General features: G+C 42.2%; 5 protein-coding genes and 2 long non-coding RNA genes across 10 annotated transcripts; 6 read left to right on the top strand and 1 right to left on the bottom strand.

Annotated features, from left to right (window-relative positions):
• The first annotated feature begins 37350 nt into the window (after positions 1 to 37350).
• LOC141571618 (uncharacterized) lies at positions 37351 to 39240 on the top strand. 2 transcript variants are annotated; one of them, XR_012496525.1, is made up of 2 exons: positions 37351 to 37367; positions 37627 to 39240. It is a non-coding gene; the product is annotated as an uncharacterized LOC141571618 (long non-coding RNA). The 2 variants fall into 2 exon arrangements; XR_012496524.1 differs by having other exon boundaries at positions 37507 to 39240.
• A 5493-nt stretch (positions 39241 to 44733) lies between these two features.
• On the top strand, positions 44734 to 61497 carry LOC141571617 (uncharacterized). The gene is made up of 3 exons (XR_012496523.1): positions 44734 to 47836; positions 56207 to 56364; positions 60160 to 61497. It is a non-coding gene; the product is annotated as an uncharacterized LOC141571617 (long non-coding RNA).
• Positions 61498 to 66052: 4555 nt separating this feature from the next.
• PSMB9 (proteasome 20S subunit beta 9) lies at positions 66053 to 70846 on the bottom strand. The gene is made up of 6 exons (XM_019738817.2): positions 70648 to 70846; positions 68743 to 68810; positions 67907 to 68038; positions 67153 to 67282; positions 66768 to 66909; positions 66053 to 66228 (listed from the first exon to the last, which is right to left on the bottom strand). Exons 1-6 carry the CDS (start codon positions 70705 to 70707, stop codon positions 66101 to 66103), a joined length of 660 nt encoding a protein of 219 aa, XP_019594376.2. The 5' UTR covers positions 70708 to 70846; the 3' UTR covers positions 66053 to 66100.
• A 37-nt stretch (positions 70847 to 70883) lies between these two features.
• TAP1 (transporter 1, ATP binding cassette subfamily B member) lies at positions 70884 to 78623 on the top strand. Its single transcript, XM_019738666.2, has 11 exons — positions 70884 to 71921; positions 72404 to 72518; positions 72675 to 72805; positions 73571 to 73776; positions 74203 to 74400; positions 75238 to 75366; positions 75512 to 75700; positions 76274 to 76447; positions 76680 to 76842; positions 77103 to 77239; positions 77988 to 78623. Exons 1-11 carry the CDS (start codon positions 71324 to 71326, stop codon positions 78198 to 78200), a joined length of 2253 nt encoding a protein of 750 aa, XP_019594225.2. The 5' UTR covers positions 70884 to 71323; the 3' UTR covers positions 78201 to 78623.
• A 941-nt stretch (positions 78624 to 79564) lies between these two features.
• On the top strand, positions 79565 to 82808 carry PSMB8 (proteasome 20S subunit beta 8). Its single transcript, XM_019738645.2, has 6 exons — positions 79565 to 79985; positions 80721 to 80868; positions 81026 to 81137; positions 81542 to 81671; positions 82035 to 82239; positions 82475 to 82808. Exons 1-6 carry the CDS (start codon positions 79839 to 79841, stop codon positions 82561 to 82563), a joined length of 831 nt encoding a protein of 276 aa, XP_019594204.2. The 5' UTR covers positions 79565 to 79838; the 3' UTR covers positions 82564 to 82808.
• Positions 82809 to 84417: 1609 nt separating this feature from the next.
• TAP2 (transporter 2, ATP binding cassette subfamily B member) lies at positions 84418 to 94876 on the top strand. The gene is made up of 12 exons (XM_074332748.1): positions 84418 to 84568; positions 84985 to 85485; positions 85573 to 85687; positions 88182 to 88312; positions 88586 to 88791; positions 90935 to 91132; positions 91305 to 91433; positions 92554 to 92742; positions 92927 to 93100; positions 93265 to 93424; positions 93715 to 93851; positions 94222 to 94876. The coding sequence occupies exons 2-12, from the start codon at positions 84993 to 84995 to the stop codon at positions 94399 to 94401; spliced, it is 2112 nt and encodes a 703-aa protein (XP_074188849.1). The 5' UTR covers positions 84418 to 84568; positions 84985 to 84992; the 3' UTR covers positions 94402 to 94876.
• Positions 94877 to 106036: 11160 nt separating this feature from the next.
• Positions 106037 to 116092, top strand: LOC109439958 (HLA class II histocompatibility antigen, DO beta chain). 3 transcript variants are annotated; one of them, XM_074332746.1, is made up of 7 exons: positions 106038 to 106218; positions 109259 to 109528; positions 109964 to 110245; positions 110713 to 110823; positions 111077 to 111108; positions 111270 to 111345; positions 114944 to 116092. In XM_074332746.1, the coding sequence occupies exons 1-6, from the start codon at positions 106041 to 106043 to the stop codon at positions 111303 to 111305; spliced, it is 909 nt and encodes a 302-aa protein (XP_074188847.1). In that variant the 5' UTR covers positions 106038 to 106040; the 3' UTR covers positions 111306 to 111345; positions 114944 to 116092. The 3 variants fall into 3 exon arrangements, with proteins under 3 accessions (XP_074188848.1, XP_074188846.1, XP_074188847.1); XM_074332747.1 differs by having other exon boundaries at positions 106037 to 106218; positions 109262 to 109528; positions 111270 to 116092; XM_074332745.1 differs by lacking the exons at positions 111270 to 111345; positions 114944 to 116092 and having other exon boundaries at positions 106037 to 106218; positions 111077 to 111263.
• The last annotated feature ends 7286 nt before the right edge of the window (positions 116093 to 123378 follow it).

Below are 123378 nucleotides of genomic sequence, written 5' to 3'. Positions count from 1 at the left end.
CCATACCCGAGTGGGGAAGGGAACCTAGTTTGAGTGCATGTCATGACCTGGGCACTGGGCTAAGAGCTTTATGTTTGTATCTCATAGTAACACCATATGAAACAGATTGTCTCCCTCCATGTCACAGATGAAGAAAGTGAGTTTCAGAGAGGTTAAATCACTTGTCTAAGGTCAAAGGACTAATTCTTTGTAGGGTGTTTGTCTACCTGAGCTGGAAGCGACTGGACTGTTTTTTTCTGAGGACCCTCGTGCTGGTGAGCACACCACTGGTTAGAGCCACCCTTTCAGTCCCTTCTACCCAAAGCGCAAGGGGCATCCACTGTTGGAGTCTAGATTTCAAACTAAAAGCGAGGCGCTGTTTGTTTCCAGTGAAAGGCGACACCTGCTGGACACAGAAAGCTGGGCGGCGGAACTGTTTTTGGAATTAGGGTGGGATACTGGACTTGAGGCAAGAAAAGAAACCAGAAATGTAGACAAGTACTGCGGGAGCTTAGCTTAACAAGGATTGCGGAGGGAAGACAGGGGGTTAGGAGGCACGTTTGCGTGGGGGTATCTATGCAGGAACAGATACCATCGGAATGTGATGAGCTGGGGGAGGGGGCAGAAGACTGGAATCTTCCTGTGAGCGGCTGTCCTTGGCTGTGGGTGGGTGGGTGGGAGGTGTGGTCATGGGGGCTAGAACCCTTCATCCTTGGACCGTTTCTATGCTCATGGGGGCCTGGATAAGAGTGGGGGTAGCACTGTTCATACAGACTTGATGTCCAAAGTAGGTGCTCAGTGTTTGTCCAATAAATGAACTGCTCTCCACATCCATGGTTTCCCCAGAAGGATTCTTGTGGTCAGGACATCTCTTCTGGAAGGAGTTTACTGAAGAAATCAATGGGAGGGGAACGTGCTCATGAATTCAAAATGGTTATTCTCTGAACAAGGGCCAAATAAGGGAGGAGGAGAAAGAGTGCTGTGTGTTGTGCTGGTCGGTAAATGTAGGCTGATAAATTACTCTCTATACATTTTATCAGTTTTATTATGTTTCATTTTTTAAGTTTTTATGTATCATTTAATTAGCTTGTGTATCGTAAATAATCTTCCATCTCTGCTTGACTGTGTGTTTTCTTTCATAACTTCCTGTTTGAAGTCTTGTCATGTTTCATTTTCCTTTTTCCATTCACTGTTCTTGTTTGTTTGTTTGTTTGTTTGAGAAAGCAAATTCCATTTGAAATTCTAGTCTAGTCAGGGGGTGGGGCTTTGGGTCTGGTCTGACTGGCCAGTTGTGAAGAAGAAGCTGCACATCCAAAGGTCTGGGTCTGGTCACACCAATGGGAATCAGAGTGACCGGACCCCCAGAGGAAGGAAGGAGAGAGACAGCTCATTGGACAGTTTGCAGTTTCCCTCCAGAGATTCCCATGCAGGCTTTTCTCTGCCCTCACCTTGTAGGCTTTTGATTTATAGGGAAGGTTGTTCCCATCCAGTTAGGGAGCAGGAAAAAGTGCCATGTAGGTCTCCTGGGATCCAGGGAGCCAGCTTACGATGGGGAGAAAAGGGAGGATACACACGGGAGTGAATGGTGCCCGGAAGGAACGAGAGGGGTCATGGTGGGCCAGCTCCAGGACCCTGCGAGGAGAGGGGAATGGTAAACAATGAAATGCCAAAAAGGGGAGAGAGAGGGAGAGAGAGAGAGAGAGAGAGAGAGGGAGAGAGAAACAACTAGAGAGAGAGAGAGTTGGGCTTTGGGTTATGGGTTATATCTAACCCAACTGGCACAACGAATGGTTCTCTCCCTTCAATGTCTTGTTTGTTTTAAAAGCTGAGCTTGGAACTGGAATTGACTCTGAAGTCCATCTAGTCCAATTCTCCACCCACAAGGAACTGGCTCTGTGTCCACGAGGGCACACACAATGCAGGGAATCCCTTCAGTCCTTGGTGCAGATACCAGCACTTTAGAGGAATGTGTTGACGTCAGATTTGAGGCGCTTCTTTTGACCGCTGAAGACAGTAGGAACAAAGCCCAAACATGCAACGGGCGTGCATGTGCTCAGTGTTGTTTCCTGAGGGGAGCGCGCCTGTCTTCAGTACTCATGCACAGTCATGTGAAAGGAACAGACAAGGATTGGTATTTAACATCAATATCTATTGAGGAAAATTATATTTAGCCCATCTTCTCAAGTAATTGTTTCCAAAGTAAAATTGGGGAAATCAGATGATAAATGGGGGTTCGGGGTGTAACATCACCCTCACTTTGGTTTTGGATGGAATGCCTGTCATTCCCAAGAGCCCTCAAACTGCCATGAACCAGGGTATGGGGGACTCTTCCTTGGTGCTTCCTGCCACGCCTTGGACGAACCAGTCCCCGGGGGGCTGCAGGGAGTGGAGAGGCCCCAAACCCACAGAGTCTGCTCCCAGACGGGAGCTAACTGGCTTTCCTGACCCTTCCTCTCCCACCCTTCCATTGCATACGAGGTTTCCAAGAGCCCTTGGCCAGACTGGTCTGGGGCAGGGAATGAAGAAATAAATGGCTTTCATTGCATCAGGGCTGCAGCAGAAAACAGATGGCACACTCAGAATAGGATAGTTCAAGGGGAGTCTATATACAAGGAAGTATTTACAGAGAAGTGGGTGAAGGATAGTACAGTGACCTGGAGCTAGCAGCAGCTGAGCTGTCACTACCCCAAGGCCTGAAGAGGCAAGGGACTGGAGCTGTTATCAGACGCAGGAGGAGGGCAAGTCCTACAGAGTCGCCACCTTGCCAGCACAGTGCCCTTCAGTCAAGGGACACAGCCAGCCCGAGGTGGCCTCACAGGGAGGGAGCCAAGGGAACAAAAACCCTGACCTCACTCTGTCCTCCCTCTGCTCTTGGGGCAGGGCGGAAAGCAGGAGGAAGCAGAGAGCTCGGAAGCCTGTGATGTCATAGGGTCAGCACCTGGGGCAGTCACCAGGGTGAAGTGTGGCTCCGGAAGGACAGATGGAGGACAGTTGTCACATTCACAATATGAAGGAAAGAAGCCAAGGTGGAGGGAAGAAGATACGAAACATGGGCTTCCGTTGGCCTTGGACAGGGACAAGCCCTCAGTAGCAAGAGAAGAGTAAGTTTGTAGTTTCCTTCTGAGGGACCTGGGAGAATATGCATTTCTAATTCTCACCTCCACTTCGAAGGTTTGTGTAACTCTGTGGATCTTTAGTTTTTAACACATATTTTACAGTAAATTTATTGAGTTCCTCAAAATTAAACTTGAATTTTGATTGAGGTTATATTGAATTTATAGAGCAATTTGGGGATAATTGATTTCTTTTTCCTATTAAGTCATCCCATGCCAAAGCAGAGGGTATTTCCCCGTTTAGTGAAATCTTCCTGTTTGTTCTTTATTATGTTTTTTAAAATTCACTTTTTCATAGTGGTCCTCTGTATGCACAGTTAATTTTTTTATTATTATTATTTAAGTATAGTTGATATCCAATATTATGAGTATATTGGTTAAATTAGTTTCAGGTGTGTAATATAGTGATTTGACATTTTTATAACAGTTGACAATGTTAACACTCCACTAATTTTAGTAATCATCTGTCACTGTGCAAACTTATCACGATATTATTGACTATATTCCCCTTTCCCTTTTCCCCCATCCCCCTACCCTCTCCCTGGTGGTAACCATCCCTTTGGTCTCTGTTTCTATGAGTCTGTTTGTTTTTGCTTTTTTTTAGATTCCACATATAAGTGAAACCATACAGTATTTGTCTTTCTCTGTCTGACTTATTTCACTTAGAATAATACCCTCTAGGTCCATCCATGTTACAAATGACAAGATTTCATTACTTTTTATCGCTGCACAATATTCCATTGTATATGTGTACCACATCTTTTTTATCCACTTGTCTTCGATGGAAACCTAGGTTGTTTCCATATCTTGGCTATTGTAAATGATGCTGCAATAAACATAGGGGTGAAACCATAAAACTCCAAGAAGACAATAGGAAATAAACTATTTGACATTAGTCTTAGTAATATCTTTTTGGATATGTCCCCTCGAGCAAGGGAAACAAAAACAAAAATAAATAAATGGGACTTCATCAAATTAAAAAGCTTCTGCTCAGTGAAGGAAACTTTCAATGAAACAAAAAGACAACGTACTGAATGGGAGAAGGTATTCACAAATGATGTATCCAATAAGGAAATGATATCCAAAATTTATAAGAAACTCATATGACGCGCTAACACAAAAAACAAACAATCCAATCAAAAAATGAGCACAGAACATGAAAGATTTCTCCAAAGAGGACATACAGAAGGCCAACAGACATATGAAAAGATGCTCAACATCACTAATCATCAGGGAAATGCAAATATAAACTGCAATGAGATACCACCTCACACTTCAGAATGGTTATTATAAAAAAGTCAACAAATCACATGTGTTGGGGAGGATGTGGAGAAAGAAGAACCCTAGGGCACTGTGGGTGGGACTGCAAACTGGTGTAGACCCTGCAGAAAACAGTATGGAGGTTCTTCAAAGAACTGAAAATAAAGGGATCAGATGACCCAGCAATTCCACTTCTGGATATTTATCCAAAGAAAACAGGCACATTAATTCAAAAAGATACGTGCACCACCATGTTCAGCTAATTCTTAGACATTTTACAGATTTTGCTGTGATTGTGATTGGTATCTTACTGTATTTTTATTTTCAAATCAGTTATTTCTGGTGTAGAGAAATGTTACCAATTTCTTAAAAATTTTGGTAACAAACACATAACATAAATTTACCATCTTAACCATTTTTGAGGGTACACTTCAGTAGTGGTAAGTATATTCATTCACATTGTTGTGCAACAAATCTCCAAAACTTTTTCATCTTGCAAAACCTCTGTACCCATTAAACAACAACTCCCCATTTCTCTAGAATGGTGGTAAACACCATTCTGCTTTCTGTTTCTGTGAATTTGACTACTTTATTTACTTCATATATTAATAAGTATAATCATACAGTATTTGTCTTTTTGTGCTGGTTTATTTCATTTAGCATAATGTCCTTAAAGTTCATCCATATGGTAGCATGTTACAGAATGTCTTTCCTTTCTTAAGGCTGAATAATATTCCATGTGTGTATATACACATTCTGTTTATCTATTCATCAATCGAAGGACACTTGTGTTGCTTCCTCATCTTGGCTATTGTGAAGTGCTGCTATAAATATGGGTGTGCAAATATCTCTTCAAGTCCCTGCTTTTTTTTTTTTTATAGTAGCCATCCTAATGGGTGTGGTGAGACTTGTGGTTTTGGTTTGCATTTCTCTAATGATTAGTGATGTTGAACATCTTTTTATATACTTCTTGGCCATTTGTGTATCATCTTTAGAGAAATGCCTATTTTAGTCCTTTGCCCATTTTATAATTGTTTTTTTGTGTTATTTTATTTGTTGTTGTTGAGTTGTAGGAGTTCTTTATATGTGCTGGATATTAACCCTGTATTAGATATATGATTTGCAAATATTAGAAATTAGCCAATTTTTGTAGGTTGATCACATATGAGGCAACCTTGCTGGGTTCTCTTACTGATTTCAGTTGTTTATTTGTTATTGACATTCTCTCTCTCTCTCTCTCTCTCTCTCTCTCTCTCTCTCTCTCTCTCTCTCTCCTTTCTAGGTAGGTGATAATATCAGCAAACACTGAAAGTATTGCCTTCTAATCCTTAAGACTCTTAGTTTCCTTTTCTGACCAGGACCTCGAGAGCTATGTTAAACAGTGCAGTGACAATGAGCATTGTTAAAGGAAATAAAACTAAATGTTCTTCATTAACTACAATGTTTGCTGTGGGTTTTCTTTTAAATAAACTTTTAATTTGAGATAATTGTAGATTCACATGCAGTTGCAGAAATAGTACAAACAGATGCCATACACCTTTTACCCAGTTTCCTCTGAGGGTGATGTCTTGCAAGATTATGTACTATATCACAACCAGGATACATTAATACAGTGAAAACACAGAACATTCCAGAGAGATCCAAGATGGTGGAGTAGATAAATACTGTGCCTGCTTCCTTTTGTGAGCACATTAAAATTACAACAAAATTACAGTACAATCAACCCGGAGAACCATCTGAAGTTTACCTGAACAGAAGTTCTATAACTAAGCTATGAAGAAGAAGCCACGTTGAGACTGGTAGGAGGGGCAGAGATGCAAAACTAGCTGGCCCCAAAGCTCTGTGTGGTGGTGAGAATCAGGAGGGATATCTCTGCCATGGAATTTCCCCATGGAGGAGCAAAGGACCCCAGCCCCACACCAGGCCCCCCAGCCCAAAGTACTGGTGCCAGGAACAGAAGTCCCCACAACATCTAGCTGTGAAAAACAGTGGAGAGTCTGACCATCTGGGTAGGATGGAAGGCTGTGGGAAATGCAGATGTCCTCTTAAAGGGCCAACACACAGACTAACCCACTCACAGGCACTCACCCTGGGCTCTGGTGGAAGAATGGTGACTCAGGGGGCATCAGAGGCACATGGGGGTTGGGGGGACAGACTGAGGGCTGGAGGACAGTTACCATTTTCCCTGTGTGGGGTCCTTCTCCCATGAAGCTGGCAGGAAGGTGTCATCTTTCCTGTGTTGAGCCCTCCCCCCATGTCCATAGCCAAATCTGAATCTGAATTGGTCTGGTGAGCTCTGCTGGGACCCCGTCCCACCAAACTCCCCCAAGGCACTTTCTTGGTGAGCAGCCAGCCCTGTCCGATTACATTATTTCTTGGAAAACTATCAGAATCTGCATGCCCCAGGTGGGTGGCAACTATCCTCGGTGTGCTCTGAGACTCTTGCTGAATAACTCCAGCTCACCACTGGCACCAAACCAGAATCTACATTAACCGGGTGATCAGAACTCTTCCCATTCTAGTGACTCTCTGAGATCCTCCCTCACGCAATTTGTGTACTGCACAATGCTTTATCAGTGGCTGGACCTTAAAGGTGCTGGCAGGTGACAGCAGGCCTTAAGGTTTCCTAGCTTTTTGCAGAGCTATGCCAGGTCGGGTACTGGTGGCAGACGTCCTCAGTTTGCAAAATGTCCTCTAAGTCCAGCATAGAAGATTTACCAAATACAAAGAAACAAACACAGAGAGGCAGCCAAAATAAAGAAACAAAGAAATATATCCCAAATGAAAGAACAGGAAAAACTTCCAGAAAAAGAACTAAATGAAATGGAGGCAAGTAACCTACCAGATACAGAGTTCAAAACAATGGTTATAAAGATACTCAATGATCTCAGTGAGAATTCAACAAGGAGATAGAAAACATAAAAATTGGGATAGAAAACATAAGAAAAGAACCAGTCACAAATTAAGAATACACTAGAAATGAAGAATGCACTAGAAGGAATCACTAGCAGACTAGATGAAGCACAGGATCGAATCAGTGATTTGGAAGACAAGGTAGCAGAAAACACCCAATTGGAACAGCAAAAATAAAAAAAGAGTCCAAAAAAAAAAAATAAGGATAGTTTAAGAGACCTTTGGGACAACTTCAAGCGTAATAACATTTGCATCACAGGAGTGCCAGAATGAGAAGAGAGAAAACAAGGAATTGAGAAGCTATTTGAAGAAATAATGACTGAAAACTTTACTAACCTGGTGAAGGAAATAGACACACAAGTCCAGGAAGTGCAGAGAGTCCCAAACAAGATGAACCCAAACAGCCCACACCAAGACACATTTTAATCAAAATGGCAAAACTTAAAGACAAAGAGAGAATCCTAAAAACAGCAAAAGAAAGGCAACTAGTAACTAATAAGGGAGATCCCATAAGATTGTCAGCTGATTCTCAGATCAAACTTTGCAGGCCAGAAGGAATTGGCACAAAATATTCAAAGTGATGAAAAGCAAGGACCTACAAACAAGGGTACACTACCCAGTAAGATTATCTTTTAAAATCGAAGGACAGATAAAGAGATTCCCAGACAAGAAAACTAAAGGAGTTCATCACCACCAAACCAGTATTACAAGGAAGTTTAGAGAGACTTCTTTAAGATGGAAATTTAAAAAAAAGATTAAAATTATGAATAATAAAATGGCAATAGCTACATATCTATCAACAAGTACTTTTAATGTACATGAATTAAATGCTCCAATCAAAAGACATAGGAGGGCTGAATGGATAAGAAAACAAAACCCTTACACATGCTGCCTACAAGAGACTCACTTCAAATTGAAAGACACACACAGATGGAAAGTAAAGGGATGGAAAAACACTTCATGAAAATGAAAATGAAAATAAAGCTGGGGTAGAAATACTTATACCAGACAAAATGACTTTAAAACAAAGGTCAGAATAAGAAACAAAGAAGGACCCAGTAATTCCATTTTGGGGTATTTATCTGAGGAAACCCAGGGCACTGGTTCAAAGAGACATGTGCATTTATGTGTTCATTGCAGCATTATTTACAATAGCCAAGATGTGGATGAAACCTAGATGTCCATTGATGGAAGCTCCCTTGTAGGTAACTAACTCCTTTCCTTCTGTGCCCAGGCCAGGTGTGGGGAGGGCTCAACAAAGGAACAATGGCCTCTGCCAGCACCCCAGTCTGTGAGAAAGCTGCTCCTCCAGCACTCTGCCTGAAGCCAGATAATTCAGTTCCTTTCTGTATGTCCCTGGCGCCTTTTGGGCTGCTGCTCCAGCGATGGAGCTCAGAAAAAGTGAGTCCGTCTCAGAAAAAGCGAGTAAGTCTGTGCTCGGGCCCTTTAAGAGAATGCCTGGGACTCCAGCAGCCCCCCATCTCGCTCAGCCGCAATACCCGCCGGTTTTCACAGCCAGATGTTGTGGGGGCTCCTCTTCCCAGCACTGGAACCCTGGGCTGGGGAGCCTAGTGTGGGACTGGAACCCCTTGCTCCTTAGCGGGGGGATCTCCACAGCTGAGATATCCTTCCCGATTTTTAACTGCCACACGTGGGTGTGGGGCCAGCCTGTTCTGCGTCTCCACTTCTCCTACCAGTCTCAACGTGGTTTCTTTTGTGTATCCCTAGTTATGGGACTTCTGTTCAGCTAGACTTCAAGTGGTTCTCCATGACGGTTTTTCTGTAGTTTAGTTGTAATTTTGAAGTGGCTGTGGGAGAAGGCAGCACAGAATTTACCTGCTCTGCCATCTTGACTCCATCTTAAGTTGATCTATCTTCCTCTTCTCCTGCTCTTTTGTTTCCTCCTCCTCCTTCTTCTCTGCCTATGGATGTTCAATTGTTCTAGCTTAATTTGTTGAAAAAGCAACCTTTTCTCCATTTCATTGCTTTTGCACCTTTATCAAAAATGAATCGGGCATATTTGTGTGAGACTGTTCTTTATTTTGTTCCGTTGATCCATGTGCCTGTCCCTTCACCAATGACAGACAGTATTGATTACTGTAGCTATGTAATACGTTTTGAAATCAGATAGACTGAATCTTCCTACTTTAACATTTCTCAAGGTTGTTTTAGCTATTTCATTTCTTTTAATTTTCCTCATAAATTTTATAATGCTATTTTCTAGCTCTATAAAAAATTCTTGCTGGGATTTTGATAGGAATTGCATTAAACCTGTATGTCAATTTGGGGATAATTGGCACCTTTACTATATTGAGTCTTCTAATCCACGAACATGATATGTATTTCAATTTATTTCATTTCTATATTCTTTCATTTCTTTTATCAGTGTTGTGCAGCTTTCAGCATACAAGTTTAGCAAATGTTTTGTTAGATTTACACTTAAATATTTCATTTTTTAGCAATTTTAAATGATATTAATTTTTAATTTTGGTATTCATGTGTTCATTATTAGTTTATAAAAATATTACTGATTTTTAAAATATGTTTATCTTATATCCTATAACCTTGCTGAACTCACCTATTAGTTCTAGAAATGTTTTTGTAGATTTCCTGGGATTTTCTGTGTATAAAATCATGTCATACAAAAATTTTTTAAAAAAATTTCTTCTTATCCAATCTATTTATCTTTTATTTTATTTTCTTACATTATTGTACTGGCTAGAACTTCTAATATTATGTTGAATAAGAATGGTGAGAATGTATAGCTTACCTTGTACCTGATCTTAGGGCAAAAGCATTTGGTCTTTCATCATTAAGTACAATGTTATATCTAGGTTTTTTTTAGACGTTTTTTATCAAATTGAAAAGTTCCCTTTATTCTTATTTTTTTCTGAGTTTTTTTTTTTAAATCATGAATGAGTGTTAAATGCAATCAAATGCTTTTCCTGCATTGATTGATGTGATTATTTTTCTCCTTTAGCCTGAAAATATGGTAGATTACACTTACTGATTTTTGAATATTGAACCAGCCTTGCATCCCTGGAAAAACCCAAAATGGTCACAGTGTATACTGTTTTTTATATATTATTGAATTGCATTTGCTAATAATTTGTTAAGGATTTTTGTGTTTATATTAATGAAGGATATACTTATGTAATTTTTTTTAAATCTGGTTTTGATATCACAGTAATATTAGTTTTATAAAATGAATTGGGAAGTATTTCCTCCTATTCTTCTGGAAGAAATTGTGCAGAATTGGTGTTAATTCTTCTTTCATTGTTTGGTAGAATTCTCCAGTGAAACTATCTGGGCCCAGAGATTTCCTTTTTGGAAGTTTAAATTTCAAATTCAATACCTTAATAGTTTTATGGCTAATTCTAATTTATGGCTATTTCTTATTTCGTATTTGGGTGAGTTGTAATAGTTTGTCTTTTTTGAGGAAGTGGTACATTTTGTCTAAAATGTCAAACTTATGTTTGTAGTATTTTCTTATCCATTTGCTATCTGCAGGGTCTGCTGTTTCTTTATTGATATTGATATTGGTAATTTCTATCTTTTTTTTCTTTGTTGTTCATGTTAGAGATCCATCAATTTGTTGATCTTTTCAAAGCAACAGCTCTTTTTTTTTTTTTAAGTTTATTGGGGTGACAATTGTTAGTAATATTATGTAGATTTCAGGTGTACAATTCTGTATCACATCATCTATAAATCCCATTGTGTATTCACCACCCAGAGTCAGTTCTCCTTCCATCACCATATATTTGATCCCCCTTGCCCTCATCTCCCATCCCTCTCCCCCATTACCCTCTGGTAACCACTAAACTACAGTCTGTATCTATGAGTTTTTGTTTCTCATTTGTCATGTTCTTTTGTTGTTTTTGGTTTATATACCACATATCAGTGAAATCATATGGTTCTCTGCTTTTACTGTCTGACTTATTTCGCTTAGTATTATACTCTCAAGATCCATCCATATTGTCACAAATGGTCCTATTTCATCTTTTCTTACCACCGAATAGTATTCCATTGTGTATATATACCACAACTTCTTTATCCATTCACCTATCAAAGGACATTTTGGTTGTTTCCATGTCTTGGCCACCATAAATAAAGCTGCAATGAACATTGGAGCACACGTGTCTTTATGGATAAATGTTTTCAGATTTTTTGGGCAGATACCCAGGAGAGGGATTGCTGGGTCATACGGTAATTCTATTCCTAATTTTTTGAGGAACTCCACACTGCCTTCCATAGCGGCTGCACCAGTCTGCATTCCCACCAACAGTGTATGAGGGTTCATTTTTCTCCACAGCCTCTCCAACACTTGTTACTATTTGTCTTGTTGATGATAGCCATTCTGACTGGGGTGAGGTGATATCTCATTGTGGTTTTGATTTGCATTTCTCTGATGATTAGTGATGTTGAGCATTTTTTCATATGTCTATTTGCCATTTGTATGTCCTCTTTGCAGAAATGTCTCTTCAAGTCATCTGCCCATTTTTCAATTGGGTTGTTTGTTTCTTTGTTGTTGAGTTGCATGAGTTCCTTGTATATTTTGGATATTAGCCCCTTATGGGAGGCACTGTTTGCAAAAATCTTTTCCCATTCAGTTGGTTGCCTCTTTATTTTGTCGATGGTTTCTTTTCTTGTGCAGAAGCTTTTAAGTTTCACATAGTCCCATTCGTTTATTTTAGCTTTTACTTCCATTGCCTTTGGAGTCAAATTCATAAAATGTTCTTTGAACCCAAAGTCCGTAAGTTTAGTACCTATGTTTCTTCTATGCAGTTTATTGAGAAGCAGCTCTTTGTTTCACTGATTTTCTATATTGTTTTTCTGTTTTCAGTTTCAATGATTTCCGCTCTTATCTTTATTATTTTCTTTCTTCTGCTTGCTTTGAGTTTATTTTTATCTTTTCCTAGGTTCTTGAGGTAGGTTATTGATATTTTTAATATATGAATTTAATGTTATAAATTTTCCTCTCAGCACTGCTTTAACTATATCCCATGAATTTTGATATATTCTATTTTCATTTTTATTCAATTCAGTGTATTTTAAAATTTTCTTTGAGACTTACTCTTTGACCCATGGATTATTTAAAAATGATTGCCTGGTTTCCAAGTGTTTGAAAATTTTCCTTTTATCTTTCTGTTCCTGATTTCTGGTTTGTTTAATTGTAGTCAGAGAACACACCCTGCATGATTTCAATTCTTTTAAATTTATGACCTCAGAGATAGTCCATCTTGATATATGTCCACTTAAAAAGAATGTGTGTCTGCTGTTGTTGAGTGGAGTGTTTTATAAATGTGGATTAGATCCTATTGGTTGATGGTATGGCTGAGTTCTTCTATATCCTTGTTTAGTTTCTGACTAATTATTCTACTAATTTTTGAGAGAATTATGTTGAAGTCTCCAACTATAACTGTTGATTCATCTATTTCTCTTTTCAGTTTTTGCTTCACATATTTTGCAGCTGTGTTGTTTTGTGCATAAACATGTAGAATTGCTATGTCTTTTTGGCAGGTTGACCCTTTATCATTATAAAATGTTCTAATCTGTTTCTGATGATTTTCTTTATTCTAAGTTTGTTTTATCTGATAGTAATATACTTACTCATGTTTTCCTTTGATTAATGATTACATGGTATATTTTTTCCATCCTTTTACTTTTAACCTGCCTATATTATTATGTTTGAACAGATTTTCTTGGAGATAGTATATCTTTGGTTTGTTCACCTTTTAAAACTCTACTCTGCCAATCTGCATCTTCTAATTGATGTATTTAGACCATTTACATATAATGTAACTATTTGTATGTATATTAGTCTACTCGGCCTACCATAACAAAATATCATAGACAGGATGGCTTAAACAAGAGACATTTCTTAAACAAGAGAAATTTATTTTCTTACAGTTCTGGAAGTTTGAGATCAGAGGATGAGAGTGCCAGCAGAACTAGTTTCTGGTAAGAGCTCTCCTTCTGGCTTGACTTCTGGTTGTGTCCTCACACAGGAGGGGGGTGGAAAAGGAGGAAGGGAGGGAGAGCAGCTCTGTATTTCCTCTACATACATTTAGAACCACATCAGACAGCTATAATTTTTGCTTTGACCACTAAACATAGTTTAGGAAACTCAACAGGAGAAAATAAATGTATTCACCCATATTTTTTGTTTACCTTGTTCTTTCTTCTTTCTTGATGTTCCAAGGTTCCTATTTGATCATTTTCATCCTGTTTAGAGGACTTCTTTTAGCCATTATCATTATTGCTGGGCAGGTGTGGGAGATCTCCCCAACTCCTCATCTCCACTGGTATCTTGGGCGGGGGCCTCATTACTGGGCTGAAAATTTGAAATTCTTGGCGTCCTAGTTGGTCTCCTCGGACATCACTGCAGAGTGATGTTCGGGTGCCTCTTACATTCTCAAGAAGGTGGAAGCCTCGGCTCCCCATTCGCTCTTCCTGGTGTGAGCGGGAGCAGGGCCACCGTTATTTCTGTGCTGTCTGCCTGGAATACAGCAGTTATTTTCCGAAAGTTTTCTGTCTTGATAGGCTGCCTCTCTCCTGGTATTTTGGCTATTGTTATCAGACTTTTATTGGCGCTGTTTGTTTGTTTGTTTGTTTGTTTTTGCCAGTTGGCCTTGTCAAGTTTCCAGTTCCTTCACCTGCAAGTCTAAGATACAGGAGTCAAAAGAAACCCCCGGGAGCTCACCATGGTGTCATTCCTCAAGTCCTGGCACACCAGATGATCTGCTTTCTTATCTCTGCCTTTCAGAGTCTGCTTATGTTTGTTTTATATATTATGTCCAGGTGGTTTTTTTTTGTTCTGTTTTGTTTTTGTTTTTTCCCCTTCTTCCACCTCCCCTCCTCTGGTTCAAGCTGTTGTTTCTCAGTCTACTTGTGTAGGACACAGCTCCCTGGCCCATGCTGGTGTTATGAGCCTTGTGTTTCCCTGGCTGAGGCAATCGGTTGCTGGTCGTCAGGTCTGCTGCTCACACAGCTGCTCACGCTGGCTGCTGGCTGCTCTTGGCAGCCCAGCTCCAGGGAGAGCTGTTGTTCACAATCTTAGCTTCACTGGCCCACGTGGGAATCGAACCGGCCACCTCGGTGTTAGGAGTACAGTGCTCCAACCACCTGAGCTACCGGACCGGCCCTGTCCAGGATTTTTAACTGCACTTAGTTGGAAGAATAGGAAAAGTGTGTCTATTCCATCTTTCTAAAAGCAGAAATCCTTGCTACAGGTTTTTATGTACAACCATTATTAAATTAAGTAGTTTTCCTTTTTGTCTTAGTTTTCTAAGAGTGAAACTAACAAACATAAATGGATGTTGAAATTTAAAAAAAGTTTTCCATCATTGATTTATTTAATTATATGTATTTTCCCTCTTAATCTCTTAATAATGAGTGAATCATACTGAGAGATTTTTTGATGTGAAACATCTGCATTCCTGGGATAAACCCTGTTTCATCATCTTATAGTTACATATTTACTGTTGGTTTCATTTAATTAATATTTTACTTAGGGTGTTGTATTTACTTTTATAAAGCATGGACATCAAACTCATTTTGCTTGTATTTCCTTATTTATTTTTGTAATAAAAATTCCTCTATACAATGAGCTGGGCAGATTTTGTTCTTTATTCTCTTTTCCAGAACAACATTTATATGTATCTTTTCAAAGGCCAGCTTTTGTTGTCATTAAATCTTTTATTGCTTTTAGTTCTCTATTTCACTGATCTCTATCCTTATCTTTATTATTTCCTTCCTTCTTTTGAGAGGTTTTTTCTGTTCCTTTTAACCTAACTTTTGAGTTGAATGCTTAGCTCATTTTATTTATTTATTTATTTTGGATAAGTGTATTTAAAGGCAAAAAATTTTCCTCTAAGTTCTTCTTTAATCATATCCAACAACTTTTAATATGTAGTGTTTTAATTTGTATTCAGTTCTAATTATTCTTTATAATTTTTAACTCAAATGTTATTTATGAAAGTTTTAAACTTCTTAGTTTGCAATAATTTTAAATTTACAGAAAAGTTGTAACAATAGTACAAAGAATTCCTATGACACTTTGTCTAGATTCAATAATTTTTAACATTTTGCTTTCTTTTCCTCTCTGTTTCTGTCTTTCTAATGGTTTTTCCTAATAATTTTAGAGCAAGTTGCAGACATTATGCCCCTCTACTGCTAGACATTTCTTAAGAACAAGGACATTCTTTTATATAAGTACAGGAGAATGATAACATCAGGAAATTTAACTTTGTTATAATACGATTATCTGATCTACAGTCTATGTTCAAATTTCACTAATTTTCACAATAAAGATCCTTGTGGTCCCCCTACTGTCCCTAACCTCCTGCCCTGCAATCCGGAATCACACACTTTCAGAAGTTGTCTTGTTTCTTTAGTCATGTTTAATTTGGAGGAGTTCTTCATTTTCTTATTTATTGAGGATTGATTAATAAACTGAGCTTAAATAATTTATTGTTCTGTTCAAGATCTCTGCTTATTTTTCTGAGTTCCTACTAATTTTTGAGAGGTTGGTTAAAATCACCAACTGCAATTAAAAAAGCCCACCAACTTTTACTGGTCGTCCTTTTAGCTATTGCTTTATAAATTGTGAGGTTGTATTGTTGATGTTATATATATTTATGATTACTGTATCTTCTTGCTCTACTGTTTCTTTTTAATTATATAAAAGTCTTTTCTTTTGTCCTTTATTCACTTTTATTTAAATTTTAAATTCTATTTTGCTTAAATTCTGTTCTATTTTGTGTATTATTGAGATTGTGGCCCAACTTTCTTTTTGGTCATATTTGCCACCTGGTAAATTTTTTTCCTCCTTTTAATTTCAATTGTTATGTGTCTTTCTGTTTTAAATGTATTTATTATCAATAACACACGGTTTGGTCTTTTTTATTTCCTTCATTAAAAGAGAGCCTTTCTCTTTTCGTTTGTAACTGTTGATGCATTGACTTAATTTTGAAACTCATTTTACATTTTATATTTATTGTTCATTGTTTCTTCCTTTTTCTTGCTTTCCATTTGATAGACTGATTATTTCTTCTGCTGGATTAAAAGTTATCTATACTGATTATGTTCTGATGATGGTTGCCTTTGATTTAAGAAATACACTTATGTTTGCTTTCCTTTATTAATTTCTTAAATATCTTAATATTTATATCTTGTGCCCAAATTCTTTAGCATACTCATATGTCCTTTTGATTTTCTTTTAAAAATGTATTTATTAAAAATTTTCTTCCAACCTTTGAGGTATGGATGACAAATAAAAATTGTATGTATTTAAGTTGTACAATGTGGCTTTTTAAAAAGTGTACAATGTGCTGATTTAATATATGTACATATTGTGAAATGGTTATCGTAATCCAGTTAATTTAATGCACCTATCACCTGTCCTTTTGATTTTTTCTTCTTTCACTCAAATGCCAGTCCCCCAACCAAGTGAATATTATCTAGATTTTTAAATCTGAATTTACACACACACACACACACACACACACACACACACACACATCTTTTCTTTAATATGGTCCTGGATTTGTTGACAAATTACCCTTATTCCTATATTCCTTGTTGTAACTTCCTTGATTTGACTCTCTGTGTATGTGTATTTGAGTGCTTCCTCCAAGAGTGGTTATAATATTGCTCTGGGTCCTAAGGCTTGTATGTATAAGAATGTGTTTATTATGTCATCTTACTTGAATAGCAACTTAGGCATATATAAGGTTCAAACTTATTTTGCTTCACTACTGCAAACTATTATTTTATTTTCTTCTTGCATCCATTGATGCTGTTAGAAAGTCTAATATCAATATGATGGCTTCTCTGTTGTAGGTGATCTGTTCTTTCTGTGAGCTTTTTGCATATTTCTTTGTTTCATTACTAAAAGACCAGCCTCGTGTGGAGCTTTTCTTATTGCTCCTGTTTGGTACTCGTGCAGCCCTTTACTCTGAGGTCTATCATCTTTCTGTAATACTGGTAAATTCATTACTCATTATTTCCTCAAATATATATTCTTCTCTTTTTCTCTCTCACTGGGAGACATCTCATTATGCAGATGTGAACACTTCTATTTCCATCCTCCATTTTGCTGAGCTCTCTTTTATATTTTTGATACCTTTTTTCTTTCCCGCTCTCTTCAGGGAGACTTCTTTCATCCTGTCTTCCGCCTCGCTAATTATTCTTTGGCTCTGTCCATCCTGCCACTTGTTTCCTCTATAGTAGTTGTCATTTATACTGTCATAGTTTTAATATCAATATTGCCTCTTTATTTTTATGAATCACTGATTTTGCTTTATGATGTGTATATCTTCTATTATCTGATTAAGTGTATTTATCATCTTATTTTAAGTTCTTGGTTCATCTTTGTTCACAATCCTGCATTAGGTAGCATATGGTATTCAATTTGTCATCTATGTTTTGCAGTGGTTTTACTCCTTAGCTGTGGGTCTGTGAGCTCATGGCTCTATGGGGGCAACAGCTAGTTTGTGGGGGAAGGTGAAATGGGAAAGAGATGAAGGTCAGGCTCTGAGGTCTGTGCCCTGCCAGGTCCAGTCCTGGTCGAGCACTCAGAAACACTCCCGATGTGCAACTTCTCTGTCAGCCGACTCGTGGGAAGAGCACAGCTGGGAGTAGGCGGGCTCTCTATGTTGCAATCCACCGGCTCTGAGAGTTGAGGCAGTGGTGGCAAGTAACGGGGAGGTGAATACCCCAAAGCTCGCATCTAGCTTCATCTGTTCGTTGACCTCGCAAGGCTCTGGTGCTGTTTGATTTCTGTTTCTGTGTGAAGAGGAGGCAATGATCGTCCCCAGGCAGTAGTGAGGGACTAAGGGTAGAATTGAAAAGGTTTTCCTGCAGCTGTCCTCCCACTGCTGCTTCCATCCCAGGATGCAGACCTTCCCACTCCCTACACACACATCAGCTCAAGACAGCATTTTTGTCTCTCCTGGCAAGTTCTACACACTTTGTATTTGTTGTTTTCATTGCTGCTGGCTCCCCAGATCCTCGCTTACCTTGGCTTCTGTAGCCTAACTGACATTAATTTTGGGCGAGGAAGCCAGGAGACCACACCTAACTATTTGCCATCTCAGCAGGAACTGGAAGCTTTATATTTGGTTCTCAAAGGACAGAGTGACAGGAGACACCCTACAGCTTGTCGTTGGAAGTTTCCTGATCCCTCGAGTCTTCCATTGTGGCCCCAAACTAATGTGCTCTCATGCCGGTTCCAAAGGTCTCTTTCCTGGTGCCGAATGGCGTTGTGAGTGGGAATTCTGATGCATCTATGCTCCAGGGACAGGAGAGAAAGGAGACTTGGAGATTCATGACGTAGGGGTGCGTGTGTGACAGTAGGTAGGAGAGAAACACATTTGTGTTGAGCACTTACTGCGTCCTCCATTGAGCCCACACTAGGGACACCATGAGGGGTGTTTTACTTCACAGAATCCAGGAGAAATGCGTTCAGCAGTTCTTTCCAGGAAGATATTGGCTAGTTTTCAGGGAGGATGTGTGGTGGGGCTACATAACACTGCTTGCTGGTATTAACCTTGGGGTCTTTAAGATGTATTAGGCTGCGTCTTTCTTTTCTCTAATTTAGGACTTATGAATTCTTTCAGATTAGCTGTGGTATTCAGTACCCTCAGAGCAGTTTGCTGCAGCTGTCCCCAGCTGCTCCTGTTTCTTCCTGTCTTCTCACTGGTCTCTTCTCCCATCCCCTCCTCAGCTGATCTTGACCAGGACGGCAGCTGAATCTTCCTGTGTGGCAATGTTTGGCACTAGGCATATAGCACATGCTTGTTGAATTGGTTGTGCTCTATATTTGAAGGTTAAAAAAAAAAAGATAGTTTTTCTCTTTATAGGCCCCCATCCCGATTTTTCCTCTCTGCAATGCTCAGTAGTTACTATCACTGAAGAGCTATCAGCAGGTGATGCCCTAACTGGAACGAGCTCTTGGGTAGGAACAAATCAGGTTCGTTGGTGGGCCCAAGGGTTAACAGCAATTTTACACCAAAGTTTTCCCGTGGAAAGATGAACTCGAGTTTACCTTATCCTTACAGTTTCTTTGGAATGTACCGTTTAGATAAATGTGGAATGTCAGCTGCACTACAAAGCAACATTTGAAATTGTAGAAATGACCTGTTTGGTGAACTACGTCTGCATGGGTAAGACTGGGTAGGCATTCGAGTTTGTGGGCTTATGCAACAAGGAATGTATAAAAACCTGTTGGGAAACACTGACCTTGGATTCTGTGTATCGTGTCTCTGAATCTGAATATGAGCTTGGCTTCGAATTCACACTCACAGGCTGCTACAAGAAGTGGTTTCTGTCCTGTGTGAGGTTTTCCTATCTTAGGAAGGCTCCCATCTACCCTTGCGGTCTGGTCTGTTACAACCAAGCATATTCCCATGAGATAAGAGGGTTGAGAAGCAACATTGAGACTATTGTAAAGCCTCCTGTGAAGATGTGTTTAATGCTGTCGGGCCGACAAGCTATGTTTCGTGTCCTATGTCCTTCTACAAAGCTCAGCAAACTGGGTTCCAGGTTCCGGGTCATTATTCATGACTGTCTTTTGAGTGTGGATGTTAATCTGAACCCGAGACCCCAGTTGAGTTGTAACAAGTGGTTATTGCAGTTCTTTTTTTCTCTATGAAATAACTTCTTCTTTGTTGCTGGACTTTCACTGTAAATAAACAAATAGTAACTAAAAGACCATATAGTATACTTTGACCAAAGCCTTAAAATTCTGTCACTTGTATCCAGTTTCTCTGGACAGATTTGGAACAAAAATAAAATCATAGTTAATAATAAAACATTATATTTGTGAAATGCTTTGAATTTTCCAAAGTACTTTCAGGGACATTTTTTTTTTAACTTAATACTACTTTTCCTCTATCTTCTCTCCTCTAATTTATCATGGCTTTTATTGTACCTACAAAAAGATACCTTCAAAATCGATTTCTCTAATTTTGAACCCACTACTGTACTCAGTACTCATGTAAGCCACTATTTAGAAGCAAAGGAGACAAAATCAATCAAATGACCCAAAGCAAGAGAGCTGATAGGACTTGAAAACTGATTGGACCCAATTTTTTGGTTTGGACAGTTGAGTGAACAGTGATTAATCCTCTGAAAGAGAAAATATAGGGGAAGGGCATTTTGGGGAGGGATTTAGGGCATATTTTATCAGGAGAGGCAAGTTTCCACTGTTTTCACACTGGGGCGTCTCACCTTGCCCCAGGATTCCTCCTGTGCACGTCTGTTGGGGATGACAGGAGAGCCAGAAGATGGTCCACCTACCGGGGAAAGGAAGAGCAGCCAGGCCACCTGGTGTAGGTCAGGAGGCAAGGAGGCTTGGCACTGAACAATGTTTATCAAGCAACATCATGAAATATCATGAAGGAGCAGCGACGGGCCTGGGTATTAGGATGACAGTCTATACCCAGTCCTGAGGGACCATTTTAGGTGGGAATGTGATCGCTTCCAAAGGAAGAACATAAGGGTTGGCTACCGTAATGATCTGGTAGATGCGCTCTTAGATCTGTCTCTTTGATCAAATTCTCATGGCTGGTGGCAAGATAAAACCTGCTTGTCAGGATATTTACCTCAAAGTTGTGGCACAGATAACAGCGTTAGAATATTCTGGAGTACTTGAAAATGCTGATTTCTGGGCTGCCCTAGTCCTGCTGAATTAGAATCCCTGGGGCTGGAAGCTGAGAATTTGTGTTTAAGCCTATTTCCTGGTACTTCTTATGCACACCCAGGTTTAAGGAGCATGGGTAAGCACGCTGGATTAATTATGAGTTATTCTTGTCAATGTAAAATGGTACCAAATCTGAATTAATTGAGGCAATTGGACATTTCTTCAGTTTGAGGATGCCAGTGATGACTTTATCTAATACTTCCCAGTTGTTCTACTATCTCTCAGCATTACTTCTCCATTTACTATGTTTTTATTGAGGTATAATTGACATGCAACATTATATTGGTTTCAGGTGTATAACATAGTGATTTGATATTTGTATAAATTGCAAAATGATCACCACAATAAGTCTAATTAATATCTGTCACCACACATAGTTACAATTTCTTTCTTGTGATGAGAATTTTTAAGATCTACACTCTTAACAACTTTCAAATATACAATACAGTATTATTAACTGTAGTCACCACGCTGTACATTGCACCCCAGGACTTACTTATTTTATAACTAGAAGTTTGTGCCTTTTACATTTACTATTCAAGTTTATTTTCCACTAAGTCTTTTTTCTGCTGGTGCAAAGGAAAGCATCTTTGTTTTTCCTTTTCATTTTAATTTTTAATTAAAAATTTCGAAGACATTCTTAGCTTTCATGAAAAAGTTTCCAAAGTGTGTTCAAAGGGGTGGCCACTAGGTTGATGGTCTGAAGAACTGAACTGTATGTCAGTGGAGTTCAATACATACATCGTATGTATTAATCATATGTAATGAATACATCGTACTTATTAACATTTATACATACAAGGTCCTTTGGACAGAGTAAGGAGGTAAGACCCCATCATTCTCTGGAAGAGCATTATTCCAGTTATGTAGACAAGACTAAACACACATTTGAACTGTGGTGTTCAAATTTTTACAAAAAAGTATAAAGCCCTTGATGTGGTGTAAATATTTGTGTCTCTCCCCCTGAAATTCATATGTTGAAACCTTAATGCCTAATGAGATGGGATTAGGAGGTGAGTTCTTTGGGCGGTGCTTAGGTGATGAGGCTGGAGCCCTCATAAATGGGGTTAGTGGCCTTATAAAAGAGATGCTGCCGAGCTCCCTCTCCCCTTCCACCATGTGAGGACACAGTGAGAAGGTGTCAGCTAAGAACCAGGAAGAGTCTGCACCAGAATGAGACCAGGCTGGCACCTTGATCTTGGACTTCTCAGCCTCCACAACTGTGAGAAATAAATTTCTGTGGTTTATAAGCCACCCAGTCTCTGGCATTTTGTTATAGCAGCTCGAACAGACTAGGCTCTCTCAGTAAATATTTGAGCCCTTGTATGCATATGTTTGTTATTTATAAAGTATCATAAATTATGCACAGGTACTAGTAATATGATTTGATTGCACACACTATAATGCACCAAATAGAAAGTTTAAAAGTTGCCAAATAAATATAAATGGAAATTCTACTGTTTTCTCTCCGAAGGATCTTTAGTGCAGTCCCTGCAGCGCACACCCCATGTGGAAACCAGGACTTCAGAAAAGAGTCGTGCCTGCAGATCATCCAGCACTAAGTTTTATGCTACAGACAAAAAGTATTTTAGAGAAGAGAAAAATCAGGGCGAGCCCACACTACCAGAACTGGTAAATAAACTGAATAAAATTCAGCAAACAAATATACTCAGTAAATTAATCAAATAATAGGAAACATTTGCTTTGGATACATGTTATAAGCTATTTTGAGGGAGAGAACACAAGACAAAACTGAATATACAGAGGGGGAAAGAATGACAAGATAGAAATTTAAACATACTTCCCCTGGCAAATGTTTTCCTGCCCTCGGGTGGGTCTTTGCTGACATCTATAGGCCACAATTTACCAGTGATTTTACTCAAGAATTATACAGTGTATATTTGTTTTCTTTGTCTACTTGAAAAAAAAGTTTATAATTCAGTTTTTTATACATTAATTTATTTCTGTCAGTGTTTTGATATTGGAAACATTTCTCTTTATTACTTTATGGATTGGCTGTGTTCCTAAAAGCCTTGAACCATATTTTAAATAATATTAATTGAACCAGAAGCTTTGGAAAGAGACTGCACCAGTGTCGTTCCCACTTGTATCTCGGCACCATGAATAGCATCAGACTCATAATGCATATTAGACAATGTCTTTTAAATGGTTGAAAACCCCAGTGTTTAAAGGAACGCTGCCTGTGACAAACCATTTCATAAAGTTAAAACCAATGAACATTCAGTGAATTATTATTTTGGTGAAACAAGCTTTTCATAAATGGCCAAAATTATCCTTTAAGCAAACCAATGGAGACAGCTGATTTACAAGTCTGACCATTAAGTTTGTGAACTTGTTACAACAATGCTGCTAACCTTTTTTGATACCAGAGGGATTACTCATTATGAATTTGTACCAACTGGACAAACAGTTAACCAAGTTTACTATTTGGAAGTGCTGAAAAGACTGCATGAAAAAGTTAGATGACCTGAACTTTTCGCCAACAATTCATGGCTCTTGCATCATGACAATGCACCAGCTCACACGGCATTGCCTGTGAGGGAGTTTTTAGCCAGTAAACAAAAAGCTGTATTGGAACACCTCCCTACTCACCTTATCTGGCCCCCAATGACTTCTTTCTTTACCCGAAGATAAAGGAAATATTGAAAGGAAGACATTTTGATGACATTCAGGACATCAAGGGTAATACGACGACAGCTCTGATGGCCATTCCAGAAAAAGTTCGAAAATTGCTTTGAAGGGTGGACTAGGTGCTGGCGTCAGTGCATAGCTTCCCAAGAGGAGTACTTCGAAGGTGACTGTAGTGATATTCAGCAGTGAGGTATGTAGCACTTTTTCTAGGACGAGTTTGTGAACTTAATTGTCTGACCTCGTATATCTGGAAGACACCTCAGACGTGGTCTTATATCCTTCTATCATAGATAAGGAAAAGCTGGAGCTTAGAGAAACTAGAAAAAGCTTGTGCAAGGCCACACCACTAGTTAAGGGTAGTTATTTTAATATGTAACAAATTATGTGTGATTATTCTTTTTCAGAACAAGTTATTACAGGGTGTGTTTTTTTTAAGTAACAAGCCTCTCTTTGCTATCTAGAAACTATTCAAGCTCTGCCTTTCCAGAGCAGTTACCAGGAGTTCCTAGGATTCTTTTCTTATCTATTTTCCTAGAATTTTTGGAGAAGCATGGGAAGAGGATTTTTAAATAGCTGTTGTTTCCATAGCCCAGAAAATTCCTACCTTTTCTCTCTTCTTTTGAATTTCCAATTTCCCCTTTCTTTCCGCCACTTAGGAGCTCTGCCTAGTTAGTCACAATGTGATTTATCCTCATTCAAATTATTGGATTTAATTTTTAAAACAATCTAGTATTTTTATAAAAACTGATACCTACTTGTTATCAAAAATTCAAGCAATATAGGGCAAGTATAAAGATAAGAGGGAATAATTATTTTGTATTTCTCCACTGAGAAACAAGTATTATGAAATTATTGTTTAAAAGGATGACTATTATCCAACCTTTAGGGATATATAATTAGGGATATATATAAAAATAGATAGAATTAAATGGGATGAAAGATTAATTTTTACTTGAAGTTAATAGAAAAAAATGGAAAGCACTAAAAGAATTGCTGAAATTGAGATTAGTGTTTCTTCATTGTTGATAATACTAGTTTCTAAATTATTTTTGAAGTGTGAGAAAAATTTCTAACAAAAAATGAACCTAATGAAACTCCCACAAATATGCCCAAATCAACATGTACATAATTGTTCACTGCAGCAAAAGCTAGTGAAATCAAACAAAAGAAAGTCCAACGATGGGCAAAAAATTAAACAATCCAGAAAACAGCCTAAGGTTCATCAGCATTGAAAAGGATTAATAAATTGTGGTAAAGTCATACAACAGTACACATTACAGCCCTTTAAATGAATGAACTAGCGCTACATCTATCAACATGTATATAACTAAAAAATATAATGTTGAAGGAACAAAAATTTTAGGAGATACACATAACATTTTATAAAACTTAACACTCTGTAAAATGATACTCTATCATGTGTTTGGATTCACAAGTGTTCAGTAAAGGTGATAAAAACATGCATTGTAATGATAAAACTGACTTTATGCTGGGCAGTTACGTCTGGGGGAGGAGAAAAGGACATGGAAGTGTTCAGGGTCATCTATGTATTCTTTGTTTTTGATGGGTTTAGTTTGTAGCATTCAAATCCAAATGTGCAAGTCAGTCTCATCGTGGCTTCTTCTTTATATCCTTAGTTATAAACCTTCCGTTCAACCAGACTTCAGATGGTTCTCCAGGTTGACTGTTCTATAATTTAGTTGTAATTTTAATGTGGTCACGGGAGGAGGCAAGCACAGCGTATCTACTCCGCCATATTGGATCCTCCAGTCTGATTTATTTTTAAAAGATTTGAAATAAATAAGGCAATATATTAAGATTTAGTAAATCTGGGTACTTGGATAATGGGTGTTCATTAGTCTTTCTGTACATTTAAAATATTTAACAGTAAAATAAATTTAAAAATCATAGAGAGATTGGCAAACTAATGGATTTTTAAAAATACTAAGCATAGGAACAAAGTCAGTTGTTATTTGCTCAAAGAACTAGCCATAATTGATAATACCTGATTCTGTTAGAACTCAACAGAATCAATTAAAATTTATACTATTATCTGTAAATGGATTCTGAGATAAGTTTGATCAGAAAAACAGATATCTCTTAATTGGCAGTACAAAAGATCTGGAGTACATTTTATGTGGTTACATTAATATTAAACATTTCTAACACAGAAAATACTGGGACAAATAGCCATGTACCCACTATTCAAATACAGTTGTCTGTTTGCATGTCTCTTTTCCCTCCTCAATGCAATTACTTGCTTGAAGTTAGTGTCTATCATTCATTACGTTTTGAGAATTGTCTTTGTGAAATATGTACATTTAGTTTATGGTTGTACAATATTATATTGTATTAATACAACATAATTTTATTTACTTGTTTATCCACTGATGGACATCCCTTGACTATAAATATAAACAAGCTGCAACAAACATCCTTTATGCACACGTCCTTATGCACATAGATAAGGGATTCTTTAGGGCTCTGGGGCATATAAATAGAATTGTTGGGTTGTAGGTTATTTGCACTTTCAAATTTATTCAACATTGCATATGTGAAATAAGTAGTTGAAATAAGCAGGGAAACTGATTAATCTTTCCACCAAGAGTATATGCAAGAATATGTCCCATTTCTCCACATCTCTCCATCAGCACTTGGTATTGTCAGGCTGTCTACTCAGATAATACAGTTATTTTTCTACATTTTCTTCCAACAGCTTTGCTTTTTCACATTTAGACTTTTAAGTCATTTGAAATTATGTTTGTGATGCTGTGAGAGAGGGATCTGATCCCCCTGCCCCATTGGAGATAGACAATTTTCTTAGCACCGTTAACGGACTTGTCCAGCAGTTCTCAAAGTGTGGTCAGAGGACCCCGGGGGAAGAGAGATCCCTGGGACCCTTTCAGAGGTCCCACAAGGTCAAAACTATGTATAATACTAAGATTCATTTCCATGAGTGGACAGGAGAGTTCTCCAAAGGCTACAATGACATGTGATGACATCATTGCTCTAGCAATTAGTGGATTGTGTACTGTGTATTGAATTGTCTAGAATTTTCTAAGGTAGCGAATTTAGGGCATAAATACTTGTATATACATTTTTCAGAAATTCACTTGGTTTGTTCTCAGTACTTCTACTGTACTCCAACCAGCTCTCTTCGTTATATCTGATATAGTCTCTGTAATCTCATTATTTTCTGAGAAATCATTATTTTTGAATCTCAAAGTTTTCCTGCTTCTGTACAAAAACACAAGAATTAAGTTTATCTTGTTTTGCAAACAATATTAGAATATTTTAAAAACATTTTTAATTTTTGAAATTTTATATGAAATAACTCTTTTAAAATCTAATTTTTTCTAAGATAAAAGAAAATGAATTTACAATACATTTTCTTGTATTTAAGAATGGCTTGTTGGCTTAAAAAGGGGAAATCAGAGACACATTTGGTCAACCCACGTCTATGTTGCCTGTGCCTGACTGAAAAAGATGAAACTGACGTATCAGCAAGTTCTCTAACTCATGGAAAGAAGAAACACATACCAAAGAAATTGGGCAAAACTTGAAATTTGAAAAAAATGTAAAAAGCTATTTTTCCTTCAACTTTAAAGATGTTAATAATTTATCTTATTGTGTCTTCTGCAAGAGAACATTTTTAAAAGGTAATATGGTTCCAATTAAGTTGCAGCATCATTTTGGATCCAATCATTCAGGGTTCAGAGAAAAAAGAATTAAATATTTTATATGTAGACGTGACAAATTCTTTAAAAGCCTCCTGCAGGAGAAGTTACCATATCGCATTGTTTGGAGAAGCTCACACAGTAGCAGAGAAACTAATAATAAAGTCTTACACAGTTACTGCTGAACGCCTGCTGGGTGAGAAGTCAGGATAGGAGAGCCACTTTCCAACAATACAGTAACTTGTCAGATTAAAGGTGTAAGTGCAAACACAAAGCCTGCGTTAATGTCTCATCTGAAGACGTGTCCTTTCCCTTATAAGTGGCCCCATCTCTACATGCGCCTGGACGTGCTGTTTGCTTGCACTCATCTGGCATTAGTACCAACTAATCGCCGAAGATCTTCTTCTGTGAGGGTGCTTGGCAACACACCGGGCTGCCGAAACATTCACAGTGTTGTATAACCTTTTCTCGATCTCACGGTTTCTCCTCAACTCCTGTGTTGACATTGGTACTGATGGTGCAACAACAATGGCGGGTAACACGACTGGTGCCTTAGCGCGGATCAAGGCGGTGCCATCAAACTCGGTCAGTGGTCATTACATTCTTTCCCACCTCATTCTCACGGGTTTTAGAGAGTCAGTTTCACTAGAGAATGTCCTTGATGAAGCACTAAAAATCACTGTTTTTCCTAAATCTCAACTCTTGAGTACATTTAAAGAAATATTCTGTGATGAAATGAGAAGTACCCAGAAAGCACTTCTGTGGGGGTCGCTAGCAAAAACACTTTGAGTTGCAAGTGGAACAACAATAGCTACTTTTTTCCTGGAACACATTTTGTCATTTGGAAAAACAAACAACTGATAGAAAACTGGTTATTCAGACTCAGGTATTTGGCAGGCGTTTTCTTGAAAATGAATGTAGTGAGACTGTCACTTCAAAGAGAACAACTGATTGAATCTGTTGCTAATGATACAATTTAAGCTTTCAAGTGAAAATTAGAATTTTGGGGAGCTTATATCTGTTACTATGTGATACTTAAAAACTTTCTTGATGGGATCAGAGGCAATGTTGATGAATGTGAGTTTTTGAAATTTTATGATGTTAACGTTTCAAATACTTGCATAAATCAGTGTATTGATTTTTTTCTAATGGCCAATGTATATGTACGATGTCACAGAATCGTGTGTGGATAAAGATCCTTTCAAAGTGCAAACTAGGCCAACAGATTTTAATGACTTCCTGCCACTTATGCCCTGAACCAGAAACTTGAGACTCACCCTAGCCAGACTCCTACCTCTCTTGACCCCTTCATTTTATTACTCTATACTTAGTGTAAACCCCACCTCCCAGGCAGCTTTAAGTATATTCTCTCATCTTCATTACTATTTCTGATGCCGTCAGTCAAAACTTTAGTAATTTTACTTGCTTTACAATAAATGTCAAATCTCTAACATAGCATATGAGGCATGGCTTGATCTTATCACTGCTCACTTCCCACTTCTCCCCGTTTCACTTTCTTCTCCAGTAAGCTGATCTGATCATGGCTCTTTATAAAAAAACATGCTGATTCATGGCTCCCTGCCTTTACATTCATATGCTTTTTTCTGCCTGGAATGTCTCTCCCTTCTGCCTACTTGGAAAATTCCAAGTTATATCTCTCAAAATTCCATTCAGAAGTCTCTTTCTCAAGGAAGTTGTTCTTAACCTGACTCATACCAGTAAGAATCAATCACTTAATTTTTATGGATTACCTTGTATTTTTTTTTTCTATTGTAGTACGTATTCTGTAATGGTTGGCTCTCTGTGGAGCGCTTGATACAGGATTCCCTTTCAGTTTGATGATGTTTACCTATGTCGAGAAATCCCATAAGAAACAGGCCTGTGAAACTCTCTATAGGTTCCCTAAAACAGTGTTGTTGGGATGCTATTCATTGAATTACAAGGTTTCTTTTATTTAGGGACTTAAGAATATATTTCTGGTCTCCAGAATAAGAAATGTAAAGGCCTGCACTATGGAATGACCACACTATGGATAGCAAAGGAAAGGCACCTCCTACGGGAGGTGCCACTAAATTAGGATGAGGCCTTCATCTGGAGGACATTAGAAAGTAAAAACCAATGTCTCATGTTCAATGGAGCCCCTGTTTTTATTGATTTCAAGAGATTATTATTAATTTGTAGGAATCCATACAGGAGTCTCAAACATAACTAGGGAAAAAAAATTAAACCAAGATTCGTAATGCTTTAAATGTTCATGACATAAGAAAAATTCCAGGTTGGGATAACATCGAAGTACAGGTTCGGTGAACCTGGGTTTCCCTGCGTCCTGTGTTTAAGAAAATGCAGAGGAAAATTCCAATCTGTAACTTACACAATTAGGTTAAGTAAGTTAAGGAAGTTAGTCTTCAGAGGATGGAATCTTTTAATGATTTTTCTACTTGAAAACATTGCTTTTTAGGTTTAAAAAGTATATAGTTATTATAAAACCTTGGTTTAAAAGTAAATCTTGTACTCTGACAAGTGTAAGATGAAAAAGTACAAACCCACATAAAAATGTTACTAATGCTTACACAGTGCCTTGTTTTCTAATAAAAATACCTTCTGTCTCTAAAACATTTTTGTACGATCAAGGGGAAAATATAATTCTGGTTTTATGGTCTCAGTGTCTCTGCTAAGTTATAAAATAAAAATCAAAGATATGCAACTTGACTGTAGACCATTAATTAGTGGTCATAAAAAGACTGAAAATCCTTCTGCACTAAGAATTTAAACCAGTGCTGAGAGGCTTACTCAGTAGAATAAATTCAAGAGAACTTAATTTTAATCTGCATTTATTTAATGTTCCTGATGTAGGTAAACAGTTCCATAAATTAAATTGTTTTTGTTTTGAGTTTAAAATGTCCCTGCTCTGATTTCACCGTGTATGAAAAAATAAAATCATTGCGTTTGTCTTTATAAAATCATGCCACCATTAAAAATAATTTTTTGAGCAGTTTTAGGTTTACAGAAAACTTGAGTGGAGCACAAGTTTCCCTCCCTCCACTCTTCCTTCTCTCCCCTTCCCTCAGTTTCCTCTAGTAGCATCTTGCATCAATGTGGTACATTTGTTTATATTGATGAGCCAATACTGATACATGATTATTAACTGAAGGTCATCCTTTACATCAGGGTTCACACTGTGTTGTATATTCTATGGGTTTTAACAAATGTGTAATGACATGTATTCACATTGCAGTATCATCCAGAATATCATACAGACCCTAAAAATGCCCTGAGCTGCATCTGTTCATCCCTGCCTCCCTCTTTCCCTGTGAATGCCTGGCAATCACTATCTCCATAGTTTTGCCTTTTTTAGAATGTTATGTAGTTGTAATCATACAGCATGTAGCCTTTTCAGATGGCTTCTTTTACTTAGTAATAGCATTTAAGATTCCTTCATGTCTTTCCATGGCTTGATAGCTCATTTTTAAAAACTGCTGACTATTCCATTGTATGAATATACCAGTTTGCTAATACATTTACCTATCTTGTCACAAGTTTTGGCAGCCCCCATCTTTTAAAACTGAAATGCCAGATTAAATGGAGTATCTTGAATTTCATCCACTTATCTTACACAGCAGACTATTTTATTATTCCTTAATGTCTAAGAGTGCGTAAATGTAGTCATGGGTGGTATTCCAATAAATTGAAATACAATTTCAACATTCAATATTGCAAATATGTGCGATCCTCGTTACTCCACTTACAGTATCTGCTAAAAGTTAAGGTATCATATTTCTCGACAAATTCTTAATATCGGTGATGATTATATTTTTCTTTAATATTAGCCTAATGTAATTTCTAAGGTCTCTAATTGACTTTGCGACCTAAGACTGGTACCTTCTGCCCAGATTGTTGCACGCCTGAGCATGTTTCTCTTCTCAGATGTCTGCTAGCATTTTTAATGACTCTCGTGACTGTGTGGACAATTATAATATAAACACAGTAAGGAGAGGAGCTGACATTTCTAACAGTCCTTGTGTCACCTTCTGCTGAGGATACTGTAAAATATTTAAATCTGGTTAATAACACAACTGACATTTTCTATGGGAATTCAAAGATACACTAATAATATGCATTGGACTGTCATATGTCATAACAATTCACAAAACACAGTTTCTAAATGCTGAGGTTGCTTTCACATTCTACTGAATATCAAGGGAGGAATCACTCTGATATGTGTGTTAGATAATATGTGTTGAATCTCTCTAAACCTCTCAGGATATGGAAATGGTCTAACTTTAGGGAATTGATACTTTGTTTCACCTTAGAGAAAAAGCAGAGGTTCCTGCTTTGCACATATAACTTATTTTCTCTGCTTTATCCATCATGTTTGTGCCAGTCCCCAAGAGGAGCAGTCTTCACACTGGGGTTCCTGTATTTTTGGGGTATCAGAAAACTTTCCAAGGAATACACAGGTACAGAAAGTTTTAAAGGAATCTAGACCTCCACTTCCATACGCATACATTTTAAAGTGATGTGCTTAATCAAATGCTTGTTGTTTTAAGAGTTTTCTAAAGTGCTGTGCTTATGACTGCTCTCACAGTTCTCCATTCCCACCTTCCCTTCACAATCATTTTTCTCGCACTTTACAAAAGAAAAGCATACTACTTACCTACCCCAAATACAATTATGGTACTTTGACCTAGGAATAAGATCTGAGTGCCAAAGAAAAGGACAATCCAAGATGTGTCCGTGAAGCCTCCCTTGGTCACAGCTTTGTGTCCTTGTCTTGCGTGTATATTTCTGTTGAGCACAACGATCCTCAACTATTTTGGCTCCTAGGGAGCGTCCGGCAATTATCTGGAGACGTTTGGGGTTGTCACAACTGAGGGGTTGGTGCTACTGACATCTAGTGGATAGAAGTAGGAAATGCGGCTAAACGTCTTACAATGCGGAGGACAGCCCCCTACAATGAAGGATTATCAACTTCAAACGTCAATAATGCTCCAGGTTGAATAACCTTGTAGTGTGGGTGACGTGTGGCATCAGAAACAGGAGAGTTTGGGCTTATGTTACAATATTTGGGATTCAGATAATTCCTTGGCAGAGAAGCTGGAATGCTGAAAATTTTTCTTCTGATGACCTTGATGCTTCCTTTCCTGATACATAATTGTAAAAAATGAATGGTTCCTTAGCACTGGCAAGAAATACTGACATTTTTTAAATTTCATTCAAGTGACAACCTCAGGGCGAAGTTCCAGTCCTTATCTGTTTAAGGATTAGAATGTTCTAAACTTATAAAAGTCATGTAAAGAAATACTGACTTACTGCAAAGTACTCTGTACCAACAGAGACCCTCTCACTCGTGGCTCATCTGTATTTCACTTGCTTATTCTGCATGATTTCAAGACAGTGATGGCAAAAATCTCGACGTTTATTTCTGACATAGCAACATCACATTCTGGAGTAATAAACACGTAATAAGGGTACTTCAGTGTACATTTTCTTGGACTTATTCAGACTCATAGGAGAAGTATTTTCATTGACTTTTACAAAATATTACTGAATCGTGTAAATACATTTTTCTTCTTGGGTACAGATAGGTCTACAACATACTATTACTTCTCTGCTCGTTTATTTATATTATAGATCCATTAGATTCAGATTAATCTGAAGGAAATAATTCGTAGGTTCTGCTGTAAATAATACACAGAGCAATCAGGAATAGAATTTCTATAAACTTACACTTATTGATGATCGACTACCTTCTCTTCATTTTGCTGTTGATTTCCATTAAGTAGATTAAACTGTGCTCTTCAAAGCAGAAATCCACTTATGTCTGATACAAAACAAATTGTTCCCCGAAGCAGTCTTGGATAGAATGCCCTCAATTTTAGAGATCCAGGATCATTTATTTTGGATAAATTTCTCCCTCTTGAATGTTGACACATTGTTCTACATCTGTCAAATGCATCATGATTATAAAATTAATCATTTTCGACAGTGAAATGAAATTATATACACACACATTAAAGTGTCCATCTCTGTCATACTTTTTATTTTTTTATTTTATTTTTTAAATTTATTTTTTAAATTTCTGTCATACTTTTTAAAGATACTTCCAGATGACATAAAAATGAGGAAAACATCTTTATTGAGAACCTATTGATTTTAAATTTCCATATTTGTGGGTTTGTTTCTAACCCCAGTTTCATTTAATTTGAGTTTCACAAACAAGATGCCTCTAACTGAAAGACTAACAGGTATAATTATTAGTTATTTCATAAGAATTTGTAAAGCTTTTTGGGTTTACTTCTTCTAAGAACTGAGAAAGTAAAAGAACTTAATGGATGTGTAAAAATAGTTTTGCATATCAGGTAGTTTCGAATTCTTTGCTTCAACAAAACTGAAGAACTCTACACTTCAGTTATGAGATTATTAAAAATAGCATTTAATAATAGCTCATTATGTGATTTTTGGCATAAAACTAAGAACTTTTAAAAATTGGGTGAAGTTGCTATATAACAAAATTATTTCCATTCCCATCCTTATTCTGTTCCCATACTTATTTATGTGCACAATGTTCTTTAATTCTTTCTTGTTAAATTTTTTTTAAAGAATAGAAATCACACAGAACCAGCCTCATAATAATAAGTAATTTTCATCAACACAAAGTTGGGAAAATAAAGCCCCTATTCATCTCAGTAAGAGATACATTTTCAGTTAAATTTTACTTTTTAAAAATTTATACTTTTTATTGTTTTTATTTACCAAAATCTGTGTTATTTATATTGTTTTTGATCAACTGTGTATTTCTAATAATTGTAATAGTATCTTAATTCATCTGACTTTTTTAAACACTTAGAACTGGAAATAAATTCATTTTAAGAACACAGTTTGTTGCAAAGGAGCATAATAAAGATTTCCCTGAACAAAAATATATTAGGATATAGTCAGGCTTGAGAACTGAAAAAAAAAAAAAAAGTGAAATATCCAAAGGAAAAAAAGGGAGCAGCGTAAACTTTCTAGCTGTTAAGAAGTAGGGTTTTTGTGGATTTTAAATTTTAATTATGGGTGTCAAAACACTATGGTATTTAGATTCCATGGGACATGTGACAGAATGATTAAAAGTTTTATTTAAACATATATATATATATATATATATATATATATGTATATATGTATAATAATGTTGGAAATTACATTGCTTGCAACTATTTGAATCCATGCTGAGAATTTTAGGTCAACTTAAGCCTGTGGGAGGAGGCATATGATCTTTTACTTTAGGAGAGATGTGAAGACACCACTGAAGAGACCACTGAAATAGTCTTCCCTCTTCTCGTTTTAACCTAATAGGAACATGGACACACAACTGGAGACGAGAATCCAGGTGTCAGCAGAGACATGAAAGAGTGGACATTTTGTTTTTTCAATTCTATGCCAGAAAGCCGTCTCAGATTGAGGAAGGAAACACTAAGGGAGAGACACACTAGTTTTGAAGCCCTTGGCATTCTGGGGGGCCTACCCCACACCCCAAATCACCAAACCCCAAAGCTCCCTTCAGCTCTGTAGGTTGTTCTTTAATTTTCAGCAATTCTTCCCCACATCAAAGAACGAATGTTTCCTTTCCCTTATAATTTGAATTCTTCTCCCTCATTTACTTGAAGATGAGGATATTACCCTCTTCTGTTACCTGGGAAGAGAAACTGACCTGTGAAAACAAAATGACCCATGTGAGGCCTGGGTGGCAGTGGGGGTTGTGAGGTCCTACAGAAAACCATTAGTCTTATACTTGAAGTAGTATAAACATTTTAATGCTCTACCCAGGGTAAAATCTGGAAACAATGGCGGAAAAGAGACATAAGTAGCTGGCATTAGACAATTGCACTCCTGGAAGTCTGTACTGGAGCACTGGCTCTCCTCCAATGAACCCTACATCTGGGGACGACACCAAGTTTCTTTGACTCCAAATTTGCTCCTCATATACACCTGGGGTAGATATCCCTTTTGAACCAATCACAGAGTTGTGTAACACGATTTACACACACATACATGCTCACCTAGAGTTTTTCTGTTTGTTTTTAATCAAGTCGAGGAACCTGGTTTCCTCCCATTGAATCACTGGGGAAAATTGTGGGAAATGCAACAATGTTCTTGGAGAGAAGGGAACTGCTTCTCAGGTGCTGGGTGCCCTTGTGGTCACTCTCCAGGCTCCTGGCTCAGCTTCCCCAGCCCCTATGAACAAGCAGGGGAGATCCGAATGCACACCAGGCACATGGAGCTCAGCCCACAGGGACTGAGCAGCCCTGGCAGGAGCCTGACGTCGGGCACTAGAGCTCCTGGAAAACCTGAACTGCTGACGTTGCAGTTCTCCACCTTGACTGCTTCTCAGACTGATGACCAGGGTGAGTTTTTCCCAGGCCCTTGCCTCACCTCCTCTGACCCAAGCAGCAGGAGGAACTCACTTGAATGGGGGGCCCCCTGGGTTTTGGCTTCTTGGCCACACCTACTGCCTCCAGGCTGAGACCTGCCTGCCTGGTGGTCATACTCCCTTCATCCTCCATAGCACACCAGTGAGGCACGGTCTCTGGCAGGGGAGTGGAGGGGTGGGATATTGTGTACCTTACCTACTTAGAGCGGGGAAACTACAAATCAAGCTGAAGACGCCTGGTATCCTCACTCCCTTTCTACTTAAGGTTTTCATTTATATTATCCAAACTCCACTCCTAATAACCAGAGCACTGAGGAAGAGTAAGGAAGATGGCTTTGGGAAGGGGAGAGGAGGAGATGACTTAGGGTTTTCTCTAGGCTGGAACCTGGTCCTGCTTAAGGCTCCCTGGATGGCTTCTGATTTATTTCCCTGGCCTGAGAGGGGATGCCCTTCCCTCCGTATCCCTCTGTAGCCCATTACAGGCTGAGGGACTCAGGTGTAGAGGCCCAGAGGGTGGTGTCTGAGACAGAAAACGGCTGTTGCACAAACTGAGGCTACCTCAGGTTAAAAGGAACTAAGAATTATATATCCAAACAAACGCTGTGAGAACTGAAGGAATAAACGCACCACCCGAAGTATTTTCCTGGGACCCTCCCCAAGGACCTGGACTCCTTTAATGATCCTTCCAGAACAGAGCACTCAGAGTCCACCTCCCACAGGTAAAGGGTCTAAAGATCTAAAGAGATGCCCTCCCCCCCTCCCTAGTCAGGGACGAGACACACTCTCACTGCTCTCCTACCTCATCACACCCCAGGGAACAAGAGAAGAATCCCTTCCTCACCACCCCAGCTGGGTGATCGCTGCGGGACACAATTACCATCCCAGATTTCACCCTGCAATGGCATTTCCTGCGCGTTCCTCATGTATCTGCAGAGCCTCCGGACGCCCTCTTCCTCCAGGCAGGCACCCCGGACTCTGCACAATAGGCATCTCCCATTGAGTCTGGGGTTTCGAGCCTCAGTGTCCACTTCTGTCCAGGTCTCCAGGCCCACGCATTTCAGCGACAGCCGTCAGAAAAGCAGGACTCGCCATGCGTCACCCCCGCGGGTCTGGTGCCTTAGGGAGCAGGCACCCTGGGGATCCGGCGCCCTGGGGAATCTGCCCCCGCGGGATCCACCCACCTCAGGCACCCTGGGGAGCAGGCACCCTGGGGATCCGGCGCCCTGGGGAATCTGCCCCTGCGGGATCCACCCACCTCAGGTCCGGAGGCTATGATTGGCCCGACTGGACGCCAATCAGGGCTGGGCGCGGTGGGGCGGGGGAACACCGCCCAACACTGCTCTAAAGCTCTTGGGTAATTCTTCCCGCCCCCAGGGAGGAGCCAGTTCCCCCAAGTCCCTTAGGGCGCCCTGCGGTGGCCCGAGATGCCCAGCCCTTAGGCCCCGCAGGAGGTTCTTTCCTCCAGTGCGCGCGATCCCCGCGCCCAGAGCTGCGACCCTGCACTCCGCCTCGTCCGCTCCTGTCTCACCCCCAGCCCCCTCTCCCACCTGGCGGCGCTGGGCTCCCAGACATAGAAATACCTGGATTGACCATCCCCGCGACCCCACTCCCACTTCTCCTGGCTTCTTGTAAACGTCCCGGCGAGTTATTCCCCTGTAAGTAAAATGGGGGGGAGGGGGAAGGTGGACCAGGGGAGGGAGAGGGGGTGCAGAGTGGAGAGAGGGGCGGCCGGCAGAGTTGGAAGAAGGTTGCGGGAGAGGAGGAGTGTAACCGCGCCAGCATTTTCCTCTCAAGGGTAGTTTCTCTGCTCTTGATCCAACTCTGATGGCGTCTCAGCTCAGTTCCCACTCAACCTGCTCACCTCTGGGCCCGGAGCAAGAGGGGGATTTGCAGCAGCCCTGTCGGGTTTTCCAGATACCACCGCATGAAACAGGAGCGTAGCATCTAAGTCCACGCCAGCTGATGACAGATGCGAATCTTGACTAACCCTGGAATCTTCTCCACTAGCAGGTGGCAAAGAGGGACGTTATCTGCCCCTGAACAGAATAACCTGAAACTGCAGCTATCACAGGTGTGAAAAAGTGGGGTCGTGGGAATCCCCAGCGCTGGTCGTGCTCCTGAGTCCACTTCCAAATCTCATCCACGACCCGGAAAGTCATTTGTTTTAGTTAAATATATATTTTTGTGTGTATTAGCCTATATATATATATATATATTTTTTTTAAGTTTGAAAAACAGTGATCCCTCTCCATGAACTGAACTCCTGGAGCCCTTGCTCCCAAAGTAACCCAGAGGCCTTCTCCTCTGAGCCCCCCACCCCCACCACCACCCACCTCTTAGACTCATCTATAAGGAAAGGAGCCCTGAGCCAAAGAATGACCTTCCTTCGGGAAATGGCAGGTGATGGAAAGGAAGGGGCTTTGCTCTTTCTGAAAACAGTTGCTGGTTAGAGTAGTCATATAACAATTACCTCATTTTTAAGTCACATTGAATCCTTCATTTTAATAATCATCTGCAGAAAGAATTGAATTGTTGAGTGTCTTCCCACAAAGGAAGCTCAAGCCCTGATTGCTATACCAGCAAGTTGTACCAAACACTTAAGGAAAAATAATTCTAATCCTACAGAAGTTCTTGCAGAAAATAAAAAGAGAATGTATCCTATTTTCATTTTATGAGGCTAATATAACCTTTATACTAAAAACGTGACAAAGACACTACAAGAAAGGAAAATTATAAGTCAGTCTCACCCATACATATAGATACAAAAGTCCTAAACACACAGTTCATATTGGCTTTCACACAGGGAAACAAAATCTCACATTCAAATAAAAGAAATCATTAACTTCTTGGGAAAGCTGGAGATTGTACAATAGCACTTTCCTTCCAAAGAAAAGCAAGGAGAAAATACACATATCTAGAAGAGAGAGAGCGAGAGAAAAAAAAAGAATCACACAGCTTTCCTATGTTTCTTTCTCTCCACCACTCTTCTTCTCTTTCTCCTTCTTCTCCTTTGTTAAAATCTTGAATGGTGTGTTGTGGGTCTCTGTTACTGAGGAAAAACAATCAGTTGGAACCTCTGTTATGCATTGTGCCCACCAGCAGGATGGGAATACTCTCAGTCTCATTTCTCACAATCATTTCGAGTCAGATGAAAGTTACGTCTTGCTCAACTCAGAAAAACGAGTGATAGGACATATGCTGGAATTGCAACTTTCCTCTCCTACGTCAGTGGTTCTCAAAACGTCTCTGGGCCGCTGCTTCAGTATCACCTGGAAATGCATTAAAAATGCAAAATTTCAGGTCTGAACCCAGATCCACTGACTCAGAAACTGTGGATGTGGGGCCCCAGAATCTGCATTTTAACAACCTTCCAGGAGATTCCAACGCACTCCAGTTTGGGACCGCCTGCTCTGATTCACCTGCTACACATGCACAGATAAGACTCCACCTGGACACATACCACCAGCGACTTCTGGCAAAAACCTCTAGGCAAAAGTCAACAACAAAATAAAATCCCATATTTTCTTACTTTCTAGTAGCTCTGCATATTCAATACAAATAATTCTTTAACAACAAAATTTTGAGCTAGCTAGGGAAAGATCCCAGAGGCAGGCAGGCTCCCACTGAGGCCCAAATAGAGAGTCATCTTACCTGACGTTAAAATTAAAAAAAAAAAAAAATTGTGGGCTTATTTTTAAGCTCAGCATGAAATCCCCCTCCTTACGTCTCTACTCTGCTTGGTTCAGTCGTCCAATAGTCTCTCATACTTTGTTTAATAAAAATCCAGTAGAGCCATTTGATTGTGTATGTGTGAGAAAAGGGAAATGCCAATGATTCTTTTCTGGTTTGACAGACAATATTCACAAATAATTTTACCTTCCTGTAGATGGAGATGTTAACTGTCACCAGAGCACTCAATTATTAAGAAAGATGAATGGTCAAATTACAGATGTTTTACAGGTTAAGGGTCATTTTAAAAGGTCTTGTCCAAAGTCTTTGAAGCCTAGGGGTTTGACAAATTATCCTTGTTAGGAGGATTATTTACAAAGACAGATTTATGTTAAAAAAAATAAAAACATTTCCAGCTTTGGGGGCAGGAAAGGACATTTTTTCCTTCTTACCTGGCTAAGAATTTTGTCACCAGCATTTCAAGGCTAAGAACTAAAATTATTTTATTGGCATTGAATTAAAAAGAGACAGACCCTTTTAGAAAGTCAAATTTTATAATGTAAAATAGAAAATGGCATCATAGGATTAGTTAGACAGGGAATGGGGGTGTGGGGGCAGAGCCCCAGAAAGTAGTTTGCAGGCTCTCAGCCTCACATAGACAGGTGCTGGCTCAGGTAGTAAATGGCCAACTGTGATTGCATGGCCATCAGCTGTGGCTAGTTGGCCGTCAGCTGTAACCAGTGAGCCATTGGCCACTAATATAACTGCTGCGGCTACGAAGGAGAGCCGAGGAGAGTGGAGGAGAGTGAAAGAGAGTCGTCGGTGGGTTGCAGACAAAACGGACAGCAGGTCCCACGTCCAGTGAACCCAGCCTCCAGTGAGACCGTAGTGGTATAACTCCCCTACCTATGGCTCCGTGGGTGTTCCTTTTTGGCCTCACCATGTCCTGCGTTCTTGTGTGGGGAGCGGGAGCTGATACCCCACCGGACGCCCTGCATGACAAATGGCGCAGCGAGCAGGGTCTCCCGCACGACAAATGGAGCAGCGAGCAGGGTATGGTGCCGGCCAAAGCTCTCCAAAAGACGGTGGAGCAGTTTGTGCGTGTGAACACCCAGTCTGAGGAAGACCAGGAGGAGCAGCTGCCGGAGAGCTGGACCCCAGTGGAGGGGTGGGAGGATGTGGACGGTTCTCCCACCAGCACAGGAAAAGCCATGCAGCTGCTGGAGAGATGGAGCCCCGTGGAGAGGTGGAAAGATGTGGACGGTTCCCCAACCAGCACAGGCCGGAGAAAGCGAAGGTCGTTGCAGCCCTGTGGGCCGGGGAAGTTCCTGCTCAGGCAGCCCGGATGCAGGACTTATAGTCCCAGGAGGTAACGCTTGCTGAGTCCTCCGTGGGAGATAAGGGTGAGGTCAAGGTCGTCCTTCACCCCAGGACAGCCCTGGAGAAATGACTATGTACTATGGGGAATTGCCTACCATCCCTAATTTAATGGACAGCTTGACTGTTTGTTTGGGAACTTACCACCATTGTCGTGCGGGGGACCCTGCTTGCTGCGCCATTTGTCATGCAGGGAGGCCTGCAGAGTCTCTGCTCCCGCTCTCCATACAAGAACGCAGGATATGGTGAGGCCAAAAAGGAACACCCACGGAGCCATAGGTAGGGGAGTCATACCACTATATTCTCTCTGGCGGCACTATACTCTCAATGGAGGCTGGATTCACACTGTCCGCAAACCGCCATCCACACTTGCCAGCCCAGCCACCATCTTCTTGCTAGCCCCCATGCTTCTCTCTTCTCCTTCTCCTAGCGTAGCCACAGCAGTTATATTAGTGGCCAATGGCTCACTGGTTACAGCTGACGGCCAACTAGCCACAGCTGATGGCCATGCAATCACAGTTGATGGCCATTTACTACCTGAGCCAGCACCTATCTATGTGAGGCCGAGAGCCTGGAAACTACTTTCTGGGGCTCTGCCCCCACAACCATGTAGTGGAACTGGGGGATATTTGCTTTTGTGTCTTGACTGGCCGCCATGGAGAATATGTAAGCACCTTGATTGTGAGTCGCTATTGTTCCAGCAGGGTACCCTGAGAGGCCCAGAGAGAGTGGCAGTGTCCTGAGAAACCCTGGCTGTGTCCGGGAAGACAGGTGGTACCCTAAGAAGTCCAGGAAGTCTGGCTGTGCCCAGAAGCACTGGTGGTGCCCTGAGAAACCCTGGCTGTGCCCAGAGAGCCTGGCTATGTCCAGGATATTGCATTCACCCCCAGGCTCCTCGCACAGGTCCCCTCGCGGAAGATGCTTGTCGCGTAGATTGTGAGGCGAGAGCCTGTAGGGGTGGAGTGTGGGGACAGAGCCCCAGAAAGCAGTTTACACGCTCTCAGCCTCACATAGACAGGTGCTGGCTCAGGTAGTAAATGGCCAACTGTGATTGCATGGCCATCAGCTGTGGCTAGTTGGCCGTCAGCTGTAACCAGTGAGCCATTGGCCACAATATAACTGCTGTGGCTACGAGGAGGGAGAGAGGAGAAGAAGGAGAAGAGAAGATGGGGCTAGCAAGAAGATGGCGGCTGGGCTGGCAAGCATGGATGGCGGTTTGCGGACAGTGTGGATCCAGCCTTCAGTGAGAGTATAGTGCTGGCAGAGAGAATATAGTGGTATGACTCCCCCATCTATGGCTCCATGGGTGTTCCTTTTTGGCCTCACCATATCCTGCGTTCTTGTATGGGGAGCGGGAGCAGAGACCCCGCAGGCCTCCCTGCACAACAAATGGCGCAGCGAGCAGGGTCTCCCGCATGACAGGGGGACTTCTAACAATAGTCACCAAAAAAAGGATGGAAAGGAGAAAGGTAGAAGGATAAAAAGGGAAGAAAGCAAGCTTTCATTATTCATATGTTATATGACATGATTGTCTACAGAGAAAATAAAAACAATCTAAGATATAAGAATAAGAGTTTAGCACGGTGGTTGGATAAATACACAAAATCTCGATTAGTTTTCTATCAAAACAAAAATGTAGGAAATGTAATAAAATACAATAGTCCCATTTAATCATTTAAAAGCAAATTTGTAGTCGTCAGTAATAAAATCTAAGAAGGAAAAGACATGCAAGATCTTAATGGGGAAAATTAAAAGCTTTGAAAGACATTGATGAAGTTCTGTATAAACGAAGAGATATACCATATTCATGGTTAGGAAGCCTTAATATTACAAAAATGTCAGTCTTCCCCAACATGATCTATAGCTTCAGTGGAATTCCTAGAAAAATCTCTCCAGGGTGTTTACGGAATTTAGACAAACCGATTCTAAAATGAAATGAAGTAATACAAGGTTAAGAAGAGGCAAGATACTGCTGAAGACAAAGAGGAATTTGGGGATCTTTCAAAAAATATAGCAAGATACTATAATGCCACTGTTGTCAAGACCATGCACTACTGATGATGATTGAGTCTGTGGTCAATTGGACCAATAGAATAGAATAGAAAGACAGCAGCAGACCCCCTTGTGTATGAAGAAGAGTGGGCATTAATGACAGGTAGGGAAAAGATGAACTAATCAATAAATGACATTGGAACAATTGTATATGCATTCATCTTATGTATAAATAAATTCCAAATGAACTGAGGACTAAAATGTTGAAGACAAAACATTAAAACTTTTCAAATGGAAATGCAAAAGAAATAACTGTATGACTTCAAGGTAGGGAAAAATTTATTAAACAAGACACAAATTTTAAAAAAACAAAAATAAAAGTTTCATAAATTTGGCCACATCAAAATCAGAAACTTATCGAAGTACAGTCTAAAGAAAGAAAACCAAAAAGCCACAAACTAGATTTATTTGCATCACACAATTTACATAAGGTTATATCCAGAATATGTAACAATAATCCAAGAGAAAAATGGTCAAAAGATTTGAATAGATATTTCACAAAAAAGGAAATATAAATGACCAATAAATATTTTAAAAATTATGCACATCCACAATAGTTACCAGAGAATTGTGAATTAGAACGGCCTTTGAAATCACATTTTAAAATTAGTGAATAGACAAAAATCAAAATGTCTAACATTATCAAGTTTACTTGGCAAGGGACTGAAGTGGGAGAAAGAGCACAGGAACAACAAGTCATTAAATCTGGAGATGGTAAGTGACAGAAATGCTGTGGGGATTGAAATGAAATAACCAAACAAAAAATTAAGCGACCCAGACAGAGAGACTTTTGAACTCAGAAATAGGCCTGGGGCAGAAGGGTGGCTCAGTTGGTTAGAGCGCGAGCTCTGGGCAACAAGGCTGCCGGTCGATTCCCACAGGGTTGATTCCTGGGCCAGCAAGCTGTGCCCTCCACAGCTAGAATGAAGACAACGAGCTGCAGCTGAGCTGCCACTGACCCGGATGGCCGGATGGCTCAGCTGGTTGAAGGCCGTGCTCTCAACCACAAGGTTGCCGGTTGGACTCCCACAGGGATGGTGGGCTGCGCCCCCTGCAACTAACAACAGGCAACTGGACTTGGAGCTGAGCTGCGCCCTCCACAACTAAGACTGAAAGAACAACTTGACTTGGATGAGTCCTGGGAAAAACAAACTGTTCCCTAAAAAAAAAAAAAATTTAAAGTCCTGGAAATACACACTGTTCCCCAATAAAGTCCTGTTCCCCTTCCCCAATAAAATCTTTAAAAAAAAAGAAAAAAGAGAAATAGGCCTGGTTTGCCCATTGGCCATAAGGGAGCGTGATTATATTGTTAAAATGCTAAGGATTTCCAGCACAATTTGCTGGGAACTGACCAACGATGAAGGAGCCTGACTTGTGCCTCTACTGGAATCGGCATGAGTTAGAATCAAAGTAACTGAATTTAAGGCACAGATGGCGTTGGGGGATGAGACGCGAGGGTCACAAACCAGGATCTAATACGTAGAACACATGTAAGGATTAAACTGCCGTCCAGCTCTGGCAGATTTTAGATCCCAAGGGAAATAAATCTGAGGGTTCATGGTGGCCCCCAGCCACAGTGAAGTGAGTCTGGTACACATTTTCAAAGGGTTCCTGCAAAATGATACAGGTGGCTGTGAGAAACCAAATCTGGCCTCTGGGAAAAAGCGATAGCACATCACTGGTGAGAATATCTAGATTGCACACTCTGATACTGGCCAGATCAGAGCTGGGGCCCAACTGGGGATGCAGTAGAATAAAAAGAGTGGGCAAAGTCACTGGGCAAAGACAGTGGTCAGTAATACAGCCTGTCTAACACGGCGCAGATTAGGTAAGGATGCTGCAGCCCACTCCTTCAGAATACTTGTGCCTCATTTGTCCCAGGGAGACAGGGTGCACTGTGTGCAGGTCCAGTGTGTGCCACCACAACTTTACATCACCTAAGGAAAGACAGGATATATTTTTATTATCAGTGTGTTTATCTCTTCTCAATGTTCTATCAATTCTGACCATAATGGACCCCAGTTGATCAATTTCAGTAGTGGTATATCTCAGGGCAGGTAACAGAAAGACAGGTTATAAAACATGACCACAAAAGAGCATAATACATATCATCTGACATTTATAAAGAAATTAAACCTTAGACTGAACTAGTTAATAAATATTTGTAGCTGCAAATGGGCCACAGCATTTAATCCTCAGCTTAAGCAATATTTCCTTTTACCTTTCAGTTTCAGATTGATATTATGATTCTCTACAACCACCTCGTGGAAATTCATTCATTTTTTAAAAAGTCCTATTTTTTATCATTTAAAAAGATTTCACATAAATACCTAAATTCCTTCTTGGTACAAAGTTTCAAACTATATAGAATAGCTTAGGGTAAACGGTGTCCTTTGTCATTTCCCCCTCCCATTTCCTGCTAGGACATTTCCTGTTCGCTCAGGCATAAGGCAGGGAGAGTTCTGAGACAGGGACTGAGGATTGTTTCGTCTTTCTACTATAGAGACAGATAAGGCCTTTTCCCTTCATGCCTTGGGTGACCACAGCAAAACAATGGTGGTCAAAAGATTAAGCTTTTAAATTTAAAATTTACTTTTTTTTTAAATTGGGGAATATTGGGGAACAGTATGTTTCTCTAGGACCCATCAGCTCCAATTCGTTGTCCTTTAATCCAGTTGTGGAGGGTGCAGCTCAGCTCCAAGTCCAGTCGCCGGTTTGCAACCTTGTTGAGAGACAGCATTCTAACCAACTGAGCCATCTGGCTGCCCCTAAAATTTACTTTTGAAAACTATGGTAGAGGCAAGATGGAGGAAATGCCTAGATCAGTAACTATCTGAAGTCAACACTCATGCCATAAATAATAGATTTGGAAAGGACTCTTGATGAAGTTGGAGCCAGTTTTCTTGCCTTGGAGTTGATGCAGTTGATACATGGGCTGAGGAGAGAGGGTGTCAGGGACTGGTCTGGGGGCCTTGTGCTCTGTAATTCAGATGATCAGTGCTCCCCCCAACTCAGATATTTTGGGTAGGACCAGAGATGGTGTATAGTTTCATTGCAATTTTGAAGAAAATAACAGTATTTCCGACTATTTAGAAACTATCTTTGCTCAATATTCAATAGGAGGGACTGTCACCATGCTGGAGAAGGAAAGATCTTGGCAAGGAAAAAAGGAATAATGAGCTATTAGAGACAGGGAGCTGGAGACCCAGGTACCATGATAGAGGTTAAATATGGTCAATCACTCTTGGGTAACGGGTAGAGAGAGGTTGGCTTGGACCACCATGAAGCGAATAAGAAACCAGCTAGATGCCTTAGTTTGGTTTCTCCCAGAAGCAGTTCCTGAAACAAGAAAGAGTGAAAGCAGTTTATTTTGGAGGTGCAGGAAACTTCAGTAGCAGATGGGGGGAAATTAGGGAAGGGAGGGCAGCCAATAAAGGGCAAATGACTGGAGCTTAATCCCACAGGGAAACTCTGGGAAATGATGTGGAAAACATGCCTCAGAGTCATCCCAGCTGAGGAGTGTGGGAGCTGGGTATTTACACGCTGACTCCCATCTGTGATTGGTTGAAGGCTGATTCCCAGTATATGAATTCCCTGTCTATTCCAGTCTGTTGCGAGTGGCGCAGAGTGGCTTGTGTGGCGTTGGAGAAAGCCATCAGGAAGGAGATGTGAATGCTGGTAGCAGGAAGCTCAGCCAGGGTGCACTGCAGTGGTGAGGCCTGAGGTGTTGGGAGCAGCGGCCACAGATGGTCTATTTCCACCTGGAAACCCTTAGATGGGTTTGGGCCTGGGGTCTCTAAGATTCATAATATTTGCCATCAAAATTGAAGGATTTTCTATTGTCATTTTCTTCAGTTGTGCCCAAGCCTTCAGTAAAGTCTTATTCAATGTTACAATCTTATTTTAGCAGTTCCTTAATTAATAAGGAGTAGGCTTAGGTCCAGATATAAGAGACTGTATTGGTTTGCTAGGGCTTCCATAACAAAGTACCCCAGACTGGGAGGCGTAAACAACAGAAACTGGTTTTCCCATGGTTCTGGAGGCCAGAAGTTTGAGGTCAAGGTGTCAGCAGGATTGGTTTCTTCCGAGGCCTCTCTTCTTGGCTTGGAGACAGCCAGCTTCCCCCACGTCCTCACATGGTCCTCCCCAGGTGTGCTTGTGTCCTAATCGCTTCTTCTTATAAAGACAAAAGTCATATTGGACTAGGTCCCAGCTTGTTTGAGCCTAATTACCTCTTTAAAGACACTATCTCCCAATAAAGTGACATCGTGAGGTATTGGGGGTTAGGACTTCAACATACACATTTTGGAGGGGTGGCGGGGGCAATACAATTCAGCCCATAACTGAGGACAATAGGGCAAAGGAAAAATACTCCTCCGTCTCTTTTTCTTTTCTCTCCCAAAGGCCAAGGAGAGTGAGAGGAAATTGGATCATGGGGTTTTGATAATCCTGCAACTCAGGAGATACGTGGCTTCAGCATGAACAGTGAACAGTAGCCAAACTGAGAACGGTGGTCTGGAACAGGGTCACACAAGGGCTGGGCTAAATTTCCCCGGACTTACTTGCAACCAGAATTCCAGACATAATTATGGTTCACTCCAATTTTCTGCTCATACATTTCCTAAAAATAGTTTGAAAAACTATCAACGTCTTCTTGCATATTTTTTAAATTAAATGCTTTACATTGAGATCATTGTAAATTCACATGGAATTACAAGAACTAATATAGACAGAACCCTTTACCCTTTGCTCAGTTTCCCTCCGATGGTAACGTCTTGCAAAACTGTGGTACAATATCATATCCAGGATGTTGACATCGATGCCGTCCAGATACAGATTATTTTCTTCAAGTATCCCTCATCTTGCCCTTTCATGGTTTCCCCACCTCCCTCCCATTCCCACCACCTCCTTCACCACAGGCAACCACTAATCCTTTCTTCGTTTCTCTACTTTTGTCATTTCATGTGTGTTACATGAATGGAATCATACCGTGTGAATGGCTTCTTCTGACATCACTCTAACAGAGGTAGGTGGGAGAAACTCATTACTTCCAGAAGTCCAGTTTCCCCATTCAGCCTCCACTGACACCCCAGAGGGGTCCTCATTACAGAGTGGGAATTCGACTCCCCGCTAGGCATTCACTGATACCTCCCTGCTGATTGGGGTAGTGCCACTTACTATTCCCCACAGGGGAGAACTACTGACACCAAGATCAGGGTGGAGGTCACCCTCGGGTGGGGATGGTTGCCTGATAGCGCTGGGTGCTGATAAAAATCCTGACTCTCCACTAGTCATTGTCTGGCACCCCCCGGAGGGTTGTGGGGAGTCTAAGTCTCATCATAGGGTTGGGGGGAATCTAAGTCTCATCATAGGGTTGGGGGGAATCTAAGTCTCCACTGACACAGGTTTGGGGGCAGGGGGCCCTTTCCACCAGAAAGGATGAACACTCTGTTTGATCTACTCACTTCCTCTGACAGCACTCCGGGGTGTGTGTGTGTGTGTGTGTGTGTGTGTGTGTGTGTTTGTGTTTGGGGTTGGGCAGTCTTTACTACCTGTAGAGGGTGGAAGTCTAGGCTCCTCAATGGGCCTTTGCTGGGGGGGGTGCAGTCAGGTTTTGTGGGGTTTGGCTGTATGGAGCAGTTGTCTAAAAATTTTCTATCTGTCTTGCTAGGCTGTCCATCCCCTTCATCCCCCAAAACAGACACACCCACCGCCTTTATTCCCTGTGACTGTTGGTGTTTCTGGCTTACTGGCTTTTTGAGCTCTAAGCCTGAGATATATAAGGCAAGGAGAAAAGCCAGGGAACTCACTACCGTGTGGTTCCTTGGGTCCTGAAGTCCCTCGTCACTCTGCCTTCTCTCCACCCTTCCGAGTCTTCTCTAAAACAATGGCCAGGATCTGTAGTTGTACTTAGCAGGAAGAACAGGCAAAAGTACATCTACTCTATTTCTCAGAAGCAGAAGTCTTCTCACACATTTTGAAGTTGACAATAAGATTTTTATTGTAAGTTTAAATATATATAAATTTCTGGTCAACATTGGCATTTTAAAAATAAAACTGCTACATCATTTAAAAAGTGTATCCAAGATTTTATATATGTCATCACCTGTTTCATAAATATAAACAAACAGACATTTGGCATTGTTTCTCTTTTTCCCAATTTCATTCACAACTTGCCTACCAGAATTTTATCCTAAATTTAAACTTGCAATTTTGTTTTGGTTGATCACCATATCATAATTCTCTGGAACAAGAGCCAATCAATATAAAGTTTCTGTGGCCATAAATTTCTAAGAATTGAAATGTTTCTTTTGTTTGACTTATTGCAATTAGGTACAGCACACAACAGTTCAAAAACAGTATAAATTTATTACACATTTTTATAAGTAATTGTCAATCATAAAAGTAAAATTATCTTGGCAGTGAACGTCTCAATGGAATAGATGCAGCTTTTTTCAATTAGCTTAATGTATCTATAGATGAATAATACTTATTTCTAGAATGAGACAAAATTTAGCATTAGTTTTATTTTGAATGTTCCTTCTATACACACACACTTGGAAACTTTGTGCACATAAATAAGTAGATGGTATTGGATGGAATTTTGTCATAGCAATTTGCTTAACTAATTTCTGTGGAATTATATTTCATAAATCACATAGTAAAGTATCATCAGGAATTACTTTAAATGATGTAATAGCTGACAACTTGATCAGGTCCTCTCTCTATTTGTTGGAAGCAAAGAATTGGAAACTAGCTGATTTACAAAAAAGATTTGAGTGGGTGAGAGAAATGGGTAAACTGTTTTTGTTTTTAGTTTAAATAAACTGAATTTTAAAAACTAATCTACTAAATTAGGGGGCAAAAAAGGAAAAGGTATGTTTGATTGCATTATCTTTGACATAATGACCCATTTGGTTCTCTGTTTGCTAAAGCCCACAAACCCCACAAACAAAACTTTTGATCTCATTGTGTGGTTTTAAATCAACTTTATTGAGAAATAATTTCCATAAAACAAATGGAAGCATTTAAAGTATTCAGTCTGATGAGTTTTGATAAATGTGTGCAGCTGTAACCACCACCCCAATCGATATACAGAACATTTTTGTTGCCCCCAAGTTTCCTGCATGCCCTTTTGTAGTCAGCCCTCCTAGCCCTTCGCACCCCCCACTCTAGACAGCTACTAATTTGCTTTTGTAAATTGGTTTTGAAAAAAAAAAAAAAAAAAAAAAAATGGTTCCCTGTCCTTAGAGACTCATTTACTGTCTCAATTTCTGGGAAGCAAACCTAAGTGTAAACATATGCATTTAATCTAATTAAATCATTACAAGAGATGCATTTATATTTTTAAACTATTGGCTCTTGTGAACTTTGGACAATACTGCAAGTCATTTGACTTAATCACTCCACTTACTCTATTTGTAAAATTTAAAAATGTTACCTCTTTAAAAAACTTCTAAAATCAATAGTGATTATATTGCTCTGTAGTCCCAGCCTAAATGATTTTATGACTTTGGACTAATTTAAATTGACTTCATTAGTAAGTGATTTCTGAATACCTGCAAAATTCTTAAAAGAAATAATGATTCATAGAGACACAGAGAAAAAGTACTGGGTCAGTAAGTGCCTTTTATGTGTACAGTCTTGTCCATATTTACTTTTTTGCAAAACTCAAATTGAGGAGGTAAATTTAATGTGGCATATACATTAGTGTATTGTATTAATAAGATTAGTTACATTTTAAAGCTGACGTCAAAAGCTTTAAATAATAATGTCTTCAAACTAAATGTGTATTTATGTTTAAAACACACATAATGATGAATTAAAATTCATAAGTTAAAAAAAAGGAGAGGTCTTATAGTTCAGAATTGGTCCTGAAATAGTCATTGTATTCTTCAAAAGAGGTAGAAAAACGTTTGGGTTTTTTTCCCCTTTAGTATAATCAGGCCAGCTAGCAGAGATTTCTATTCTCATCAGAATACTTTCATTCAATATCCTGATAACTTTGAGTGCTTTGTACTGATGGTGTCATCATCCGAAATCATTTTTAATACAGACAACAAAAAAGCCCTTTGCTTCTGAGAGACCTAAAACTTCTTATAATTATTAATTACCTTTTTTATATTTGTTTTTAAATGTTTTATTGTCACTCTGGTTATTAGGATAGCAAAAGCTATAATTGCTCACTCTCAGGTACCTGGACACTTATGTTAATTAAGTGACCAGTTTCCTCTGAAAATTATTTTTTATTATTGCCTTCCTAAAGCCTAGACCCTGAATTCAGAATATTAAAACTGTCAAGTTATGTTTTACTCTAAAAAAGATATTTGGGTTTTTCCCACTATGTAGTCACTACCCACTTGACCACTAGATAGCACCAAAGGTTTAATCTTTCACTTTGTATAAAAATATAATTGGAGCCATTTTAAAATGGAGCTGGAGCTGCACTCCAGAAGAACTTCCTGGCGCGTGTTATGCCTCAGACCTTTGGAAAGTTAAAATGGCAAATCAACCTTTGGACTGGGCTGAAACAACCTTGTGTTCCCAAGAACTGTTTGAAAGGACAAAAGGAAAGCAGATATTATGACTACCTGACTGATAACTAAGGGACTGAAAATTAAAAACATTGTTTAGAACTAACAGCACTATGTTAGCTTAACTCACCAATAAAATGCCTTTCTTCTACTCATGTAACTGTTCCCCTTCCCCTTCTCATAAATACCCATTGTGGTTGTCTCCTAACGAGAACACTGTTTGGGCTTCTCCCTGAATCAGTGCTTCCCAAACAGCTATTCTTATTGATCTCAAATAAATGCTTGTTGATTCTCACTTTGAAAGGACTTTTATTTTTAGGTTAACAACCTTATAAAATGAAAGAGGCTAGAAGTAATTAGATGTACTTGGCATGCTTTATATATGTTAAATTAATTCTATACTATTGAAAGAGCTACCCTGTGTATCAAACCTACAATGTGGAAAAAGCTGACAAATAAAGCACAGGAGCTCAACCTTTCCTTGATTAATTTTATTTAGGTAAAAATATTAATGTATGTTTTAATGACTATATGTTTCAGAAAAGGTAAAAGAATACTCCTGTTCATTGTTCATATTCTAAGTCAGGCATTAGTACGTTCATTTTAAAGAAGATTTTGTTTCTGGGTTTAAAATACCTTTGTCAATTGGTAGGAATCCTAAAACACACTTTATAAGATGGATGACAGGTCTGTGGACAGTTGTCAGTGCACTCATTGTCTAGAACACGTTCTTACCTTCAAAGCAATGACTAGTTGAATATTCTACTCATAATATTTTATGCATGTGATTGCTCTTCAGATAAAATGCATATATGTTCACATACTTCCCATAAGCCAAATACTTGTCATAAACTGTAACTTCTAAGGAAAGCTCTAGTTATGATTCTCCCCACACACACACAAAATGAGGAAAAATGAAATACTCAGGTGCATACATTTGTCTACTATTGCTCATGATGAATATTTAATTGGGAGCAATAAGTAAATTATAAACATAATTGAACTGGAGCAAGTCATCTCTATTAACTGATCTTTTCTTTCTTTGTGAAATTGTGATATGTAGAAGATTCTACTTCTCTATTCTGATATTGTTGGTTACTGTAATTGACTAAACAGAGTCATCCAGTCTTGTTCCAAATGTTTTCTGCTTTTTTCTCATGCTTGCCAGAAGGCCTTTGCTATAAGCTATCATCAAAAATTGGGTCTTCTGAGAGAAACAACAGAAAAGGACAATCTCAGAAGCTCAGTGGAAATTTCTCTACCAGGTATTCTTAATATTGCAGAGAATAGAATTATAAGAACAAACTTACCAGGTTTAGCATTGGAATTTATAGGACTGTTTTAGGACAGAAGCAGATGAATTCATTAATGTCTGCTAGCCCAAGATCAGTGGAACAAGAAATAAAACTAGATGAAACTGTTAACCAATATTTAAGTATGATAATTCATTTTAGAATATTGTTTTAAATGTTTTATTTTCTGATCAGCATATGAGAAAACTATTTAATTTTCTTCTTGATTTGTCCATCTGTAACCCTCAACTTTAGCCTATGCTCGTGGAAACTGAAGCCAAATGTTCTTTGAATGGTGTCTTTTTTCCAATTGGATTTTAGAATTCAGGAAAAAATATCCTACAGTAAATCTTAATATAAATTACAAAGTATACGAGTAAATATGAGGAGAAATTGTGGATGATGATGACCCTACTAACTGGAATTATGAGAAATGCTTCTACAATTTTTTAAGCTCAGAAAATCTCAGTTATCCTTTGTTAAAGGACATTGAGTGAAATTTTGCTTTTTATAACTACCACACATCTATAAACAAAAACATTTTTGTAGACAGCATCACCGGTAGAACACGTGATGATTCTATAGAAAATTTAATACAGAGTTCTTTTTTGCCAATACTTTGCAAAGTGCTTTTATGGGTTGCTTTGTTTTTATGACAATTAAGTGACGTGCAGTGGTTCAACAGTCCTTCTGCCTCCAAATTGGAACCATGATCATGCCAGAAATGTCACATTTAAAGGAAAATCTCATTCAATTGGGTATGACAAGTCACGATTTAAGAGAAAGGGCTGGGCGGCCTGTTAGCTCAGTTGGTTAGAGCACAGTGCTCGTAACACCCAGGTTGCCAGTTCGATTCCCACATGGGCCAGGCAGCAGTGCCCTCCACAACTAGATTGAAAACAATTTGACTTGGAGCTGATGGGTCCTGGAAAAACACGCTGTTCTCCAATATTCCCCAATAAAAATAAAAAATAAAATAAAATTGAAAAAGAGAAAGGGCTGCAGTTCATATATGGAAACAAGGCCTACAAAGTCCTCCTAGTATGCTGGTTCATAGTTTTTATGGCCCCACCTGACAGGTGGAAAAGGATGCTACTTTTCACAAGCCAGGATCACTGATAAAATCTGGGCATCTCAGAGAAAATGGGATTTCTTCCGCAGTTATAGGCACTGTAAGCAAAACTCTGAGGGGGTGAGTCGAGGGAGGGTTCTCAAAATAAATGAGCTGATGAGTGGCAATAAGTGTTTGTAGTTATGATTAAAGTGATGAAAATTATGATCTTATGGGCTAAATCCTTCCAGACAGATGTGAACTCTCTAGCCTTAATATCGTAAGACCTCTGTTTTGTTAACTACACAACAAAGAGGTCTTTATGTCCTAATCCTGAAACAGGGCAAATAAAAGAGGCTATCCAATTAATGATACTGAATTAGAACATTTCTGAAAAAATCTTATCTGGTTAATTCTTAGGGGCAGGAATTGTGTAGGAAATATGTTCCAAAAATTATAAATAAAGCAGAATGCTGCTTGCTTGATTATTTGATACCACACTCGAACATTTCCTCATAATCCTGCCTGATCAAAATCTGAGTGTCTTAGGGATTGTAATGTGACTAAAAAGAACAAGGCTGGCACTGTATTATTAGAGGTTAATCTGTAGAACGCTGATAAGGTACGATGACTTTGCTTTTTCTCTGGTAAAGAAGATAATGCCAAGGTTATGATTTTATTGCCCTGTGGTATAGTAACCATTTTGAATCTCAAATATAGCAATTGTGCCTGACTACATACATCTTCGTTTTGCAAATACTCTTTGAATCAAGTCTCTAGTATTCTTCTTGGTAAATCGGTTTGATAAAACTTTGAAAAGTCTAAGAAATAAAGTTTCCTCAGAATTAGGCTTTTAGAGCGGAAACGCTGGAACAACAGATGGGCATGGCTCATTATAAACGGATAAAGGTGCCCCTCCCCCCACCGACGGGCCTGATAAACCACGTCGCTGCTGCTGCCCCACCGCGTCTGCGTGCAGCTGTGGGCTCTGTTGTTTGCAACGAACAGGACTTTACTGTACCCAGTACTGAAACACCTCCTAAGCCACTTCTGCTCCAAGAACTTCGCCTTTTTTTCTGTTTCTTACCACTCCTTCCCCAAAAGCCAGTTGCTTCTTCTGTCACCTTTGCCAGCGAAATGAAGGCAGAATGGGTCCCCATTTCCTCCTGTTGCTCAGTTTTGAATTGAAGTGTGTGTGTGTGGGGGGGGGGGGGCGGGAGATGAATTTGATTAGTGGGACTTGGTTCCTGTTTCTGTGCCATAGCTTCAAAGAGAAGAAATGTTTTCTGAATTCTACCACGGAAAGGGGGGAGGAGCAGCAAGACTCATGGGTAGGAGACATTTTTACAGAATTTTGAAGATGTTCAAATTTGATGGGCAGACAGAAAACATTACCAGGGTCCATACACAGAATGTGAGGTGCTGTGTGGAGTGGCTGCTGTGAGTGCTTTGGGTGCTACATCAGTGTTTCTTTTATTTATTTACTTATTAAATTAAAATTTTTTTCAACTACAGTTGACATACAATATTATATTAGTTTCAGGTGTACAACATAGTGATTAGACATCTATATAACTTCTGCAGTGATCACCCTGATAAGTCCAGTACCCACCTGACTCCATACATAGTTATTACATTATCGAAATCCAGTTAACTGACAGACTCACAAGAAATAATAAAGTGAATGTTTTTGTTTTAAGCCACAAAGTTTAGGGGTGGTTTGCTACACTGCAACAGATAACTGAAATTGTATATTTCTGTGTGTGTCTGGCTTCTTCACTCAATATTGTTTCTATGAGATTTATCCACGTTTTTTCCTAGTCAGTAGTTTATTAATATTTGTTGCTTATGTAGTATTCCATCATATGAACATATGATATTTTATATCTCCATTTGCTGTTAAACCACTTGAGAGTAATGTGGACATTGACATCTCACCCCTGCGTAGCTTGGCACTTGTGTTTTAAGAACAAGGACATTTCCCTTGTATGACCGCAGCACCACCATTACCTGCAAAACGCTTTAAAATTGATGCAATCTTATCAAATCCACCATCCATATTCAAATTTCCCCTAGTGTCCCTATAATACCCAATAGTAAATGCTCATTATTTTAAGCTACTTAGTTTTGGTGCCATTTGTTACCCAGCAGTAGATAACTAACGCAGTGGGTCTGCTGCTTCCAGCAAAAATGTTCATGGGGGTTTGGTAGTTTCTAGTTCTCAGACTCCTCTGTATCTATTCCTATGTCTCCATTTCATATCTCAGTGTCCAAATCCATCCCAACCAGTGGCCTTACCTTAGCATAAGGGACGTGGGGGATTATGCAATTCCTATTTCTACAACTTCCCAACCTTTATCATCAGACCCTAGACTTGGCTCTCATCTATATCTATGCTGAGTTAGAGGAGAAAAGATATCCTTTAAAACTGCTAGACTGGCTTTACAAAAATTTTCATTCTTGTCTTGAGTTTGGATGAAAAGCTTTCCACTTATCTTTTTTCTTTGTGTGCTCTCTAGGGTACTCTGAAACAGCCAGTCTATGGAGGAAGAACAAAAACCTCAACTGAATCACCCAGCGTTTATCTGGCACCTATCCTAATCTAAAACCTTGGTGCAGGTTACCTTGGACGTGAGGTCAGGCCGACACTGCAGTGATGGTTCAGCTGTCCTAATTGGTCAGTACATACGTCCATTTCCTTCCTCAACATTCTTGCCACATTTACCTTGGTTTCACTTTGAGCTGTGTGATGGCTGATTTTGTGTCATCTTGGCTAGGCAAGGGTGCCCAGATATTTGGGTACACTAGTCTAGATATTGCTGTGAAGGTATTTTTTAGGTGAGATTAACATTTAAATCAGCAGATTTTGAATAAAGCAGCTAACCCTCCGTAATGTGGGTGGGCCTTCCAATTAGTTGAAGGCCTTAAGAGAAAAAGAATGGGGTCCCCTGAGAAAGAGGGACTTCTGCCTCCAGACAGTTTTTGAACTTGAGCTAAAATACGAACTCCTCCCTGGGCCTCCAGCCTGCCGCAGATTTTGAACTTGCCAGCTCCCACAATGGCACGAGCCAATTCCTTAAAGTAAGTCTCTTCTCTATATACATCCTATTGCTTCTGTTTCTAGAGAACCCTGACTGATACCCTAGAAAAGCCTATTTCCTAGAGAAATCCAGTTTCTTCCATGTCAACACGGTTTGAATCTCCATACTTGACCTCTGAGTTTTTGAGAGCATATATTCTGTATTACATATAATACACATAGAATTCTGTCATAAACATTGTTGGGTAAAGCTGAATATTGTTGAACCAATTTCCAATGCTTCTGAATAAGCCCAACAGAGTTAAAACATTTTTATTCTTATAATGTATGCCTATAACTAGCAGAGTTAAGAATTTGGTTAGGAGGACCAAAGAATCTGTATATTCTAGTTTGTTTCATAAAATAGAACATGTTTATTAGATTAAAAAATATTTAGAATAAAAAAATAACACACATGCATTGGAGAGAGGGAAAATCTAAGTATTATTTGTAATTCCTACCCTCTCTAAATTGTGGCCTTCAATTGAATACTTTAACTATATTTCCTATTTATTTAATTAGAGGGAAAAATATGGAATTATCTATTATTTGTCATGGAAATATAGAAGAAATTGCTCTCAGTGCTACAATTTTCTTTGAGTCATTGACTTTTTAAAAGTTTTAGATGTAAATGGTAGAACTAATTATATTACTCAGTTCATGGCACATGGTCATCACTGTTCCACACAAAACCTTTTCTGTTTATTATTTATTCATTTTTATCCCCATTTCCTACTTCCAATTTCCTTCCCCTCAATAAAGAAAACCATCCCAATTCATTTTGTATGTTTTTTAAAAAATATATACACAAAAGCTTATCATTTAAAAAAAATGTATTGGGGAATATTGGGGAACAGTGTGTTTCTCCAGGGCCTATCAGCTCCAAGTCGTTATCCTTCAGTCTAGTTGTGGAGGGCGCAGCTCAGCTCCAAGTCCAGTTACTGTTTTCAATCTTTAGTTGCAGGGGGCACAGCCCACCATCCCATGCGGGAATTGAACCAGCAACCTTGTTGTTAAGAGCTCGTGCTCTAACCAACTGAGCCGTCAGGCCACCCCTATATTTTTGCAAAATGTATATTGTTTTGTATGTACTAATTTTTTATTTAAAGAGAGTGGCTTTTGTGCTAAATAGGTCATTCTGTTACCTGTTTTTTTTGTTTCCTCAACCCTCTGTTTTTAAAGATCCATCACGTTACTGTGTGTACATTGAATGCACTGCTTTTAACTTCTTCCTAGTACTCTAGGTTGTGTGTTCACAGCATTTTTCCTGCCGTCTCTCTGGTAGACACAGAGCTTGTCACTCTATCTTCCTGTTAACACTAATGTCTTACAAATAACGTCCTTGTCCAAATCTCCTCATGGGCCTACGAGATAGTTGGGAAAGGAGTGTATACCCAGGAGTGGAATTGTTGGATCCTGGAATGTTCGGCACTGAATTTGATGAAGTATCACAGAGTTCTCTCCAGAAGGGCTGCATCAGCTTATGTTTTCATTAGCAGAGCAGGAGGCTTCCTTCATCCCTGTTTGCTCACCAACGTTTGGCATTACCTAACTCTCTACTGTTTCCAGTCTGATGGGTATAAAGTAATGTATACATTTGTTTTACTGTGATTGTTGTTGAGTTTGATTATCTCTTCAAACGTTTGTTACCTTTTTGTCTCCTCTTCTGTAAAGTCCATGTCTATGCCCTTTGTGCATTTTGTCTAGGGGTTGCTGCTGCCTTTTTGTTACTGATTTGCAGGAGTTCACTGTATATTCTGGATATTATCCCTGATTGCTTTTAAATAATGCAAATATCCTCTCCCATGCTGTTATTTGTTTATAAGAGTTGTCCATGGTCTCTGTTAAAAAAAATCTTTAATTTTGATGCAATGAAATATTTCCCATTATGGTTTGGGGGATTTTATATAAAGAAGTACTTCCGTGTCCCTGGTCACAAATATAATCTTTACATTTTACTCTATTACATTTAAAGCTTCACACTCTTTGGTGGCTTCAACTCACCTGCTATTGTATGTGGCATTAGGTCAGAATCCAGCTTTGTGCTTCTTTATACAGAGTGTGCCAAAAAATGTATACACATTTTAAGAAAGGAAAAAAAAGTATTAAAATTGTAATACTCAATATATACCAATAACAAAAGATAACTGCAAGTCATGTGTATACGTTTTTTTGGTACCCCCAGAATAGTGAGCTATTTTTCCTAATAACACCTAGTAAACAATCCATAATTTCCCCATTAATTTATGATGCCAACTTATTGTATATTAGGTTCCTGCAGATATGTATGGGTTTGTCTGTGAGTTCTCTATTTTTATACCTAATTTTGGAATTCCATTACCCTGTCAATTTATCTTTTTGTCTTTTTAAGTAACTATTGGATTTATAGTGTCTTTTTTAAATAATCATAGTTCCATAGAATGTCTTAATGTTTTTTTAAGACAAGTCCCTCCTTTATATTGCTTTTTCTTAAAGGTTTGCTTAGCTATTTGAGGATGTTTATTCTATCGTATATATTTTAGAGTAAATGCATAAATTTCCTCAAAAAGGTCAAGTAGAGTTTCCACTGGGATTACATTCAATTTAAAGATGAATTTGGGGAGCAATTGATATCTTTATAAGATTATGATCCCATCCAAGAATGCAAAATGACTCTATTATTTCAAATTATATTCAATAACTTTTTTAGAATTTAAAATTTTTCTGTGAATTTTTACTTAAGATAATCAGTAGATATTTTATAGTTTTTTGCCCATTGTAAATTATTTCTAATTTTTATTGTATTTCTTATTGGCTATTTTGGTGTAGAAAAATGCTATTAATTTTTGTAAGTTGTTCTTATGGCTAAAAATCTTGATTAATTCTTTTGTTATTTTGATAGTTTGCTACTTCTTTGCTGTTTTTTTATTTCTAAGTAGATGATTACATAATCTTCAAGTAACAAGTTTTATCCAGTCCTCTCATTTCTCTTTATTTCCTTATGCATTAGCCTGAACTCCATGCTATGTTTAACTAGTAATTATAGTGAACATTCTTGTCTTGGGTACCTATGATTTATCCATTATGTATACTGCTTGTCATAGATTTTTTGGAATATACTCTTTATCAAGATAAGAAAGTTTCATTTGATTACTGGTTCCTTAACTGTGTCTAACAAGTCACAAATGGATATTTAACTTTATAAAATGCCTTTATTAACTGATTGAGAAAAGCAGATGATTTTTCCTCTTTAGTCCAGAAATCTGGTAAATTATAGTAATATACAAATACTTTATGAAATTGAAACATCCTTGCATTCTAAGGATTTTTCATTTGATCTTGATATATTATTATTTTTAATATGGTTATATTCAGTTCATAAATAATTATTTATTTTTCTCATGTATGTTCAAGGTGAAATGGGCCTATTATTTTCTTTCCTTGAATTTTCCATACCTCAGTTTGGAATCAAGATTATGGTAGTGTCATGGTACTGGCATAAAAACAGACACATAGATCAATGGAAAAGAATAGAGAGCCCAGAAATAAATCCATGCCTATATGGTCACTTAATCTATGACAATAGAAGCAAGAATTTACAGTTGGATAAAGACAGTCTATTCAATAAATGGTGCTGGGAAACCTGGACAGACACATGCAAAAAAATGAACCTGGATCACCTCCTTACACCACATACAAAAATAAATTCAAAATGGATTAAAGAATTAAATGCAAGATCTGAAACCATAAAATTCCTAGAAGAAAATATAGGAAGAAACTTTACAGACATTACCTGGAGTAAGATTTTTACTGATGTATCCCCTGGGGCAAGGGAAGTAAGAGAAAAAATAAACATGTGGGATTACATCAAACTAAAAAGTTTTTTCACAGCAAAGGAAACCATCAATAAAACAAAAAGGGATCCTACTGAATGGGAGAAGATATTTGCCAATGATATATCTGATAAGGGGTTAATATCCCAAATTTATAAAAAATTCACTCAACTCAACTCCAAAAAAACAAACAACCCAATTAAAAAATGGGCAGAGGACATGAAGAGACATTTTTCTAAAAAGGACATACAGATGGCAAACAGACATATGAAAAAATGCTCAACCTCACTAATCATTAGAGAAATACAAATAAAAACCACAAGGAGATACTACCTCACCCCAGTCAAAATGGCTATCATCAATAAATCAGCAAACAACAAGTGCTGGCGAGGATGTGGGGAAAAAGGAACCCTTGTGCACTGTTGGTGGGGTTGCAGATTGGTGCAGCCACTGTGGAAAACAATATGGAGGTGTCTCAAAAATCTGAAACTGGAACTACTTTATGACCCAGCAATTCCACTCCTAGGCATCTGTCCGGAGAAATCCAAAACTCTAATTCAAAAAAATTTATGCACCCCTATGTCTATTACAGCACTATACACAATAGCCAAGACATGGAAACAACCGAAATGCCCATCGGTAGACGACTGGATTAAGAAACAATGGTACAATTATACAATGGAGTATTACGCAGCCATAAAGAAGAAGGAAATATTACCATTTACAACAATATGGGTGGACCTAGAGAACATTGTGTTAAGTGAAATAAGTCAGACAGAGAAAAACAAATACCATATGATCTCACCTACATGTGGAATCTAAAGAAAAGAATAAATGAATGAAATAATCAGAAAGAGTCTCAGAGACATAGAGGAAAAACAGGGTTGCTAGATGGGAGGGGGGTGGAGATAAGGGGGAAGGTGAGGGGATTAGAAAGCACAGTCAGTAACCACAAGATGGCCACGGGGAAAAGAAAGTCAATTTGAGGAATGTAATCAATAATGTTGTAAAGATTTTGCAGGGTATCCGATGGACACTTCTCTCATTAGGGAGACCATCTCAGAGATGATGTAGATGCCTGATCACTGCACTGTACACCTGAAGCTGAAGTTGAACAATAATGAATGTCAACTATAATTATATATATAGTTATATATAACTATATATGTATATATAGTTATATATATATAGTTACAAGAAGCGGAGTACAGCATTAGGAATAGAGACAGTGGAAATGTAATGGCTGTGTGCGATGTCAGAGGGGTAGTGGATGGAGGGAGGGGGGTTGTCACTGTGTGAGGGATATAAGTGATAAATGTCAACTACATTGTTTTGTGCACCTGAAACTAATAAAAAAAAGGAAAAAAAAAAACACAACAAAGAACTGCTCAATTAAATTTTGTACTGCCAACTACAAAAAACTGTGAGATAATAAATGTTCGTTGTTTTTTTTTTTAAAAAAAAGATTGTGCTAGTGTGATAAAATTAGCTGAGCAGCTTTTGCTTTTTCCTGTTTTCTGAAAAAAATACATAGAAATTGCATATCTGTGGGGACAGAGTCCCGGAGAGCAGTTTCGAGGCTCTTAGCCTCCGGTGGGGAGGTGCTGGCTCGGGTAGGGATGACCATCGGCTGTGATTGGTTGGCCATCGGCTGTAGCCGGTTAGCCAATTGGCTACTGATGTAGCTGCCAGTCTGCGTTAATTGGTTGGTTGGTTGGCAGGTAGAAAAGTGAATGGCAGACTGTGGATCCTGTGGCTACTACTGCATGTGTCTTGCCCTGGCCGTCAGAGAGAATATAGTGGTATGACTCCCCTACCTATGGCTCCCTGGGTGTTCCTTTTTGGCCTCACCATATCCTGCGTTCTTATGTGGGGAGTGGGACCAGAGGCCCCGCAGGCCGCCCCGCACGACAATATTCCTTGAATGCTTGATGTAACTCACCTGTGAAACCATCTGGGCATTTTGAGAAAAAAAAAAAAAAAATTTATCAGAGGCCTTTGGAAACTGTCTTCAATATTTATTGGCGTAGTCAAATTTTGTGTTTCTTCTTGCTAATTTTGGTGGGTTAAATTTTTCTAGGAATTTATTTCACAGAGGTTTTCAAATTCATTAGCATATACTCATTCAAAAAAACCTTTATTATGTTTCATATCTGTTATATCTGTACCTATTTTCTCCTTTTCATTCTCTATTTTGTTTATTCATTTCTCCCCTTTATTCATGATCAGTCTGGTTCTAAGTCTGAATGTCTTACAAGTATTTTTTTTTTAAGAAGCAGCTCTTGGAATCTTTACTACATAGTCTTTGTTCTCTATTAAGTTGTTTTTTATTTTTTATCTTTCTAATTTCCTTCTTTCTTTTTTTTTTACATTTGCTCAATTGTCTTTTTTCCCAGAGTTTTTAGGAGAATTTTTTAAGTTATTTATTTTTAAGTTATCTTGTTCTAATAAATATATTTGAAGCTGTAACATTCTAAGTAGCTTTTTTTTTTTAGATTTTATTGGGGAAGGGGAACAGGACTTTATTGGGAACAGTGTGTACTTCCAGGCTTTTTTCCAAGTCAAGTTGTTATCCTTTCAATATTAGTTGTGGAGGGCGCAGCTCAGCTCCAGGTCCAGTGGGCGCAGCTCAGCTCCAGGTCCAGTTGCCGTTTTCTAGTTGCAGGGGGCACAGCCCACCATCCCGTGCGGGAGTCGAGGAATTGAACTGGCAGCCTTGTGGTTGAGAGCCCACTGGCCCATGTGGGAATCGAACCCGCAGCCTTCGGAGTTAGGAGCACGGAGCTCCAACCGCCTGAGCCACTGGGCCGGCCCCCAAGTACTGTTTTAACTGTGTTTAACTTACATATCAAAATTTGATATGTAACATTTTTACCACCTGGTTCTAAATGAGTTAATTTCCTTTATGACTGACTGCCTTTTAAATCCATGTTATTTATCAATATTTTCTTAGTTTGCAAACCATGAGAATTTTCAGGTATCCTTTTGTTGTCATATTCTACTTTTATTACAGTCTGGACACAGAATGTAGCATTTCAAAGATACTAATACTTGAGAATTTATTGGAGTTTTTTTTACAACATAGTGCATGTTCTATTTCAGTAAGTGTTCTGTGCTTGAAACATTTTATAAGTTTTTTTGGATGGCTTTTTTTTTTTTTCTTACTGAATCTTTTGATTCTTGTACCTAATTTCATTTCCTTCTTTGCTTTCACTACCCTGTATCTCAGAGCCAGTTTTTTTTTTCCCCCTGTCTACGGTCAACTGATAAATATGTATCCTATTAAACTGGCTCTCTGGGGGAGGAAATAAAGCTGACTGTGGCATTACTGATTTCTGTGGCATAAATACTTCCATCATGATCAATATAAAGCTGCCAATGGTTAACAACTGCCTTTGGAAATTTCTGAATACTGTACAATCTGCTCTTGTTAGCCCGTATAAGACAGCTCCAGAACGCCACTTTTTTTTTTTTTTTTTTAAGATATTCATGTTGTATATTAGTTTTATCCCTTGGCTGCACTTATTTTTCTCTTTGCCCCAATTTCCCTTCTTCTTTTTAAATTGCATCTGTCCCGTAAGCTGATTCCAGCCCCTTTTGGAATGAGAGGCATAAGAATACAATTCTTTGGCCAATAAAGAAAAAGATAGCCTTCTAATTTTACAAGGTTTAAATCTTTGCCATGCTGGTTCAGGCGTGTCACAGGCCTGTGCAGCTCAACCATTAGCCTGGGCTCCTGACGACTCAGACCTAGAATGAGGAAATCCCCTTCTCCAGGCCTCTCATTGGGGGGGTTCCCCTATATTCTCCTGCCCACAGGGGCCCCTGTTCTCGGTTTCTTTGGCAGGATGACGGAGCTTTAGCCTGACTTCAGGGCAAAGCTGTGGGAAGAAAGAAGGAAAACAATTGAAAACCACTCCAGGGGTGTTGCCTCTCCGAGTTTTGACTCTTCACAACCACCAGCTTTTGCTTCCTTTTCAGAGTCCTTTCCTGCTTGCTTTTCATCTACTCTCCAGTTTCTAGTAGTTGTGATCAGCCGGCGAGATAGGCTCTTAAAGTATTATTTTAAACTTCAAAATAAATTAACTATTATGACTAGAGAGAACTCAAGGCTCTAGTAATTTTAGATGCCGCCCCCCACCCCCACCCCACGACCACCAACAAACACACACTCCCAAGGGCATAGGACTGTTTTTAGGGTACTTTGAATGGGTATGCTTAGCCTGAGGTCCAGAAAGAAAAGCAGATAGAAGCTTCCTGGGTAGCCTACCAGTATTTCTGTTAAATATACCTCTTCGCTCCTCACTTATTAGCAAAATGGCACTGAAAGTCAAAGCTCTAAACGACACTTACTTGACAGAAGAGGAAAGGAGGGCTCACAGCGGGAGTATAATTTGGCCTGTCACTCAGGAAGAGCAAGGCAAAGATAAGATCAGAACTTGACTTGTTTAATACCTACAGTTACTCACACATCTGGTAACAACTTCCTACTGTGTTTCCCCAAAAATAAGACCTAGCCGGACCATCAGCTCTAATGCATCTTTTGGAGCAAAAATTAATATAAGACCTGGTATATTACATTATATTATACCCAGTCTTACGTTAAAGTAAAACCAGGTCTTATATTGATTTTTGCTCCAAAAGACGCCTTAGAACTGATAGTCTGGCTAGGTCTTATTTTCGGGGAAACATGGTAAGTGGCCACGAATGTGCTGGGCTAGTTATTGTAGATTTCAAGGAGGAGATGATATAAGAAGCTTGAGGGAATGGAAAGTTTTATGTAGTAGCAGAGGAAGGACATATGGTAAAATTTAATCCCCAGATCTCAGCAATAGAGCTTGCTGTGATTTTGGTCGAGTGACTTACTCTTTCTAAGCCTCCACCTGTCCTTAAACAGAAGTAGTAGTAGTACTTATACAGGCTTGGTTGTTTGTGTTCTAAATGATACAGTTTATAAGCATTTAGTGAATACCTGGTTCAATAAATGTAGTTTCTCTTGGTTATTGTTATTCATTGGAATTCATGAGTGCCCCCTTTTGAAATGCTTTTGTTTTTTAAAAATTTAAGTATTTACCATGTATTGACCTCTAGTGTGGAAGGATGAATTGTGAAAGGGATTCTTTAACATGTGAGTTTGCTGCTGCTCTTAGAGAATTCTCACATGTGTTGCTGCCTTAGCTACCTGTCAGTCCCAGCCTTAAATGAATGAGTCCAAATGCCTCACTTCCAGCCTCTTCCCTGGGGCATCAGAATGAGAATTTTTATTGTTGCTGATATTTCAAAATCACTCAGCACAGGATGACCTCTCATGTACAGGGCTCTTTCTAGTATACTGCCCTCACCCTTGCCCTCCTTCCTCTGGGGAAGATGTTTCAGACCTAGGGGCAAAAGAATAAAGAGGGTCTGGGAGGGAAGAAGGCCCCTCCCTCAAGCTGCACCCCCCTGAGCATCCATTCCCCATCAACCACGCCAACTTCTGGTCTCAAAGAGTTTATTACAAAATAAGAAAGTCTGAGGAAGATTCACTCGTCATAGAATTTGGGCAGCTCATTGCCCAAGATTACTCGATGGTCCACACCAGCAGCTGTAATGGTGACCAGGTAGATGACACCCCCACTCGAGCCATCCCGGCTCATGGCCAGAGCGATAGCTGCATAGAGTTAAGAGAGGCTTAGCTTCAAAAATCTTTTCCTTCCCGTCCTATCCATATGCTTAACATACAACCTTCAGACCTCAAAACTTATCTCCTAGAGAGACGTATTTAGTGGTGTGCTGGTAAACCAACTTAAAACAAAAGAAGTCTTCATATGTAGCATATGAAGCATGGTCTCAATACTACCACCATCGATTTCAAGTTATAAATAGCTTAGCAAGCAGCTCATAGATCCTTGAATATTTAGCCATTGGCTCTCATGAGCTAGCCCAAGCCAGCTCCAGCACACCACCGGTCCTTACGGTAACCACATATCTTAATTTGCTGTAGTCAGAACAGTCTACAGCAAGTTAATGCCTTTTGTCCTGAAATCCCATCAGTTTAGCATTTGTCTTGCCCCTTTCACTCTCAAAAGTGTCCCAGTTTGGACATTAAGTTAAATGGTCACCCATGTATTCCTCTTCCTGTTTCTGATACTCTACTTCCTTCAGATGTTAAAAACCCTCCCTCTGGTACCCTTCCACTTGGTTAATTACCATCCGTGGTGAAGCGCCTGCACTCCTCAGGGGACATGCCTGGCTTATATGCTGCATCCACATAACCGTAGATGTAGGTGCTGCCAGAGCCCCCAATGGCAAAGGGCTGTCGGGTCAGCATTCCTCCCAGGGTTCCATATACCTGGGGGAGGCATCCTCATGTCAGAATAAAGAAGCACCAATCTTCTCCTTGACACTGAGATAAGCAGGGGTCTCCACACTCTGCAGTGAAGCCTCAGTATCTCATACCTCCATTGGTGGAGATGGTACTATGCCTAGAGAGGCAGTGTCTTTGGAACTCACTGCTAGAAGGACATGAGACCTCCACTTCCTCTCGAGGGCCGTGGGGAACCCCCAGGGAGGGAGTGCCTTGGGAGAGACTCACTTGGCCCCCTTCACGGTGGTCCCAGCCAGCTACCATGAGATGTGCAGACAGGTCCTCCCGATATTTATAGGTAATATTCCTCACCACATTTGCAGCAGCCAAAACAAGCGGAGGTTCTTCCAGTTCCATCCTGAAGGAAATGTTAGGAATAGGGGTCAACGTAATTTCCTGAAGTTTCACCCTCCTGTGCCATTCCCATCATCCCTGCCAAGTGACACCTGAAACTTATAGCTACAATAGGTCAAACTCCAGCTCCCCTCCCACGTGTGCAGGGGAACCTGAGTCTCACACTGTCAATTGATAAGAAGATCTCGATTTTCCCCTTCTTTACTCTGTCCCACCCGCCACCCCCCAATCACATAACTCTCTTGGCTCCAAGGGGGCCCTGCGCTTGTGGGTAAAAGCAGATAAACATTACTTCTCATACAGTAACCTGATATGTGGGCCACATTATCATTTCTTCCTCATTATTAATCTTAGGATAGTGATTGACAGTTTTCAAACTGCCTTCACCTATATCACTTGGTTCTTAAAGTAACCATCTGGTGAGGGAGGGCGGGTACCATTATCCCCACTTTACAGATGTAGAAACCAGCTTGAGAGATTCAAGTGCCACTTAAAAGCTAATAAAAGCAGGAGCCAAAACAAGAATTTTTCATTTTCCACTGCAGTGCTCCTGGAACAGGACACTGTGGGGGCTCCCTGGTTGGGGGAGCGCTAGCAGGTGTAGTGTGAGGACCCCAAAGCTTCATACCCATGGAGCTCCAGCTGGTAGGCAGCCATGTCGGCGACGGCCTGGGCATCAGCAGCCGAACCAGAGAGAGCACAGTAGATGCGATGGTGTAATGGGGACAGCTTGTCAAACACTCGGTTCACCACCGCCTCTCTGTCAGGAAGGGGTCGACAATCACGGCGTTAGAGTTGCAGGAAGATTGAGGTTAATTGTCTAATGTCCCTCATATTTATTTGACAAGAGAATGACCATGGCGTGCACGAAATGTATACTTGGATTAAAGCAGGGAGCAAAACAATCATCTGAAGTAAACGAAACACTGCGAGTAATCAAAATTAGACTTATTTTTAGGCTCAGATTTTATAACAAAATTAAAAATATTAAGTTAAGACTAATGTTCCTCATCAATTTTTCTTTGCTAGTAACCATGTTGAGGAAGTTATGTGTTCTAAAGTAAGTAATATTGATCTAATCCCATATACTCATTTTACATGTTAGGAAACTGACCAGGAGGAAGACAAAATTAGTTCAACATGTGATAGACGAGAAACCAGAATTTCATCTTGTCAGAACCATCTTTTCTGCCTCTAACTATAGATGGAACGAGGGCCCCTTGAATCTCTATCACTATCCCCTTCTCAGACCTTATTCCTTCCAGGGACAGGCCACGTAGCATTCAGGCCCCGTACGATCCTCCTTGAATTCAGAGACACAAGCACCCACTTAATAGCTTATTAATAACCTTTCTGAAAGGTTAATTCCATTTCTCCAAAGCTCCAGTTCACCAGCCTCTTAATGAATAGGTAAGGAAAATGCACTTTTGGGGCCCTTAGGTTTCTTCCATAGCTGGTACTTACCCTGCAGACACTCGGGAATCAGAACCCACCACAACGCCCCCATCAAACTCGACTGCCATGATGGTTGTCTGCAGAGACACAGAGGATAGAATGTCGGAGCAAGAAAAGCCTTGATCCCCTCCTGTCACATTCCCAGAGGAAACCTTCCCAGAGAGGGGAGGGGACTGGCTCAAGGTCACACAGTAACTCAGGCCAGAGCTAACTCCAGTACAGGATTTTTTCTCCATCTTTCCATTTTCTCTATTGTCTCTCCTGGCTCAAGGGAATGACACAGCCTGGCCGTGGTACAACGCAGGAAGAACTGCATCCCTAAGCCCCAAACTTCCAAAGTGGAATCTTTTCCACTGTAAAGAGAGAGGTGGGGATGAGGCTCCTAGAGGCAGAAATTTGGCTTGGTGGGCTCTTCCAAGCTCCGGTGAGCCAGCCCCACAAGTAAATTACCTCCACCTTATGTGTTTGTATGTGCAGACGTGGCACAGACTTGGCAAAGCGAGTTACCGTGCCCTTGGGAAACAAGCGCAGGTCTATTTTTGGGTCCAGAATACTCCATCTGAATCCCCCCCTTAATCAGAAGTGAGCTCTTTCAGTTTATTGAACACTGGAAAATGTCGAGGGGGTCCATGGTCAACAGGGCCACGTCTCAGGAAAGGAAGAAAGTAGCAAGGAGCATATGAGTCATTTTAAAATAAAGGTTTCATGTGAGGATTTCTGATTAAGAGGCAAATAGATATCTCATTAGTCGGGAAGAAATCTGTACTGAGAGAGGATTTGATTGGAGAGTTTGAGCTGACTTTTTCAGGTCAAGAAAATAAATTAAAGAAGAGTAAAGGACGATAAAGCTACACTTTATCTAGTCCTGTTGAGTTGGAAAAGGGCATAAAGATCCTTCGTTCAAATGAGGAAACTGAGTCATAGAGAAGGCAAGTGACTTATCCAGTCACTCAGAATTAATAACAGACTCAGGACTAAAACCCAGGTCCACCCTGTTTGGCTTCTACTTCCTACTTTCCACTGCTCATCTGGCAGTGAGGAGAGATTTTCTAATTTATAAGTGGGTTTATTGCTCTCTTTCTCACCACTCCATAAGTTACTCTGCTCCCCCCCTCTGCCCTCCGGAGATATTGCCCATTAGTCCTCTCTCACATACTGATTTACCATGAATAGAGGGCCAGAGAGCAGGGGCAACCCCATCCTCGGGGCTAGTCCTCTGTAATAAAGTACCCCCAAGCCAAGAATGGTAGCAGTAGTCTGGGAGCTGAAGCCAGCTAGCTGTGGGCTGCCGTCTGCCCCGGGAGCCCAGCCTGGGCAAAACCCCCCAGCACGTGCGTGCGAGTGGGGAGGGAAGGCACAGGGAAGGGAGCAGGCGGTACCTGGGCCAAGCTGGGGAAGGGCACCCCGGGCTCCCACAGAACCCCCCCCCCCCATTATCAGTGCTGGGGTTATAAGTTACTCGGGTGACAGTTTTATCAAACTTCTGTGTGATGAGTTGGCTCTTCTCAATCAGTGCCCATACCCCCCTCTCCCAAATGATGTCCTATTGCATCCAGGGCACCGTTTTCTTATCTCTTTGCACCTTCTCCAACCCCCTCCTGATTTAACCAGCCCCTCTCTCTAGTCCAGAGTGAAAGCGAAAGCGCTTTAGAGCGGCTTCCCCTTGACGCTTCCAGCTAAAAGCCACAGCACCCCTTTCCCCACCAGCCTCGCGTGCCCAGGCCCTTTGCGGACCCCTAGATGATCCCCTTCAGAACGGACGCCCTGGATTCACTGCGGGGTGCAAGCGCTGGGTGCTACAAGCTACCTCCTCACTCTTATCAGTCTCCGTCTTCACTCCTTGGGGCTTCCAGAGTCCCCCTGTCGCCCCACTTCCTCCACCCCTCTGCTGACCCTCAAACCCAGACTCATTACCCCAGTGTGGACTTCTCCAGTCCGGGGTAAGTCCCCAGTTGGTGCTCCGATCCGCAGCATCACGGCGCCGCGCTCCTCGCCGCCTGCGGCACTGGTTTCCGACCTGGGACAGCCAGCTGCGCGCACGCTACAGTCCCGCCCCTTCTCCTCGCCCGCCAGGGGGCGCCAGGGTCCTCTCCGTGAGGCTTAGCGCCCCGACGCTAACCTGTGTGGGGCAGATCTGCCCGGAGACAGGTGACTAAAGAGCCCCACTCAGGCTGAGGTAAAGAAGTCATGACAAGTGGCTCCTGCTTGAGGTGGCAAAAAAAGGAGGACGGACGGGTGTGCGTGATGGAGAAGGTGGAGCACCAAGGCAGCTCCCCAGAACCTCAGAACTGATTAAAACGGCCACTCCCAACAGAGTGTGGGCCGGCGCGTCGGCGAGTGGGAGGATCCGGTGAGCCCGCGGCACTTTCATTTTCTCTTTCCCCTAAACGGCTCGCTTCTAGGCAGCACCGCCACCAGGCTCAGCCGGTTCCCGGGACTTTCCGAGAGCGCCGCCCCGTCCCCGCCTCGCTTCCTGCCCCAGCCGCTGGTTCCCCGCGCGCGCTCAGGACGGACTCGGACAGCACCCAGAGCCTCGGGCACAGCGGGGACCGCGGAGAGTCCCAGGCCCGGGCGCGACCCCCGCGCGCCAATGACAAGCTCAGGGTCCCCCGCTCCGTGCGGGTGCCTCTGCCTCTCCCGAGCTTTCCCCGTGTGGCTGGGGTCAACGCTGCTGCTTCTCGCCGACTGGGTGCTGCTCCGGCCGGCGCTGCCCGGAATATCATCCCTGCTGGTGCCCGCCGCGCTGCCGTTGCTCAGGGTCTGGGTAGTAGGCCTGAGCCGCTGGGCAGTGCTGTGGCTGGGGGCCCGTGGGGTCCTCAAGGCAACAATTGACACCAAAAGTGAAAGCAAAGGAGTCCAGGGATGGCTGGCTGCTTTGGAGCCACTGGCGGCGGCGCTGGGCTTGGCTCTGCCAGGACTTGCCTTGTTCCGAGAGCTGGGCTCGTGGGGGTTCCCCAGCGACAATAACAGCACCAGGCTACTACACTGGGGAAGTCGCCTGGACGCCTTCGTCCTCAACTACGCAGCGGCACTGCCCGCAGCCGCCCTGTGGCATAAGCTCCGGAGCCTTTGGATGCTGGGAGGTCACAGGGGTTCTGGAGACGCGGTGCGTCGGCTTCTAGGCTGCCTGGGCTCAGAGATACGTCGCCTCCCGTTCATTCTGGTCCTGTTGGTCCTCTCCTGCCTTGGTAAGGGCGTTCAGAGCAAGAGGGATGGACGCTAGGGAACTGGGCAGGAATCAAGAGTAATGGTCCGTGAGATAGGTTACCGAGCTCTGGGAAATGTGGGTCAGAGAAAGGTGACTCAGCTCGGGTCTTGAGGAGACCACTCCTGGACTGGGTGGGAAACGGAGTCCTGGACTCCAGTGCTGCCCCAGGCATCACTTCACTGGGCCTCCTGGGGCAGGCATGTCCCTTCCTCTGAGGCAGTATTTTTCATACAAGGGTATCTTAAGATACTCCATGATCTCTAGGCTTCCTAATTAAACTTCTCAAGGGCTGGTGGGGCTGCAGGGCTTTAAGTTCCAAGCCGGCCTGCTCAGGTGCTGGGTTGTGTTCTGTGATGACTTTCTGGGGCTGCCCTCCAGGATACTGGTGGGGGCGGTCCGGTTGGGGCTGGTCTGCTTAGACTTGATATCTGTGACTGACACATCTCTCCTGTCCCATCGCAGGTGAGATGGCCATTCCCTTCTTCACCGGCCGCCTCACTGACTGGATTCTCCAAGATGAGGCAGCAGCTGCCTTCACTCGAAACATAACTCTCATGTGTATTCTCACCATAGCCAGGTCTGGGGGCTGAAGGTGGAAGGCTGAGAACAGGTGGTGGGGGGGGGGTTGCAAAAGTGGGAGGTGGAAGTTGAGGCTGCTGTCTAAAGTGCAGGGACCTGCTCTGTCCTCTGAGCACACGCTGACCCTTGACCCTCCGTCTCTGTCTGTCTCCAGTGCAGTGCTCGAGTTCATGGCTGATTGGATCTATAACTGCACCATGGGCCGCGTGCACAGCCACCTGCAGGGAGAGGTGTTTCGGGCTGTCCTGCGCCAGGAAACAGAGTTTTTCCAACAGAACCAAACAGGTTTTCTCATGAAACTCTTTCATTGTACATCCATATGCTATTTATATTCCCTGAGATGCCCTTGTACTTGTAACTTTGATATTTCCCTCTTTCTTTCTCTCGCATAGACATTGTCATTTCTTATTCTTGGCATGCCTCAGGAGCAAAATATTGTGCTCTTTACCTTCAGAAAAGCCTAGTTTTTCCAGCCAAGATTTTTTCATAAATTTATCTCTATGTATTTAGATGGAAACTATAACATTGCAAACCTGGACATTTTGATATCAGAGTCCAACTGCCTCATTTTACAGAGAAGGAAACAGGCCTAACCTCTTAAGTGCTGAAACTTGCATGGTCACGTATGGATAGAGACGAACTTGAGGACAGAACCATCTCTTGATTCCCATAGCTTCCTGGACTGCTTTCTAGCAGCGTCCTCCATTTTCCTCCAGCTGTGATATAACCAGCCTAAGCTCTTCCTGCCTATGTGTACAGCCTGGGGTATACAAGTTCTTTAAGCAACAGAAATTTGTCAGAAAAAATGGGAATTTATATGGGCGTCAATTTCTTTATAATTAAAATGAAGGCTTTTGGCCAGACTTTCCCTGTCTAACATACTCTCCCTGCATTGAGACCCCCAAACTTCCCTGTACCCCGACTTGTTTTCCCCGCCTCCTTAGAACACCATGTTGACACCCGTCCCCCTGGACCCTGGCTCACTACTGGTCCCTCCCATCACTCTGAGCCTGTCATTCACTGTTCTCTCTTCTCCCCAACCCCTGCCAGGTGCCATCACATCTCGAGTAACAGAGGACACGTCCACCTTGAGTGAGTCTCTGAGTGAGGAGCTGAGCCTATTGCTGTGGTACCTGGTGCGGGGGCTGTGTCTCTTGGGGCTCATGCTCTGGGGGTCACTGTCCCTCACCATGGTCACCCTCATCTCCCTGCCTCTGCTTTTCCTTCTGCCTAAGAAGCTGGGAAAATGGTACCAGGTATGTCCAAGGAGTTGCCTCAACCTACACAGACCCTCATCTCCCTCACCTGGAGGACTCAGTTCCTCTTGGCTTTCTTTTCTGCACCCTGGCTGATTCTCCATGTTCCCGGGACTCCCCACTCCTGTAGTCCGTGTTCCCACATTGCTCACTGTTAGTCTTCATGGTCTCTGTGTGTTCTTTTCTAACTTCTGCCCACAGTCTGTCTTTAAGACTACAATCACCAATCTCAAGAATATGATCCCATGACGCTTCTGAGTCATTTTACTCTCCTCTGGATCTCTTTCGGATCCCAGGGAAATAGCCAAGTCCCTTTCTTTTGTCTCCTATCCCTCTGTCTCTTCTCACCTTTCCTCTCCAACCAGGTAACTCAGGTACTAGTGTCCCTTATGGTTTGCCAACCCTGACTTGGACATGTCTCCACAGGTGCTGGCAGTACAGGTGCGGGAATCTCTGGCAAAGTCCAGCCAGGTGGCCATTGAAGTCCTGTCAGCTATGCCTACAGTCCGGAGCTTTGCCAACGAGGAGGCTGAGGCCCAGAAGTTTAGGCAAAAGCTGCAGGAAATGGAGACACTCAACCAGAAGGAGGCCCTGGCCTATGCAGTCAACCTCTGGACCACTAGTGTGAGAACCTAGAGATGAACGCCTGCTCCCTTTCCCCCAACATACCTTGACTCCATTCTCTTTCCTGTGACCCGGCTCCACACTCCTCCTCCACTGGGCAATGGGGGGTTCAGTGTTCTCATCCTAGCAACCTGAGGCTCAGTTACCCTACTCAGGCTTCCTGACCCACTCCCTCCTTTTAGGCAAGCACCTAGCAAATGGCTTTCTTTCTGTGTGGCACACAAAATCTGCCCAACCCCCTTTTTAGCAAGATGCCATGCCTTCTAGAGACTCCTTTGCTTCTCAGAGGGTGCTCAGGGAGCCAGAAATTCCTGCACCTGGGCCTGCTTCATGCTGGGACTGTGTGATGTGCTAGTGAGAGCCATGGGAATAGCAGAAGCCAAAGATGGGAGGCACCTGTGGTGTCTTTAGAGGCCTAGACCAGCAAGCAGAAGTTCCTGGCTTGACGCTGCCATTTACTAGCTCTGTGACCGTGGCCTAGTAACTTACCTTCTCTGAGACTGTTTCCTCATTTTTAACAAGTGGGAGTGATATAACCTCGTTTACAGAGCTCTTAATATGAATATTAGCTTACATTACATTCACGTAAGCCTTCTGTGATGAGCAAAACGCTCCCCAAACAAGCCAATAATGGTGATGAAGATGATGACTCTGTCATGTGTAACTGAGTGAAGACCACGGGGTCTCTATGGTTCGTTCTCCCTTTCTACTTACAGAGCGCCCTGCTGTTACACGGGGAAAGGGACTTTATATCTCCTTAATGCTAAGGATGCTGGCTCTTTGTTCCCCGCTGTTAGATTTCTACCACAATCCTTTTTCTCCATGATCTCTCTACAGATCTCAGGGATGCTCCTGAAGGTGGGAATCCTATACATCGGTGGGCAGCTGGTGACCAGTGGGGCTGTCAGCAGTGGGAACCTTGTCACGTTTGTTCTCTACCAGATCCAGTTCACCACAGCTGTTGAGGTGAGGCCCTCCCAGTTGCACTCCCCAATGCTCTTCCTTCCCCCGTCCCTCTGTGTCACCCTCCTCCCATTCTTTACCCTTCTCCCATCACATAGCCCTGGCAAGCAGATTTGGACCCCACCTCACTTTCATACCTCCCCTCCAGGTATTACTCTCCAGCTATCCCAGGGTGCAGAAGGCTGTGGGCTCCTCAGAGAAAATATTTGAGTATCTGGACCGGATCCCTTGCTGCCCAGCCAGTGGTGTGTTGACTTCTTCAAAGCTGGAGGGCTTCGTTGAGTTCCAAGATGTCTCCTTCGCCTACCCAAACCACCCAGATGTCCTCGTGCTGCAGGTACAACCTCCCAGTGCCTGCACGCCATCAAACACACTCTCAACCCTCCCCTCCTGAATTTTCCTCCTTCCTCCAGCCTGCTTCACACGAGGCACAGACAGATCCTTTCTAAGTCCCCAAGGCCAAGATGAGCATCATCTATGCCATAAAATTGCCTCAAACCTAAGAACCAGTTTGGATTTCCAAGGAAAATGGGAGAGGAGGCTCTCAGGGATGAAGCCCTCACATCCTAAGGAACTGCTGAAGCAAAATGTGTGTCTCCAGCCTTCCATCTTTGCTTTTTCTTTCCATTTGTGATTTGGAATATGAGTTTTTCTGTTTTCTCATGGTATCTGGCATCAAATGTGTGGCACAGTGGGGCTCAGTCTTTGCCTCATCTCCACTCCTTGGGGAGGTATCGTGCCTGAAGAACAGAAGTCTGTGCGTGTGGGAGGCTGGGAGTTACTGTATTTCTCCATTTTTCTCCTTTCTTCCCTAGGGTAAGACACCATGCTATATAACAAGAAAATGACCGGCTCAAGGTTAGGGGCATCAATGTGCCTCTTATTGTGTGATTGATTCTCTGCTCTCCAGGGGCTGACCTTCACCCTGCGCCCTGGCGAAGTGACGGCACTGGTTGGGTCCAATGGGTCTGGGAAGAGCACGGTGGTTGCCCTGCTGCAGAATCTGTACCAGCCCACTGGGGGGAAGCTGCTGCTGGATGGGGAGCCCCTTCCCCAATATGAACACCGCTACCTGCACCAACAGGTGAGCAAGTAGGGGGAAGGTGGGGAGCACCAAGTGAGCAGCGTCTCCTCACTGAGCATTCTGAATGGAGGGTTAGGGAATGATAGGAGACCTTGGGTGGAGATGGTGGTGTGATCAGGTGAGAGGGTGTGTACTTTTGTGGTAGGATATCAGTACAGATTTTGAGTCTTCAATCTCTATATGACCGCTTTTGTGCTCCTGTTCCATGACTCTTCGTCATGTTTTGCCCCAGGTAGCTGCAGTGGGACAAGAGCCACAGCTATTTGGAAGAAGTTTCAGAGAAAATATTGTCTATGGCCTGATCCAGACGCCAACCATGGATGAAATCACAGCTGCTGCGATGGAGTCTGGAGCCCATAGTTTCATCTCTGAACTCCCGCAGGGCTACAACACAGGTGCTCTCTCTACTCATGTCACCATCCAGACATCTTTACTGAAACCCCAGTAGTCCTTCCTCTATTCATCAGTTCCTCCTGCCCCACTGACATCAATTTGAAGTTGGAAGATCTTGTCCCTATGGCTCCTTCATCTTCATATCCTCAGAACTCCTTAATCTTCCCAGAAACGTCCCTTTCCAGCTGTGTCCATCAGTCCTTGGTGTGTGTGTGTTGCACATGCGGATATCTGGCTCTCACCTTGGCTTTTGTGTCTGCAGAGGTAGGTGAGGCTGGGAGCCAGCTATCAGGGGGCCAGCGACAGGCAGTGGCCTTGGCTCGAGCATTGATCCGGAAACCACGTGTCCTCATCCTGGATGATGCTACCAGCGCCCTGGATGCAAACAGCCAGTTACGGGTGAGAGAGTTGTCTTCTTAATGCCTGTATCTCACCTGATCTTCCTTCCTTCACTCATCCTATGTTAGTTATACTAACATCATAATTATCCAAACCAGTCCTTGCAATTCTCAGTTCCCATTAGCTTCTCCCCAAGATGCCTAGGACCAGTGAAAAGAGACTAGCTGCAGACTTTGACTCTCTGAAGCCAAACATAAGGAAAAGACCATCCTAATGTTAATATTAATTGAGCATGTTATTGGCAAATATGCTACTAGGTCCTCTGCATATACTGTCTCACTCATGTATTCATCATGCATGCTTGTGGGCTGGGCGTTGTTATCCTTTCTCTACAGGTGATGAAATGGAGGCAAAGAGAGGTCAAATAACCTACTCAGTCATTCAGCTGTTGAACAGCAGAGCTTGGACCGAAATTCAAGTCTGTCTGACTTGAAATGTTCGTGCTTCCTTAAAACAGAACGTAAAAATTCACAGTCCATAGGTAGAGAGACTATTCAGTACCCTTCGGTCTTTTCTTACTCGTAAGAAAAGTCACCATAGGACTCTGACTTTTATTCCACTGTTGCCCCCTCATGTAAACTGTCCTTAACAAGCCAAAGGTTTGACAGAGAACCACTCAGAAGGAGACTCTTCGATAGAATTGGGGTTATTGGCGGAAGCTGGCGAAGTCTGTCACAGCTCTGGAAACAGATGTCTCCCTGGGTCGGGAGTGGTCCTCAGCTCTGACAGAGTTCATGTCTTTTCTCAGGTGGAACGGATCCTGTATGAAAGCCCTGAGCGGTGCTCTCGGTCTGTGCTTCTCATCACCCAGCGTCTTACCTTGGTGGAGCGGGCTGACCACATCCTCTTTCTGGAAGGAGGCACCATCTGTGAGGCGGGAACCCACCAGCAGCTCATGAAAAAGAGGGGACACTATTGGACCATGGTGCAGGCTCCTGGTGGGTTGGGTGCTCCAGAATGAGAGACTTCTCAGACCTGCACACGCTGTCTTCCTTCCTTTTTTTCTCCTCTTTATAGTGGAGAATTTGGGAACAAGGGTCTTACCGAAGCTGCAGAGTAGTCTGCTACTTCTAGACGTGACATTCTAAGATGTAACCTCCAGGTGATACCTGAAATTTTGCCATGAATGTTACCTCCTCCCCTGCCTCCTTTCCAAGCTCCTCTTGAAAATGCAGATTTCCTGGGAGAAAACAGGGTTTGTGACTCTTTAGTGTAACTAGGTTTAGAGCCATGGTTGGTGTGGATAGCACTCTGAAAATGGGCAGAAATATTTAAAATATACAGAAAGGAAAGATCAGCTACCTTCCAAGAAGACCAAAGACATCTGTCGGCCCCCAAATGCCCTGTGGATTCTTGATATTTATAATAAAATCGGTGTTTTGTATTGTGGTTTCTCACGTTTCTAGTGCATGTACCAAATAGCTCACTGACTCTTGCAGCGCACTTTTCGGGAGCCTGGTGACTCCCCTCCTTCAGCATCCGCAATGTTTTACAGCCCTAAGTGTGCCATCTTTTCCCTTAAGTGTTCTGTTTCCTATGGTTGCCCCTCCACTTCCCCATCCCCCCACGCCCGCCCCCAAGGATGAGCCAGACTCATACAGAGCCCTCCAAGGCACTAGAAGCTGCGCTCAGAGCCATGGCCTTTCTGAGGTGGAAGATGGAGGGAGAGAGTGGCTACAGGAACCGCAAGTGAGCTAGCGGAAGAGCTCACGCTTCATTACCTCGCAGCCCAGGTCGTATCCTGTAGGGGGCCCCAGAAGTGGCACCTGCTTAGGAAATCTCAGCTCAGTGGGCGGGGTTGTCTAGTAAGTCTCTTCCAATCAGAGAAGGCCACGGTATGTGACGTTACAGTTGCTGGGCAGATTAGGCCAACGCAGGTTGCAAAAAGAGGCGGGGTTTAGAAGAGTTAAACTCAGTTTACTCCGTCAGGCAAGAATTATGCGAGCAGATGTGGACAGAAAGGGCAGTTCTTGTGGGTGGCTACAGGGTAGGGAGACCGTTGAACTGGGTGAGGCCCTATGAAGGACCACGTGGAAAGATTCAGAGACTGCGCTCTGCTTGGTGTCCCCTTTCCCCACAAGCTGAGGGTATATTCGGATGCCTGTTGCCCTAAAACCTGTCCTCGAGACTCAGTGGCCGCACGTACTCCTATACCTCCCCTACTTTTATAAAATGATGCTCATATGAACACCCCTTCTCCACTCTAACATGAAACTGCTCCCAATCTCTTGCCGACTTCCAGCGTTCTGGCTGAGGCTACGCCTTTAGGTGATAACCTCTGCCACCCACCCCGTAACTGTTAAAGAGGATGCCCCGACTGTCGGTGTCTCTCACTGTAATCTCATGGTCAAGGGGGCTTTCGAAGCCTCCCTCTCTTTTTCTTCCTTTCTTTTGAAAGTCTTGGACCCATTGTTTCATGGAGGCGGAGCAGAGAAGCCTGTTCCCAGTATGATCTACCCGGTCCCCAGACACCCACGGGCTTCTTCTCGGGAAGGGCAGGGGGATGTGGAAAAAATTCTGGTTCCCTCCCCTTGAGGCTGCGGGCTTTCGCTTTCACTTCCTTCTCGGAGAGCGGGCAGATCTCCGGGTCTAGGCAATCATGGCGCTGCTGGAGGTGTGCGGAGCCCGGCGAGGGCAGCCGGAGCACTGGGCTTTCCCCGTCGCGGAGAGCCGGCATCGCTCGGACCCTGGACACTACAGTTTCTCTATGCGATCTCCGGAGCTCGCCCTCCCCCGGGGAATGCAGGTCTGGGTTGTAAGAGAACCCCGGGGAGGCGGGGAGGAAGGGGCAGAGAATGGAGAGTCTGCCTGGAGACTGCCCAGAGGCGGGGACGCGCGGAGGGGGGCATCCTTCAGGCCAGGAGAGCCACGTCCAGGGCCCAGCCAGGGAATCGAGGGCTGACCGTCTGAGGGTTAAGAAGAGCAAAGAGTTAGAGATGAGGTGGGGGCGCCCCTAGGAAGACAAGAGCCCTGTCCTGCCTGTTCTCCATCACACACAAATCAGGAAGCCCTCTCCACGGGGCTATCATATGATACCGGGCTGTGCAGTGTCTTGGAAAATCTCTAAAGGGCGGTTAGCCTCGCCTCAGCCACTCACTGCGTATCTTGGATCAAGCCACTTAGACTAGATTTGGGGCCTCTTCTGTAAAATAGGGATGCCAATAATAAACGTCTTTTGTGAAGGTTAAATGACCTATTGATAGAAAAAACATTAAAATCACTCTTAAAATTTTTAGTTACGCTAACATTTATTTTCTTTCTTTTCTGTTGTGCTGGAAAATGGAAAGGTTGGAGTCATGTGCCTCTTCTCTTCCTTCTCCCAAGCCATTTCCTTGTAGAGACGGGTTTTTCACTGTTCCATGTGTTGATGGCTGGAGAATTTCTGGGGATCTCCTCACTCTCACACTCTCTAAACCCTGTCCTGGAGCCTCCTACTTCAGAGTTTTCATTGCACCTTTCCCTGCCTTGTCTCTTTGACTAGCCTGCTGAATTCTTCCAGTCCCTGGGTGGGCATGGAGGAAAGGACGTTCAGATTGAGATGGCCCATGGCACCACCACGCTTGCCTTCAAGTTTCAACATGGAGTGATCGTGGCGGTGGATTCTCGAGCCTCCGCAGGGAGTTACATTGGTGAGTGTGTGTGTTCCAGCAGGCAGACTGGGGAGCTGGGCTCTTGTCTCAGCAGGAGCCCAATATCGGCCCCCAAAAGGAAGCAGATATTGACTTAGGACACACAGGGAGAGCTGTGGGGTCATTTCTCCTCTCTCAAAACTCCATCTTCTTCCAGCCACCTTACGGGTGAACAAGGTGATTGAGATTAACCCTTACCTGCTTGGCACCATGTCTGGCTGTGCAGCAGATTGTCAGTACTGGGAGCGTCTGCTGGCCAAGGAGTGCAGGTAGGCGAGGCCTCTCCTCTCCCTTCGAAGCCTAGTGGTCAGTCCTGGATCCTGCTTCCTCACCCTTTCTTCCTGTGCTACTGTAGCATCTTGGTGCTAATGCAGTATTTCACAAAACAGCCTTTTGGTGGTAAAAATCTCCCAAATTTCAGCCTGTGCGCCAGTCAAAAAGCCTGATAATTTGTCAATTATTTAGCACCAACATCATCAATACTGGTGGGATAGTATCATTGACTAGGATTTCTTTATGTGGTTTTGATACTTTAAATTTCAAATCTCTCCTGGAGCCTTAGACCCTACAAATGCTTCTCCCTCCAGTCACTTCCTGCCCATCAAATGGCAGCTCAGAGAGCTGGCCTTCTGCCACCTCTAAGTTCTCTCCCCCATGACCTGTCCTTACCCAGGCTGTACTACCTGCGGAATGGGGAGCGGATCTCAGTGTCAGCAGCCTCCAAACTGCTTTCCAACATGATGTGCCAGTACCGGGGCATGGGCCTGTCCATGGGCAGCATGATCTGCGGCTGGGACAAGAAGGTGGGTGCTATCCACTCCCCATAGTCCCTCTGTGGCTGAGACATCAGTTTCCCCATTGTACACTCCAGCCCTTCCCCACGAGTGCTCTGTTAAAGAACTGTGCCAGCATACCCCCGGCCTATTTCTGGGTCCAGATGTGGACCATTGTTTCATAAACTTGTCCCTTTTGATAAAATAGTTGATTCCAAGTTTGTTTTCCCCCGCCCCCAAGTTCTCTAATTGTTACTGAAGTGCTGTCCTAGCTCAAATATTCCTGTGGTAATTGTTATTCTTTTGTCCACTTTTTATGGCTCTCACTTGAACCCGTGTGTGACCAACAACTCCCTCTCCATTTCCAACCTGGACCCTTCTTGCATCCCTTAGGGTCCTGGACTCTACTATGTGGATGAAAATGGGACTCGGCTCTCAGGAACTATGTTCTCCACTGGTAGTGGGAACAGCTATGCCTACGGGGTCATGGACAGTGGCTACAGGCACAATCTTAGCCTTGAAGAGGCCTATGACTTGGGCCGCAGAGCTATTGTTCATGCCACCCATCGAGACAGCTATTCTGGAGGCGTTGTCAACAGTAAGACACCAGTGCTCCCACCACCAAGACTTGGGCTGGGAAGCCGCTTTTGAGAGTGGAAGACTGGGGAATGCAGAGTGGCAGGGAGGAGGTGGTCAGAGTCAGAAGAGGGACTTTGAAGTCCCAGTAAGAAGGGCTTTGAGCGTGTGTGTTGCTGTGGCCTTCAACATAATATCATTAACAGGAACTTGCTGAAGTGAAAGGTGACTCCGTGTTCTTTCTCATTTGCCCACAGTGTACCACATGAAGGAAGATGGTTGGGTGAAAGTGGAAAGCACAGACGTTAGTGACCTGCTGCACCAGTACCGGGACGCCAGTCAGTAACCAGTAACCGTGGAGACTGGCGGCTGGGCAGGCCTCCTCTGGGAAAGCCTGGCCAACTCAGGGACCTGGGCCAGCTTACACCGCAAGAGAAAGGGGCTAAGCTGAGCCCAGAGATAGAGAGCTGGCGGCCAGCCGGGTTGGGGCAGAGTTCATGCTTTTGTGTGTTCTCTATCTCAATGAGCATTCTCCCCACCTCAACCTTCTGGATGCCCCACTAAGCACAATAAAAGAAAATGGTTATGAAAGCCTCTGTGTTGTGGGTTTGGGGCTGTGGTTGTTGCGGTGGGGGAGGGGACAGGAAATAAAAGTTTTTCCTAAGAGAGACCGAAACCCCCTACCTAAGAAATGGGGCTTCACCAAATATTTATCCTGGGTATTCCTTCCACACTCATCTCTCCAGGACCCCAGGAAGGCTGATCGTCTGTGGTCACTTATTTGCAATTTAATTTAGGTTAGGGTCCTTTCTATAGGGACACAACCTGGAGACTTCTGTGTGTGGTCCATTATTAATGGTTTGGGTGTCTGGGAGTAGGGCACCTAGAACAAGTACTTTCGAATTGCAGAGTTGGATGAAAAAGTTTCTACCTTGAATATGTGGTTATTCTAAACATGGGACCATTTACCTCAAATAGTGCTTTAGAAATATTGGATATCAAATGCAAAGATGGACATTAGGGGTTCAGTTTCATGATGTGTCACGCTCAATTGCAAGATGACAGGACCACAATTGAAGAGGAAGTGATAAGGAAGATGCCCTCAAGTGGGGAATATGAGGAAAAAGTAACCAGGTTAGAAAACTGAGACAGACATATGAGATTTTCAGACTCATCCTGGAACTGCACAGAGTATGGGCCACATTACCTCTTAAAGGAGAAAGAGTTTAAAAGAAAAACTTGAAAGTAGAAAGTAGCCGCACATGATGCTTTTTTTTTCATTAGGGAGAGATCCTAAAAATCCCAGAACAGACAGGGTTGGAGAAAATTTAGTAATCCCCTACTTCAAATTTCTTCCCCAACCCCCTTAATTTTCAGTTTGAAGTGACTCATTGGTAGTCATACGGATAACATTTCAAGAGTCATTCAGAATCCCAGTGATCATCCCTTTGTGGATATGTTGAGGTGGGAGGTAGCTTCACCCTGAAGAGTTATTTCTGGAATCAACAAATCTGCATGCTCCATAGATAGGCTCTGGGTCAGGCAGGACCTGTGGAAGCCCAGCCACTGTCCTAATTGGTGTTAAACTAGACCAATAAACCAAGTCCATTCCCTCATATTAGGTGCTCCCACATAATTTGGAACACAAATTTGTAGGCATCTGAACACGTGCTCTAGTCAAAGTTCTGTGTTGAGAAGGACAGATGAAGATAAAGGGTCAGGGTCTTTTCAGCTCAAAATCTGTAAGTGGAAACCTACTTAGGCCCTGGTGAGAGTGGCTGGAGCCATCTATTTAGGAGAGGTCCTGCGTATTTCTCGCTCAGAACTTGGCTGTTTTTACCCACAAACCCTAAAACTGGACCTTGGGTTGGGCGGAGAGAGCTGTTCTCAAAACAGGCTCAGAGCTTGAGGTACAAGAGTTTGAGGTAAGAAAATCCAGCGGTTTTCCAATTACAAAGTATCCCAATCCTTGAAATAGCTTTATTTTACTTAGAGACTTTTTTTTTTTTTTTTTTTTTTTTGGTAAATTGCAGTAGTTTTCTATTACAGAGTAACTGTTGATAAGGTTGGGAGACTCGCTGGGAGCCTGGCAAGGGCGGGCAGGAGTTGGGGACCGGGTTCGTGTTCTGCAGGTAGGTGTCGCGCGCCGCCCGCTGGCCGCCCTGTGGAGAAACAGGACCTTAGCCCGAGAAGTGAAAGCGAAAGCGGCGGGCGCCGGGACGCCCTCGCTTGGAAGGCGTCACCGTGGACCAAATGGGGAAACGAAGTTGAGGCCCCGGGAGTGGATTTCAGAGCTCAGTCAGCAGCACTTCACGGAAAGACCTCGGGACTGCAGTCCCGAACCGCCGCTGGTGAGTTCGCGCGGATGGAAACCTGGAGCGCTAACGGGGATGCATCCGAACCCACCCTTCCCGCCCCCGCCGCGGTCCAGCTTCCTGTCCCCCTGGAACCCTGAGGGTGTAAGGGCAGCGACTACCCAGCTCTTTGGAACTCCGCCTGCAGCAGGCGGGGGCGGAGTGGGGGAGGGGGTCACGGTTTTTATTTATTTATTTATTTTAAGGATGAAGGCAGCTGAAGGCCAGGCTTCCCAGTTTCCTCTGACAGGCAGAGTGCCTTCTGTCATGGGGCACGGGGCACCCAGGGGATGTTTCAGGATAGGATCGGAGAAAATGAGAAGCCTATGGACGGGTCGGGCGGAGTGGGGTGGGGAGGACCGGGTCAAGGATTGGGACTCCACTTCTCTAATTTCTCACTTTACATCCCGTAGATCCCACCATGCGGCTCCCTGACCTGAGACCCTGGGCCTCCCTGCTCCTGGCGGACTCGGCTTTACTCTGGCTGCTTCAGGGGACTCTGGGGACGCTGCTTCCCCGAGGGCTTCCAGGCCTATGGCTGGAGGGGACCCTGCGACTCGGAGGACTGTGGTGGCTACTAAAGCTGGGAGGGCTGCTGGGACTTGTGGGAACACTGCTGCCCCTGCTCTGTCTGCTGACCCCCCTGTTCGTGTCCCTGAGGGCCCTGGTTCCAGGGGCCTGGAGTGCTCCCCCAGTCAGAGTGGCTTCAGCCCCTTGGAGCTGGCTGCTGCTGGGCTATGGGGCTGCAGGGCTAAGCTGGGCAGTGTGGGCTGTGCTGAGCCCTCCCGGAGCCCAGGACAGGGAGCAGGGCCAGGAGAACAACAAGGCCTTGATGTGGCGGTTGCTGAAGCTCTCCAGGCCAGACCTGCCTTTCCTCGCCGCCGCCTTCGTCTTCCTTGTGATTGCCGTGTGGGGTGAGTCAGGAGAGGTATTGGGAAGCGGAGGTGGGAGAAGGCCCTTGGCACCAGCACGTTCATCTCTCATCCTTTATGCTCTTTCAGGTGAGACATTAATCCCTTACTATTCTGGTCGCGTGATTGACATCCTGGGAGGTGATTTTGACCCTGAAGCTTTTGCCAGCGCCATCTTTTTCATGTGTCTTTTCTCCTTTGGGAGGTAGGTGATGGGTGATTGGGTCCACCTGCTAGCCCCACATATTTACAGGGGCCCTCACTTTCCTGTTTTCAGATCCTTTTGTGCACGAAGTACAAAGTAGTTAAAGTAAAATACGCATGTATTTATTTGTTTACCATTCTATTTCCTGCATCCATTCATGCATTCCTTCATTCACCATATTTGCCCATCTTCAAAGTGTATATTACATTATTATAGTACAAGTATGGTGTGTGTCGTACAAAAGGAGTTCGTGTGTCAAATGCAGTGTCTCTCAGATGCCTCTCGACATTTTTATCCGTGAAATTCCTTTTCTCTTTTCCGTCTTCTACTTCCCACCCTAAGTTTGTTTCCAAAGTCATCCTCCTGTCAGGTGGGCATGTTTCTCCCTCCGGGCCCTTCTCCCCTAACTCATCTTGTCACTTGCTGAAGATCTTATTCCGATGCTTATCACCTTTCTTTCCAGCATCTTTACTCTTTTCTACACCATTTGCTTTTCCCACCCTTGTTGGACATACCCGGGAGTCTGCTGTCTACTAACTAACTACCTAACTGACTAACTAACTAGTAACTAACTACAGGATGGGGCCGAGACTGGGATGAGGTGAGTGAGGCACCTAGGGTGCACTAGTTAAGGAGTTGCTCACTCCCAAGGTCATGCAAGTCCCTTGTGGCCTTGCCCTAGTACCAGCCCGACGCCACTCCTTTGTGTGGTCATGTTTCATTTAGAATGCCTCCGAAACCAGTTCTTTATCATGCCTTCATTGCCTACTTGCTACTCTTTGTTGAAACCAATTACTCAAAAGTGAATTTTTCATTGATCAAGCTTTTTTTAAAAAAAGGTTAGTCCTCAGTTCTCTTTGCTTCTCTGTAGCACTTAGCATTTTAATTATATCTTATTATTGATCTCTTTTTTCAGTTAGCTTTTATGAACTCCATTTTTACTTCCCAATCCACTCCCCCTCCCCTGGAGAATTTTCCTTTTCTGGACCCTGAAATATGGACTTTTCTCGCGACTCAGTTCATTGATCTTTAAGAACGTTTTTCTGATTGAGCTAACTCAGTTCGTCTCTGCAGGAGACTCCAAGATCCATATCTCCATGCCCAGCTCGAGTCAGTTGGCTCCTTGACATTTCGCGTGGATAACCCACTCTCATCTCACCCACATCCCCAGAGCTGCGTAACCCACTCTCATCTCACCCCACATCCCTAGAGCTGCAAGTACATCCCACGCCCACCTGGTGGCTCCCTCTTCCTGTTCCCCTTCAGGAAACCATCAGTGTCCTGGGACCCACGCAGCAGCACTGTGATGCCTTTCTCACGTTCACAACTGGCCCTGTCATTTTTACTTTCAAAATGTGTCTCCTGTGGCTCCTTTCTCGCCTTTCTCACTATGATCACCGAAGTCCAAACATTCATCATTTTATGTCTGACTGTATTCCAACAGCCTTCTAAACATGGTAACTAGATTTGTATCAGAAACCCATATTTTGTAAAATACCTGCTTCCATGCTTTCACATGTTTCCTTCATGTTTTATTGTAAAAATCTGGTTGGTCTAAGAGGAGTTCTCCAACTCCAGGGCGATAGAGATGGGGAATGGCCTGACTCTGGGCTCCAGAGACTGGGCGGCAGGGAGTTCATTGCTGCGGTTCCCACAGTGAAGTATCTGGGACTAGGAATGTCGTGCGGGAGACCCTGCTCGCTGCCCCATTTGTCGTGCAGGGCAGCCTGCGGGGTCTCTGCTCCCGCTCCCCATACAAGAACGCAGGATATGGTGAGGCCAAAAAGGAACACCCACGGAGCCATAGGTAGGGGAGTCATACCACTATATTCTCTCTGGCGGCACTATACTCTCACTGGAGGCTGGATCCACACTGTCCGCAAACCGCCATCCACGCTTGCCAGCCCAGCCACCATCTTCTTGCTAGCCTCCATTCTTCTCTCTTCTCTCCCTCTCCTAGCGTAGCCACAGCAGTTATATTAGTGGCCAATGGCTCACTGGTTACAGCTGACGGCCAACTAGCCACAGCTGATGGCCATGCAATCACAGTTGGCCATTTACTACCTGAGCCAGCACCTGTCTTTGTGAGGCTGAGAGCCTGGAAACTGCTTTCTGGGGCTCTGTCCCCACAAGGAAGAAGGACTTTGAGGGGGACAGAGAGAAACCTGGACAGAGGCCAGGTTCCCAGTATCTTCATTTCTACCATATTCTTCCCTTGTGTGTAGTACGGAGTGAACTCCGTAAATACTGGTGAGTTTGTGCGTATTAGGATTTTGTTCTTACATCTAGCTCACCATGTCCTCTTTTTTCTTCCTCTGTTTATTCCTGCCCCTCTCGCCTCTCTTCCTCTCTTATTTGTTTCTGTCCTGCCTCTCATGGTATTCTTGCCCCATCTTTGTATTTCTTTTCATTCTGTGCTTTCTCCTCACTTTCCTCACTTACTCCCTCCTTCTCTGTCTCTCCCTTCATCCTCCTGTCCGCTCCCGACCCACAGCTCGCTGTCTGCCGGCCTCCGAGGAGGCTCCTTCACCTTCATCATGTCCAGAATCAATCTGCGGATCCGGGAGCAGCTTTTCTCCTCCCTCCTGCGCCAGGACCTCGGTTTCTTCCAGGAGACTAAGACAGGTGGGGCTTGGAGTCCTGGTTTGGAGTTCCCCTGGACCCCATGTCGCTCAGTTACCCTCCACCACTCAGCCTCTCCCATCGCCTGCACCCACGGGGTCAGGGCCTAGAGCTGCTTCCCTCTCTTCTGGGCCGGGGTGGCGAGGCAGCCTCCACTGGTGTCTCCAAAAGTGAGGAAGGCTGTTCAGAGGAGGGGCTGTGCCAGAGGGGCGGTCAGGAGGGAGTCTCTGGGGGTTCTCATTACACAGGTCTCCTCACCTGCTCCTTCCTCCCCAGGGGAGCTGAATTCAAGGCTAAACTCGGATACCAAGCTGATGAGTAACTGGCTTCCTCTTAATGCCAATGTGCTCTTGAGAAGCCTGGTGGAAGTGGTGGGACTGTACAGCTTCATGCTCAGCCTGTCGCCTCGACTCACCTTACTGTCTCTGCTCGAGGTGCCTTTCATGATAGCGGCCGAAAAGGTGTACAATGCCCGCCATCAGGTATGTGTGGCGTTAGGGGGCCCTCCTGGACGTCTTGTCTTCTCAGCCCTTAGGATGGCAGTTCTGACAGGCTTCAGATGGCCCACGACCCCGGGTGTGTGTGTGTGTGTGTGTGTGTGTGTGTTGGAAGGAGGGAGGGAGGGCACCTTTTTCTGGGGAGAGGGTAATTTTCATCAGATTCTCAAAAGAGTCTGTACCTTTCCCACGAAAGATCAAAAATGCCGTCTTAGAGGGTTTAGATAGAGAATCTCCCCCTTGATAATCAGCATGAGTGTAGAGAAAGTGGAACATGCAGTCAGGAAGACCTGAGTCTGAACGTTAGCTCCACCATCTCTCTGTTTTTAAAAAAAATTATAGTAAAATGTACATAACATAAAATCTACCATTTTAACAATTTTTAAATGAACCATTTCAGTGGCATTAAATACTTTGACATTGTTGTGCAACCTTCACCACCGTCCACCTACAGAACTTTTTCCATCTTCCCAAACTGAAACTCGGTACCCATTAAACAGTAATTCCTGTTCCTACTGTCAGCCCCTGGCAACCACCATTCTGCTTTCTGTGTCTATGGACTTGATTACTTTAGATATTACATGAATGGATTCACACAGTATTTGTCTTTTTGTGACTGGCTTATTTCACTTAGCATAATGTCTTCAAAGTTCATCCATGTGGTAGCAGGTGTCAGAATTTTCCTCCTTTTTAAGGCGGAATAACATTCCATTGATGCACAGAGCACATTTTATTTATCCATTCATATAGTGATGGACACTTGGGTTGCCTCCCCCTGTTAGCTCCTGTGCATAATGCTGCATGAGCAGGGGTGTGCAAATATCTGTCTGAGTCTCTGCTTTCAGTTCTTTTGGGTACATTCCCAGAAGTAGGATTGCTGGATTGCATGGTGGCTTTATTTTTGATTTTTTGAAGAACCACCGTACCGTTCTCCACAGCAGTTGCACCGTTTTGCATTTTTACTAGCAATGCACAGAGTTTCAGTTTCTCCACGTCCTTCTCCAACACTTGTTATCTTCTGTTTGTTTTTAAAAATTACGTTCCTAATACTTATTTATCTTATAACTGGAAGTTTGTACCCTTTGACCACCTTAATCCAGTTTCCCTACCCTCCTATCTCTATCTCTCTATTCCCTATCTCTACTAAGATCTCTTTTTCTATGAATCTGGTGTTTTATTTTTTTATATTCTACATGTAAATGAGCTCATATAGTTTTTATCTTTCTCTGTCTGATTTACCTCACTTAGCATAATGCCCTCAAAAGTCCATCCACGTTGTCTCAAAAGGCAAGATTTCCTTTTTAATGGCTGAATAATTGTGTGTGTGTGTGTGTGTGTATCACCTTTTAAAAAAATAATAGCCATCATAATGATTGTGAGGTAATATCTCATTATGCTTTGATCTGTATCCCTAGTGATTAGTGATATTGAGCATCATTTTACTGGAGAAATGTCTATTCACGTTCTTTGCTCATTTTAAATTGAGTTGTTTTTAAATTGTTGAGTTCTTTATATATTCTGGATAGAATCCCTTCAACAGATATATGATTTGTAAATATTCTCTCCCATTCTATGGATTTCCTTTTCACTCTACTGATAGAGTCTTTTGATGCATGAAAATTTTTAATTTTGATGAAATCCAATTTATCTATTTTTATTTTTTGTTTCCTATGCTTTTGGTGTGATATACAGGAAACCATTACCAAATCTGGTGTCATGAAGCTTCCCCCTGTGTTTTCTTCTAAGAGTTTTATAGGTTTAGCTCTTAGGTTTAGGTCTTCGATCCGTTTTAAGTTACATCTCCACCTTCTGTTAACTAGCTGTGCCTCCTTGGGGAACTACCCATTCTTTGTTCATTCAGACACTGGGGGCGGTTTGAATTAGCTCAAATGAAGGTTAACAAAAAAATGAGTATCTCCTATACTGCCCAGCACTGAGAGCTCAGTAATAAAAAAATCCCTCCCTTCTTCACTGTCATTTTATTACTTCTGGACGTAAATGTAAGGAAGAGGGAAAGGGAACAGTATGATTTTTTAGGTAGATTGAAGAGCATCCCGGAGCTGGAGTGAGACATGGGGTCCACTGTCTTCTGTAGAATCACCCCTATGTCTCCTGCATGCTTTTCCAGGCAGTGCTTCTGGAGATCCAGGATGCGGTGGCAAAGGCGGGGCAGGTGGTGCGGGAGGCAGTCGGAGGGCTGCAGACTGTGCGCAGTTTTGGGGCCGAGGAGCACGAGGTCTGTCGCTATAAGGAGGCCCTTGAACGATGCCGACAGCTGTGGTGGCGCCGAGATCTGGAACGGGCTCTCTACCTGCTCTTACGGAGGGTGAGACGGCTGAATGGTGGGTGGAAGGGCCCAGGGAGGGGCAGGGAAAGCGTGGGAAGCCTGCGGCCGGCTCTGAGGTCCCTGCTGCTCAGTGTGCTGGGGACAGGGAGGGGAAAGAGTGGGAAGCGTCTCGCTCAGCCTCGCCTTACCACCGCACCCCACCCCTTTCCAGATGGTGCACCTGGCGATGCAGGTGCTGATGCTGAGCTGTGGGCTGCAGCAGATCCTGGCGGGGAACCTCACTCGGGGCGGGCTGCTCTCCTTTCTGCTCTTCCAGGAGGATGTGGGCCGCTATGTGCATGTGAGTTGGGGGCCGCTCATGCTCTCTTTTTCCCCCCGTTTTTCTCTCTGGCTTCCGAGTCTTCGGCTTTGTTGGTTCCCCTTAAAAATAGAAAAGAAAACAAAACAACAATCCCAGTTTATTGTGTTTTGAAGAATTTAAAACATAGGCATAGAAGCCAAAAGATAAACTATAACGAACCCACATGTATCCATCACCTCCTTGAACAGTTATCCATTCGTGACCAATCTTGTTTCGTCTGTACCCCACCCTCTTCCCCCATCCATATTATTTTGAAGAAAACTCAAGATATAATTTCACCTGTAAATATTTCACTATGTATCTCTAAAATATAAACATTAAAAAGTAAAACCACAAAGCCAATATCACACCAGAAAAGTTAACAATAATTCCTAAAATTCATTAAATACAGTCAGTGCTCAAATTTTCACATGTCTGATACATGTAATGTAAGTGTATATATTACATTTATCTCTCTCGTATATGTCTGTGGTGACATCAGCCATTGATGCCCAGTGCCTACATCCATTAACTTAGGAGTTGCAGAGATGGTGACACTACCATTCCTTTATTCATTAGCTGGAAGAGACTTCCCCTCATCTACTATTTGGTTACCCAGTCATGCAGTTTGATTAGGAAGGCAGAGCAAGCATTTAGTTCTTTCCCTGTATTTACCAGTTTTCAAAAACAATTAGTTATTTCATTTTGGGCTTTATAATTTCCCCAGACATTTATTAAACACTCTTTATATGTGGTGTTTAACCACATGTGGTCATTACCGAAGTGAGGCAGGCACAGTGCCTGCTTTTAAGGCGTTCCCTGTCTGATGAGGCAAGATGGCCCAGTGCACAAGTAACACAAAAGTAACTGAAAAGGGCTGGGATAGAAGTCGCGCTGTGTGGGAGGGTATGGACGTCTCCATCCTTTACAATCGGAACAGTGGAGTATTGGTGCTGTTTTAAATTCATCCAAATCGCACATTGAAAGGTAGACAATCCTTTTTGGATGAGGGGAGAAGTGTGGCTGGGCCGGAGTGCGGCAGAGGTATGTGACGAGCTGGGAAGCTGGTTTCTGGTGGAGCTATGTTTGATTAGCTGCCCCCTCCACTCCTGTTTTCCAGACCCTGGTGTACATGTACGGGGATATGCTGAGCAACGTGGGGGCAGCTGAGAAGGTTTTTTGCTACCTGGACCGACAGCCAAATCTGCCTCCACCAGGGACACTGGCCCCCCCCACTCTGCAGGGGCGAGTGGAATTCCAGGATGTGTCCTTTGCATATCCCAGTCGCCCTGACCAGCCTGTGCTCAAGGTGCCTGCAAGAGGCCACGCGGAGGGAACTGGACCCCTCGCTCCCTGCTGCTTACGTGTGACCGGGCATCACGGCCTGTACATCACTGGCTTCTGAGAAGCCCATCTTACCTGTGATAGAGAGACAAGGGGCGGGGTCCTGAGGGGGAAGAGGTAGGCCCCTTACTCTTTCCTGGCTTTTCTAGGGGCTGACGTTCACGCTACATCCCGGTCAGATGACGGCACTGGTGGGACCCAATGGGTCTGGGAAGAGCACAGTGGCTGCCCTGCTGCAGAATATGTACCAGCCCACCGGGGGGAAGCTGCTGCTGGATGGGGAGCCCATCTCCCAGTATGAACACCACTACCTGCACCGACAGGTGTGTGGGGAGGAAGGAGGCTGGGGGATAGGAGGGAAGAAGCATGTGCAGACAGCGTGGGAGGTCATGGGAAGAAACAGGAGTCTATTCTGAGGGAGGCAGGTGAGGAGGAGCCCTGCCCTGGGGGTTCACACCCCGGCCTCTGCTCCCATTACTCCGCACAGGTGGTTTTGGTCGGGCAGGAGCCTGTGCTGTTCTCGGGTTCTGTGAGGGACAACATCGCTTATGGGCTGGAGAGCTGCAGTGACGAAAAGGTGATGGCTGCTGCCCAGGCTGCCAGAGCGGATGAGTTCATAACAGAAATGGAGCATGGACTGAATACAGGTACCTTCAGCCAAAAGAGAAGCTGGAGCTTATTCTTGGGGCAGGGCTGTGTCCCTCTAAGTCCGTGTTTGCGGTCCCCTTGCCCTTTCTGGCTCCCACTTCCCCGCCTTCCCCAGCACCTCGAGCTGTCCGCAGGCAGCCCCAGCCGTCTCCACCCCAGCACCCTCCTTACACAGGGCCCTCAGACCTCTTACCCGGTGCTAGTGGAAACACCAGTTGTGTCCCTGCTTGTAGGGGGTTGTCGACGTGGTCACTTATGTCTGAGGAAGGTTGCTTCTCGGTTTCCTCAGATGTGGGGGAGAAAGGGAACCAGTTGGCTGTGGGACAGAAACAACGTCTGGCCATTGCTCGGGCCCTTGTGCGGGACCCGCGGGTCCTCATCCTGGATGAAGCCACCAGTGCGCTGGACGTCCAGTGTGAGCAGGCCGTGAGTACTGGGGCGGGAGGGGCAGGGGACATGGGAACTCACAGGTCAGGTGTGAAGGGTCAGCCTGTGCGGAATCAGCCAGAGGGGGGACGACGGCCCACTAGTGGAAGGAGTGTCTGCCTTCTTAGTGGTGGGGACTGGAATGGAGAATATGTGTGTGGGGACCATCCCACTGGGGATTCTGCATGGCTGCCTCTCCCATCCGCTAGTACCGCTGAGAGAAGGGCGGCGCAGCCCTTTACCTGCCGCTCTTTCCTGCCTTCTCACGCTTCATGCCTTCTTTACCCGCAACCACAAGAGACGGGGCCCACTGGGGTGTGGTGTCCGTCCCACTCCTACCTTCCTGGGGCTTTACGATCCGCCCCTTCAGCTGCAGGACTGGCAGTCCCGCGGGGACCGGACGGTGCTGGTGATCGCTCACAGGCTGCAGACGATTCAGAGTGCTGACCAGATCCTGGTGCTCAGGCAGGGGGAGCTGCAGGAGCACGCCCAGCTCATGGAGGGGCAGGACCTCTACTCCCGCCTAGTGCAGCAGCAGCTGCAGGACTGAGGCCCAGGACACTGTGCCCCCTCGTGGCCGTTGTCATGACCCGAGCAGCGCCCGCTTGGAGTCTCCCCGGGCGCGGTGCCTCTGGTACCATAGTTAGCTGTTCCTGGGGCTGGAAGCATGATGGACATTTGCTTTTGCCAGGGCCGGGGACGGGGTGCTGATGAACAGAGCTTTATCTGGTGGCATAATAAGTATATTTTAAAATGTTTTTCCTTATTGTATAAGTAGCACACATTCATATAGAAAAGTAAACCTGACCCTGGTTTCACTTCCCAGAGATAACCACGGTTACTATTTGGCTGGTTATCCTGTCAGTCTTTCATCTGTCCTTGATGTACATATTTGGCAACGTGACACACATGTTCATGAGGTTGCCTTCCTGTAGCCTCCCCATTCCCACCAGTGGGGGGAACTGGGGCCTGGAGGGGTAGAGCACAGTTCCATAATGAATAATGTTAATAAAAAATTGATAATACCTACTGTTTATGGAGTTTTAATATGGGCAGGAACTATGCTAAGTGTTTTTCTTGTATTTCATTTTTAGTCCTTATCCTCAACCCTGTGAAGTTGGTTATTATTATCCCCGTTTTAGAGATGAGGAAACTTAGTCTCAAAGAGATTAAATAACTTTCCCAAGTTTCTACAGTGATGGAGTTGGCGTTTGAATCTGGGGTCAGGCCTGACACCAGAGTCTACACTCCCAAGCAACAAATTATATTGCATTTTATGTTCGTAATCTCTAATTCCTAATGAGATCAAGTAAAGCTCTTCCTTCTTGCTCCGAATAGCTCTGATTCCATTATCTTTCTAGTCCCATGGTTATAACTTCCATTCGTGGTCTTAGACTATCTCACCTCCAAAGAGGGTTCCCTATTGTTGGTTCACCTCATCCAGCCATTGTTCATGAAGTCATTCTTTCTTTCTAGAAGGCACAGAGAACGATGCCACTTCTGTAAAACCCTGCAGGTGCTCTGCATCGCTTTCTGCTCAGGTCTTTCTCAGCGCACACAGGGTTTTCCAGCCTGTTTGTCCAGCGCTCTCCTGTTGCTCCAGACACACCAAAGTCCTGCCCTCCTAATACCTTTGTGCCTTTGCATGTGGTTTCCCGGCACTACCCTCCCCCGATTTACCCCACGTTCTTCAGACTTAACTTAGGATTTAGTTCTTCCAGGAAGCCTTCCCTTATCTCCTCTGTCCGGAGGAAGTGCCCTTTCCATGTGCACCATTGCTCTGGGGGTGCACCTCTTTCTCAGCCTTTATTAAACTCTGTAACCCTCCCCCCCTTTGTCTTTCCATTAGACCATGAACTCCTGGAGGCGGGGAGGGAGGCCATGTATCATAATAAGCTTTATACTGCCTGGTACAGGGCACGATTCATAGTGGACAATAATAAATGTCTGTTGGATAAATGCATAAATCTCTTTCCTCCACTGTCCTCATTCTCCATCATCCCTACATGGACCAACCACTGAAATCCAAAGCTGTACACATTAATTGGTTACCGGGAGGGACTTACCATTGAAGGTTCCTATTCTAGGAAACAGAAGCTTTCACATTCCGGGAAATAGCAGGTACTTTCCAGCCCTAGCAATGCACCAGCCAGAACTTGTGTTGTTTTGGACTTTTTTCTGCCTGGCAACTATTGGGAGCAGGGTGGGGCCAGAGCAGGGCGTTCCTTATGCACATAAGCCTTTGCTTGTCCTGCTGCTGCCTAGCTAGCTGCTCCACACCTGTTCATCTCTCAGGTATCACTAGGGTGAAATATCCATTTGGCAGAGTGAAGGTTGGCCTGGTTCTTTCCCCTCCCCACCAATTGCCCTTCCTCTGTTCATAAAAGGAGAATAATAATTTTTGTATCTCCCAACCTTATGGAAACTTCAGCTCTCATTGAAGAAGATGATCTGTTAAAATTCACTGATAGGGGCCGGCACTGTGGCTCAGGCGGTTAGAGCTCCATGCTCCTAACTCCGAAGGCTGCCAGTTCGATTCCCACATGGGCCAGTGGCCTCTCAACCACAAGGTTGCCAGTTTGATTCCTCAAGTTCCACAAGGGATGGTGGGCAGCGCCCCCTGCAACTAAGATTGAACACGGCACCTTGAGCTGAACTGCTTCCTGGATGGCTCAGTTGGTTGGAGTGCGTCCTCTCAACCACAAGGTTGCCGGTTCGACTCCCTCAAGGGATAACGGGCTGTGCCCCCTGCAACTAGAAACGGCAACTGGACCTGGAGCTGAGCTGCGCCCTCCACAACTAAGACTGAAAGGACAACAACTTGACTTGGAAAAAAGTCCTGGAAGTACACACTGTTCCCCAAATTTACTCCTCCTCCCTACAACACATTTGATTTCCTTTTCTTCTTGTCACTTACCTTCAGTATCTTCCCCACTCAGTCATGTTTTACTCTTTCCAAAGGAAGCTATGAGTGGAAAGGGGGAGCCTTAGGAAACACTCAGATTTCTTTGGAGCCCCAAACAACCTCCATGCCATCTGCCCTGCCCAGCATTGAATTTCAAGTCCTTTGTACCCTGGTCAAGTGGGGTAACCGCAGCATGGCTGTCGTGGATCAAGAGGAGGGACAGTGGAGCTAGACTTTTCGGGAAAGGACTAGGGAATAAGGAACACAAAGATCTTCCTTGTATTGGGCTTAGTGAGTGAAAGAGGCACCCGTTTATTTGAGTCTGATGCCATCTAGTGGTTTGAGGAAATACTGGGTTTCCAACCCAAAGTTTTATGGACTCGTGAATTATAATAATTCAATAATAATAACGATCATTTATTGAGTCCTTCCTGCGTGGTACTACTGTGCTAAGTGCATGATATACTCGTATATCTTCTTATCTTCAAGATAACCCTATGTGGTAGATGTAGCTCCCAATTCTAGGAATGAGAAAATGGAGATTTAGAAACATTTAGTAACTTGCCTGGGTCACACAGCTAAGAAAAGGTAGACTCTGCCTAACTTTATAACAAAACTCGAAAGAGTTGCCTGTATTTCCTGTATTCACTTACCCTCTAACTATTCTTTTTTTAAGGTACAATTTATCTGAGCAGGCAATATATTAATGTGGTTTAAAACTCAAAAGGCACAAAAAGGTATACAGAGGAAAGCCTCACTCCCAACCTCCCCCATAGTTTGCCAATACCCTTCAATATGCATCCCATGCTCTGAGCTTTATGCTTATTCTGCCAGAGAACTTTAATGTATATTGAAGCATGTATGTGTATATATTCTTCCTCCCTATTTTTACAAATAGCAGTTCCCTAAATTCCTTGTTCTGAACTTTACTTTTTAAACTGTAGAAACATATGACTATATAGTATTCTTTTTATAGAAGTACCATATTTCATTTAGCCTGTCTGCTCCTATCCATGGGTAGCTGGGCTATTGAAAGTCTTTCACTATTATAATCAATGCTTGCATAGCCATTATAATACACATGTGCGCGAAATTCACTGGGATAAAATCCTGAAGGGGGTGTTGCTGAGTCCAAGCATATATATATATATATATATATATATATTATTAATATTGATAGATACCACAAAATTGCCTTCATAAAGAATGTATTAATGTACAGTTCCACTAGCAATATATGAGTTTATCTATTTTCCCACATTTTCACCAACACAGAGTTTTGTTAACTTTTAGATTTTGCCAATCTTATGGATAAAGGGTGGCATCATATCGTTGTCATTTGCTTTTGTTTTATTACCACTTAAGTAAGAACCCAGAAAGAAAAATTGGGATGCAAGAAACAAAAATGAGAAACACACAACAACAGCAAACCTGTCTAAAATATTGGTAAATTAGGAAGAGAAAAGTAAAATGACTATATCTATAAAAATCACTAACAATAATAACTTTTAAATTTAAAAACAAGACAGAAAAATCAGAAATAACATGAGAATGAGGCAGATAAATAAAAGTGTTCTAAAATCTTTGTCTTGTTTGTAAGGAGGGTAGAGATATTGATTAACTTCAATTGTTAATCAATCGTTGCCAAGTTGTCATGTTAAAAATCTAGGGGTAACTCTTAACTAATAGAATTTAAAACTCCTAAGCCAGTAGAGGGAAATTAGAAATTACTTTAAAATGTAATCAATTTAATATAAATCATGAAAGGAGAAAAAAAGAAAGAAACATAAAATAGAAAACAATATGTGATAATAGAAACAAATCCAGAAAACTTGGTAATCTAATATATGTAAATAACTTAAATTTAGGAGTTAAAAGAAAGAAGTTCTCAGAATGGATTAATAGAAGTGTTATATACTCTTCCCATGAGTCACAAAAAATCCCTAAAGACATGAAAAGATTAAAATCAAGACATGCAATACAATACACGAAGCTAACAATAACAGAAGACAGCCTGTGTGGTTACATTGATATTTAAAAATGCAGCCTAAGACCAAAGGCGACTGTAGGGACAAAGATGATCATTGCATAATGATAACTAGAAGTCACCGGAACATTATATGAAAACTGAATCCTGCACCAAGCCACAAAGTCACAAAATATGTAAGAAGATGTAGACAGAATTACAAGAAATTGATGAATAAAAACACATTTCTTAATAATTTCAGATTAAGTGGAAAAATGAGTAAGGATATAGACTAAGCTTGCTAATGGCCTTGTCTGTAATATCTGGGAATCAAAAGATACCCCTTAAAACTGATAAGACAAGTAGTTATATTAGAATGTATTTAGGAATGCAAAGTTAAGCACAAAGAAAGTGGGACAGGAGGGGAGAAGATATAAGCTAGTTTTATGATGGTCATAGTAGAAAACTAATCACAAACTACCCAAGACAAGAGGGAACGAATTGTATTATATAAAAATAAAATTATCAAGACAATCCCAAAATATACAACTTCTTAAGCAGCTGAAAAACTGCAATTTAGAAAACCACAAAAAAGACAGTGAAAGGTTTTTTAAAAGACATACTCATGTAAAAAGCACATTTAACAAAATAACTTCCAATTTATACAGCTTATTTGCTATATTAATAATTGTAAGTGGGCTTCACTCATCTATAAAATAAAAATATTTCTAGATTAGATTAAAAGAAAAACTCTGCTGTTTCCCATATACGAAAGACTAAAATAAAGTAATTCAGAAAGATTCATTCACTTATTCAACAAATAAAATGATGGGTAAAGGCATCATAAAAGAATGCAAACAAAAAGGAAGCAAAGGTCAAAATCTTAAAAAATTATAAATCTTATTATTTGGTCTGAAAGTCAGACCAAAAAACAAACAACAAAAATTGAGTAAGACAAAAAACCACTTTATAATGGAAAGTGTAAAATTCATAATGAATATCTGAGATGTATAAGTTCTAAGTAACATATAAGCAACTCTCATAAAGCAGAAATTAAGGAGCTAGATACAAGGAAAATATTCAGAAATGTACTACTAACAGGTGACTTTAATTCACTTTTCTCAGGACTTAGACAAAGTAAACAAAAAATAAGTATGAATGCAGAAGATGTTATTAATATAATAAAGATTAGATCTGATGGATATACATTTGACATTTTTCATTGAAAATAGAGAATATGATTTTTCAAGTGCCAAAAAAATTAATGAAAATCGAGTACATATTATGGCACAAAAAAACCGCAGTAAGTTTCTAAAAGTAGGAGTGATACAGATACTATTCTCTGACCGTAATGCAACAAGCTAGATAATAATAAGAAAATCAAAAAAGATAAATGCTCTTCCATATAGAAACTTAAAGAAATGGTCTCTTGGGCCAATTGGGGCGGGGAACGGGGCGGGGGGAGAGGGACAAATGAAAAACTTCTAGAAAAATGACAATTAAAAATCACATGTCAAAACTTTTGGGATATAGCTAAAGCAGTGCTCAAAGGAGAATTCATGACCTTAATTACTTATATCAGTGAAAGGAAAGAACAAAATCAGTGAATTAAGTGAAAAGGACAATAAAATCAAATGAAAGCAGGAGCAGATAATAAAGATAAAAGCAGAAATCAAAGAGTTAGAAAACTAAATACCAGTAGAATGTATAAATTCGAAATCTTTAAATTTATTTTAGTAAGATAAACATCATCAGCAAAAACATAGAGAAGTTGCAAGTAAAGAAAATAAGAAATGACAAGGATAAAATTAATACGGGAACAGAGGAAAAATCAGAAGAGACTACTTTGTTTAATTTTATAGAAATAAAATTGAAAATTTGGATTAAATCAATAATTCTCTTGTAAAATATACCAAACCAACCCCTACTTAGTTAGAATACCTATATAGAATAATTTCCATAGAAGAAGTAGAGTTTTCTTGGGTTATCCCAAGAAAAGCTCAAGGTCCAGATATAGGGGAATGTAATAGTCTTTAAAGGAAAAAAAAAAAAAAGATAATTCCAATTCTAATTAAATGGCTCAATAGCATGAAAAGCATTCTTTTAATGAAGTAAGTATAATATTGATGTTAAACTATTACAATGCACAAAATAAATCTGTAGATGAGTTTACTTATTAATGTTGATGCAAAAGTCCTAAAAACGTATTACAAACAGATTCCAGCACAGATTTTTTAAAAACCATCAGGACCAAGTTGGGTTTGTTCTAGAAAACCTTTGTGAAGTTCATAATATTATAATTTCAGTGAGTATTTCCTAGGAATAGTGAATTCAAATGAACAAATTAGGAGAACAAAAGACCACGAACATTCACTTTTCCAGGATGAGGTGATAGACAAAACCATCATAAGAGAATGGTATCATGTAATACACAAAAATCAATGTTGGGTGGATACACCCATCCAGACATTGTATCAAAGGAGTGATTGCTAATTTAGAAGCCAGAACCTTTAGTCCCTCAGTTCCCAAATGGATTCTCTGGGTGAGATCATGAGTTTGCTTCGGACATTCCAAATTCCAATTATTTTTATTGTTTCTCATATCCTTTTCTTCTTCCCTTTCCCCTCATGTGACAGCTCCTCTAGTTTGGGACTACAATCACCACTGAGGGAGAATTAAGTGTTTTGGGCTGGCAATGTTCTCACCCTGGTAATTCTCACCTTCAATTAAACTGTAGCTCAACACACAGTGTTCTCTAAAACTATGTTTTAATTTTCTGTCTAGTAGCTCAGAATATTTTTCTAACTTCTCCAAGCCAGCTTATGTTTCTGGTGATAGGTGGGTGTAGAAAGAGGAACATGAATTTAAATGTACAGCGTATTTCAAATTTAAATTCATCAAAATAGCAATTGAAGGGGAATTTATATCAGGTAATAGGGAGGATTATTGCTACCCACCTCAAGAAACAACCATATAGATCACACCCAACTTCTCTCCCTAGAGAACAGGGAGAGAAAGAGGAAGAGAGATGCAAAATATGAACTTACATGAAAAATCTCAGAAAAGCCTGTATCTATATTAAGTAGGGCTCTTGGCTGAAGTCAGACAGGAAGAGAAACTCAAAATGCCCCACTTGTTTTTCAAGCTCATATAAGTAGAATACAAAAACAAAAATGGAGGGGTAGGAACCAGGCCACAACCTCTCCTTTTGTTAGCTGTCTCCCCAGAACTGTATAGTCTCTGATAAGCCTGGGGACCCCAGATCCTCTCACTGTAGACATTGACACTAAGCACAGAAAACGACTCAACAAAGCTTCTAACTGGACAAATCAGATGATTCAATTCATTTTAGCTGCATCAGAGGCCATTGACAAGGGAGATTCACAGGTTGGTGTTGTTGTCCCCTCTCAGTTCCTACAATAGGCTCTATGCCCTTCCTTGCTTGTGATACACGCGGCCACCGATTTCCTTTTGTGCAACAGGCTATGATGGAGGTCTGTCCTAACACCAAACAGTCATAATAAAATTCTTCAGTTATTTTGCCCCTTTGTGCATCTTATCATTACAGAGGTGCTGAATGTTCATAAACAAAGCTTTCCTTGGTTCCCATACAGTGCAATGGAAAAAGCACAGACGATAGACTTACTAGTTGTTTGAACTTTGGTTCATTCTTTCATTACTTCATCTATATAACGGAGAATCATAATAGTATCTACTGTGAAGGGTTGTGATGATTCTCTCCCTTCCTCTTTCTCTCACTCCCACTCCCACATATTCTTTCATATAACGCTTAGAAAACTGACTCACAATAAGCAATCAGCAAATATTAGTTCTTATTATGATGATGGAGGCATGTCGGACCTTAGTGTTGATGGGCCTGGGACACATTTACCCCAGAAGTAAGAAAGAGCAGCCGTCCTAACTTTCTGGATCAGCATCCCTACCCCCCAGTGCTCTCTCACCACCCCTTACCATCTGGGAACTCCTTCTCTTCCCTCTGAAATACAAGCCCCCATTTAATCTATATTCTCTAAGCCCCATTCTTTCTCCTCTCCTCATGGACCCTCTTTTATCTCTGAGAGAAGCTGCAGAAGCCCAGCCAGGGGACGGCCTGCCGAGGAGAGGAAACAGGCGTAGACTTACGCCTCGTGCCCTCTCGTGCTTCTACTACTTCTGATACCCTCACTCACTCAGCCTCACGTCAAATGTTTTTCTCCATTTCCAAATAACTTGAGATACATGGGAAAGACTAAAGTAGGTGTGGGTAAGAAGAAGGGAGGAAGTTAAAGTTCAGTGGCTTGATCTCCTTCTAACTTGCCACCTTTTTCCTCAGTTCCACACATGGCCTCCCAAATGGGAGCAACACAACCACCCACCTCTAGAAGAAGTACTCCCAGTCATGGGTCACATGCTTTGTATGCAGTGTCTACCATTTTCTGGCCTGTGGTAGGTGTTATTCATGAATATTCAATTCTTCCTGAGGGATGTGGTGGGGGTGGGTCAACATTTCTGTGCCTGTCCTATATTAGGTTAAATCAGGCCAGGCTGCGGTAACAAACAACGCTCAGTGTCTTAATTAAGCAAAAGTTATCTCTCATTTATATAGCATCTGTTGTAGGTTTGAGTGATTTTCAGGGTGGCTGCCTTCCATGATGATTCAGCTAATTAGACTACTTTTATATTCTTTTTTTTTTTTTTTTTTTTTTAAGATTTGATTGGGGAAGGGGAACAGGACTTTATTGGGGAGCAGTGTGTACTTCCAGGACTTTTTTCTAAGTCAAGTTGTTGTCCTTCCAGTCTTAGTTGTGGAGGGCGCAGCTCAGCTCCAGGTCCAGTTGCCGTTGCTAGTTGCAGGGGGTGCAGCCCACCATCCCTTGCGGGACTCGAAGAGTTGAACCCGCAACCTTGTGGTTGAGAGCCCACTGGCCCATGTGGGAATCGAACCGGCAGCCTTCGGAGTTAGGAGCACGGAGCTCCAACCGCCTGAGCCACCGGGCCGGCCCCGACTACTTTTAATTCTGATTTCACCATTTCAACACAAGGCTGTCTTGGTTGACTTGGTAGGGGAGGAGAAGAAGAATCATGCAATGATATAATAGTTAAATTTTTGATCGAGAACTTTTTGTTCACTAACCATTGGCTAGAACTAGTCACATAGTCCCAGCGACTAGGAGGTATCGTTTTCCATGTACCCAGGAAGTCAAGGAAAATGGTGAACACTAGGGATGTCTTCCACACCTCTCCATCTTTTTCTTTACCTATCATGAACTCCAAGAGAAGAAATTATTATTCTGAGGGATCAGATTCCAGGGTAGGGCATGTTCACTAAGAGTGCATCAGAGTACATTAAAAGGTTACATAGTTGCATTTTACTACTCTTTTCTGAACCCTATTTCTGCTATCTTGAAGAGTCCCTTTGTGACCCAATCATCTTTCTTCTTCCCACAGTATTACTCATGTGCTTGGAAGTTCTTAATCCTTTAGGATTTACACTTGGCAAATGATACATGTAGGACTTAAGAGGGAATATGAGGCCTTGGGGTCTTAATGCTTCAGAGAAGCTTACCATAAAACTCTTTGGCATGTCAGGGATTTGACCATCTAATAATAAACTTTTGATTTACAATTTGCTATTACTATTTATGGGTAGAGCTTTTCCGAGGGCATCCCAGCATATTTGGTAAGGCATAAATCAAGTATTTCTGGGTCTCCTGGTCAACCACCATCATAATCCCGCCTTACATACCCATCAAAACATGTGTTTCTTTAGGGAAATGAAGAAGCAAAAAAAAAAAATTCTATTGTATCTTCTCCCATTCAATGAAGTAGTGTGCATATACTTATTTATTGTGGATAATCAGTCATTTTAAAGGGATTCCAGATAAACTTTTTTGTTTCACTGTTTATCTCCTCTCTATTGTCCTCATGTACTGGGTATTTTGAATTCCTAAATTTTCCGTTTGTTAGGCCAATTTCATCAAATACAACTTCATCACGAGCTCTTTCTAGACAAAGTTGTTAGAGTTTAGTCTGTTTATGTGCTCCAACATTACAAATTTATTCATTCTTCCTGACAGTATAGTGGATTGTTTCCCTGACACTCCACGTAGGTTATACATTTCTTGAGGACAAGGGACTTGTCTGTTCAATCACTGAACAGCCCGTAACATTGAGCATGGATAGCTCTGTGCTAAATACATGATAATGCACTTATAATCCACTTTGCTGAAGAGGAGTCTTGCTCTCCTTAGTTATCAAATACATTTTCTTGCAGCTCATTTTTAGCAGATCTTATCTTATTTTAAATTGAATCCATTGAAAGTCATACAACTGGAACGTCCTCATTCCCATCTTTCTTACGCCACATCTTTCATTCTTACTCCAGTGTTTTCATTCTTGTATCTGAAGAAGCGTTCCTTTTTATTGTCAAGCCTGACAATTATTCTTATTCTTGAATTCCAGTCAGAATTATTTTTTTTTTGGGGGGGGGGTGCGTTCCATTTGCCTCAGAAACTTGTTAAGGTCTTTCCTATCATAAAAGTAATGTTTGTTTGGTGTTGCTTTTCTCTAAAGTGACAGTCTCATCCTTTTCCTTATTTTCACTTTCAAAATTCTAGAGGGACTTTTATATTTGCTACCTTCATTTTCTCATTTCCAATTTACTTTTTACTGTTTTGAAATACAGCTTTTACCTTTTACACTCCATGTCCCATTAAAGGTTATTGGTGACCCACTAATTATAAAATACAATAATGTTTTCTTATATTTTAGCCTCATGAACATTTTTGCAGTGTTTTGTTCTCCTGAGAATCCTCTCTTTGTGGTTTTTTGTTTTTGGCCCTGTTTTGATTTATAGGAAATCATACTCTCTAGGTTATTCTCAATCTCTTCTATTCGTTCTCTGATAATCCCTTCACCACCTCCGCTGAAGGTATATGCTTCAGAATGCTGTCTACTTTCTTCTCAATTAACACACCCTCTGTTGGCAACGCCAACCACCCCATAGGAAGGGAGACATACTTGGTGAGGACAGGCCAGGGACACTGCAAAATGAGGATAGCAGGGTACATAATAAACAATGCGCTCAGTTCTTCTAGGACCACCTACTGTGTAGAGTATTTTTTTCTTTTTCTCCTGGCCCATTTTCCACATACCTAAACTACTGTCAGGGATTCCACAGGTAAACAATTCTCGAGTAGTATAACACGTTTATGAAAATATTCTACCCAGCACCTAATGATGCAAAACTTCTGTATCTTGATTGGTTGTCAGTGTGGGAAGTTTCCAGTCCTGGGTAGGCCAGGAAGGTATACACTTAATGAATATGTTTTGCCTGAGTTGTGTGGGGGCAAGCCCCGTTCTGAAGAGGTTGATGATTTTCCTGTCTCATTTTTTTCCTTCCAGAATGGGTTCTGGGTGGGTTCACTGGGTGGTGGCTCTGATAGTGAATCTCATCAGGCTGGATTTCTCTATGACTCAAGACAGAGACTCTCCAGGTAAGAACAGAAGGATTTTCTTTTTCATGTGTGTATGCAAGAATTGGCATGGGGGAGGGATGCCTTTCCATATAGGTCCAGGGTATAGACCAGACTGGACATGGCTTCTGGCTTCAAAGACAGTGTTCTCCCTTTGATGAGAAGTGTTTCTTTACCCTTTGCCACACATAATGGACTGCTGGGAAAAGGGACTTCCTGTACCAGAGCCACAGAGTCAAGGTGTCGGGAGGCAGGAAGAAGGGAAATATTTTGTCTTGTTTAGGGTCCTTGTTGGATCAATGCCAGTCAGGAGGACTGAAAAAATGGAGGCAGTCTGAGACTAGCTGCCAATCTTCAGCCCCGAGTTTGCTCTGATGAGTGTGACTGTTTCTGTATTTATTCAATTGGACTATACATGAACAAAAGAAATTGGAAACAAAGATTGCTTCTTTTGGCATCTGTTAAGCCCCTATTATATGGTCAGAATTGTACGAAGCAATTTTGAGAAATAAGAGTTGAATACGTCACTCTTGTCCTCAGGTTACTGGGTACATGTATTTATTGCTGTTATTCTTCTAGCTGACAAGATAGGCTATGCAAACATGAAGCAATATTGCACTATGAAACATATTTATCAGCAGAAAACAGGATCTAATGAGCTAAAAACAAAACCCCTTTGAATGTCAAAATCTCATTAAATACAAAAGAGGAACAAACCTGGGGGAGGGTGTGTAGGAGAAGATCATTATTCTTAGAGAAGAGAAAACTTGCTGAGCTTGTAATGCCCATTAAACAGCACAAATGAAAAAAAAAAAAATCAGTCCAGATCTTAAATCTGAACCAGATCTAAATTAAAAAAAAAAATTCCCCGATTTTGACTGTAAGAGGGAACAGAGACTAAGAGGTGAGAGCATCACACGAAATCAGCTATTGAGTGAGAGATGAGTATGGCTGACCCAGGAAGGACGCTGCCGTCCTGGAAGCTCAGCTCGGCCGTTCCTGAAGGAGCCTGCTGAACTTAGAAAGGAAAGTAAATTTACAACTCAAGACCAGTAACAATGATCTTTCAAGTCTCAACTTAGACACCATTTCTTCAGGGAGATCTTTCCTGCCAACATGCATTATTAACCCGTTTGAATTTCCTTTTATCATTGTTCTCAAGTGCATAGAATCGATCTACTCTTACCCAGTGAGTTCACAGCACATCGTAATCATTGGTCAGTAGACTCTCTCCCCTTTTCCCTTGTCTCCATTCTCATTCCTTCTCTTCCATAAATATCCATGTGTCTGGTGTGTCTTTAAGTACGAGGGTGGCCTTTGAAAACATGTAGCATTGTTTTTTCTGTGTGTGTTTTAATAAATGTCATTGTGCATTAAACACATCCTGTTTTCTTTTCTCAGTACTATGCTTTTGAGCTCTCCCTCAGTGTTGTTGGGTGTGAACCCAAACACACTTTTATCAATGGGGAAGCAGGTCAGGGAGGGTAAGTGTCTGTTTCTATGTAAAACTACTGGATTTAAAACTAGAGCTCATATCAACTGAGACCTATCCCAGATCTATTTACTTACCAGCGTGTCTCTTAAACTTTTCCAGATCTTCAAATCTAAGACACATAACACGGTCTTAGTCTGTTTGAGCTGCTATAACAACATGCCACAGACTGTGTGACTGATAAACAATAGAAATTTATTTCTCCCAGTTCTGGGGCTGGGGAGTCCAAAATCAAGGCTCCAGCATGGTCGTGTTCTGGTGGGGGTTCCCTTCCTGGTTCATAGCTGGCCCCTTCCTGGTTCATAGCTGGCCCCTTCCTGGGGCCCTTGCGAGGTCCTCGCATGGTGGAAGTGGTGAGGGATTTCTCTGGAGCACTAATCCCATTCATCAGGGCTCCACCCTCATGGCACCTCCCAAAGGCAGCAACTAATGATGCCATCATCTTAGGGAGTTAGGATTTCAACATATGAACTTTGGAGGGACATAACATTCAGCCGTAGCACACTATGCTCTACCAGTAAGAGGCATACTTTTTCTTTCCTTTGAGGACTGATTGAATAGCTTTGGACAATTAAATTACTTTGGAGAACATGAGAAGATTAGAAATGAGGTACAATGTGTGAAAGTTAATATATGGCTCAACTTAATCACTCTCAATATTAATAAAGTACTTTGAAAGTAGAAAATCATAATAGAGAATGGAATTGGATTTTTTTATTCCATCTTAGGTGGCAGTGTTTAATTTAAAAGTTCCCAAAGAAGGGAACCTTATAAGCAAACCTTATATTCCCTATCACCGTGTTGTTGCAACTACTAGATTGTAGGTATAACGTGTCAGTGATGATGGTGATGATGGTGATGATGAAAGGCAACTTGAATTCATGGGTTAACATTATTTCACCCAACATCAACGGGGGTCATGAGGTCATTACCTCATTAGAGCCAACAGCAGGGATGAGGTCTCTGAATAAGAGTACAAAGGAAAAGGTCCAGACAAAATTCTTGGAGAAAACCCGTAGTGAGTTGAAGGCAGAAAGGGAGCTGATTTCACACCTACCATGTACCTACTCTGCATTTCTTTGCCCCACCTTCATTATTCCTTCACTTTCTCCAGAAAGAATGTATGGAATGAACCAGCTAAGGTCAAGAATACTACTGAATTATTCCATGTGAGGAGGGATCTTTCGACTTGATTATGGAGTTCAAACCTTGGACTTCTGAAAACCTGGTTTGGAGAAACTTAGCACAGTGTCTGGCAAAACACAGTCAATAAATATTTGTTGAAAATGAATGAATGAATGAATGAATATTTGTTGAATATTTATGTCTCTTGGGACTCTCTTTGGTTTGCTTCTTGGGTTACATGTCTCCTGTTTGGCTGGCCTGGTAGGATGGGTTGCAGGCTTCGTCCCACTGTGGATATCTTTGGTAAGAGGAACAAGGGTGGGGTCCAAGGGCCTGTTTACTGAGGTCAAAGGCCACCTCTCAAATCCATGCAGCCTGGCATAATTTACCAGGTAGGGTTTCCTAAAGGTGGGGGCTGGTTTATAGTCTTTTTTTTTTTTTCAGAAGATTTTGTGATTCAGGCCAAAGCTGACTGCTACTTCACCAACGGGACAGAAAGGGTGCAGTTTGTGGTCAGGTTCATCTTTAACTTGGAGGAGTATGCACGTTTTGACAGTGATGTGGGGAAGTTTGTGGCCTTGACGGAGCTGGGGCGGCCTGATGCTGAGCTGTGGAACCATCGGCCAGACATACTGGAGAGAAGTAGAGCCGCTGTGGATGTGCTCTGCAGACATAACTACGAGCTGGGTGCACCCTTCACTGTGGGGAGAAAAGGTGAGGGGGAGGGCAGGTCTGGTGGGTTCAGGGATCTCCCTCGTGTGAACCTGGCCATCACTCTTCCTCCTCATGAGAAGCGACTTCCTGCTTCGGGACAAATGGATTAGGAGCAGGGGAGTCTGTGTATAGGCTCTGTCCCCAGCTGTGACTCACTCATTATCCTCACAGGTCAGGTCACTGTGACCTTGGTCCTAGGCCCCCCAGGTTCTCAGGGACTTTCAGAGCTAGTGTATCTCAACCACAAGGGGTAATGGATAAGGGGGGACTGTCTGATAAGGCCTAAATCCTCCCTGGGGGCACTGCCGCATCCAGTTTCTGAGATTTCCTCACATTTCCAGTTTCCTCTTGGATGGTCTGGGAAAGAGCCTATAAGGGGCAGAGATAGTCTTTTGTGGTTTTCCTTCACAGGGTCATTTTTCTCTCCCTTTCTAGTGCAACCGGAGGTGACAGTGTATCCGGAGAGGCCCCCAAGCCTGCAGCACCACAACGTGCTGCTTTGCTCTGTGACGGGGTTCTATCCAGGGCACATCACGATCAGATGGTTCCGGAACGGGCAGGAGGAGAGAGCGGGGGTCGTGTCCACTGGCCTTATTGGGAATGGAGACTGGACCTTTCAGAAAATGGTGATGCTGGAAACGACTCCTGAACTCGGAGATGTCTACACCTGCCTTGTTGAGCATGCCAGCCTGCCAAGCCCTGTGTCTGTGGAGTGGAGTGAGAACCAGTTTCTTGGACCTTCTGGGCCCGACTCGGGGTCCTGCTGACTCAGTACAGGGCCTGTTACCTCCACATTCATCTTGGGCACAACACTAATTCTTCTTTGCCCTGAGCTGAGGGGGTTAGGACGTCACTGGCGTCCTTGAGTTAGGGGGGAAGAAAGCATGGCAGATACCTGTCCTTATATCATCCAAGAAATAAGGAGGTCTAATCACCTTGTCACTCCCAACGTGGGGAACTACTATCTTCTAATACTTTGGTCTTGGTATTAGGGGACATTCATATGGGTTATAAGATTCTGTAACAGAAACTTAATGGGTGAAAAACTGGGCTTCAAGGAACCATTTCTAAATTTATGTTCTTTGGATGGCATTGAATTGCTACCCAGCACAGGCTCTGGGACTTCAGGACGGTGCGCCCAATATTGGCAGCTTTTTACTAATGTGGAGCCCTGTTTCCCGTAGGAGCCCAGTGTGAGCATCCTGGGAGAAAGGTGCTAAGTGCAGCGGTAGCCTTCCTGTTTGGGCTCATCTTCCTTCTGGTGGGGATCGCCATTCATCTCAGGGCTCGGAAAGGTAACGGGCCTCTGGGAGCACCTACCACCGGCCCTGGGGTTTCCCCACTTCCCACTTTCCTAATGTCAAAGATGTGAGGCGGGGAGGCTGGTTGTACGTCTCAGGATCGCTGGGATAGTCTTTTCTGAAGCAGAAACATCCGGGGTCAGTGGTGATGGAGCTCTGATAAGGCAGGTCACCCCCTACTCCTCAGATAATGACAACATTCAGTCTTAACTGGAATGTTGTGTTTCTTCCCTCTCTTTCATTCCAGGATGTGTGGCGACTCAGCTGTCTGGTGATGAGGTAATGTCTTTCTCCCTGTCTTTGGGTGCCAGATCATTTTCTCAATCCCTCGGCCACAGGGAGACGTCATGGGGGTATGATGGAAGGGTGGCTCTGTCTGCTGAAGCCCTCGAATGGGAGGGTGGGGGTCCCTCATGAAACTTTTATCACTGTCCCTGCAGGTCTCAAGAGCTGTTTCCCCACCACCGCCATACTGAGGTCCTGACTGAAGCTTCTCGCCTGGAGCAGTATTGCCTGGTGTGGGCCCTACACTAAGTAACAGACACTTGGGAGGTCACTGCTCCGGAGTGGCCCTTTTCTGTGAGGCCTTGGAGGAGTTCTGTGTTCCGAGATCATGCATCTCTCACGCTTCTGCCCTTCCTCCTCCTGCTTGTATATGCCATGAGTCCCCGTTTCCAAGGACAGTGTCCAGAAATTCCCCTAAGACCTAACTCCTTCCAGTCCCAAACTGTTCACTTTCTGTGGTCCAGCACTCAGCCTGTGAGTTGTTACACCCAAGTCCTTCTCTCCTCCAACTTCTGTCCCCATTGTCTTCAGAAGACAGATGCTCAGCTCATCACTGTTTCCTTTTCACTATTTAAAAAAATATTTTTATTATAAAATGAAACAGATACAGACAACTACACAAAATGTATAATTTAATGAATTATTTAAGGCAAATCATCTGTAATCACCACTCAGGTCAAGAAATAGAACTTTGCCAGTCACTGTGGTCTCCATATGCCTCAGGCCGGTCAACCCCCTCCGTCCTCTCAGAAGTGATCATATCCTGACTGCCATGGTAACCCTTTCTTGGTATTTCTGTATAGTCTGTTCACTCAAGTATGAGTTCCTGGACAATATAGCTCAGTTGTCTTTTATGTCTCTTATACTTGACAGGTTTCGCCTCCATCCCTTTCTTTTCCTTAGCTGAACTTTTGACCTGCAGAGTTTTCCATAGTCTGGATTTTGCTGACTGCACACACTTGGTGCAGTTTAACATATCCTGCCGTCCTCTGCATTTCCTGCAAATAGGCATCTGGATACCGCGGGTGGATCAGATTTAGCTTTGGTTCCTTTGGAAAGTCTATGGTGGGAGAGGGGTGCGGTTTTTCACCAGGAGGCACACAACGTCTGTTGTCTCTCTTTTTGTTATGTCAGGAACCATTGATGCTCATTGCCTCGGTCCTTTAATTCACTGGGGATTGCAGAACAGAGATATTCTATACGTCATTTCTATGCTTCATTCCTTCATTTCTATGCTTTATTGCAGTATCTTAATATAATGTTACTACATTTTAATGTAACATCGCTCTCAAAAAATGTGATGATAATCTAAGTCACTATTTTTGCTGGGATGCCCAGGTGGTATTTTCTTTTTCTTTAATGTCCAGAAATTTTATTAAAATATATCTTGGCTTTGGTCGTTTGAATTGTGTTTCTCAAATAAACCACATTCTCTTTCAATATGTTGTTCAAATGTTTTTTAGTTTTAGGAATGTTATATTGAGTTATACTTTTTAGTTGAACTCCCGGCCGGCCCAGTAGCTCAGGTGATTGGAGCGCTGTGCTCCTAACACCAAGGTCACCGGCTCCATTCCCACATGGGCCAGTGAGCTGCGCCCTCTACAGCTAAGATTGTGAACAACGGCTCTCCCTGGAGCTGGGCTGCCGTGAGCAGCCAGAGGTTGGCGGGAGTGAGCTGTGGCGACCAGTAGGGGGCGGGAGGCTGAAGAAACGGGGAAAAAAAAGGGCTCCTTTTCACCTTCTCTCTTTCTATTGAGGCCTTCTGCATCGGGTTTATTTATTCTTCTGTTCCTTCTTGTTCAGTCTTCATTTCTGAAATGGATTTTTTAAAAGTTTCTAATTATTTCCTGAGTACTGTCACATTTCTGAGACTTTCTGATTTTTCTTAAAAATTATAATGTTTTATTTGATAAATTTGGCATGTTGCGTTTTGTAAACTTAGGGGTATTATAGTAGTACGATTGTATTGGAGAAATATTTATCACATTACATTATTATAGTACCATATTATTGTCTATTTTGAGATTTTCCCATTGTGATTTATGTTGTTATTTCATATCTTCTAACACTTTCTTAATGACTTTTAGCTTGTTTTGAAAGAGGTTATAATTTCATCTTTTTGGTAGCATGATTTTTCTGATATGCTTTCTTTATCTGTAAGGATTTTTTTCTGTTCCATATTTTCTTCTTACTCACTCTAACTCTTTATAAGATATACCTTTAGTCCTTATCTGTTGCTTTTTTTAAAATCTGTTGCTCTTTTTACATGAAATTCGTTTTCTGGAATTTTAGAAGGAGGCAACGTCAGGATACTTTCCTTCACAGAGCTCCCTTTTCTGTTGTTTTTGCATTGTGCTCAAAAATAGGGCAGCTTGCTTTTGGGAGTTCCCGACTCTATTTCCATCCCTTGCTTTGCACTTATTTTCCTTCATCTCCTTGTCCCTGCCTGGCTCAGTTTTGATTCCACTACCCTAAGTTTTCCTCCGTGTACAGCCCTGCCCTGGAAAGTTGCCTGGGTGGTCAGTTTAGCGACTTCTTATCAGTAAGATGACTCCACGCCCTTCTAAGCTGACCCAGGCCCCTTGTGTTCAGCTGCTATAAACATTAGAGTATAGGTTTTTGTGTGAACACATATCTTTAATTCTGTGGGATAAATGCTCAGGAGTGTAACTGCTGGGTTGTATGGCGGTTGCATGTTTAGGTTTTAAAGAAATGGCCAAACTGTTTTCCAGAGAGACTGTACCATATTACATTTCCTCCTGTAATGTATGAGTGACAGTTTCTCTGCAACCTCACCCACATTTGGTAGTGTTCTTATTTTTAATTTTAGCCATTCTGATAGGTGTGTAATGAGAGCTCATTTTAGTTTTAATTTATATTTCTCTAATGGCTCATGATGTTGCTCGTCTTTTATATGCTTATTTGGATCTGTATATCTTCTTTGGTGAAATGTCACTTTATGTCTTCTGCCCATTTCCTAAGTGGATTGTTTGCTTTTTACTGTTGAATTTTGAAAGTTCCTTATATAGTCATCCCTTGGTATCTGCAGGCGGTTGGTTCCAGGACCCCCCACAGATGCCAAAATCTGTAGATGCTCAAGTCCCTTATATAAAATGAAGTAGTATCTGCAATTAACCTACACACATCTCTAGATTACTTGTAATACCTAATAAAATGTAAGTGCTATGTAAATAGTTATTATACTATATTATTTAGGGAACAATGACAAGAAAAAGTTTGCACATGTTCAATACAGATGCAACCACTGTAGGCCTAACTACACAGTACATGTTAGCAACAGTGTAACTTTTTGGGGAATATTTTTTTTCATTTTGTTTTTTTGTTAGTTTCAGGTGTATGAAACAATGTAACAGTTAGGCATTTACACCCCTCCCAAAGTGATAACCACCACCACCCCGTTCTACTACCCCTCTGACATCGTCTGACATGTTACAATACCACGGACTATCTTCCCTATGCTGCACTCCACAGCCTCTATCTATCTATCTATCTATCTATCTATCTATCTATCTATCTACCTGTATATATATTTAATTATAGTTGACATTCAATATTATTCCACTTCAGCATCAGGTGTACAGCGCAGTGGTCAGGCATCTACACCGTCCATGACGTGATCCCCCTGATAAGTCCAGTGCCCATCTGGCACCTTACATGATCTTTACAACATTATTGATTATATTCCCCACACTGTATTTCATACCCCTGTGACTATACTGTAACTAGAAATTTTCGCTTTCTAACCTCTTCACCTTCTCCCTCATCCTTACCCCCTCCCATCTTATATGCACCCCTATGTTTATTGCAGCGCTATTCGGAATAGCCAAGATATGGAAACAACTGAAATGCCCATCGATAGATGACTGGATAAAGAAACTGATACATTTATACAATGGAGTATTACTCAGCCATAAGGGAATGAAATCTTACCATTTGCAACAACATGGATGGACCTAGAGGACATTACGCTAAGTGAAATAAGTCAGACTGAGAAAGACAAATACCATATGATCTTACTTATATGTGGAATCTAAAGAATGTAATAAATGAGCAAACAGAACAGAAATTGGGAATATTTTTGACCCGTGGTTAGTTGTATCTGTAGATGTGGACCATAGATATGGAGACCTGACTGTATAGATCTAGGTACTAGTCCTGTCATTTATGTGATTTGCAAATATTTTCTCCCAGTCTGTGGTTTGTTTTTTCATTCTCTTAAAAAGGTATTTTGTAGAGAATAACTTTTTTTTATTTTGATGAAATCCAATTTATAATTTTTCCTTTTATGAATTATGCTTCTGGTGTCTAGTCTAAGAACTTTTGCTTAGCTCTAGATCCCGAAGATTTTATCCTAAAAGTTTTCTGTTTTTACATTTTACACATTATTCTGTGATCCATCTGTTAAGTTTTATATAATGTGTGATGTTTTTGCCTATGGATGTCTAATTGCTGCGGCACCATTTGTTGAAAAGTCTCCCTCTCCTTTATTGAATTACTTTTGCACCTTTGTCAAAAGTCTGTTAGGCATATTGTGTGGGTCAAATTCTGAGTTCTTTATTCTGTTCCCTTGAGCTGCGTGTCTGTATCTCCACCAGTACCTTAGTCTTGATTACTCTATGTAACAAGCCTTGAAAGCAGGCAAATGGATTCCTCCCATATCATTCTTCTTTTGCAAAATTGTTTCTACCTGCTCTAGTTGTTTTGCCTTTCAATATAAATTTTAGAATAATCTTGTCTATATGTAAAAGAAATCTCACTGTTTTTAAAAAAATAGATATTGAGTTGAACATGTTTCTCAATTTGGAAGAATCAGCATCTTTATTATGTTGAGTTTTCCAGTCCATGAATGCAGTATGTCTCGCCATTTATTTAGATATTTATTTTATTTTATCAATATTGTGTAGTTTTCAGCATACAAATTTTGCATGTTTTGTTAAAATTATACCGAAATATTTCATTTTTGAGTGATTTTTAAAATCCAAAATGTGTTTATTGAGATGGTTTCCCACTCATCTTGATTCAGAGTGTCTCCCTAATAAGTCCTGTGCCCATCTGGCACCTCACATGTTTACAACATTATTGATTATATTCCTCAAACTGTATTTCGCATCCCTGAGACAATATTGTGACTACTAATTTGTGCTTTCTAATCCCTTTACCTTCCCCCATCCCCCCTCTCCCATCTAGCAACCATCATGATTTTTCCCCCTATATATATATATTTTTAAATATGCAGGCAGGGTTTATTAGTGATACATTCTCAGGGAAGAGAAGGGGCCTAGCTGAGGTGGGGGTGGAGGGGGGAGAAAGAGAGAGAGAGAGAGAGAGAGAGAGAGAGAGAGAGAAGCCTAAGTACCAGGTATTAGTGATACGTTCTCAGGAAAAGAATGGACAGAGCCGAGGTGAGAGAGAGAGGGAGAGAACTGGTGTAAATAAAGGGCAAGAGAGAGCTCTTATCCAGAGGACTTATAGTTTGCTGGGTGGGGTGAGGGAGTTACATATTGATTTGGCAGGAAAATGGTGCATGCTCTTCCACAGGAGGGCGTCACCTCCTAAGAAGGGTGGAGGTCTGTTGACCCAGATCCTTGTCTTGCTCCAGACCACCTCTTGTCATCTGTTGTAAAAACAGATACGTGGCTGGAGACAGTTAATCAAAGCTAGATAGGAGCTTTTTCTATAGGCTCAAGGACCCCCTCCCACCCTTCCTCCTTCTCCTATATTTTCTAACTTCTACCTAACAGAGCCATCCCATCAGCCATAGGGTCTAGAACACTCAGAAAAAGTGCTCCACCAGTGAGAACTACCACATCACCAGGGATGGGATTTTTTTCCGGTAATTACCTCTTAACCTCCGCCTGAGGATTACTTTCTTTCCTTTAATCATAACCAATGCTGGACACTAGCATTACTGGGAAATTTCTAAAAAATAACCATTTCTGAAACCCATTCCCAGAGATCCTGGTTTAATTCATCTGCCCCCCTCCACGTATCCATATGTTTTAAAACCTCCCTGTGTGATTATAATGTGCAGTCAGGACTGGGAAATAGGTTTGAATGAAAGCAGCAATTTCAGGAGAAATAAATGGGAAAAAATTGGGGAGGATCAATCTTTCCACTGGAGCAATTCGCCCAAATGGTAATGAGCTGGTTTACAGTAGGTAGAGAGAGTAAAACTGAGGTTGCGTTTTCTAATTTTGCATCAATTCCATTAAAGTTTATTAATCCCAATTATACCTTGACTCCAATCTTGTGCTCATTTGCCTCTAGAAGTGTCCTGACTGTCATGATTTTTGGCTTAAAGTAAGAAGGAGGAGGCCAAGAATATTCTCCCCAGGATGGTGTTTGATCTTAGCTCCCCACACTTCAGAACATTGATTCTTTAATCTCTTCAGAAACCAGACCAACCTATAACTAAATAGGGGTCTACAGTGGCCCCTCCCTGATTTAATTGTTTATTTCTGAGTACAGGGCAGGAGTTGAGAATTCTAGTTTGGATCTCTTCTCAAAGACACTGCTTGCCTTCAGATGCAAAATTTAGAAGACAGTCCTGGGTGGAGATTTTTGACGGGGGTCGTCTGGATTTGATTTTGAATTACCCAGATATAAATTCCATCCCCACCCTTCAAGATCCAGCCAGTGATACCAGAATGGTTGGCTTTAGCAGTGAGTCGGTCAGGCGGAGTGAATGTGGAAACAAACCTGCAGTCATTAGCTCTTCACCATGTCAGTAACAAATGGGTGTGCTTTTGTTTCACTTGTAGGCACTCAGTATCACTCATAGAAGTTTGAAAACAGGAAAGTTAGATAGCCAACTGAAGGTGAAATTATAAAAAATAAATATGTTGCTGAAACACAGGTTTTTCAACACGAGGAAGAAACATAGCATCTCCCACGTCTTCATAACTTAACAACAATCTCTTTGAGATGGACAATAAAATAAGTGTGTGGGGGTGAATCACCCATGGGCATGTCCAAAGCAAACCTTGGTGCACGTGGTCAGAGGGCAGGAAATATCAGCACAAGGACACGGCGCCCTGGGTCCTTGAGGCAAGACCACGCGTATCATGAAGTGGATGCATCTCAGCAGCCTCATCTTATCAGAACATAAGCCAAAATTGTCCTCAACATGTCTTAAGGGAAATGACTCCTCCTCGTCTCCTTGTTCATCTTCACTGGCTTTATAGAGATGGGGGCGGGGTGGCTGATGGACAATGGAGTGAAAGACAAGAGCTGGATCCTAGTCTGATGCGTACGAGATTTCTGAAAACGAGGAAGAGATGAAAATGATCCAGACCTCAGGGATGCTGGAAGAGGGCACTGCTGTGAGTCAGGGTGAAGACCGGCGTGTCACAGGCCACCATGTCTCGGGTGCTTCTTATGTGTGGAGACGCGAGATGCATGCTGGGCTTTCTCAGAGGTGTGAAGAGAATAATTGCACCGATCATTCTGTCACCGGAGAGTGGGCCCTTCTCGGCGGGAGGATGTGCCCTCCTTGGCGTGGTGTCCAGGTTCTTGGTGTCTCGAGCAAAGAATTGAACTTGATACCAAGGTAAAGTAGTGAAAGAGCGGTTTATTAGAAGGAAAAGTATACTTCAAAGAAATAGAAGTGGGCCCGAGCAGAAAGCAGTGGCTCCAGCGTCATTATTAGAAGAAAAATTATACTCCAAAGGGTTTGGAGGGGACCCCTGAGCAAATGCAAGACTCCAAAGGCATTATTAGAAAAGACAGTACGCGCCAAAGACTTTGGAGTGGGCTGAGCAACAGAAGGGGCCAAAAGGGATTGACGGGCAAAGACTTGGAGTTTTTTTCCTTTTTTTCTCTAGAATAGGCTTTCCTCTCCGTGTGTGGAACCACTTGATTGACACCTGTGATTGACAAGAGGCTATTACCTCATCTTTTTAGACTGCGCATGTTCCTTCCCAGAATTCAGTCTGTTAAAATGATATTAATGAACTTCCGGGCATACGTTTGATCTTCTACATATTCCTGGTGGTTGTGGCCTTTACTGCGCAGGTGCAAGTGACTAGTTTAATCTAGTTGGGTATTTTGTACCCATTGTTTCCTCATAGGGGTAGATAATTACTATGAAAAGGGGAAGTTTTGGGCTGAGCGGGGTCTTCTGGGCGGTCACATTCTGTGGGTGATGTTGGATGTGCAAGAATGCAGAGACCCGATATCTATCTCTAACTGCCTGCCTTGTTTATTCACCAGGGACTTCCCTGTTTACCTAACAATATGCTAGCTAACCTGTCTCAATTCCATTTTATTATCTGAGCCTCATAAATTGTCACCCTATCACCTACAGATTGGAAAAGTAAGGACGACTAGCCCCTCATGCAGACTTGGGGCAGAAAGCCATGCACAGCGTTCGTTTCTGTGACGCGATAGGATAGAGCAGGGTTTGGTGGCTCCTGGTTCCCAAGGGGACCTTTAGATGCCAGTCATCTGTGTCTCCCCTTCTTCTTGAGATTTCTTCCTACATTTGTTGCTGAAAACACCAGGTCTGAAGGTTTTCACATGTAAAATAGAGTTGTGTGTTGACATACTCCTTCCTTTTCCCCAGATAGCCTCAGTGAGTATTCCTTTATTCATTCTGTGGAGAAAGAAATGGTTCTATGGAAAGTAGTCTCCCAGGGTGATCTGGTCATGAATTCCTAACGGGGCAGGTCATGGTGGGTAGTCACGCCCCAGGCCTATCACTTTTTAGTAAAATGTTTATCTTGTCTCCAGCAGCCCCGTCCATCTGGGTTAAGACACCTGTGAAATAAGCCGAGAGCACATAACCTTGTTAACTATCCAGTAATCCAATCCCACCTTGCTTTCTCCTACCTTCCTGTAATCTTCCTTATGTTCCTTCTGTAATTTCAAATGCATAAAAGAAACTGCAAACTGTTATTCTCAGAAGCATTTATCTCAGTCTGTTGAGATCTTGCTTCCAGGTGTATCCTCTTTTTGGCTCAAATAAATTTTCATAATAAGTCTCCACAGGTTTGGACATTTCTTACATTGACAATTCACATATATGTCTGAATACCTGAGTCTCTCAGGCTCTGCCGCTACAGGTGTGAATCACGCCCACCCCAGCCCGTCTCCCATGGACCGTAACCTCCCATTTCCAGAGTCCTCTACTGTCTGCCCTTCAGTCCGTGTGGCTGACTCATTAGTTTCTGGAGACAGAAGTGCCGCTGTGCTGTCTCTTGCTCAACTCCTGAGCCAAGCCTGTCAGTCCTTTAATGATACAGCAGCTCTGCTCATCTCAAGTCTCACCCAGGACAGTAAACAGTCCTCCCTGACTGTGAGCTGGGAGAGGCTGGTTTGTCCAGGTTTAAGGTCAGGAACTGAGAGATCTGATTATTCCCAGTGATACGGAATTGGTACTTCTCCTAATTTTGCCCAAATGTATAACGAAGATCAACAGTACTTCTTTATAACTCCCATGCAGATAAAATATCTATTAAAATCACAACCCCACTTCTGATTATTTATCCTACAGATGTATCATCACGCCTAGAAATGATATACGTAGATTATTCACTGCAGCACTATTTTCATAGCAAAAGAGGAAACAACTCAAGATGACCAGTTAAATCCATCCACATAATAGAATACCATAAAGCTGTTAAAAAAAAAAAAGAGAGAACAAAAGGGAAATTCTCTAGGTATTGATCAAAACACCTCCAAATTCAATTGTTAACTAGAAGCAATCATGTTGCAGAACTGGGTATACTATGCTACACTTTGTTTAAAAGGGGAAACAAGAATTTATTGTAGTTACACATATACAGAGCAGGTCCTCGAATAACGTGGTTTCATTCAATGTTATTTCATTATAACACTGATGAGAAAAAGAAAAGTGATTCCTGGCTAGGGCCACTGTCCGTGTAGTTGGCACTTTCTCCCCATGTGCATGGGTGTTTTCCAGGCACGCGGTTTCCTCCCACATCCCAAAGGTGTGCATGTAGGTTGCCTGGTGGGTCTATATTGCCCCAGTCTGATGAGCGTTGTGGGGGGTGTGAGTGGCCCTGCAATGGAAAGGTGTCCTGTCCCGGGTGGGCTCCTGCCTGGCGTCCTGAGGTGCTGGGATGGGCTCGGCCACCTGAGACCTTGAAGTGGAGTAAGCGGGTTGGAAAATCATTACCTTACTTGTTTGTATTTATCTTTCTTAAATGTCTGTATAGCTCACATTTATTTCAATGTTTCATATTAAAAGTGTTTGGGGTCTTTATTTACAGTTGGGTGATGTTTTTGTGACCAGAAATATGCTGTAGGAACTTAACTCTTGTTTATGTAAATTAGCCTGTGGTACATTTGGTTCCTTTATACATTGTTTTGCTTAAAGTCACAGTTTCCAAGAACCTATCAAGGATGTTAAGTGAGCACTTACTGTACATAAATGCATATGTACACACATAATACACATACACACAATACATACATACATACTTATATACATAATGCATACACACACACATAATACATACATAATGCATGCATACATACATACATGCACAGTACATGCACACACAATACATACATACGTACATAATGCATGCATACATACATAATACACACATATACAAACATACCTAATACACACATACATAATCCATGCATACATGCATAGATACATACACAAGCATACAAAATACATACATGCACCTGGAAAGACATTCAGGGAACTAAGAACAATGGTTCTCTAAGAGGGAGAGCAATAGAAACAGTGACAATGGGTGACACCAGTGAAAAGACTTTCCACAGTATGCCTTTGGGTACTTTTAAACTTCAGAAAATTTGAAAGTTATTATTTAATAAAAATGAAATAAAATAATAATGTAACAACAACAAAAAAGAAAACAACCCATGAGTGAGACAAGAATGGCCCAGCTCAGGCATAACAACCTTCCAGGGACCATGCTGGGGTGCTCCCCACCATGGCTGGTGCATCTCGGCCCTGGGGCTGCAGGCAGCACACGGACTGCCCGTGTGTCTACAGGGTCTGTATCTGTGGGGAAACTGATGGGCATCTACCCTCCAATCTTTAAATGAATAGTATTACATGGTCCTACTTCCCCAATCAACAATCCATTCATCAACAACTTTAAGAATATTTTCTAGAGCTATCATTTCCCCTCTTCTCAGTAGTGTCTATTGACGGTTCTACATGTAGTTTATTCCTCTTGTTCTTATTTAGACTCTTCAGTTTCTCAGGTGACTCAATAAGTTCATTCACATCTTTTTCCAACCCAAATGTTCTCTGACAAGGCAGGGGTGAATGAGCTGCTAAGTGACGCCAGGTCTCTTGTCATCCTCTTACACTTTCGTCATCCCCACCCCACGTGTGGAGCCATGAGAAGTGATGAGCTGATCAATATTAACAAGAGAGGGTTCCTTTTCATGTCCTAAGAGCTCCATCCCTCGCCCTCCCACAAGGATGGGAATGAGGGTGCACCGAGGGCAGCTGTGCACTGTCACCCAGGCGCTCAGGACTTTGGTGTCTGGCCTTAACCTTGAAGGTCATGGGCAAGATCAAGTCTGAACTCTGAGAGGCAAAAGGTGTAGGAAATGGAAGGTATGAGGAGACGATGGAAATAAAGGACTCTTAAGAGTGTGTCTAACGCTAATGAAGTGTGCACTGAAAGCCGATTCAATGGGGTAAGTAAACACGGTTTTCTACCACCGTCATCAATAACAATGACCAAAAAAAGTGAACTCAATAAAAATAAACAAAACAAATCTCTTACACTGAAAAAGACTAACTTGATTAGCAAATTTGGAGATATACTCTACAGCTGTTCCTCTCGATGGGCCCTGCAAGATGTGACCTAATGAAAACAAACTATGGGGCAGATGGGTGGCTCAGTTGGTTAGAGCGCGTGCTCTCAACCACAAGGTTGCTGGTTCGACTCCCGCAAGGGATGGTGGGCTGCACCCCCTGCAACTAACAACGGCAACTGGACTTGGAGCTGAGCTGCGCCCTCCACAACTAAGATTGAAAACAACAACTTGACTTGGATGGAGCTGATGGGTCCTGGGAAAAACACACTGTTCCCCAATAAAAAAGTCCTGGAAACACACACTGTTCCCCAATAAAATCCTGTTCCCCTTCCCAAATAAAATCTTTAAAAGAAAGAAAAAAGAAAAGAAGAAAACAAATTACATTCAGATTCATTCATTCAACAAATATTTATTGAGCCCACAATTTGCCATTGAATACTGTGCGTGCTGGGGGAAAGCAGAAAAAAA

Source organism: Rhinolophus sinicus, linkage group LG05, assembly GCF_036562045.2.
Source record: "Rhinolophus sinicus isolate RSC01 linkage group LG05, ASM3656204v1, whole genome shotgun sequence".
NCBI classification, from domain to species: Eukaryota; Metazoa; Chordata; class Mammalia; order Chiroptera; family Rhinolophidae; genus Rhinolophus; species Rhinolophus sinicus.
This window is presented reverse-complemented; position numbering and strand designations above follow the sequence as displayed.

Coding starts and splice junctions, on each gene's coding strand:
- TAP1 (XM_019738666.2), top strand. CDS start 71,324: ATGACAAGCTCAGGGTCCCCCGCTCCGTGCGGGTGCCTCTGCCTCTCC. Junction 72,806..73,570: donor TTTCCAACAGAACCAAACAG/GTTTTCTCATGA, acceptor AACCCCTGCCAG/GTGCCATCACATCTCGAGTA. Junction 73,777..74,202: donor AGCTGGGAAAATGGTACCAG/GTATGTCCAAGG, acceptor ATGTCTCCACAG/GTGCTGGCAGTACAGGTGCG.
- PSMB8 (XM_019738645.2), top strand. CDS start 79,839: ATGGCGCTGCTGGAGGTGTGCGGAGCCCGGCGAGGGCAGCCGGAGCAC. Junction 81,138..81,541: donor CTGCTGGCCAAGGAGTGCAG/GTAGGCGAGGCC, acceptor GTCCTTACCCAG/GCTGTACTACCTGCGGAATG. Junction 81,672..82,034: donor TCTGCGGCTGGGACAAGAAG/GTGGGTGCTATC, acceptor TGCATCCCTTAG/GGTCCTGGACTCTACTATGT.
- TAP2 (XM_074332748.1), top strand. CDS start 84,993: ATGCGGCTCCCTGACCTGAGACCCTGGGCCTCCCTGCTCCTGGCGGAC. Junction 88,313..88,585: donor CTTCCAGGAGACTAAGACAG/GTGGGGCTTGGA, acceptor CTTCCTCCCCAG/GGGAGCTGAATTCAAGGCTA. Junction 88,792..90,934: donor TGTACAATGCCCGCCATCAG/GTATGTGTGGCG, acceptor ATGCTTTTCCAG/GCAGTGCTTCTGGAGATCCA.
- LOC109439958 (XM_074332745.1), top strand. CDS start 106,041: ATGAATATGTTTTGCCTGAGTTGTGTGGGGGCAAGCCCCGTTCTGAAG. Junction 110,246..110,712: donor CCCTGTGTCTGTGGAGTGGA/GTGAGAACCAGT, acceptor TGTTTCCCGTAG/GAGCCCAGTGTGAGCATCCT. Junction 110,824..111,076: donor TCATCTCAGGGCTCGGAAAG/GTAACGGGCCTC, acceptor CTTTCATTCCAG/GATGTGTGGCGACTCAGCTG.
- PSMB9 (XM_019738817.2), bottom strand. CDS start 70,707: ATGCTGCGGATCGGAGCACCAACTGGGGACTTACCCCGGACTGGAGAA. Junction 67,283..67,906: donor TACCAGCTGGAGCTCCATGG/GTATGAAGCTTT, acceptor CATTTCCTTCAG/GATGGAACTGGAAGAACCTC. Junction 66,229..66,767: donor CAGGCGCTTCACCACGGATG/GTAATTAACCAA, acceptor AACTCTATGCAG/CTATCGCTCTGGCCATGAGC.